We start from the raw sequence: 142,987 nt of genomic DNA on the forward strand, positions 1-142,987 counted from the left end.
TGTAAGGGTTGTAGGTCTGGGTGGTGAAGCTACAGGTGTTAGAAGCAGCTGGTGGCAATAATAATAATAATAATCACACCAGCCAGCACAATGATTTGCCCGTACTTAAAGACAAGCAGTCTACACAATGGCAGAATTTGCCCATCCCAAAGCAAGCACACAACACCCAGGAGCCCCAAAATGGTGAGTAAGTACAGGGGCAAGGGCAACTGATTGTTTCCTGGCTGTACTGTCCTCTAGGGTTCTGTGCCTTGGGCCTCCTGCAGTTGTTGGCTCTCACCCTGTACTGAACACTATCCCCACATTTTCCACAGGAGTTTGTCCTGAAAGCTATCTTGCTGCTGAGGGTGACCTGGAAAGCAAGGGAGGGTCTTCTACTACAATGCAGCTTCTGCCCTGGCCCCTATGCAGCTTGCCTGTGTGCAGCAATGGTCCCTCTGCCCCTTATGGCACAGTAGAGTGGACGTTAGCCTGATTGAGACAAGCACAGTAGCTCTCCCAAGGAACCTGGGTAAGCGGCTTGCCCAGCTTCTGCATGAGACCTTTGAAGAGATCACTGAGGCTGCTTACCACAATGTGAGAGCACATCACAGCCCTATTCCGCCTCTAGGCATGCATGCAGCCTTTGCCCCAAGAGCCCACACCAAACAACTTCCTTCCCCCCCCCCCCCAAAAAAAAGCTGCTTATGCGGAACCTCCTCCGGTGTTTGTCCTTCCCCAAGCACTGGCCACTGTGCCTGGCTACCATCCTCCTGGCTTGAAAACAGCTCCTGGCTGCATGCAGCTAGGGATGCCAGGGTGTCTCCCTCCTGCCTTGTTGAACAGGGCGCTGAAGTGTCCAGGGGGGTACTTGGAGTGGAGGTGGGGGTCACCCTCAAGTATTGTGTCCAGCTCTTTGAAGAAATGGCAGTTTGAGGGGGCAGCACTTGAGCAGCTGGTCACCTTGCAGGCTTTGCAGTAGCCATGCTGCAGCTCCCTCACTTTATTCCTGCACTGCAGTGTGTCCTGGTCATGGCCCTTTCCCATCATGTCCCTTGATATAATTCCTATGGCTGGAGCGCAGCTGGGGCTGGACAGCTTTCTCCCCCAAACGCTGCTGAGGGCCAGCACCTCCCCCTTGCTCCCTCCTGGGGATCGCCTGGCGGGGGGAGGCGGTTCCTTGGAAAGCTTTGCTGAGCGAACAGGAAGGGGACTTTCAAAGTCCGCAGAGAACGGGAAGGGCGGGTCTGACAACTGGGCACCTGAGGGCAGGGCGGAGGAGCCCAGCTGATGCCTGGAACAGGCGGCCCGGGACACTTGTGGAGGCGGCTCAGAGCGCGCTACCCGCCCAGGGCATCCACACGGGCGCCGCGGCGCCCCAGCTGGGACGCAGCCAGCCCGCGCCGCTCCTGGAGGGGAATTACCAGGAGCGCTCCAGCCAGAGCCCGGGGGCCTGCAGGCCCGGCCGGGGGGGCGCGGCGGGAGGCCGGGCGCCCGGGGGCTGCTCCAACGCGCCAGCCCAGCCACGCTTTCGCGGGCAAAAAGCCGCTGCCGCCGGCGCTGCTTGGAGACCTCCCGCCCCCGCCCCGCCGAGCAGCAGCGGACAGAGGCTGGCCCACGGGACGCCGTTGTTTGGGGGGCTTCGGAGACGAATTGTGCGGCTCAACTCGCAGAACGGACGGGCGGACGGACGGACGACTCCCCCCCCCGTCTCCGCGCTGCGGGCACAGGGGCCGCGCGCGGGGCTCGCTCGAGGGAAAGGTTTCGGAGGCCAGCTCGCCCCGGGCCTCCCGCAGGCCGCACCCGCAGCCGGCCCATCAGGAACCACCGGCGGCCGCGCTCGCCTCCCTGCCGGCTGAGGCGCGGGGGGAGGGGCCGCCGGGCCGCACGCGCAGGCAGCCGAGCGCAGCGCGCAGCACCGGCCCCGCGCCCCTCCCGGCGCATGCGCAGGCGACCCCGCCGCAGGCCCCCAGCTTGGCGGCTGCAAACCACGCCCCCTGGCGGACGCAGCGGCAGCCAAGGTAACGGAACGGCGGCCTGCGGCGCTGCCCAAGCCCCACGGGGGCCGGAGTGGGGGGGGGCCGGCGCCCCGTGGGCTCCCAGCGACGGCTCGGGCCCGGTCAGTTGGCGGGGAACGGGGGCGGCCTAGGGCCCCCGGTAGCTTCGGGAGACCCACCGCGCGCTCCCTCCCGGCCCCGATCCGGGCTCTGCGGCCTGCCGGCAGCGAAGCGCCCTCCCCGCGGCGGCCTCCTCTGCTGGCGTGGGGGGCTCGGGGAGGCCGCGGGGCTGGGCGCAGGGCGCAGGGCGGGGCTGTTAGGAGCGCGGCGCGTCGCCTGAGGGCGGAAACGCGCCACCCGCCCCCGCCCAAGCGCTCAGTAGGGGCCGGAACGGAACCAAAGGAAGCGAAGGGCGGGGACCGCGACCCCCCCGCTTAGCGCTGCCAGCTGCCCACTCACAGAGCCCCATTCCCCAGCGTCCCTCTGCCCCCCCGCTCTCCCCTCCCTCCCCGCCTTCCCCGCGCTGCGCCAGGGCTTGGGGTGCAGGCTCTGGGAGGGGGTTTGGGTGGTGGAGGGGTTGTGACCTGGGGCAGGGGGTTTGGGGTACAGGCTCTGGGAGGGGGTTTGGGTGCGGGAGGGGTTGTGACCTGGGGCAGGGGGTTGGGGTGCAGGCTCTGGGAGGGGGTTTGGGTGCGGGAGGGGTTGTGACCTGGGGCAGGGGGTTTGTGGTGCAGGCTCTGGGAGGGGGTTTGGGTGCAGGAGGGGTTGTGACCTGGGGCAGGGGGTTTGGGGTACAGGCTCTGGGATGGGGTTTGGGTGCGGGAGGGGTTGTGACCTGGGGCAGGGGGTTGGGGTGCAGGCTCTGGGATGGGGTGTGGGTGGTGGAGGGATTGTGACCTGGGGCAGGGGGTTTGGGGTGCAGGCTCTGGGAGGGGGTTTGGGTGCGGGAGGGGTTGTGACCTGGGGCAGGGGGTTTGTGGTGCAGGCTCTGGGAGGGGGTTTGGGTGGTGGAGGGGTTGTGACCTGGGGCAGGGGGTTTGGGGTGCAGGCTCTGGGATGGGGTTTGGGTGCGGGAGGGGTTGTGACCTGGGGCAGGGGGTTTGGGGTACAGGCTCTGGGAGGGGGTTTGGGTGGTGGAGGGGTTGTGACCTGGGGCAGGGGTTGGGGTGCAGGCTCTTGGAGGGGGTTTGGGTGGTGGAGGGGTTGTGACCTGGGGCAGGGGGTTGGGGTACAGGCTCTGGGAGGGGGTTTGGGTGGTGGAGGGGTTGTGACCTGGGGCAGGGGGGGTTGGGGGTACAGGCTCTGGGAGGGGGTTTGGGTGGTGGAGGGGTTGTGACCTGGGGCAGGGGGGTTGGGGTACAGGCTCTGGGAGGGGGTTTGGGTGCGGGAGGGGTTGTGACCTGGGGCAGGGGGTTTGGGGTACAGGCTCTGGGATGGGGTTTGGGTGGTGGAGGGGTTGTGACCTGGGGCAGGGGTTGGGGTGCAGGCTCTGGGAGGGGGTTTGGGTGGTGGAGGGGTTGTGACCTGGGGCAGGGGTTTGGGGTGCAGGCTCTGGGAGGGGGTTTGGGTGCGGGTGGGGTTGTGACCTGGGGCAGGGGGTTGGGGTGCAGGCTCTGGGAGGGGGTTTGGGTGGTGGAGGGGTTGTGACCTGGGGCAGGGGTTGGGGTGCAGGCTCTGGGATGGGGTTTGGGTGGTGGAGGGGTTGTGACCTCGGGCAGGGGTTGGGGTGCAGGCTCTGGGAGGGGGTTTGGGTGCGGGAGGGGTTGTGACCTGGGGCAGGGGTTGGGGTGCAGGCTCTGGGATGGGGTTTGGGTGCGGGAGGGATTGTGACCTGGGGCAGGGGGTTTGGGGTACAGGCTCTGGGATGGGGTTTGGGTGGTGGAGGGGTTGTGACCTGGGGCAGGGGTTGGGGTGCAGGCTCTTGGAGGGGGTTTGGGTGCGGGAGGGGTTGTGACCTGGGGCAGGGGGTTGGGGTGCAGGCTCTGGGAGGGGGGTTTGGGTGGTGGAGGGGTTGTGACCTGGGGCGGGGGTTGGGGGGGCAGGCTCTGGGAGGGGGTTTGGGTGGTGGAGGGGTTGTGACCTGGGGCAGGGGGTTGGGGTGCAGGCTCTGGGAGGGGGTTTGGGTGGTGGAGGGGTTGTGACCTGGGGCAGGGGTTGGGGTGCAGGCTCTGGGAGGGGGTTTGGGTGCGGGAGGGGTTGTGACCTGGGGCAGGGGGTTGGGGTGCAGGCTCTGGGAGGGGGTTTGGGTGGGGGAGGGGTTGTGACCTGGGGCAGGGGGTTGGGGTGCAGGCTCTGGGAGGGGGTTTGGGTGGTGGAGGGGTTGTGACCTGGGGCAGGGGGTTTGGGGTACAGGCTCTGGGATGGGGTTTGGGTGCGGGAGGGGTTGTGACCTGGGGCAGGGGGTTGGGGTGCAGGCTCTGGGAGGAGGTTTGGGTGCGGGAGGGGTTGTGACCTGGGGCAGGGGGTTGGGGTGCAGGCTCTGGGAGGGGGTTTGGGTGGTGGAGGGGTTGTGACCTGGGGCAGGGGTTGGGGTGCAGGCTCTGGGAGGGGGTTTGGGTGGTGGAGGGGTTGTGACCTGGGGCAGGGGTTGGGGTGCAGGCTCTGGGAGGGGGTTTGGGTGGTGGAGGGGTTGTGACCTGGGGCAGGGGTTGGGGTGCAGGCTCTGGGAGGGGGGTGTGGGTGGTGGAGGGATTGTGACCTGGGGCAGGGGTTGGGGTACAGGCTCTGGGAGGGGGTTTGGGTGGTGGAGGGATTGTGACCTGGGGCAGGGGTTGGGGTACAGGCTCTGGGAGGGGGTTTGGGTGGTGGAGGGGTTGTGACCTGGGGCAGGGGGTTGGGGTGCAGGCTCTGGGAGGGGGTTTGGGTGCGGGAGGAGTTGTGACCTGGGGCAGGGGGTTGGGGTGCAGGCTCTGGGAGGGGGTTTGGGTGGTGGAGGGGTTGTGACCTGGGGCAGGGGGTTTGGGGTACAGGCTCTGGGATGGGGTTTGGGTGCGGGAGGGGTTGTGACCTGGGGCAGGGGGTTGGGGTGCAGGCTCTGGGAGGAGGTTTGGGTGCGGGAGGGGTTGTGACCTGGGGCAGGGGGTTGGGGTGCAGGCTCTGGGAGGGGGTTTGGGTGGTGGAGGGGTTGTGACCTGGGGCAGGGGTTGGGGTACAGGCTCTGGGAGGGGGTTTGGGTGGTGGAGGGGTTGTGACCTGGGGCAGGGGGGTTGGGGTACAGGCTCTGGGAGGGGGTTTGGGTGGTAGAGGGGTTGTGACCTGGGGCAGGGGGGTTGGGGTACAGGCTCTGGGAGGGGGTTTGGGTGGTGGAGGGGTTGTGACCTGGGCAGGGGGGTTGGGGTACAGGCTCTGGGAGGGGGTTTGGGTGGTGGAGGGGTTGTGACCTGGGGCAGGGGGGTTGGGGTACAGGCTCTGGGAGGGGGTTTGGGTGGTGGAGGGGTTGTGACCTGGGGCAGGGGGTTTGGGGTACAGGCTCTGGGATGGGGTTTGGGTGCGGGAGGGGTTGTGACCTGGGGCAGGGGGTTTGGGGTACAGGCTCTGGGATGGGGTTTGGGTGGTGGAGGGGTTGTGACCTGGGGCAGGGGTTTGGGGTGCAGGCTCTGGGAGGGGGTTTGGGTGGTGGAGGGGTTGTGACCTGGGGCAGGGGTTTGGGGTGCAGGCTCTGGGAGGGGGTGTGGGTGGTGGAGGGGTTGTGACCTGGGGCAGGGGGTTTGGGGTGCAGGCTCTGGGAGGGGGTTTGGGTGCGGGTGGGGTTGTGACCTGGGGCAGGGGGTTGGGGTGCAGGCTCTGGGAGGGGGTTTGGGTGGTGGAGGGGTTGTGACCTGGGGCAGGGGGTTGGGGTGCAGGCTCTGGGATGGGGTTTGGGTGGTGGAGGGGTTGTGACCTCGGGCAGGGGTTGGGGTGCAGGCTCTGGGAGGGGGTTTGGGTGCGGGAGGGGTTGTGACCTGGGGCAGGGGTTGGGGTGCAGGCTCTGGGATGGGGTTTGGGTGCGGGAGGGATTGTGACCTGGGGCAGGGGGTTTGGGGTACAGGCTCTGGGATGGGGTTTGGGTGGTGGAGGGGTTGTGACCTGGGGCAGGGGTTGGGGTGCAGGCTCTTGGAGGGGGTTTGGGTGCGGGAGGGGTTGTGACCTGGGGCAGGGGGTTGGGGTGCAGGCTCTGGGAGGGGGTTTGGGTGGTGGAGGGGTTGTGACCTGGGGCAGGGGTTGGGGTACAGGCTCTGGGAGGGGGTTTGGGTGGTGGAGGGGTTGTGACCTGGGGCAGGGGGTTGGGGTGCAGGCTCTGGGAGGGGGTTTGGATGGTGGAGGGGTTGTGACCTGGGGCAGGGGTTGGGGTGCAGGCTCTGGGAGGGGGTTTGGGTGCGGGAGGGGTTGTGACCTGGGGCAGGGGGTTGGGGTGCAGGCTCTGGGAGGGGGTTGGGTGCGGGAGGGGTTGTGACCTGGGGCAGGGGGTTGGGGTGCAGGCTCTGGGAGGGGGTTTGGGTGGTGGAGGGGTTGTGACCTGGGGCAGGGGGTTGGGGTGCAGGCTCTGGGAGGGGGTTTGGGTGCGGGAGGGGTTGTGACCTGGGGCAGGGGGTTTGGGGTACAGGCTCTGGGATGGGGTTTGGGTGCGGGAGGGGTTGTGACCTGGGGCAGGGGGTTGGGGTGCAGGCTCTGGGAGGAGGTTTGGGTGCGGGAGGGGTTGTGACCTGGGGCAGGGGGTTGGGGTGCAGGCTCTGGGAGGGGGTTTGGGTGGTGGAGGGGTTGTGACCTGGGGCAGGGGTTGGGGTGCAGGCTCTGGAGGGGGGTTTGGGTGGTGGAGGGGTTGTGACCTGGGGCAGGGGTTGGGGTGCAGGCTCTGGGAGGGGGTTTGGGTGGTGGAGGGGTTGTGACCTGGGGCAGGGGTGGGGTGCAGGCTCTGGGAGGGGGTGTGGGTGGTGGAGGGATTGTGACCTGGGGCAGGGGTTGGGGTACAGGCTCTGGGAGGGGGTTTGGGTGGTGGAGGGATTGTGACCTGGGGCAGGGGTTGGGGTACAGGCTCTGGGAGGGGGTTTGGGTGGTGGAGGGGTTGTGACCTGGGGCAGGGGTTGGGGTGCAGGCTCTGGGAGGGGGTTTGGGTGCGGGAGGAGTTGTGACCTGGGGCAGGGGGTTGGGGTGCAGGCTCTGGGAGGGGGTTTGGGTGGTGGAGGGGTTGTGACCTGGGGCAGGGGGTTTGGGGTACAGGCTCTGGGATGGGGTTTGGGTGCGGGAGGGGTTGTGACCTGGGGCAGGGGGTTGGGGTGCAGGCTCTGGGAGGAGGTTTGGGTGCGGGAGGGGTTGTGACCTGGGGCAGGGGGTTGGGGTGCAGGCTCTGGGAGGGGGTTTGGGTGGTGGAGGGGTTGTGACCTGGGGCAGGGGTTGGGGTACAGGCTCTGGGAGGGGGTTTGGGTGGTGGAGGGGTTGTGACCTGGGGCAGGGGGGTTGGGGGTACAGGCTCTGGGAGGGGGTTTGGGTGGTAGAGGGGTTGTGACCTGGGGCAGGGGGTTTGGGGTACAGGCTCTGGGAGGGGGTTTTGGGTGGTGGAGGGGTTGTGACCTGGGGCAGGGGGGTTGGGGGTACAGGCTCTGGGAGGGGGTTTGGGTGGTGGAGGGGTTGTGACCTGGGGCAGGGGGGTTGGGGTACAGGCTCTGGGAGGGGGTTTGGGTGGTGGAGGGGTTGTGACCTGGGGCAGGGGGTTTGGGGTACAGGCTCTGGGATGGGTTTGGGTGCGGGAGGGGTTGTGACCTGGGGCAGGGGGTTTGGGGTACAGGCTCTGGGATGGGGGTTTGGGTGGTGGAGGGGTTGTGACCTGGGGCAGGGGTTGGGGTGCAGGCTCTGGGAGGGGGTTTGGGTGGTGGAGGGGTTGTGACCTGGGGCAGGGGTTTGGGGTGCAGGCTCTGGGAGGGGGTGTGGGTGGTGGAGGGGTTGTGACCTGGGGCAGGGGGTTTGGGGTGCAGGCTCTGGGAGGGGGTTTGGGTGCGGGAGGGGTTGTGACCTGGGGCAGGGGGTTGGGGTGCAGGCTCTGGGAGGGGGTTTGGGTGGTGGAGGGGTTGTGACCTGGGGCAGGGGTTGGGGTGCAGGCTCTGGGATGGGGTTTGGGTGGTGGAGGGGTTGTGACCTCGGGCAGGGGTTGGGGTGCAGGCTCTGGGAGGGGGTTTGGGTGCGGGAGGGGTTGTGACCTGGGGCAGGGGTTGGGGTGCAGGCTCTGGGATGGGGTTTGGGTGCGGGAGGGGTTGTGACCTGGGGCAGGGGGTTTGGGGGTACAGGCTCTGGGATGGGGTTTGGGTGGTGGAGGGGTTGTGACCTGGGGCAGGGGTTGGGGTGCAGGCTCTTGGAGGGGGTTTGGGTGCGGGAGGGGTTGTGACCTGGGGCAGGGGGTTGGGGTGCAGGCTCTGGGAGGGGGTTTGGGTGGTGGAGGGGTTGTGACCTGGGGCAGGGGTTGGGGTACAGGCTCTGGGAGGGGGTTTGGGTGGTGGAGGGGTTGTGACCTGGGGCAGGGGGTTGGGGTGCAGGCTCTGGGAGGGGGTTTGGATGGTGGAGGGGTTGTGACCTGGGGCAGGGGTTGGGGTGCAGGCTCTGGGAGGGGGTTTGGGTGCGGGAGGGGTTGTGACCTGGGGCAGGGGGTTGGGGTGCAGGCTCTGGGAGGGGGTTTGGGTGCGGGAGGGGTTGTGACCTGGGGCAGGGGGTTGGGGTGCAGGCTCTGGGAGGGGGTTTGGGTGGTGGAGGGGTTGTGACCTGGGGCAGGGGGTTTGGGGTACAGGCTCTGGGATGGGGTTTGGGTGCGGGAGGGGTTGTGACCTGGGGCAGGGGGTTGGGGTGCAGGCTCTGGGAGGAGGTTTGGGTGCGGGAGGGGTTGTGACCTGGGGCAGGGGGTTGGGGTGCAGGCTCTGGGAGGGGGTTTGGGTGGTGGAGGGGTTGTGACCTGGGGCAGGGGTTGGGGTGCAGGCTCTGGGAGGGGGTTTGGGTGGTGGAGGGGTTGTGACCTGGGGCAGGGGTTGGGGTGCAGGCTCTGGGAGGGGGTTTGGGTGGTGGAGGGGTTGTGACCTGGGGCAGGGGGTTTGGGGTACAGGCTCTGGGAGGAGGTTTGGGTGCGGGAGGGGTTGTGACCTGGGGCAGGGGGTTGGGGTGCAGGCTCTGGGAGGAGGTTTGGGTGCGGGAGGGGTTGTGACCTGGGGCAGGGGGTTGGGGTGCAGGCTCTGGGAGGGGGTTTGGGTGGTGGAGGGGTTGTGACCTGGGGCAGGGGTTGGGGTACAGGCTCTGGGAGGGGGTTTGGGTGGTGGAGGGGTTGTGACCTGGGGCAGGGGGGTTGGGGTACAGGCTCTGGGAGGGGGTTTGGGTGGTGGAGGGGTTGTGACCTGGGGCAGGGGGGTTGGGGGTACAGGCTCTGGGAGGGGGTTTGGGTGGTGGAGGGGTTGTGACCTGGGCAGGGGGGTTGGGGTACAGGCTCTGGGAGGGGGTTTGGGTGGTGGAGGGGTTGTGACCTGGGGCAGGGGGTTTGGGGTACAGGCTCTGGGATGGGGTTTGGGTGCGGGAGGAGTTGTGACCTGGGGCAGGGGGTTTGGGGTACAGGCTCTGGGATGGGGTTTGGGTGGTGGAGGGGTTGTGACCTGGGGCAGGGGTTGGGGTGCAGGCTCTGGGAGGGGGTTTGGGTGGTGGAGGGGTTGTGACCTGGGGCAGGGGTTTGGGGTGCAGGCTCTGGGATGGGGTGTGGGTGGTGGAGGGGTTGTGACCTGGGGCAGGGGGTTTGGGGTGCAGGCTCTGGGAGGGGGTTTGGGTGCGGGAGGGGTTGTGACCTGGGGCAGGGGGTTGGGGTGCAGGCTCTGGGAGGGGGTTTGGGTGGTGGAGGGGTTGTGACCTGGGGCAGGGGTTGGGGTGCCGGGACTGGGAGGGAGTTTGGGGTGCGGGAGGGGTTGTGACCTGGGGCAGGGGGTTGGGGTGCAGGCTCTGGGAGGGGGTTGGGTGCGGGAGGGGTTGTGACCTGGGGCAGGGGGTTGGGGTGCAGGCTCTGGGAGGGGGTTTGGTGGTGGAGGGGTTGTGACCTGGGGCAGGGGGTTGGGGTGCAGGCTCTGGGAGGGGGTTTGGGTGGTGGAGGGGTTGTGACCTGGGGCAGGGGGTTTGGGGTACAGGCTCTGGGATGGGGTTTGGGTGCGGGAGGGGTTGTGACCTGGGGCAGGGGGTTGGGGTGCAGGCTCTGGGAGGAGGTTTGGGTGCGGGAGGGGTTGTGACCTGGGGCAGGGGGTTGGGGTGCAGGCTCTGGGAGGAGGTTTGGGTGCGGGAGGGGTTGTGACCTGGGGCAGGGGGTTGGGGTGCAGGCTCTGGGAGGGGTTTGGGTGGTGGAGGGGTTGTGACCTGGGGCAGGGGTTGGGGTACAGGCTCTGGGAGGGGGTTTGGGTGGTGGAGGGGTTGTGACCTGGGGCAGGGGGGTTGGGGTACAGGCTCTGGGAGGGGGTTTGGGTGGTGGAGGGGTTGTGACCTGGGGCAGGGGGGTTGGGGTACAGGCTCTGGGAGGGGGTTTGGGTGGTGGAGGGGTTGTGACCTGGGGCAGGGGGTTTGGGGTACAGGCTCTGGGATGGGGTTTGGGTGCGGGAGGGGTTGTGACCTGGGGCAGGGGGTTTGGGGTACAGGCTCTGGGATGGGGTTTGGGTGGTGGAGGGGTTGTGACCTGGGGCAGGGGTTGGGGTGCAGGCTCTTGGAGGGGGTTTGGGTGGTGGAGGGGTTGTGACCTGGGGCAGGGGTTTGGGGGTGCAGGCTCTGGGATGGGGTGTGGGTGGTGGAGGGGTTGTGACCTGGGGCAGGGGGTTTGTGGTGCAGGCTCTGGGAGGGGGTTTGGGTGCGGGAGGGGATTGTGACCTGGGGCAGGGGGTTTGGGGTGCAGGCTCTGGGAGGGAGTTTGGGTGGTGGAGGGGGTTCTGACCTGGGGTTGGGGTGCAGGCTCTGGAGGGGATTTGGGTGGTGGAGGGGTTCTGACCTGGGGCAGGGGGTTGGGGTGCAGGCTCTGGGAGGGGGTTTGGGCTTCAGGCTCCAACTGGCTGGCACTTACCTCAAATGGGTTCTAGAAGCAGCAGCGTGTCCGGCAACAGCTCCCGGGCAGCCAGGCGGCTCTGTACACTGCCCCTGCCTGTAAGCACTGCCCCCTCAGCTCCCATTGGCCATGGTTCCCTGTTCCCAGCCAATGGGAGCCGCGGAGTTGCCGCTTGATGTGGTGCGCAGAGACCCCCTGGCCGCACCACTTCCTAGGAGCCGCTGGACATGCCAGCTTCTTCCAGGAGTGGCGTGGAACCAAGGCAGGTACGGTGTCAGCCTTAGCCCTGCTGTGCTGCCGGACTTTTAGTGGCTTAAAGTCTCCAGGTTTAGCTTTAGTTGCCTCTGGAATATCGAGCCCAGTTCTGGGAGAAACCTGGCCAAACCAGGAGGATTGGCGATCCTAAATAAGCTCAACGTGCTTTTCAAAGATTAACTATTCCCCAGAACATAGAATTCCTCAGAACATAGAATTTAAGGCAAAAAGGGACCATTAGATCATCTAGTCCAGTGCTTTTCAATCTGTGGTTCATGGACTCCTGGGGGTCTGCAGACTATGTCTAAGATTTCCAAAGGGGTTTACACCTCCATGTGAAATTTTTTAGGGGTCTGCAAATAAAAAAAAGTTTGAAAACCACAAATCTAGTCTGACCACCTCTAGATCACGAGCCACCACCCATACCTGCACAGTAACCGGTGATCAAAATGAGACCCAAGTATTACAGTCCACAGGAAACTAGACTGTTGCATGCCTCAGGCAGAGAATGGGAGAGTGCATCAATGTCTGAGGCCCCTACAATGGCAGGGATTAAGTGAAATATGGCCGGATAATTTTGGCAAGTGACCCACACCCATAGTCCGCAGAGGAAGGTGACATCCCCACACCCCCGGTCACTGCTAATCTGATCTTGGTGGGAAATTCTTTCCTGACTCCATATATGATGATCAGTTAGACCCTGACTATGTGAGCAAAATCCAGCCAGCCAAGCACCTGAGAGAATGCTCAGTGCTACCTCAGAGCCCTAGCCCTCCCTGTCCAGTGTCTGATCGCCCATGATGCTTAAGAAGAATAAGATTTAAAAAAAAAAATCCTCTCAGAATACATTGGGCAGGGGGATAATTTACAACTGTTATAATAAAGCTGACATGCATCCGATGAAGTGAGCTGTAGCCCACGAAAGCTTCTGCTCAAATAAATTTGTTAGTCTCTAAGGTGACACAGGTCCTCCTTTTCTTTTTTGACATGCTTAAATTACCTAAAACATAGTGAGTAGGTAGAACAGATGAGATTAGAATTTGACTCCCCATCCTGAGCTCAGACCACTATGCCAACTAGAGAAATCCTTTACTTATGAAATCAGACACTGCTGAGTTTGATTGTATGGTGGTGTTAGTGCCAGAATAGAATCCAATTTACAAAGTATCTGAAAACCTTAGGTTTCAGAGTAGCAGCTGTGCAAGTCTGTATTCGCAAAAAGAAAAGGAGTACTTGTGGCACCTTAGAGACTAACAAATTTATTTGAGCATAAGCTTTTGTGAGTAAAGTGAGCTGTAGCTCACGAAAGCTTATGCTCAAATAAATTTGTTAGTCTCTAAGGTGCCACAAGTACTCCTTTTCTTTTTTCTGAAAACCTTACTAGAGAAGAGCCGTAGGTGTTTCCAACCCAGCAGATTTCCCAAATTATGCCAGCTCAGAAGTGACAAATGGAGCTGGAGTCTCAAACTTTGATATCCCGAATGGTAGTTGCATTCTACTACTAGTGCTAGATTTAAATGTTAGTGTTCAAACTCACTATGTTTAAAGCTCTGATTTATGTTTGGTTGACTAGCATCATCAGTACTACTTTAAGCTCATTTTATATGGACAGGGAACCATGGAAGCTATTTAGCTAAGGAAGAGCAGGATTGAAGAAAGGTAATGAACCAAATGTTATCACTCTGAACAACACAATACATGAGACATAATCAGAGATGTAATCACAGTATAAGTGACTGTTCTAGTGTCTGTTGTCTCCTCAAATGCAGGATTTTCTCTCACAGAATGAAGTTTCACTGCATTCTCATTAATGTCCCAATTTCTGGTCAAGTGAAAGAAAACATAAAACACAAAAGAGGAAAACATTTTCTTTCCTATTAATCAATCCTAGTTTCTTTCTCTGCTTGTTTTAGATTTGTTTTTCCTCTTTCTCCCATTATAGTTAAATATTTTAAATAACAAAATGGTCTCAGTACAGACATTGTTTCTTTCCCCAGCCAATGAGTCTTTTTAGGTAGTCTCTCTTATTTAGTTGGCATTTCTTCCCCTTCAGTAGGTGATTGTTTCTTATTAAACATGATAGTTGCACTTTGATGGTGTTCTCACTCCAATAGCTTTCCTAGATGTCTTGCTTATATAGTTAGGATTGCATCTAGATTGGCTGTAGTTTGAAGGGGTTTTATTCGTTTAAAATGTTTTTTCAAAGATAAGACTAGAAACCCAGCAGTTTCACTGATTAGCACCCATTCCATGTGGATTTACTCATAATTTGCATTACTGTTTTTTTCTTCCGTAAGTACTTTATGTTCACACAATTTACTATAGTTTCAGTTAGCTTTTCAGAACTGTTATACCTTGTTATTAAAAAGTAGATTTTGTATAGGTTTTTTTTTTTGCTTAAACTAAGTGACCTTCCTTTTCTCACAGAAAAGCAAAGAAGTAATACGCAGTCTGAAAAGATGAAAAAGACTGACCTGCTTTCAAGTGATAATCAAGTGAGCCTTGAAGACTAATGCAGAAAATTAATAAGAACGTGGTTTTGGCTCTCCTTACCTTGACAAGTTCAGTGTTTCTCCTGTTCCAGTTGTACTATTATAAGTACTACTTATCTCCAAAGGTAAAAAATATCACTTTAAAGACTTGAATGGGGGGAGGATTAAAATAGTACTTATTATGCTGACGTGTGTTACAAATATTAACTAATTATTACTCAAAAATCCCTGTGGGATTGACAACTATTACCATAAGATTGACTTGCAAAAGCTAAATACATTATCCAACAGGACACAGTGAGTAGGTATCGTAGAAAAAATGAGGTTAGAATGTTACTCTCAATCCTGAGCCACTCTGCCAGCTAGACAAAGACTTTACCAATGAAATCAGACACTGGATTGAATTTCCGCGATTCCAGGTTTTTCTGTACCTTTGAACTCGGTCTGGTACAGCAAAAGTGTTTTTTAAACTTTCCAAATGCATGCGCCTTGACTTAACCCAGGCTGATGTATGATTCTGTGTTGAAACCTGAGACAGCCTTGAGTTTCTGTAAGTCTGTTTAGGGAAGCAAAAAAGTAAAATGCAATTTGTTGTTTGCAGAATCTTCAACAGATGTGTTAAAATTAAAAGAAGCTACTGTTTCTGCAGAATCAGTCACCTTTAACCTGTCTCTGGAGTTCTATTGTAAAGCTTTCTAGATACCAAATGTAAATTCCTGTAGTTATGATTCTGATTGAGAACCAAGAGGCACATGTGGCTAGATGTAATCTTTCCATAATGGGAAAATAAAGGCAATAATTAGCTAAGATGCTGCTAGAAGTGAAATCTTGCCTCATGAGGATTACATGGTTTATCTCTAGATTTCAGTATACACAGTACCAGAACTGAAGGCAACAGTATGTCTTCACTTACTCCTTCTTTAGAAGAAAAGTCTGTTGGTATCTAATTTCCTGCTTAGCTCTTTTGGTGGGGGGAACCCTTATTCAGTCTGAAATCTTCTTAGTGTTATATGACATTACAGTCTGGCTTCCTCATATACTGTCCACAGCAAGGCTGTGAATTAGAAATCATTGTCCTCTAAGTAGCTAGGAATCTGAGGCTTTAACACAAATATTTTCTTATGATACAAATATTTTCCTTCTCAGACTTATCCATTGAGGATCATATCTTTGACAGGCTGCACCACTGAACCTAATGTATGACTTTTCCCCAGTGTTCTGGGGCTACTGGCATTATTTCATCTTCCTTTTTCAGGATGGATTGATTTAAAAAATCAATTTTAATCGCGTTTTGCATTTGTACATTTTAGTATATTGCTTTCCTTAAAAGAAGTTATTTAGTTTTTATATTTTTTTATGTTAGAAAATGGTGAATGATGCCTTTCTTGTTCGCTAGGTTAATTTTTTACTTGCACTTTGCATGCAGCCCTAGTTGGATGGAAATTCAAATTTCATTTAAAATGCAGAAAACCAGCATTTTAAATTAAATAAAATTACCTTAAATAGCCTGGATGCATAAGAAAATAATCATCAAAACATATCTTGCCTTTAAAACTAACTGATTTATTAAACGAAGTATTATCTGTAGTTACTGAACTGAACTTATTGTTTCTGGTTACCATGTCTTCATTTAGCAGTAATAAAATATCTTCATCTCATGTTGTTTTTAATCATAGATTGAAAAGCAAGAAAGCTTGTTTTCCTTTTCTAACTCCCAATTATTTTTTTATTTTGAATGCACTGAACTAGCTGAACAAACTGAAATGAAGGAAATATTCTCGCTGCAACTGCAGAAGAGGCTACTGCTGTCGAAAGCTGGTTTAGCACTTCAGCATAATCTGATTTCAGATCCTTAGCTAGTGACTTCCACGAGTTCAGTAATTTGACTTTCTTTAATACTTTGGCAGCAAACATGTACTGCTTAATATTATTTTTTGTATTTAATTTAAATGATTTTAATAGATTATAATAAGTTTAGGCCTAAGCACAGGTTGTTGTTCAAAATGTAATTTTAAATAGGTTTATTTTTTAAAATAAACCTATATTTAATTTACATTTTAAAAAACTGTTTTGTTTATTCTTACCCACCCTGTCCTTTTTTCTTTTACTAATTGTCCTATTGACTTGGAAACGTAAGGCTAGATCCAGCAGTCCTTGCATGGTCCTTCTAAATATATTAAGTGACTATTCCTGGCCATGATTTTTACTTCATGTAACATATATAAGTGACTTAAAACTGCAATCCTTGAAATGTAAAGTCTTAGTGAAAAAGATATGTAAAATTTCCTTTTATAAATCTAAACAAAACCACCATTTGGGACATCTTAGGTTTCAAAATATCTGTTGTCCTTGTTCTTGCTAGAATGGAGCTGTTTTTTCAAAAGTTAAAGGAAGCCAGTCGGGACAAGACGGCATACAATGGGTATGTACAATGTTATTTATTTATACAGCATCCCTGTAAGTATTAATAAACTCTTATAGAATTGCAAATTATGGGTCCTCTTCTGCGTCCAGTTTAGTCATTAGGAATTTTGTTTTAAATGGAAACAGCCTTGATCTTACCGCCCTGAACATGACCATTAAAGTAAAGGGGATTTCTGAGTGCTCAGCTGTCTCAGGATCATGCACCTATTTCTAGAGTGGAATTTAGGCTTGTAGTGGAGGCATCAGTATAACAAAATAGTTTAGATACAGGAAGTGAAGAATAAGTTATCCTATTAAAACAGCAGGAACAAGTTAGATAAGCAGCATGTAATTTAACCTGATTAGAATTGGGCCAAGACACAGAAACTGGAAATCTTTAATTTGCTTTTTTTTTAAAGTGAATTTAGTGTTTGTGAAAGGTATCAGATTGATGGATTTGAACACTGAAGTAGTATGTTTATCAATTGAATACACTTGGGTATGCTAATGGGAGTGCAATGCAAGCTTCCCCAAAGCTCCTTTGGCCCCATCTATAATATACTGGTTTCAAAACCTATTCGGTTGGAACGGTTTAAATTGTTCATTCAACTCTGTTTGACACTTAATATAAATGGTGCATCAGGGCTCAGAGGGAAGTCATTTTCCATGTCTGTTCAATCCTTGGCCCCTTTTGATGAGACAACCAGCACAGGTCACAGTTTGAACCAATTATGACAATTTCATGATGTAAACTTCTCTCTCATCAGAATTGGACTCAGGCCACGTACTCACTTACGTGAGCCAGCCAACAATTATTTTTACAGTGTGCTCAGAGACATAACTCTTTTATTGATTGTGGTGGTACCTAATGGGGAGAACAAAGCTGAAGAACTGAAAGTTCCTTACCACTGAATTCCACTCTCTCTACCATAAAGATTAGTCAGATTAAATAGGTCATTGGGAGGCCTTGCTCTCCACTTCTCCAGAGGACTTTTTGAACCTTAAAATAAAAGATTCAGATTGGGCACTTGCTATTTAAGAGCAGAAAAAATGCAGATCTGAGTGGTGGCATTGTTAAAATGATGGATCATCATCATGTTCCTATTACACCTCTAGCATTTAGGGCAGTGACGAAGCTCCTCCACTCCTGTCTGGTTCCTGGCAAGTCTTTCAATGGTTCCCCAGCTGTGCCCCAGGTTTTTCAGCTCGCCTTTCACAGCTCTTCGCCATGTTGTTTTCCAGCGGCCATATTTTCACTTGCCTTCAGGTGTCCATCTTATTGCTACTCTGGTGATGGAATCAGTTTCCATCTGAAACACATGACCGATCCATCTCCAACACCTCCTGGCAACGATGGTGCTCAGATCCTCTTGGCTGCACTGTGTCAATAGATCTTGGTTTGAGATTGTTTTTGGCCAAAAGATACGGAGCATTTTCCTGAGGCAAGTTGTGTGGATTGAAGACAGTTTGGACATGTCGTACTTTCTCATTCCCCAGCGTTCTGCACTATAAAGTAGTGTTGAAAGTACGCAGCTCTGATAAATCTTGAGTTTGGTTTTGATGTTGTATTTTGATGATTTCCAGACTGTATTTAAGTTCCTGTAGGTGTTCCTGGCTTTAATGATTTTATTCCGGGTGTCCTGGCTTGTTCCATTATCCTGGCTGATGGTGCTGCCCAAGTATGTGAATGTTTCTACATTGGTGAGAACATAATCCTCTATCTGTACTGGTGATGGTGAAGCAATATTAAAGGTCATATCTTTAAGACAGATATCTGTCTTATTGTGGCTGATTTTCAGTCCAATTTGCTAGCTGAATGCGTTGAGTCAAGTTGTTTTTTCTTGTATTTGGTGTTGGATATGTGATAGGAAAACGACATCATCTGCGAAGTCCCGGTCTTGAAGGGATGAGAAGAGTGTCCATTTAATGCTTCTTGGCATGTCTTCTGTTGTACGCCACATTACCCAGTCGATGGCAATGTTGAAGAGGATTGCAGACACGACACACCCCTGACGTACTCCTGTTTTGACTTCAAAACTGAGCTCACTGTGATCAACACTGCATGTAAAATTGAAATAGAAGCTTTTGATGACGTTGATTATATGGAAAGGAATTCGATATGCCCACAGAATGCGCCATAGGCTGGTCCTGTGAATGCTATCAAAAACCTTCTCAAAGTCTTTGAAATTTACGTAGAGTTGCTGTTGCCATTCTAAGCACTGTTCTGTTATGTTTCATACAGTGAAGATCTGGTCTGTGCATCCACGCCCTTTCTGAAAACCAGCTTGCTTTTTTCTGAGAACACTATCAACTGCCTCTAATATACGCTGGACTATGATCTCACACAATACTTTACTTGGCACAGATAAAAGTGTGATCCCGTGCCAATTATTACAGTCACTAAGAGTTCCTTTTTGGTATCTTCACTATAACTCTTATTGGTCCACTCATTTGGCACTTTTTCCCTTTCCCAGACTGATGTAAATAGAAGGGCCAGGATAGATGCTGATAATTTAGGATTTACCTTGAACAATTCTGCATTCAACTTATCCTTGACAGGAGCTTTCCCATTTTTTAAGGATTTGATGGCTTGAATGATCTCTTTGTTAGTGGGGTGTTTGCGTTGATATCAAGATCATCTTCTGCCTTCTAGATGTTTGCTTCCTCTTTAGGTGGCTCCCTGTTCAGCAATTCTTTGAAATGCTCTGTCCAGCACATTTCTTGTTCTTTTTCAATTGTTCGTAGTTCGACTTGTTTGTCCCTGATGAGTGTTTGTTGGTGTCTGCCATTTACCACTGATAAGCTGCGTCATTTTGTTCACCACAAGCGGCTGCATCCTCTGCTTGCATTGCCAGATTATCAATATAATACCATTTGTCCGCTCCCACAAGGCGTTTGACCTCCCGGTGTGCCTTGCTGTGCTGCTCATGGTATTTGTCCTTTAACTTGTGGGATTTTGTGTCTGAAACTTTTTTCTTCATGGCTCGTTTGGTTTCTATGGCGTTCCATGTGCTGTGTGTAATCCACTCCTTCCCTCTCTTCTGCCTGTAGTCTAGACAGGCTTCACTGCTCTGTTTATAAATTGCTTACTTTGTCCCACTTCTTGTTTTTCTCCTCATCTGCATTCCGCTCCTCTTCATCAAGGTCTGCAAGTGCTTGAAACCTGTTCTTTAACTGCAGAACGAAGGCTTTCTGTATTTCAAGGGACTTTAGCTTGTCAATATCATAACAACTTTGTCCCTTATGTGGTGGACCCACACTTCTCAGTTTTAGCTTGATGAGGCTGTCACAGGTAGTGGTCACTGCCAACATCTGCACCCCTTCTCACTTTCACATCTGTCAGTGAGCGTCACCATTTGCCATTGATCATGATATGGTCAATCTGGTTCTTATCTCTGCCATTTGGAGAACATCACATCAGCTTGTGAATTTTACGATGTTCAAATAGGGTTCTGCCGACGACTAGGTCATTCATATTACAGAAACCAACAAGACTTTCTCTGTTTTAATTCATGGTGCCACACCCATGTCTTCCCATTGCTCTGTTGTTGTTTGTGTTGTCCTTACCGACCTTGGCATTCAGGTCTCCCATAACAATAGTTAGGTCGTGGTGTGGTACTCTAACTCCGCCTGTAGTGTAAGGTAGAATTTGTCCTTTACTTCTTCCTCACTATCATTTGTCGGAGCATAGCAGTGAATCAGGGTGATGATATTATGTTTCCCTTTCAGTCTGGCTCTCAAGTGTGCTGCTGATGGATTTCCATTTAAGCAGGGAATGCTCCACTCCCTTCTTCAAAAGGATGGCAACACCCTCATGGTGTTGTCCATCATCCCGTCTAGGAAAGAGCAAAGTTTCTCCCGAGGCTGTTGTTAATCTTCTTGATTCCGTCCATCTGCTCTTGCTGACACCCAGGATGTGTAAGCTGTAGCATCTCATTATTTAAGCTCAGCACCAATGTGGACACAAAAACAAATGGGTATAAACTGGCCACCAGGAAGTTTAGACTTGAAATCAGACGAAGGTTTTTAACCATCAGAGGAGTGAAGTTTTGGAATAACCTTCCAAGGGAAGCAATGGGGGCAAAAGATCTATCTGGTTTTAAGATTCTACTCGATAAATTTATGGAGGAGATGATATGATGGGATAATGGGATTTTGGTAAGTAATTGATCTTTAAATATTCAGGGTAAATAGGCCAAATCCCCTGAGATGGGATATTAGATGGATGGGATCTGAGTTACTATGGAAAATTCTTTCCTGGGTATCTGGCTGGTGAATCTTGCCCGTATGCTCAGGGTGTAGCTGATTGCCATATTTGGGGTCGGGAAGGAATTTTCCTCCAGGGCAGATTGGAGAGGCCCTGGAGGTTTTTCGCCTTCCTCTGTAGCATGGGGCATGGTTGACTTGAGGGAGGCTTCTCTGCTCCTTGAAGTCTTTGAACCATGATTTAAGGACTTCAATAGCTCAGACATGGGTGAGGTTTTTCATAGGAGTGGGTGGGTGAGATTCTGTGGCCTGCGCTGTGCAGGAGGTCGGACTAGATGATCAGAATGGTCCCTTCTGACCTTAGTATCTGTGAATCTGTCTGCTGTGACCTGAGCTAGCTTTCCTGCTTTGTACATTGTCCGTACGTTCCAAAAACCAAGTTTGGTTTTTGTCTTGGTGTTGAACACTTCAGTCTTCGTTCCAGTGGCTTCCTTTCAGCTTTCACCACTGGCAGTCATACGGGTCATTGACTCCTGAAGGCCATCACACACAGTAATGGTTGATTTCTGTGTCGCTATTTCTGTAACATATTTTGTTTTTTACAGGCCAGGGTTGCTAACCCTGTGCCTAACCCCCAATCTGGAGGACCAGGGTGTCTGGTCTGTGGGGGAGGGGCCAGACAAAACAATCTGGCATGGTTGAACCTACCAGGATCAAAAAGCCCCCACTGACACAGACTCTGGGGATCATTAGAGCATGCAAGCTGTCATGCCAAATTATCTACCTTTTAGGAAATAGTTTATTTTAACTACAGTTCATAATCCTGTGTATATGCTACAGTACAGCAGGACTTTCAGTAGCCTTCATGCAGAATCCAAATCGAATATTTAAAAAGAGTTGATAGCAAGTGTGGAATTATGCAATTATTTGTATTTAGATTTTTGTCCAGAATCCTTGCAATTGCTGGCTAAATTTTATACCAGAAATGTTTGTATCCATGTTCACCTTTCAAAAATCTGGGTAAAGTAAAAGATGCCTTCTGTCAGATCACCATACAGTGTAATACTTATATGTACCAGATGGTGCCTTTGTCAGATGAGCAAAATTACAAAGCATTTGAAGACATTGGTTGAAATTCCCTATTTTTGAAACAGAGGTATTGAGCTAGGGTTGTGGGTTTGGGGACCTTGAAGATTCTTTTGTCTGTGTAGTCCTTAAGACACTTTTCCACCTTTTAAGAAACATTTCTGCAGGACCTGGCTTTGTCTTTCCTTTTCTGATGCAGAAGTTCTGATCCATCCCTTTGTGTCCTTCCAAACTGAATATTGAAATGCTTTGCTTATTGGAATTCCAGCTTGTTTAATAGGCTGCAGCTGGCACAAAATCACCAGCTAAAATTTTTACTGGCAGATAGTTACATTACATAATACTGCACACTCTTCCAGTTGTTTGACCTTGTTTTGCTTGCTGTCGCTCTAGCTTCGTTAGTTGTTTATGCTGACTTATAAAGCTCTTCACAAACAGGAGGCAAAGTTACCTTTCCGGGTCTTATTACTACTTCAATATCAAGATATATTTTGGTTGGCTGCTTTTTTTAGGGCTTAATCCTGCAGGCTGTTGAGTACTGCTGAAAGAAGCTCAGAGAGCCAACGTTGTAATGCTTATGCTTATGCTTCTAAGCAGAACCTTCTTAGAAAAGTGTGTTGTGAACAAACCTCTGTGCCTGCAATGAACACCACACTGATGGTTATGGAGAAAAGTGGATGTAAGGGGGAGACTGTGTAGGCTTGTCAACTTTTGTAATCACACAAAACTGAATACCCTTCCCCCGCCCCTTCCCTGTTGCTCCACCTCTTGGCCTGCCCCATCCCCAAAACCCCCACCCGGGGGTGTGAGAGGGGGCTCCAGGCTGGGGCACGGAGTTGGGGTGTGGGCGGGGAGTGAGGGCTCCAGCTGGGGGTGTGGGCTCTGGAGTGGGGATGAGGAGTTTGGGGTTCAGGAGGGCGCTCCAGGCAGGGGGTGGAGCTGAGGGATTTTGAATGTGGGAGGGGGCTGCGGGTTGAGGCAGGGGGTTGGGGTATGGGAGAGGGTACGGGATTTGGGCTGGGGGTGCCGACTCTGGGGTGGGACCAGAAATGAGGGCTTCTGCTTTTCGGGGGTGGCTCAGGGCTGGGCCAGAGGGTTGGGGCACAGGTTTACCTCGGGCGGCTCCCGGTCAATGGCACAGCGGGGCCAAGGGAGACTCCCTGCCTGTCCTGGCTCCACGCTGCGCCCTGGAAGTGGCCAGCAGGTCCAGTTCCTGGGTGGGGGGGCCAGGATGCTCTGTGCGCTGCTCTCACAAGCAGGCACCGCACGCTTTCTCCTCCCCCTCCCCCGGCCAATGGGAATGTGGAGCTGGTGCTCAGGGTGGGGGCAGCACGCGGAACCCTGTGCCCACCCCCACAGGTGCCAGACCTGCTGGCCACTTCCAGGGTGCAGTGCGGTGCCAGGACAGGTAGATACTAGCCTGCCTTAGCCCTGCTGCACTGCCAACCGGACTTTTAACGGCCTAGTCAGCGGTGCTGACCAGAGCCGCCAGGGTCCCTTTTCAACCGGGCGTTCTGGTCAAAAACCAGACACCTGGCAACCTTAGGACTGTGCCCTGGCTGTGCCTTTTGGTTTAAATACGGTCCTGCATTTGCAAGCAATGTGCATAGTAGTCATTTTAAAGATGTTTAGGTACTGCCAGCCAGGTGTAATGGCTACTCTGTTATGTTCAAGAGCTGTATTTGGGGAAAGTCAAAGCAGGGGCGGCTGCGAGGACTGCCTTCTTACACAGAATATGTGATGATTCTAAGAAGTGGCATTTCTCATAGCCAGCTATTGAGTGCTTCGTGAGATGTACTGGACGTGATGTTCTTTCTGGCTCAACAGCCTGCAGGAATAGCACCCTTGTAGCTTTTACTTTACTTTATTGGATTGTTAGTAACAAAGCAGAATACTTATCCTGCTGATGGCTCATTGCAGTTGTTTCTCAGCTTTCATCCTGCAGGATAAAGCCCTAAATTATTCAACTTCTCTGAATACCTGAAACTTCTTGACTTCAGGACTATCCCCCGCTACCTCTTGTTTAAGTCTAGGGTGACAAGATGTCCCAATTTTATAGGGACAGTGCCGATTTTGGTTTTTTTTTCTTATATAAGCTCCTATTACACCCCACCCTGTCCCAACTTTTCACACTTGCTGTCTGATCACCCTGTTTAAGTCTAAACTTGAAGAGCATTTCCTCTGTAAACAGTGGCTGTAAAAATGACACCTTCCTTTTCCCACAGATTTATTCCCTGATATTCAGAGGCAAATCTGCTCACTTTAATGACAAAAGTAATACTTTTACTACTTTACCTTCCTAGTAGTTGTGTTGGCTCTGCAGAGCTCACGGGGGAAATGGATTTCATCCCTCCTTGTGAAACTCCTAAAGAACTGGTGCATAAATTCAATTTGCTGAGCTGTATTCTGTTGTCGCTTACACTTGTGCATCCCTGTTAAAGCCAGTCATGTTCTAGAGGTGGCAGAACATGGCCCACAGACGTATATTATTGGACACAATGCATGACCCAAATTAAACCATAGCTTGACATTCAAATGCCAGGTTCAGATTGCAGGGTGGTAGTTGGAGGGTGGGGCAAAGTCTCTTGACGGAACACATTTGATCTGGAATCACTGAGGTACGATGAACATGCAACCCTGCAATGCCATTTTTACATTCACTTTTCAGAGTAGAACTGCACATTAAGGCATTTGCTTGTAATTGATTTAATCCATCCTGCAGTGTTAAATTAGATTAACTTTTAATTGTTGTCACAGAACAATAAATTGCTGTAAATGTTTGTTGATTTTTCTTCTTCCATGGAGAAGTGAATGTATCTAATTGAAAGAATACTTGTGTATGAGTCAAGCTAATCACCCTCCCGGAGACTGGATAATTTTGCTGAAGCATCTAGTCCTTACAGTGCTTTTTTAATACTTAAAAACATCAGAGTGGTCTAGACCAAACAAAGAGTGCATTACATATATGCTTGTCAGAACAATGCATGTTTTTTACATATCAGAAACCATTGAAGGCATGAATTGTGCAGTTCCCCTTAACTGAGTGACCAAATGTCCCAGATTGCTGAGGATACTCTTGAAATCCACCTGCTAATACTTCTCCCTTGCCCCTCAAAAATAAATATGCAAAAATTCCTGATTAGATTTTGCCAGTTCCACAGCAAAAGACACTGTGAAATAGTGCTACCATGAGCATGTTTTATGATCAAAGATAGTTTCCTTCACTCTTCTTGTCAGTTTCACCATTTGTAAAATAGGATAAGAATATGTATCTGTTTCTGTCATGTTGATGAGAATTAATTAGTTAATACATGTATAGTGCTTTGAAGACCTAAAGTGGTGAATACATGCTAATTATTATTATGGCATATAGTATCTACTAAGTGTAATAATAAACTCCTCTTCCTCCCAAATTTGAGTGACCATTTTGTAAGATGACTAGCTCACATGATTATATAAATCTGTTGACTGGAATTTTTTTAAAAGTAGTCTTTTAAAGAATTTTAATTCTAATTCGTATGAATATCACAATTTGTGCTTTCAGGAAAATAATATATTTTTGTTAACTTATTTCATAAGTGAAAAAAGCCGGTACATTTCACTAAACCCACAATTTACTCTTAATTTTGCTGCTGTTGTCTAACGATCATTGTCTCAAAAGCTAGTCTAGCCCTACTTTTTCCAGTAGAGGGCTCTGCTGTACAGCAAGAACTGCACTGGCCATAAACACTGAAACGTGAGCTTAGAATTCTTAAAAATATATGGACATGAGAGCTCCTATATGTCCACATAAGGATACATCATACACATGCTATTGCACATAAAGTATAGCCAGTCAGTGAAGGATTTTAAATGTGCGTCACGGGACAACCCTGTTCTTTTATGTATAGTAACTCCTCACTTAATGTGTATTTGTGTTCCTGAAAAATGGAACTTTAAGCGAATCCAATTTCCCCGTAAGAATTAATGTAAATGGGGTGGGGGTATTAGGTTCCAGGGAAATCTTTTTTTTTTTTGCCAGACAAGACTACACACACACACACACACACACACACACACAGTATAAGTTTTAAACAAACAATTTAATACTGTACACAGCGATGATGATTGTGAAGCTTGGTTGAGGTGGTGGAGTCAGAGGGTGGGATATTTCCCAGGAATGCCTTACTGCTAAATGATGAACTAGCAACTGGCCGAGCCCTCAAGGGTTAACTAATTGTTGTTAATGTAGCCTCACACTCTACAAGGCTGCACGAATGGAAGGAGGGGAGACAGCATGGCAGACAGAGAGACACACCCTGTGTGTGAGAGAGAGAGAGAAATGCGCGTTTCCCCTTTAAGTTCACTGACACCACTCTTAAGTACACTAAGTTGTTAAGTTAATCAGCAAGCTGAGACCCACAGCAGCTGCTGCCAGGAAGCTCCCTCCGTCCTGAGCCCTATCATGTGTCCCCCTCTGCTCTATGGAGATGGCGTAAGGGGGGTGCAGGAGCAGGGGGGAGGGGCACATCCTGAAATTAGCCTCCCTCTCTTCCTCCTTCCCCTCCCCCCGCCCCCGCAAGCAAGCAGGAGGCTCTGGAGAGCACCTCCAAGGCAGAGGGCGGGAGCAGCACATGGCAGTGGGGGGAGGGACAGCTGAACTGCCAGCAATTGATAACCTGCTGCACAGGGAACTTAGGGGAGTGGGGAGCTGATGGGGGGCTGCTGGTCCACCCTGATTCCAAGCCCCCACCAGCTAGCTCCAACAGGCTGTTCTTCCTGCAAGCAGTGGACAAAGCAGGCGGCTGCCAAACCACGTTATAAGGGAGCATTGCACAACTTTAAACGAGTATGTACCCTAATTGATAAGCAACGAAACAACATTAACTGGGACAATTTTAAGTGAGGCATTACTGTACACACTTCACTCTGTAAACACCTTTGGAGCTATCAGGTTTGGTGCTTATTCCACTTTCTGTTCCCATTGCAGAAGTCTTATTGGGAAAGATCAATTCCTAATGGATTCATAATTTTAAAAGGTTAACTTTTACACACTTATAGGGTGATCTGATTCTTATTTTTTGCTCTTCCAAACAGCACGTGATTAAGAAATTCCTTGGTTTAGTGTCCAATCACAATGTACCAGTGTATCTCATTGATCCTTTGGTTCTGGGATTAATTCATAAAGACTTTGAACAGCTCAGCAGCTCTTCTGATGGCATGAGCCCAGAATGCAAGTATTTCTGTGTTCCACAGGATTTCACCACATTTGCACTACTGGATAAAACATGGAAACATGAAGTAAGATTTTCTCCCTTTTCATTTTTGTCTGCTGTAATGCACCCAGCCGTTATAGGATTAATGGTTGAACAGAACATACTTAGACTTCCAGGTTTAAAGTACACGATGTGGAACTGGTCTAAAGGTGGTGGTGTACCTACATTTTTTTGAAACCTCTTGAGGTAGAGGGAAGTCATGCAACAGTCTGTTCAAGATGCAAGGCACATGGCAGGGAGGTCCCTAGGAGAGAGTAGCTTCTGCCAACACTCTTGAAGGAAGCTCAGATAAAATGTTTCAATGGCTGTTTCAGTGAATTGAGAATTCATCAGTTAGCCCAAAGATAGTTGGGTCACAGTCCACAACATACATAGACTGAGGTGAGAGGGGACCAACTTTCGGGAGGGAGGGAGGGAGAGATCTGTAAGAAAGGGAGAAGAAAAAGAAATAGAAACTTACTATACATATAGCCATAGTAAATTCTGAGTAGTATCCATTGCAGAGGTAGCAGAGCTGTTAATGTGCATTGATATGATTGTTTCATAATGTACAGCAACCATATACTGATGCATGTTTGTTACCTTGTCATTTACTTTTTATATTACAAGATTTTAATTAAACTCTTTCTGACAGAAAAAGCTGGGGCTTTTTGATAAAAAGAAAAGCTAGATGTACAAAATTACTGTATTCTGGAAATGTGTATTATTTGATTAACTTGCACAAGATGTATGAAGATGACTTCAATAAAAATCTAAATAATTTTATTTAAGAAAGGAGAAAAATATGTGAGACAGGCAGATGTAAAACTCTTACTCAAACACAGTGAAAAGTGGTGGCATTTTGGGCCTGAGTAAGAAAGGCCAGCTGCACTTTCTTTCTCTTTGCCAATGCTAATTTTAGCTTACTGAAACTGAGCAGGGGGCCATGAGTCAGCACACTATTCTAGATTTCCCTCTTTGATGCCATCTGTAAAAGGGGAGCCTACAGTTTTGGATTTTCTGTTGAAAAGAGCTGTTTGTCTTGAGTGATCTTCTTCTCTTTAGTCATCATCTTATTCCCCTCCCTTGAAGAATATGTTAAAGCTTCATGTTACTCGTGAAATTTAGGCTGACAATTATGCAGATCATAAAAGGAGGATTTGCAACAGTCAAGTCATGATATATAATCAAGGGATAAATAAGGATGTCAGAAGAGCTAGAATTCATCCCTACATTGAACCTGAGAGTGATCCAAAGCTAAAGACAAGGTGCTGTGGGAGGAAACAAATTCAAAGTCAAGGACTTTCTCAAGGTTTCAGCGTTGGATGCAAAGTCGAGGTCCGAGTTAAGGAAAGTAATAGAGACAATGGGAAAAAGAGGACTTTTTACTCTGTAGGACTTCAGTCTTTGAAGCATTCGGTTTTAGAGGAAGTTACGATCTCGCTGGGGCTGATATGGTTGAGACAGGCAAAGATAGATGGGAGTCAAAAGGGTCAGAGAGTGAATGGAGAAAGCTGAAGGATGAAGTTATGATCATGATTTAATCTAGCAGTGAAATTATCTAGTCTCTTCACAAAGAGAAGACTATCTGGAGTCATAAGACGTATCAGAACAAACACATGACAGATGTTAGTCACGTTGGTTAATGAACTTCAGAAAGTCACTTGGATACTACAGTGATGACCATCGTATAACAACCTATGTAGACTAGAATATGAAGAGTATGAAACATTGAACATTTTGAGGTGTTTGATAGTGGATGGAAAGATGTGAAATCTCTACGTGTGTGGTTTGTTTGTGTGTTTTAGTGGCTAAAGAAGTAGGATTCAAACAAGAAGAGAAGAATATCCAGGAGCTGAGTACTTGCATAAGGCATCAGGAAGGGTACAGTGTTTCATACTAGAATCTGTAAAGTAGCACAGAGGTTGGCAGCTTCAGTGTAAACATTTATAATTATTCCTGTGAAAAATCTGTGCGTATATATATTTACACAGTAGCAGTTTTCTTCAAACATTTTGTGGGAGTTGGATTTAAGTAAGGGCTTGTCTACATGAACATTTAGTTCGCAGCAAGTTGTGCTATGACTCTACCCTGCACGTGCAGTGTGCTGTCAATGTGCACTCTGCTGGCACGCATTAACAGTTCGTTAATGTGATTTGATCTCGTCCTTTTTGAAATGGGACTAATCAAAGTGCATTTAACGAACTGCTAATGCAAGTCAGCAGGATCCACGCTGAGGGTGTGCTGCAGGCTAGTGCAGGGTAGATTCACACCCTGCTTGCTGCAAACTAAGGGCTTGTCTACACGTAGAATGTTTTAGTGAAGAAGCTACTCTGCTGATGGGAGAGCTGCTCCTTTTAACATAGTTAATCCATCTCCGCAAAAGGTGGTAGGTGTGTCAACAGGAGAAGCTTTCCTGTCAATGTAGCGCTGTCTACATCGGGGGTTAGGTCGGTATAACTGCTTCACTCGGGGGTGTGGATTTGTCACACCTCTGAGTGACGTAGTTATATCGATGTGTGTAGTGTAGACCTGGTCTTAAACGTTCAAGCCCTAAGTAGTGGAAGAGGTGTAATATCCCAGTTTGTATTGTATGATTACAGGGCTTTCACCAAAAGAGGGAATTCATCATATGGTTTCATTGTGCACTACAAAACTGGGAGAAATAGGGACATTTAAGCTTTTTCTTTTTTTTAATCTGTTTATTTTGGTATTGCTGTGATTAAGGTAGGTGAAGGGAAAACAAGTAGAAAATGAAAATGTGCATAGACAGTTACCATCCTTTTAGGGTTTAGGAGAAATTCTGGAATAGATAGGGCCTGTTTCTGATCTAAGTTGTATGTTGTAAATCAGTAGTCACGTAAGTTCATGAAGAATTGGCCCTTGGTGTTGAAGTCTTGTTTTTGCCCTTTTCACAGAAAGTGTTTCTCTGATGTTTAGGTGAGCTTGTTGAGAGCTGCTGAAAAAATGGGGTTCCAGTGGCTAAAGATACAGAACAAAGACCCCCGTTTGGAAGGGATGGATGACCTCTCCGGGATTGAAATTCCCTTCCACTATATCTTCAAACTGGCAGCTCATGCTATCCACCTGGTGGTCTTTTATGAGAGGAGTGGTAACTATGTCTGGCATGGCCCATTGCGGCTGAAACAAAACATAGACAGAAAGTTTGTGCCTTTCCGAAAGCTACACTTTGGTCACTACCCTGGAGCTTACAACAAGTAAGTTATAAATGGAGGAAGACAAGGAGAATTTAAGTCTATTATAGCACGTTAAATACTACCACTTTGTCTTAAAATCAGTCATTCATGGTTCTAAAGGGCAAGTTGTGAAATTTATCTCGTGTTCACTAAAATGCAGGTGAATCAAAAGTTTAAGGTGACAGATCCAGTGATATTAATAGTAAAACAAGTATTTTCCCCAATTTACAGATGGAGAAATTGAGACACAGAGAGCTTAAGTGGCTTAACCTGGGCGTGAGAGATCCAGTAATGGGCCAACCCAGCATTGATTTGTGGTAGGATATTTTGATTTGTAAAGAGGTATAGTAGCACATCTTGCCAGCAGATAATTGAATGACTCTGCTTGTCAGCTTATGTCTGAAATATTTTGAAGTAAATATATGTCAGACAAGATAGGGATTGTCATATTAGCAATATCTGATATTAAAGAAGTGTAACCTCTTTCCATACGTTTTGTATTATGCTACAGAGCCAAAACTTGGTCAGAAAACTTCATATGTGACGCTCTCAGCATTGAGAAAAGGAGAGACTACATTTGCAACAAAGGATTATGTAACAATACCTAGTGCAGGGGCGGGCAAACTTTTTGGCCTGAGGGCCACATTGGGTTTCCGAATTCTATGGAGGGCCAGTTAGGGGAGGCTGGGCCTCTCTAAACAGCCAGGCGTGGCCTGGCCCCGCCCTATCTGAGCCCCCCCCGCTTCTTGCCCCCTAACCCTCCCCGAGACTCCTGCCCCATTCACCCCCCGTCTCCTGACTGCCCCCGAACCCCTGCCCCTCCAACCCCTCTTCTCATTCCTGACTCTGACTGCCCCCCCCCCCCCGGGGGACCCCTGCCTCATCCAACCACCCCTTCTCCCTGTCCCCTCACCGCCCCTGGAACCCCTGCTCCTGACTGCCCCCCACTGCCCCATCCAACCCCCACTCTCCTTCCTGACTGCTCCCGGGACCCCTGCCACCATTCAATCCCCCTGTTCCCCGCCATCTGACCATCCTGACCCATATCCACACCCCAGCCCCCTGACCACCACTCCAAATTCCCCTGCCCTCTATCCAACCCCCTTGCCCCCTTACCGCGCTGCCTGAAGCACCGGTGGCTGGTGGTGCTACAGCCACGCTGCCCAGAGCACCAGCACAGGCAGCCGCTCTGCCCAGCTGGAGTCAGGCATGCCACCACAAAGCACAGAGCATCGGGTCAGGCCATGGCTCTGCAGCTGCGCTGCCCGGCAAGAGCTTGCAGCCCCACCGCCTAGAGCGATGCACCAGCGGCGCAGTGAGCTGAGGCTGTGGGGTTGGGGGGACAGCAGGGGCTTAGGGGCCGGGCAGGAGAGTCCCACGGGCTGGACGTGGCTTACAGGCCATAGTTTGCCCACTTCTGACCTAGTGACTAATGTGGAAGGATATTGAAGAGAGACCTCTTTTATGCCAGCATAGGTGGGTCAGAAATGCATTTGAACCCATTGCGTCAAACCCCTCCCCCATATTGGTGCATGCAAATAAGGGAATCCATATTTATGCACAAGTGTGGGGTTTTGCTGGTGCAGTAGATTTAGGTCTACTTATTTAGTTGCTTATATATGGACTATTGAAAACAAGTGGTTTTGCAGGCCTGGTTACCTCAGAAATGACCAACTGGAATTTTACCAAAAGCCTCCCACCAAAAATAAAATTTTGAATGAGCACAAGCAGTTTCAGCCAGAATAGGAGTAGTAATATTTGCTTCTGCACCATTGAAAACAATGGGAGTTTTGCTATTTACTTAAATGGAACTGGGATCAAGCCTATAGTGCTTTCATATTCAATGCACTTCACAAATGTTAATCCTCACAACACCCCATCGGTAGGAAGTACTTGTATTCTCACTGTACAGATTGGGAAGCTGAAGCAGCCAGGGTAAGTGAAATGCCTTGGTAGATGTGCAAAGTCTGTGTCAGAACTGGGATGAATTATTTGTCCCCAGTCTTGTGTTTAAACTGTGCTTCTCTTCGATTTTTAAAGTTACTGTAAGTGACTGAAATAGGAACTTGGCATGAAAGTGCCTCTACTAAAATTGGTCAAAAACAGGTAGCCTGGCTCTGAACTTCCCCAGATTTCTGGGATGATCAGATCTGGAGTTTGAGGGTGGGTTCTGAGAGAGAATTGACTTCACATTTGCTGTACTGTGACTTTATTTATTTTTTTCATTATAGGGGCCTGATTCTTTCATTCACTTTAGTAAACATGGTAAAATAGTAGTGTCAGAAATAATTAGAATAAGGTTATAATAAGGGAAGGTTAAAAAAAGGAGGGTGGGAATCCACAGAGAGTAACATCAGTGGGACAGGCCTTTGGGAAACTGATAAAGAGCTCATTAATGGTTGACTGGAACTCTTGTAATTTGACTCTTTGCGTCTCAATTTCTCTTTCTCTTTCCTTCTATTTTTGCCTTCCCTGAGCAATGTGTACTTTTGTATTGTAAGCCCAGCCTTCTAAGCCATAACTAGGCTGCTTTCACTTATGCAGTGTTTCAGTAGCATATGAAAAATGGTAAATCTAAACACTTGCTGCAGTCTTGGTGAAGCAAGATGCATACAGCCTGACTGTGGGAATAATATTCCTGCAGTTTACTTGAAATTATCACAACAACCAGAACAGAACAAACACTTGTAGTTTAAAAAAAAAAAAAAAAAAGGAAAACGCATTGATTTATTTTTGCTAAGAATTACTGAGTTACTAAATGTCCCTTCTATACCTTGGACTCTTGTATTTATTATATGCATAAACATTTAAAATCCAGGACATTAACTATCAAATGTCATTCAACATTTCAGTTGTCATGAAGGCCTAAACTATTGTTAAATTATTAATATGAGCCAAGACTTTCAAAATAGGGGCTAATATTAGACTCCTAAATCCATATTTAGGCAACTGAATAAATGGCCTGTTTTTTCAAATGCTCTGAACAAACAGCAGCTCCCAGTGAACTCACTGTGAGCTGCTGGGTATTTGGCACATTTGAAAAATAAGGTGATTTATTCAGTTGTCTAAATATGGATTTAGGAGTCTAATATTAGCCCCTATTTTGAAAATCTTTGCTTAGGAGAGTAGCTTGTAGATTTTGTTGCACCCAAGAGGTTCTGGCTTTGTGTAATCAGATGTAATACATTTGGATATAGGTAGCAACTGCTCAAGTGCTCAACATGTTTTAGATCTTTATAACCTGGGCCAGAGATAGGAGGTGGCGTTTGATTAGTCACGAATGATGCATTCTTGGCCAGGATAATATAATGTCTTTCTTTCACTGCAGGCTAGAAGTACTACAACTTTCCATTGATGACTTAAAAGTTCAGATTCCAAAAAATCTGTCCCAATTTCTAGAGGAGATGTCACACTCTAGGTTTCTTGAATGTAGGTACAGAGAAGCTCGGGCTTTCTTTCAGGTGAGTGCTAATCAGGAAACGTAAAGTAGATGTCCACTCATACACCTCCATCCTGCAAAAACTTAGGTATGCGTTTGACTTGAATGTGTCTACTCATAGGCTTAAAATTAAACTCTTGCATAAGTGCGGCATGGTGGCCTTTGTTCTCACAAAGAAACTAATTTTTTTTTTTAAATTGAGCGTATAACTAGAACTTTTTTCTCTGAATAACTAAAGTTGTTTCATCTGTTTGGTTCTATTCTGGGCATTTGTCTCTGCATTTGAAATCCTATGGAAATAAATGATGATATATAAATTTGCACACACTTTAAGACCCCTCTACTCTGTCAGAGTTGTATAAAGTAGCTGTAGTGTAAATAGAAAAGGAGTACTTGTGACACCTTAGAGACTAACAAATTTATTAGAGCATAAGCTTTCGTGAGCTACAGCTCACTTAGCTCACGAAAGCTTATGCTCTAATAAATTTGTTAGTCTCTAAGGTGCCACAAGTACTCCTTTTCTTTTTGCGAATACAGACTAACACGGCTGCTACTCTGAAACCTGTAGTGTAAATGAGAGTCCCAATTTTCTGGTAATTTTTTAATTTTGGTCACAGTAGGATTGACCATGCATTACAGCACATTTGTAGTATTATGCTTAAATTTGAAAGTATATTCATTCAAAATCCCCTTTTTCAGGGGCTTGTGACTTTTGAAGTGATTGATTGGGCTGAATCTTTTTAAAGCTTGTTCAGAGCAAAGAAAAAAAAATTTTGTTTTGGAAAGTTGGTAGGAGAGTTATCCCAGTATGGGATGGAGACCTTTTATTGTTAGATGCTTTTTTGTGCTCTGATAACTTGAAAATGCACTGCTACTCTTAAATGACTGTGCCTCAACTGAAATTAGTGTAAACTTGTAACTTCACTACACATTTTAACACTTGGTGGCACCAAACAAGTTGTAAAAAATGTGCTAAAAATAACCACAGTGAGCCCAATTCTGTCCCCAGTTGGTATGCATAAGAGTTTTGTAATTGACTTTAGTGAGAGCAGGATCAGGCTCAATATTCATTATTGTTGAAAAGTTGTAAGCATTGCAGAGGTTTAATCACAGCATTTACATATTTTGTTTCTTTAATATATACATTCATCTTTTTGGTTTTGGTGTGGATCATTCCAGTAGTATGTTAATACTGACTTTTACATTTTATCAGTTTGGAAAAGATAACAGAGGATAGTTTATTACAGGGGTTCTCAACCTTTTTCTGTCTGAGGCCCTCCCCTCGACATGCTATAAAAAACTCCCTTGGGGGTGGAGGGGCTTTGGGGAGGGGCCTTGGGTACAGGTGTATTTTGACTTCTGTTTGGGGGGCAAGGGCCAGCAGTGCTCAAACCACCTCTGCGTGGTGGGGTCCAGGGAGGGAGTGCCACCTCCACCCCTTGACTCACCTCAGTAGGCCACCCAGCCTGTCTGGGTTGGGGGGCAGGTGCAACCCAAAATTGTAACTCAGAGTTGGGGGGCTTAGCTAAAAAAGTTTGAAAACAGCTTAGCGTCCAGGGACGGGGTAGCTAAGGGCTGTGTGCACACAGGGTGGCTGTGGGTATAGGGAGGGGGCGGCTAGGGGCTGTATGCAGGCAGGAAGTAGCTCAGATGCAGGGATGGGGATAGCTGAGTCTGTGTGCAGGCAGGAGATAGCTCAGGATGCAGGGAGAGGGGAAGTGGGGGCTGTGTGCTGGGAGGACTTCCCTGCAGTCCCTGTTCCACAAGGGGTCAGCCAGCCACAGAGCTGGGGGTCTCCACCTTGGGGCTGGAGCAAATGGCTGAGGAGCAGCTTCAATTTGGGGCACCAGCAGGAGAGGAAGGAACATTGCTGCTGTGTACTCCATGGCGCTTGCTAGAGCAGCAGCTGCCCCGCACTGCCCAGCTCCAGCTTCCACCTGCAACATGGCCAAGGGGCAGAGAGAGGAGATCGGGGGGGGAGGTGCAGAGCTGTCCCTGGGACTGCCGTAATCTAGTGCTGAGTTTGGGGTGTGTGTGTGTGTGGGGGGGGAAATGTCCTCCCTATTCCTAACTCTGCTTCTGCCTCATAGGGAGCACCAGGGCTCGGGGCTTCATTCAATCTTCAGCCCCATGTGGCGCCCCAGGAATCAGGGCTTTATTCGTATGGCCCCCTTGAAAGAGCTCACGGACCCCCCAGGGGGCCACGAACTCCTGATTTGAGAACCGCTAGTTTCTTGTATAGGCATTTAAATTTTACTTTTCTCATTTCACCATTTGTATTGCCAAACAGCCACAAGATGGCGATGTGGGCGGTGTCCAGAGACTAATCAAAGTCTTGAAAAAAATTGCCTTTTTTTTTAAACTAAGAACATTTTCAAAATTAAGGTGCATTTATGTCTGAAAGTAGTTTAATGTTCCTTAACCCTTTAGCTGTATCCTGATGATGCCTCCCTTGATGCAGTGGAGTTTAGGAAAAAAGCAAAAGCATTGCTGCATCTGGCTGCCCTGACATTAAATAACTTAGGAGTGAGGTTCTGGCTGAGCAGTGGAACATGCCTTGGTAAAGTATTTGAGCTTATATTGTGTTGCTTTTCAAACCCATTGAAGCCCCTTTCGAAATCTGAAACATTTAATCCTGTTTAGTTCCAGTGCTGGTGGCTGAGATTGACAGCTGAATGCATCAGGTTAGTAGGTAGTATCTGATAGGTGTATGAAGCAGGAGTCCAGTGCATTAGCACAGTTAAAATAACTTCACTACTAAGTCAAAATGAGGAATTCACAAATTACAATAAAATAAAGCAGTATTTGTTTTATTTCCAAGATCCCTTTCAGAAGCCACTTAAAGCCCAGCCATTTGAGATGCTGGGCATGCTTCATATGAAACGTTGAGCGTTTTCCATTTAAGTCAGTAGTACTTCAGTACATTGATTACCTCTCAGGAAACTCTCAGCAGCTTGCAGGACCAGGTCACAAATAATAATTTGTAAAGGTACTCGGAAAAAAATGCAGCGGAATCTTACTTCTCAGTTATCTTTTATTTTAGACGCAGATTTTCCTCCATCCCACACAAACGTGGTATTTAATGTGATAAATTACTTATAAAACTTCAGTAGAGGGGGGACCATATGGTAACCTATTGACTGTATCAAGGTTGAAAGCAATATCTCAAATTCATTATTGGTGAAAGAGACTGTTAAATTCCAAAGTAGATTATAGCCATAGATTTAATAATTCTTGTTAGCATTTCATTAAATGTTAGGATTTATTTTTGCCTTTTAATGGAGTATTATTTTAGTGATGTGCAGTTCCCTATGATGTGGCTTAAACAAAAAGGGGGAGAGGGGGAAGCATGTCTGGTATCTAGTCTCACCATTTCCCAACAGCAGTGGGTAGGCAGTTTACATCCCAGAAATATCTAGTATTTGAAATGAAGTAATCCATTTTTAAAAATAGAATTGTGACTCCATAAATATTAGATTAAACCTGGCATAAAGGGCTCAGATCAGGAATAGTTTTCTTTTAAAAATGTAAGTTAGAAAACATACCTTTAGGAGAGATTGAGGGATCGTTATTTAAGTGGTGATAGGGCCCCTTCACAATCTTAACTTTTCCAGGGGAGACAGCTGGGCCACAAGTGGAGTAGCTCCCTATGCTCCTCCTCTTCCAATCCAGGTGTCTCTGTAGGGGGCAGCTGAGTGGCTTCTCCCAAAGATATCTCAGCTAGTGACACATAAAACTTCATTCTTACTTTGTTTCAGCTCTAACTGTGTATTCACCATGTCTCTGATTTCATTTTTTCTCCATTTTAGGCTGGTATAGACAATGCAATATTATTCCTTACAGCAAAGACGTGGACTTGGGGGTCTTCATACAAGACTATAGATCTGATATTATTCCAGCATTTCAGAAGGCAGGACTATCACTGAAGCACAAGTTTGGCAAGGTTAGTAGGTAACAAATCTGAACTGTGAGCTTAACTTTCATTATAACATTTTTCTCAAGGTTCTGATTGTCTGAAGGTGTTTAAAAACAGTTTTCATAAGAGGGGATCTCGTAAGCCTTGATCCTGCAAATGTTTGTGCACATTTAATTTACCCATGTGTAAACTTCATGCACTTTCTGGGCTAGGAAAACACCTTTCATAATGGAATCCTGATCCTGCCTCTGAATTCTATTCTGTATATACTATTCTATTAAAGAGGTTTCTAGTAGTGTCACTAGAGAACCTTAAATATGAAGGTGGATTGGGGTCTGTTGCTATTGATTTGGCCTGCTTATAGGGGTGTTATTCTGCATAGACTTGTGCTTACAGCCGGCAGGGGCTGGAAAGGCTGCGAGAGAAATGCCTCAGGGTGCCCATCAGAAACCCCCAGATGGTTCAAGAAACAGCATTGTTTGACTCCAAAGAGTCAATGGCTACAGTGCAGGGTCACAAGGGTGGAGTGAAGAGACAAAATCACAGGTCTTGGACAGGGATGCGGAAGACCTTCGAGTTTAAAAAAAACATTGTTGATTAAATGTAATAAGTGTTTTATCCAGGGCTATGTACAACCCTTATGCCAGCGTGTGATCTCACAAACAGTCTTAGTTTAGCTTGGATCCAGGAGATTCATCATTAACTCGTGCTAATGGACTTATGAAACAAAAAGGAAGGAATGTTAAAAAGTAATTCATTGAGGTTATTCTGCTCTTTTATGTGAGAATCCATCTCCTTCTCAAATTGAAGACAGTTTTGCATTTTGAGTTCTAATAAAATACTCCTGCTGTGAGATCTGGCTAAAGAAATGTGGTTACACTTGCATTGTTGCAAATCTGTATATAGGATAGAGCTATGGAAACTGGTCTTCTGTGGTCTTAGAGAGCAGTTGTTTTCTCGGAGGGGGCTTGTTAAAGGGTTTCCTTGGTGACCAGATTCTTTTTATCTTTTTACCCTTCATGTGTTCCCCACTGAGAGGGACACCCAAGATTGTAACAAGGCAATTACTCCCCTATAACATGTCAGCACAAATAAATCACAGGCAACCTCTTATTGTTTTTTTCCTGATTGTATTATGAGTATATGAGATGTATTTCTGTCTCGCAGGTAGAAGACAGCTTGGAACTTTCCTTTCAGGGAGAAGATGATGTGAAACTTGATATTTTTTTCTTCTATGAAGACGATGACCACATATGGAATGGAGGAACTCAAGCCAAATCGGGCAAGAAATTTAAGTATGAATTCATTTCAAATCTATAGAAGGGAAAACTAGTTAAACAAGTTGTTACCGCATTAGATGCTGTATTAAATACTATGTGTTACTGTAATGGGAATGTTTTAGAAATAGTAGTTGGCATTTAGCTTTATCCTCCAAGCAAGAAGGTGCTTCAGGAAGAGAAGAATTTGTAGAGATTTTGCACAGTGAGGGCTGGAGAAATGGGAAGAGAAACAGTGACATTTAAGTGTCTTGTCAAATTGGTGTTATATTCAGCATTGTCAGCGGACTCTTTGAAAATCTGCAGTAGCCTTGGAATCTAATCATTAAACAGATGTCATCTGGACTAAGACAAGCACTAGTTTAATAAAAATGAAAAAGGGCAATCAAGCCTACAATTTTTCTTTCAAGTGCATGTTTTTATTTATTTTGTAGCACTGAGGGTTCAGTCATCTATCTGTGTGATTAGAGATTATGGCACGGGGGCTCACATGTCCTTGCAAAATAACCCAACTCATTGAGATTCTCCTGTAATGGTCCACAGCAGTACATTTCACAATAGCATTTCTACAGTGATATGAGCCCTTACTATCAAATGCCTTTGATATTTTTTAAAGCATGTTCCTGTTATGAAAGTGGCTTAGGAAACATGGAACCCCATTTACAGCATCTTGCTCTTTTCTGTATCAAATATGCAGGTAAATGTAGATTTAAGCATGCAGGTTAAGTTCATGGGGAGGATAGGTCATCAATAGCGGTTAGCGAGGAGGGGCAGGGAGGCAACCCATTGCTCTGGGTATCCCTAAACCTCTGACTGCCAGAAGCCAGGACTGAATGACAGAGGAGGATGACTCAATAATTGCCATATTCTGTTCATTCCCTCTAAAGCATATGGTGGTGGCTACTGTCTGGAACCGGATACTGGGCTAAATGGATCATTGGGTCTGACCCAGTATGGTCATTCTTATATTCTTATGTAAACAGTCAGCCGAGCAAACTCAGCCTGGATTCTGAGAGTTAGACTGGATTCTTTCCATCTGATACCTCATCTCCAGTGATAAAGGTTGTGCGGGCCAAAAGTTGTGCTGTACTTGTGTTGTGACATCCAGTTCCTTGTCAAAAGAGCTGATATTCTCTTCCAAAATTATATATGTGCATCAGTCATTAGGGGCATGAAAGCAGTGTTTTTTTTCCCTGCACAAGGCAGAATGCCTCCCATGTGTGAAAATGGATGTTGGCTTTGAATTCATACTCCAGTGTTGTGCCCAAGGTGCTGCACTCTTGGATATGATATAGATGTTCCAGCTTTCACAGATTAAGACAAAAATATGATAGTTCAATCCTTTTTTTTTTTTTTTTTGCTTTATAAGCAGTATTGGAGAGAGGCTGGTGTGGAAGTTTGGTCTGTGATAGGTGTGGTTAGAAAGTAGTCAATATAATGAAAACATTAAATCCTAAAGAGGTGCTTTCTAGATATAGTAAACTATGTCTAATATATACCAAAAAGATGCATGGAAATTAGTCCTCCTGATCAGTAATGGAATGTACCTGTTTAGAATGTCTTAACCTAGCTTCCGTTGTATTAAATACCTTCTCAAAAGGAGAAATACATGGGGAGATTTTTTAAATTTATTTTATTTATTTATTTATTTGCCGTTAAACCTTATTATTAACTACTCTTGAGTTTAAAGGCTGTGATACTCACCACCATTAGATGCTTTCACTTTGTTCTTTCAAAATAATTGTGAAACATGGGAGGAAATGGGGTTGGTCAACCAAGACACAAGTTATTCCGTTTAAGTCATAGATTCATAGATACTAAGGTCAGAAGAGACCATTCTGACATCTAGTCCGACCTCCTGCACAGCGCAGGCCACAGAATCTCACCCACCCACTCCTATGAAAAACCTCACCCATGTCTGAGCTATTGAAGTCCTTAAATCATGGTTTAAAGACTTCAAGGAGCAGAGAAGCCTCCCTCAAGTCAACCATGCCCCATGCTACAGAGGAAGGCGAAAAACCTCCAGGGCCTCTCCAATCTGCCCTGGAGGAAAATTCCTTCCCGACCCCAGATATGGCAATCAGCTAAACCCTGAGCATATGGGCAAGATTCACCAGCCAGATACTACAGAAAATTCTTTCCTGGGTAACTCAGATCCCATCCATCTAATATCCCATCTCAGGGGATTTGGCCTATTTACCCTGAATATTTAAAGATCAATTACTTACCAAAATCCCATCATACCATCTCCTCCATAAACTTGTCAAGTAGAATCTTAAAACCAGATAAATCTTTTGCCCCCACTGCTTCCCTTGGAAGGCTATTCCAAAACTTCACTCCTCTGATGGTTAAAAACCTTCGTCTGATTTCAAGTCTAAATTTCCTGGTGGCCAGTTTATACCCATTTGTTCTTGTGTCCACATTGGTGCTGAGCTGAAATAATTCCTCTCCCTCTCCTGTATTTATCCCTCTCATATATTTATAGAGAGCAATCATATCTCCCCTCAACCTTCTTTTAGTTAGGCTAAACAAGCCAAGCTCCTTAAGTCTCCTTTCATAAGACAAGTTTTCCATTCCTCGGATCATCCTAGTAGCCCTTCTCTGTACCTGCTCCAGTTTGAATTCATCCTTTTTAAACATGGGAGACCAGAACTGCACACAGTATTCTAGGTGAGGTCTCACCAGTGCCTTGTATAACAGTACTAAAACCTCCTTATCCCTACTGGAAATGCCTCTCCTGATGCATCCCAAAACCGCATTAGCTTTTTTCACAGCCATATCACATTGGCAGCTCATAGTCATCCTATGATCAACCAATACTCCAAGGTCCTTCTCCTCTTCCGTTACTTCTAATTGATGCGTCCCCAACTTATAACTAAAATTCTTGTTATTAATCCCTAAATGCATAACCTTACACTTCTCACTATTCTATTACATCCTATTACTATTACTCCAGTTTACAAGGTCATCCAAATCCTCCTGTATAATATCCCGATCCTTCTCCGAATTGGCAATACCTCTCAGCTTTGTATCATCTGCAAACTTTATGAGCACACTCCCACTTTTTGTGCCAAGGTCAGTAATAAAAAGATTAAATAAGATTGGTCCCAAAACCGATCCCTGAGGAACTCCACTGGTAACCTCCCTCCAACCTGACAGTTCGCCTTTCAGTAGGACCCGTTGCAGTCTCCCCTTTAACCAATTCCTTATCCACCTTTTGATGTTCATATTGATCCCCATCTTCTCCAATTTAACTAATAATTCCCCATGTGGCACGGTATCAAATGCCTTACTGAAATCTAGGTAAATTAGATCCACTGCATTTCCTTTATCTAAAGTCATGCTAGAATCTAATTCTTCAGCTTGGAGTGAGTTTCTAAGAGTTATCACCTTAAAAATAGAGCTGTACAAGGCTGCGGATGGGAGAATTTCTAAACATCAAAGTGACAACTATAGAGTTTAGAAGCTATAGAGTTATTGCTGCAGAAATTAGAAGCTCTATCATAAGTACATACAGAGCTCGTATTTAACTTTTTATTTTGTTGCATCTCTAAGTGATCTTGACTAGGTCTGAGCCCCTGGAACTGTATGGTCATACAATAAATTATCTCTGGATTGACTGTTCTTCAAGAATAAGTAGTGTGATACAGTAGAACCTTAGAGTTATGGACACCTTGGGAATGGAGGTTGTCTGTAACTCTGAAATGTTCGTAACTCTGAACAAAGCACAGTTTGGGCTCCAAATCCATCAGCTGACACTCCAAGCAGCAGCTGAGCTCCCTACTCAGCCCCAGCATGAGTTTGCAAACTTGGCCCCTTCAGCCAGGGTGGGTGGGTGGGGGTGTGTGTGTGTGTGTGAGAGAGAGAAAACAGCATGTCCCCCCTCCCAGCTGGGGGTGGGGGTAAAAACAGCCCATCTTCCTCCTGGCGGGGAGGGGAAAAAGCTGTGTGGACCCCAGCGCTGCTCCTGCTCTGCTGGCTCCAGCTGCCTTGGTCTGGCAGCCCCAGCATCTTGCTATAAGTGGCTGCCCTGCTGGTGGGGATGGGGTGGGGACAGGCAGCCCAGATGTGCCTACCTTTAAGATGCAAGACAGGCACAGTACAGTTCTTTTTTTTTTCCCGTTTCTCTCTGCTGCTGTCTGATTGGTTACTTCCAGTTTCACATGGTGTCCAGTCCATAGCACTGGTGTTCATATCTTTGAGGTTCTACTGTACCAGAATTTCTATGGTTGGGAGTGAATGCTGCAAAATTTAGAAGCTCTGAAGTTACTGTGGTATAGCAACAGCTTAATATTTCATGGTAGAAACAATAAGATATATTAGATTTAAATCAACCAACTGAACAAGCAAATCACATTGGGAAATTAACAAAAAACTTAGCGTTAGGGTAAATATTAGTATAGGAACACTATGAATTTCCTCATTTTCAAACATTAATTTAGTAAAATTTTATTGGAACAATTGTAGTTGTATAATTATTTACAACTATAAGTATTTTAACAACGTTTTTGCCTCTGAATTATAAGGACAATGCAGCTGGTTGAGCAGCAGTGACTTTTATACTGGCATTTGGGAGACTCTTAATTTGACAGTCAGCATAGGAGTGTTGTGCCTTAACTAGTATGTACTAAGGCTAGTTGCAGACTTCTGTTAGGGAACTGGTATGATCAGATGGTCATTTTTACCACACAGAGTAAATGCCCAGTGTAGAATGCTCACCAGTTATTTACATCATATTAGAAGTGATCTTGATGCTTTACAGTCATGAATAAAAGCAGGGTCCCTACTCCAAGAAATGCATAATTTGAATAGCCAAAATATAGATTAAGGATATGGGAAAGGAAAGCAAAGTATCTGAGCAGTTATGTTTGGCACATGTTTTAATTTTTTAGAATTGTATCTATTTTTCATGAAGTCATATTTTGTTCTTGGGGAGCTGGTTTCCTAACTTCCACAAGAGATGCCTTGAATACAGTTTTGTGAGTACGGCCCCAATCGTGCAAACACATATATTGTGATTAACTTTATGCATGTGATACTCCTGGAGGAATTCTGCACTAAAAAATTAAACATTCTGTGCACACTATTTTAAAATTCTGAAAGATTCTGCATATTTTCTTTGTCAAAATAACACAATATAATTGCATCAGTTTCAATTATTTTGGTAATTTATTTCAAAATACCTATCAGCAAGTATTTCTGTAACAATATAGAAAACAAAAAGATCAGAAAATGTTTTTTTGACAAATAGATTCCTTACTAGGCATATTAATACAGAACTCTTGAGTAATAATTCATTGAAACTACAGAACCATATTTTCTGCACCCCTCAGAAGCAGTGCAAAGGCTTAGAGGAGTCAGTGTGGGAGAGGGAAGTAATTGCTGGGAAGGAGCCTGGGTATGAACTTGAAGGGTTGTTAGGTGTGGGTGGAAAAAATATGGAACAGGTATTTTTGGGGGGTGGGGAAGGATTGTTAGGGAGCATCCCCCCATGCAGACCCTTGCTAACCCCTAGCCTCTCCCATTCAGTGAGGCACATCTGCGCCTGTCCCCATGTGTCTCTGTGCCCCCATTCAGCCATCCTCCTGCCTCATGTTGCCTTTCACCCTTCTCGTATCCCAGTGCGTCTCTGAACCCCTTAGCCAGCCCTTTCCCCTCATTTCCATGTGTCTCTGTGCCCCACTCAGCCATAACCCTTCCGCCTTGTAGCTCTGCAGCCACTCCCTCTCTGCCCGTGTGGCCCTGCACCTCCACTCCCATTCAGCTGCTGGCCCAGTCTGTCCTCCCCCACTAGCCTTTATGGGCCCCTGTATGATCCCCAGCAGCCCCACTCTGTCTGTCTCCCCATATCCCCTGTCTCCTGACCTGGCTCGACAGGTGCTCTGAAGAAGGCACTGACAGGTGCTCTGAAGAAGGCACTGCAGGCTCTTTCTCTTCCCTATCCTAGCTGGGACTGACTGGGAGCAGCTGCTGTGTTCTGATGCTACAGCGCCCTCTGGTGGGCAAAAGGTGGAACTGTAGCAACTCTTCAGCAGAAGCTTTTTTCTGCAAAAAAAAAAAAAAAAATAAAATAAAATATGCGCGGCACATGTGCTGTGCCTGGGGTTGCTTGACTACTATTTGTCCAGGTCAGCTTGTAGGGTTACAGTCTAACCCGAAGTAACTTGTCCTGGGTTTACATCACAAATCAGTGACAAAGTTGGAAGTAGATCCTAGGCTCCGTGGTCTGCATCTTCTCCATTGGATCACCTGGGCATTGTTGGTATGTCTCATTCCACCACAGGTGTGAGAAGAGGGAGGGGCATTCTGCATAGGTCTGGCAACTCTTATTACTTCAGTGCCCCATGGAAGGTTTGGTTTTCTTTGTGATTTTTATTTTTAAGGGGATTGCATCTGCAGAGAAGCAATCAGGGAGAGCATATTGAGCATGTAGCCATAATAAAACTCCAGCTTCAAAGCACTTGACAACCATTAACTAGTTAATCCTCACAGCATCCCTGTAAGGTAGATAAATCAATATTATCCCTATTTCACAGATAGGAAACAGAAGTGGGGAGGTTAAGTGACTTGCCCAAAGTCATGCCGCCATTCGTGGGCAGGGAAAGAATTGAAATGAAGATGTCTCTGACTCTGTCTTATGCTCTGGCCACAATACACAATTTGTACTCCTTCATAATTTTAAAAATCAAATGGTGTAGTGGCTTCCAAGGTTTTGTTTACTGAATATCATACCTATATTTGAGTCTTAACTATTGTGTTCTCTTATTGTAACATAGGTACCTGTTTCCTAAGTTTACACTGTGTTGGACTGAGTTTGTAGAACTTAAGGTACATGTGCCTTGTGAAACCCTCCGATATGTCGAAGCCAACTATGGCAAGGACTGGAAGGTACCTGTGAAGATGTGGGACTGGAAAAGCTCTCCATCCAATGTGCAGTCCAATGGGATGTGGCCTGTTGATGAATGGGATGATGTCATTCAAGTCTACTGATCACATGGATGTAACCAGGATTTGTTTGATACCATTGGACCTATCCATGCTTAATTTCCCTTACCCCAAGATGTTGAGATCAGTTTTCATCCACTTCCTAAGGAGATCTTGAATTTTTTTTGGTATAATAGGTGGTGTGTGTACTACTCACAGCACTTACATCTGGCATTCTCTGTGACAGCTAAAGAAAGAGAATGAAGGTAGTATGTGCGAACTGACAAGACTATCTGAGAGGAAAGATGTACAAAGGGAATGCAAGAAAGATTGAAGTGGGGATATAGGTAGGAAAAATTAAACTTGAACCCAGACCAAATGGCTCAGCATGCTTTGTCTTGTGGGGGGAAGGATGTCATTTGCTTAGAAATTCAGCACTGAAATTCCAGAGTGGTGGGCACCATAGAAATACCTTACATAGATAGATAGATACATAGATCTAAAGCATTCCCCCGTGGTTGTGGCAGTCAGTCTGACTTCAGAGGTCACTGGAATGTTGTCCAGTTACTTAGAGCAGGAGTCACTGCTTTGTGAAGGGGCACAGCTAAGATAGTTAGGGATACAAAGGCAGCTCTGGATGAAAAGGTGGGGTAAGACACTGAAGAGTCCTATCCACGTCAGAGGAGATGTGGGCTTTTCTAATATGCCCTTGGGGAAACCCTGAGCTTGGGACTCAGTTAACAAAAGTAGACACATTTTCTATTAACCACTTTATGTCAGGGAATGCTATCCACTCTTTGTTTTTTTAACATGGAGCCATATGCTACAGGGGGACACTTTGTATAAAAGGAGAGTCCAGAATTCTGATCTTTGATGCTCTAAACCATGGGTCTCAAGTAACCCTGGGAGTTGTAAACCGATTTTATAGCGTCATAATCACCCTCCCTTTTTTTAGAGTTAGATAGGAGTGGAGTCCTGAAACTTCTTTATTGTTGTTGTAACCTGGGGTCATGGTATGGAGGAGGTTGAGAATCACTACCCTCATCTTTTAAGTGTAAACCCCAGGCTGTTAATTTGTATACAGCTGCCAACTCTTTTCTCAGATTTACAGTAGTGTAATCTAAAGGCTACTGCTGGTGTCACTGGATTTAAAAATCTCTCAACTGTATCTCCTTTCATTACTACTTGCATTTTTGGTCGGTACAGTATACTTCCTTGTTTTTTGTTTTGGGGAGGGATTGCTGAATAATAGCTTCTGTTTGAACCTGTGCTTGAATCCGTTTAGCGAGATGGATCTAGAGCATTCCCAAAGTGAAGTCAGTGAAGCTAAATGACCCTGATTTGTTCAGCTCCTTCTCAGTGGACAAGTTGAGCTCTGGGGTTGTTAATGAAATATGAATACCAAATGTACTGCACTAACCCTGGAGCACTCATGGTACCAATGTCAAGTAGTTAAGTAATTTGATGCTTTCATATCTGTATATAATAAGGCTGTACTCCAGATTTCTTTCCTTGAGTATGACGGTTATCTACAAGTCATGGCTTTTTTGTCAGTTACTGGCTACAGATAGGACAAATCTTAGTTTTGTATTCAGTTGATACAAATACCTGAAAAATTCAGTATTTACGTATCCAAGTTAATACAGTTTTGAGTAGCTAACACAGCTGCATCTGAGTGACTGTTTTACTGCTGTACTATTCCAGGTGCACTCTGGGGCTTCCCTGGTATTTACAGAGTGCACGACACACTTTATTCCTGCCAACCCTCCTAGTTCCTGCCACTGAGTACTGCAGTAAATAATTCAGAATTTGGCCAGTACTTTAAAAAAATGGATTTGTCACATCCTTAATGACTACTGGCTTTTTAAACACTACAAAAACGTCAATATTTTTTGCCAAATTGGGGAGGGGAAGAGGTTAAATCCTAGTGATGTTTTTACTCAATGAGGTGAAGCACTGAGTCTGTGAAAGGATGAGTTTTCAGGTGGTACTTCTTGCATTCTTTTTTGTTGTTACATATGGCCTAAAGCTAATCTCCTTTTGATGGTTGTATTATTCAGAGCTCTGTGTTATGCAACACTATGTTATTAAATACGGTACAGTTGGTCTTTGTTTTTACAATGTGATAGAGCTTTGGAATGGAAAGATAGTGTCAGGATAAAAAATGTGCAATCCTGTCACAAGTTTGTGATTTTATATTTGTAAATGGAAAGGCTAGAAGCAAAAACAAAAATGCTCATCCCCTAAGCAGAAGAGAATGTTTTAAATATCTGACTACAATACTGTATATGTGTGTGTGTTTAACTTATTGTCCAGGCTGTTAAAATACATTTCTTCTGAAGAGAAAAAGATATTCTTTAACACTGATTAAGGCTATGTCTACACTACCACTTAGGTCGACACAACTTGCATTGCTCAGGGTGTGAAAAACCATCCCCATGAGCAACATAAGTTTCACTGGCCTAAGTGGTAGTGTGAACGTTGCTATGTCGGCGGAGAGCTTTACCTGACGACATCGCTACTGCCACTCGTTGAGGTAGTTTTATTATGTCTCTGGGAGAGCTCTCTTCCATTGGCAGAGAGCAGCTAGGCGAGCACTCTTAGGCCATGTCTGCACTATGAAATTAGCTCAAATTTATAGAATTCGATTTTGTAGAAAGCGTTTTTATACAGTCGATTGTGTGTGTCCCCACACAAATGCTCTAAGTGCATTTAGTCAGCGGAGTGCGTCCACAGTACCGAGGCAACTATCAACTTCCGGAATGTTGCACTGTGGGTAGCTATCCCACAGTTCCTGCAGTCTCCGCCACCCATTCGAATTCTGGGTAGAAATCCCAATGCCTGAGTGGCAAAAACATTGTCACGGGTGGTTCTGGGTACATATCGTCAGGCCCCCCCCTTCCCTCCCTCCCTCCATGAAAGCAACAGCAGACAATCATAGAATCATAGAATCATAGAATATCAGGGTTGGAAGGGACCCCAGAAGGTCATCTAGTCCAACCCCCTGCTCAAAGCAGGACCAAGTCCCAGTTAAATCATCCCAGCTAGGGCTTTGTCAAGCCTGACCTTAAAAACCTCTAAGGAAGGAGATTCTACCACCTCCCTAGGTAACGCATTCCAGTGTTTCACCACCCTCTTAGTGAAAAAGTTTTTCCTAATATCCAATCTAAACCTCCCCCATTGCAACTTGAGACCATTACTCCTCGTTCTGTCATCTGCTACCATTGAGAACAGTCTAGAGCCATCCTCTTTGAAACCCCCTTTCAGGTAGTTGAAAGCAGCTATCAAATCCCCCCTCATTCTTCTCTTCTGCAGACTAAACAATCCCAGCTCCCTCAGCCTCTCCTCATAAGTCATGTGCTCTAGACCCCTAATCATTTTTGTTGCCCTTCGCTGTACTCTTTCCAATTTATCCACATCCTTCCTGTAGTGTGGGGCCCAAAACTGGACACAGTACTCCAGATGAGGCCTCACCAGTGTCGAATAGAGGGGAACGATCACGTCCCTCGATCTGCTCGCTATGCCCCTACTTATACATCCCAAAATGCCATTGGCCTTCTTGGCAACAAGGGCACACTGCTGACTCATATCCAGCTTCTCGTCCACTGTCACCCCTAGGTCCTTTTCCGCAGAACTGCTGCCGAGCCATTCGGTCCCTAGTCTGTAGCGGTGCATTGGATTCTTCCATCCTAAGTGCAGGACCCTGCATTTATCCTTATTGAACCTCATTAGATTTCTTTTGGCCCAATCCTCCAATTTGTCTAGGTCCTTCTGTATCCTATCCCTCCCCTCCAGCGTATCTACCACTCCTCCCAGTTTAGTATCATCCGCAAATTTGCTGAGAGTGCAATCCACACCATCCTCCAGGTCATTTATGAAGATATTGAACAAAACGGGCCCCAGGACCGACCCCTGGGGCACTCCACTTGACACCGGCTGCCAACTAGACATGGAGCCATTGATCACTACCCGTTGAGCCCGACAATCTAGCCAGCTTTCTACCCACCTTATAGTGCATTCATCCAGCCCATACTTCCTTAACTTGCTGACAAGAATGCTGTGGGAGACCGTGTCAAAAGCTTTGCTAAAGTCAAGAAACAATACATCCACTGCTTTCCCTTCATCCACAGAACCAGTAATCTCATCATAAAAGGCGATTAGATTAGTCAGGCATGACCTTCCCTTGGTGAATCCATGCTGACTGTTCCTGATCACTTTCCTCTCCTCTAAGTGCTTCAGGATTGATTCTTTGAGGACCTGCTCCATGATTTTTCCAGGGACTGAGGTGAGGCTGACCGGCCTGTAGTTCCCAGGATCCTCCTTCTTCCCTTTTTTAAAGATGGGCACTACATTAGCCTTTTTCCAGTCATCCGGGACTTCCCCCGTTCGCCACGAGTTTTCAAAGATAATGGCCAAGGGCTCTGCAATCACAGCCGCCAATTCCTTCAGCACTCTCGGATGCAATTCGTCCGGCCCCATGGACTTGTGCACGTCCAGCTTTTCTAAATAGTCCCTAACCACCTCTATCTCTACAGAGGGCTGGCCATCTCTTCCCCGTTTTGTGTTGCCCAGCACAGCAGTCTGGGAGCTGACCTTGTTAGTGAAAACAGAGGCAAAAAAAGCATTGAGTACATTAGCTTTTTCCACATCCTCTGTCACTAGCTTGCCTCCCTCATTCAGTAAGGGGCCCACACTTTCCTTGGCTTTCTTCTTGTTGCCAACATACCTGAAGAAACCCTTCTTGTTACTCTTGACATCTCTTGCTAGCTGCAGCTCCAGGTGCGATTTGGCCCTCCTGATATCTTTCCTACATGCCCGAGCAATATTTTTATACTCTTCCCTGGTCATATGTCCAACCTTCCACTTCTTGTAAGCTTCTTTTTTATGTTTAAGATCCGCTAGGATTTCACCATTAAGCCAAGCTGGTCGCCTGCCATATTTACTATTCTTTCGACTCATCGGGATGGTTTGTCCCTGTAACCTCAACAGGGATTCCTTGAAATACAGCCAGCTCTCCTGGACTCCCTTCCCTTTCATGTTAGTCCCCCAGGGGATCCTGGCCATCTGTTCCCTGAGGGAGTCAAAGTCTGCTTTCCTGAAGTCCAGGGTCCGTATCCTGCTGCTTACCTTTCTTCCCTGCGTCAGGATCCTGAACTCAACCAACTCATGGTCACTGCCTCCCAGATTCCCATCCACTTTTGCTTCCCCCACTAATTCTACCCGGTTTGTGAGCAGCAGGTCAAGAAAAGCGCTCCCCCTAGTTGGCTCCCCTAGCACTTGCACCAGGAAATTGTCCCCTACGCTTTCCAAAAACTTCCTGGATTGTCTATGCACCGCTGTATTGCTCTCCCAGCAGATATCAGGAAAATTAAAGTCACCCATGAGAATCAGGGCATGCGATCTAGTAGCTTCCGTGAGTTGCCGGAAGAAAGCCTCATCCACCTCATCCCCCTGGTCCGGTGGTCTATAGCAGACTCCCACCATGACATCACTCTTGTTGCACACACTTCTAAACTTAATCCAGAGACACTCAGGTTTTTCCACAGTTTCGTACCGGAGCTCTGAGCAGTCATACTGCTCCCTTACATACAGTGCTACTCCCCCACCTTTTCTGCCCTGCCTGTCCTTCCTGAACAGTTTATAACCATCCATGACTGTACTCCAGTCATGTGAGTTATCCCACCAAGTCTCTGTTATTCCAATCACGTCATAATTCCTTGACATCACCAGGACCTCCAGTTCTCCCTGCTTGTTTCCAAGGCTTTGTGCATTTGTATATAAGCACTTGAGATAACCTGTTGATCGCCCCTCATTCCCAGTATGAGGCAGGAGCCCTCCCCTCACAGACCTTCCTGCCTGTGCTTCCTCCCGGTATCAAACAATCGTTTCGTGCCTTTTTTCCTGGGTTACCCATGCAGATGCCATACCACGGCAAGCATGGAGCCCGCTCAGCTCACAGTCACCGTATGTCTCCTGGGTGCTGGCAGACGCGGTACTGCATTGCTACACAGCAGCCGCTCATTGTCTTTTGGCAGCAGACAGTGCAATATGACTGGTAGCCATAGTTGACCTATTCGAGGGTGCTCTTTCAGTGGTGAGGTCGGTCAGGGGCGCCTGGACAAACATGGGAGTGACTCAGCCAGGTCATTTCCCTTTTAAGTTTTGTCTCATGGGGATTCAGTCCTGCCGGCAGTCCTACTGCACCGTCTTCTAATGAGCAGCCAGGAGACAACGATGGCCAGCAGTCATACTGCACCATCTTCTGCCGAGCACCCAGGACATGACAATGGCCAGCAGTTGTACTGCACTGTCTGCTGCCAGGAAGATCTATAAAGATAGATGAAGTGGATCAAAACAAGAAATAGACCAGATTTGTTTTGTATTCATTTTCTCCCTCCCTCCCTCCGTGAAATCAATGGCTTGCTAAACCCAGGATTTTGAGTTCTATCCTTGAGGGGGCCATTCTGTTTCTCCTTGATGCAAAGCCACCTCCTGTGTTGATTTTAATTCCCTGTAAGCCAGACCTGTAAGCCATGTTGTCAGTTTCCCTTCCCTCCGTCAGAGCAACGGCAGACAATCATTTTGCGCCCTTTTCCCTGGATTGCCCGAGCAGACGCCATAGCACAGCAAGCATGGAGCCCGTTCAGCTCACCGCAGCAGTTATGACCATTGTAAACACCTCGCGCATTATTGTGCAATTTATGCAGAACCAGCACCTGAGAAACCAGGTGAGGAAGCGATGGCAGCACGGTGATGAGGACATGAACACAGAATTCTCTAAAACTTCGGTCCCCAGCAATTTGGAGATCATGTTGTTACTGGGGCATGCTCATGCAGTGGAAAGCCGATTTTGAGCCCGGGAAACAAGCACAGAGTGGTGGGACTGCATAGAATTGCAGGTTTGGGACGATGCCCAGTGGCTCCGAAACTTTCGCATGCGTATGGGCACTTTTATGGAACTTTGTGAGTTGCTTTCCCCTGCCCTGAAGCACAAGAATACCAAGATGAGAGCAGCCCTCACAGTTCACAAGCGAGTGGCAATAGCCCTGTGAAAGCTTGCAACGCCAGACAGCTACCGGTCAGTCGGTAATCAATTTGGAGTGGGCAAATCTACTGTGGGGGTTGCTGTGATGCAAGTAGTCAACGCAATCATTGAGCTGCTGCTATCAAAGGCAGTGACTCTGGGAAAGGTGCAGGTCATAGTGGATGGCTTTGCTGCAATGGGATTCCCTAACTGTGGTGGGGCTATAGATGGAAAGCATATCCCTATCTTGGTACTGGACCACCAGGGCAGCTAATACATAAACCGCAAGGGGTACTTTTCAATGGTGCTGCAAGCACTGGTGGATCACAAGGGATATTTCACCAACATCGACGTGGGATGGCCGGGAAAGGTTCATGATGTTCGCGTCTTCAGAAACTCTGGTCTGTTTAAATGGCTGCAGGAAGGGAGTTACTTATAGATTCATAGATACTAAGGTCAGAAGGGACCATTCTGATCATCTAGTCCGACCTCCTGCACAGCGCAGGCCACAGAATCTCACCCACCCAAAGAACTTCCCAGACTTCCCAGACCAGAGAATAACTGTTGGGGATGTTGAAATGCCTATAGTTATCCTTGGGAACCCAGCATGCCCTGGCTCATGAAGCCGTACACAGGCACCCTTAACAGTACTAAGGAGCTGTTGAACTATAGGCTGAGCAAGTGCAGAATGGTGGTAGAGTGCATTTGGACGTTTAAAGGGTCACTGGCACAGTTGACTGACTCGCTCAGACCTCAGCGAAACCAATATTCACATTGTTATTGCTGCTTGCTATGTGCGCCACAATCTCTATGAGAGTAAGGGGGAGACAATTACGGCGGGGTGGCAGGTTGATGCAAATCACCTGGCCGCTGAGTACGCACAGCCAGACACCAGGGCGGTTAGAGCACAGCAGGAAGCGCTGCACGTCAGAGAAGCTTTGAAAACCAGTTTCATGACTGACACGGTACTGTGTGACCTTCTGTTTTTCTTCTTGATGAAAACCCGCCCCCTTGGTTGCCTCTAAATTCCCTGTAAACCCCTCACCCCCCTCCCCTTCGATCACAGCTTGCTTCCAAAGGAAATAAAGTCACTATCGTTTAAAAAAACATGTATTCTTTATTAATTGATTATAAAAATAGGGAGATAACTCACAAGGTAGCCCAGGTGGGGTGTGGGAGGAGGGGAGGAGGGAAGGAAAAGGCCACTTTAAAATTTCTTGAATTACAGCCTTCTGTTGCTTGGACTGTCAACTGGGGTGGAGTGGTTGGGTGCCCGGAGCCTCTCCCCGCCCCCACGTTCTTGGGTGTCTGGGTGAGGCGGCTATGGAACTTGGGGAGGAGAGAGGGCAGTTAAACAGGGGCTGCAGTGGCAGTCTGTGATCCTGCTGCCGTTTCTGAACCTCCACCAGGCACCGGAGCATGTCCATTTTATCCCGCAGGAGCCCCGGCGTTGCCTCATGCCTCTGATCTTCCTGCCGCCATCTCTCCTCACGTTCATTGGCTGCTTTCCTGTACTCTGTTATTGTGTCCCTCCACACATTCTGCTGAGCTCTGTCAATGCCGGACGACTGCATGAGCTCAAAGAACATTTCATCGTGCGTGCATTTTTTTTCGCTGCCTTATCTGAGAGAGCCTTTGGGACGGAGAAGGGAGGCTTGAAACATTTGCAGCTGCTGGAGGAAAAAAAAGAGTGAAGTATTTTAAAGGTACATTTTACAGAACAATGACTATGCTCTTTCACGGTGAACAACACTATTCACATTACATAGCACATGTGATTTTTGGTATAAGGTCGCATTTTGCATCTTGTGTTGAGTGCCTGCGGCTTTCGTGCTAGAGTTCACACACACACGCAGTGCCGGGCAACAGAATTCGGCTTGCAGACGGCCATGGTAAGCCATAATCTTTTGGCTTCTGCAACCTTCATAACAGCAGCGCTCTCCTCTCCCATACCACGCAAAGCACGTTGAGTTGTCCATTTAATGGTACAGTTTTCCTGTTAACGTGCAGCAACAGAAACCAAACTAACCCCCCCCCAGCCCCCATCCAATTCTCTGGGATGATCGCTTTACCCTTCCCCCCCACCACGTGGCTGGTATCACGGAAGATCCCTGCTAGCCAAACACGAACAGCTCAGCGCCAATGTCCCCCCCACCAACCGCATGGCTAACTGCGGGGAGGATTTCTTTTCAGGCACAGGCAAACAGCCCAGTAGCAACGGCCACCTCTGAATGTCCCCTTAATTAAATTCCCCTATTTCAACCAGATTACCACAAACGATATCACTCTCCTGAGGATAACACAGAGAGATCAAGAACGGATGTTGCTTGAATGCCAGCAAACGCCGGGACCATATGCTGCCAGGCTTTGTCATGCAGTTGTACCAGATTACTTGCTACTAGCATGGTGTGATAAAGTGTCTTACCATGGAGGACAGAATAAGGCTGCTCTCCCCAGAAACCTTTTGCAAAGGCTTTTAGAATACCTCCAGGAGAGCGTCATGGAGATGTCCCTGGAGGATTTCCGTTCCATCCCCAGACACGTTAACAGACTTTTCCAGTAGCTGTACTGGCCACGAATGCATCCCAAGTCCTCAGGGCTACTTAATTATTAAAAAATGCTTGCTTTTATAACGTATTATATTTTAAAAGGTACACTCACCAGAGGTCCCTTCTCCGGCTTCGTTGGGTTGGGAGGGTATTTCAGTCAGGGTGATGAAAAGATCCTGGCTGTCGGGGAGAACGGTGTGCCATGTGGTGGTCTCAAGCTCGTCGTACTCCTCCTCATTTTCCCCGTCCGCAAAATCCTCAGCAATGGCGGAGAGTACCCCATCATCGGAGTCCATGGACAGGGATGGGGTAGTGGTGGTGGACCCCCCGAAATTGCATGCAGCTCAACGTAGAAGCGGCATGTCTGGGGCTGTGTCCTGGAGCGTCCGTTTGATTCTTTGTTTTCTGGTATGCTTGTCTGAGCTCCTTAAGTTTCACGCGGCACTGTGTTGCATCCCTGCTGTAGCTTTTGTCCCTCATGGCCTCGGAGATTTTTTGAAATGTTTTGGCATTTTGTCTTTTGAAATGTAGTTCTGATAACACAGATTCTTCTTCCCATACAGCGATTAGATCCAGTACCTCCTGTTTGGTCCATGCTGGAGCTCTTTTTTGATTCTGGGACTGCATGGTCACCTGTGCTGATGAGCTCGCCTGCCCAAACAGGAAATGAGATTCAGAAGTTCCCGGGGCTTTTCCTGTACACCTGGTCAGTGTATCTGAGTTCAGAGCGCTGTCCAGAGCGATCACATTGGTGCACTGTGGGATAGCTCCCAGAGGCCAATACCTTCGAATTGCGTCCACACTTGCCCTAATTCGAAATGGTGATGTCGATTTCAGCCCTAATCCCCTCGTTGGGGAGGAGTACAGAAATCAGTTTTAAGAGCCCTTTATATCCAAAAAAAAAAAAAAAAAAAAAGCGGCTTTGTTGTGTGGATGGGTGCAGGGTTAATTCGATGTAACGCTGCTAAATCTGACATAAACTCATAGTGTAGACCAGGCCTTACAGTGGTGCAGCTGCATTGATACAGCTGTGCTGCTGTAACCTTGCTAGTGTAGACATGGCCTGAATTAATGAGTTTAATTTTCTACTCAGTCTGCTAATGTACAATTACGTTTTGTTATCTAGGACAACATTTTTAACATATGGTTCAGTGTTACTATTTACTATGGAATAATTTGAAGAGGAATGTTTTTGATCTTTGTTTTTCTAAATTCTTTATTTAATTACCTTATGCTTTTATTTTTAATAAACTCTGAGAAAACAATGTTGTTGTTTGTACAAAATACCAGAAATTATTTACTGTATCTTAGGAATAGGTGATATTATTATTATTATTATTTGATTAGATTCTCCCTTTATTTACACTGGTACAATCCCATTGACTTCACTGTGGTTGCACAGGTGTAAGTGAGGAAAAAATTTGTGCCATCTTCCCAGCTCCTGCCGCAAACCTTTCTGACATTCACTGATTTATTTACCCACTCTTTCCAGGTAAAATGTGAGTAGCTTTCACTTACCTGCATCACTTTCTTTATGTAGTTGCTATGCTCACATAAGATTGCAGAAGGGCAATAGCAAACATAACAGATTCCTCACATCTGTCAGAAATTTGGTAGCTTTTTAGCGATATCTACACACTTTGTTCTACCTATAGAACTCTCCTTGTCTGCTTTCTTTACTTGTTAGACTATTTTTTGCTTCCAGCAATATAAAATCTAAACTTATTACAACAGATGACACATTGTGAAACAACATAAGGAAAGAGGCAGAAGATTCTGGAAGAACCACAAGCAAAACCAAAAGCAGCAAACAAATATACTAGGGCAGGTTTGAACCCAGGATGTAGTTGCATCCATTTTGCAGAATATTTCTAGGGGTCCTCCTTTAGAAATAGCTTTTTGCAGCTTCTCCTTCAGAAAATGGTTCCTCTGATGATAGATCAGATGATGTCTTCACAGTCAGACACACAGTAAGATAGAAAAGTAGAAAATAAATGATACATTATACTCAAACTGGAATCATTTCCTGATGCCTTATCCTGTTATGCATCTGGCTTACCCTATCATGCTGGAGATGAGTTGTAGCTGTGCTCCGATCACCCCACACGGTGTGTTGCTCTTGCTGTCACTTAAGCTTGACAACCAGAGCCAGCGTGATAAAATTAATTCCTTGATACTGGAAGTCACATTTTCTGATGTTAGCGCTCTATGCAAATGCCAAATGCAGATCTTGGACTACTGTAATAGTATTGATCATCACTTATGAGTAAATGGCAGACTTAAAAATCTCCATTTATTCTGTTATGAAGCACTGAATTGTGAGAGTGGCACACACAATCTAATTCCAGATGCAGTTTTGATTTTGCAGATTTGTTCTCTTTTGTCCTCCTAACTAAAAATCCCACCTTATTTTTGAAAATGAACATTTTTGTAGGCTGCAGGGTGTGGTTCTGATCTCACTACAACAGTGTGAGTGCTTAATCCTGCAAGGTGCCAAGTACTCTGGCCCTGATCCAGGAAAACATTTAGGCACAGTTTAACTTTAACCATATGAATAGTCCTGTTGAAGACATTGTAATCCGGTGGGATTCTTGGACAAGAAACAGGTGGGGGGGGTTTGTTAACTGTGCAAGACCATGCATCCTGAGAGCTCACACCAGTCTGTGCTACTTAGAAATCATTAGTGGGTTATTGATATTGGGTTGAAAATATAGATAAAATGAGATATAGAAATAATGTGCAGAAGTTGATAAATACAAGGAAAATCACTATTTATCTTTTAAAATATTTAAGTAAATTTAACTGTTGCACCTGTAATATCCACGGAGACTGAAGCTGTGTATTTACCTACAGGATGGGTCTAGTATTGGCAACAGGATGTAAGTCTCAGCTGTAACTTCAAGGAGGCTACTCATGTGAGTAAAGTGAAACATTCTGGATCTAGTCAGAAAGAACCTTGTGTGTAGAATCTGGGTCTTAGTATGATATAAATTTAATGCACAAATATTTGTATATAATCTTTTCTTCAATCCCTGATCTTGGATATCATTTCTTCATACTTTGTTCCATTTCCAGATGAGTTAGCTGCATTTTGATCAACATTTGAAACTGCAGCACTGTGTGACTTGTAGATATTTGTTTTTATTTTATTTGTGTTACATATGCTCCTAGAGACCCCAACCAAGATTGGAGCCTGATTGTGGTAGGTGCACTGTACAAATGAGTCGTCAGAAATAGGCTGCTACAATCTAAATAGATGAGTCCAAAAAAGGTAGAGAGGGGAAAGGAGGCACAGAAAGGTGAAGCCATTTGCCCATGGTCACACAACAGGTCAGAGACAGCTGGGAATGGAACCTAGGGCCTGGGGCCCATTCCAATGGACCACACTTTCCTTACCTTATTTTATAGTACTTATTCCTAGAATTCCACACTCTCATTTTGAAAATACTGTGCTATTTAGTTTATTCTCCCTGTTGGCTGAAAGTTAATATTTGTCATTAAATGATGTCCTATATTTGTTTTATTATACACTTTGACTGATTTTCTGTCTAAATGCGTCTAAATTGTCTAAATCTCTGCTGTCTTTCATTTGTTTTACTGATAGTCATAGCATAATTTTTGCAAAGAGGATTATTAAAAAGGGACTATTTTGCTTGTTGATCAACCACTGCCATCCTAACTTTCCAATGAGTTTAAGAAAAGCTGCACATGAAGGGCCAGATGTTTAAAAAAGCTCACCACCAACAGCTCCATTCAGGCGCTTGAATAGTGGGGCAAGATTTTAAAACATGCTTGGTACCCATCAGCTACCATTAGGAACAATGGAGAATCCCTGTCACCCACGTTGGGAATACTCGGAGTTGCAGGGTTCTGAGCTTGAAGATCCAATCCATTTAGGTGCTAAAGTGAGAGCTCAGCTTTTTTGAAAATCTGGCCCCAATTGAGGGTGCTGAGCACTTTGGAAAATCTGGCCCACAATAGATTATGAGCTGGATCCTGCATCTCTTCATTTGTCATGAACAGTGCTCAGCATCTTGCAGGAAAAGGTTCTTTGAGTTGCCCCTCCCCACCCCCAATCTTTTAAAAATATGACTCAGAAGGCTTTATTGGTAGCTTCTTCTCTCCAGTCACCTGTCCTGCTAGCAAAGGCAGGAAGAAGTCACACTAATAAATCCCACTTTCTCTGCTATCCACATAAAGAAGTGCAGGTGCTTTTTATTATGCATTTCCCTTGGAACAGTATCTATGAAGGAGGCACAGTTCATGACCTTAAAAACAAGTGAACTTTAGCCTCTGCCAGTTCAGAAACCTTTCTGTTTATGGTGTGTGTCTCTTCTTTCTTTAAATAAAATTGCAAGGAAGAAAAAAAAATCTGCATTTTGGCTGCCAATTTCTACACAGTCAGGGAGCTTATCAGTTTTTTTTTTTTGTTTTCTTGTGTATGTGATATTACAATGATCAGGTCTGTATAAAAACAAACATAAAATTCCAAAGATCAGATTGTCAGGGTACACCCATTTTCATGACTCGTGTCTGTCTTTTATTACTTATTTGTGGAATGCTGTAAATGTACAAGCCATCTCACAAAATTCTTGAGACAAACACCTCTGCCTGGAGAGGCTTACCAAACCAATACGAAACCAGAGACATCAGTTCACATGTAAGTAGGTGTGAAAAAGTTATCTGTGTCCTGCATAACAACAGAGCAGATCCCCTCACCTAATACAGACACACAGCTTCCATGGCAGCTGATTTACACCAGCTGTGGCTCTAACCTAATAGCATCCAGCCTCTACCATGATTCTGTTTTATACACAGATGTACTATTGATTTAGCGGGATACAGTAGTTAAAATCTGAATAAGAGTTACCGAATCATCCCAGTCAGATCCATAACTAAAGAGGTTTGGGTGAAAGCTCTTCCCAAGAAAACACAGTGCCAATGAAAGGTTCACTTTTGAAGGAGGGATATAATAAACACTATTGAAGTGACCCCTGTTTTCCTGGAATCATGGAATTATAAATCCTTCCTCCTATCACTCAAACAGAAGTTATGGGCTGAGTGAGATTCTCTGCCCTGTGTGGTGGATAATGGTGAAGATCTCAACGCAACCCCCGATCACTTTACCTGCTCTACCTAACGCAGTCTTACAGAATAGCAATCAGATCCTATGCTTGGGCCCAGCACCATGATACCTGACCGCTTGGATGCTGGCGGGCTGACATCTAGAAGGAGCTATTTAGCTGAAGTTGAAAACATTTTGCACCAAAGCAGGAAACCTTCAACCAGGCTGACTAAGAAAGGTAAGTGGAAGAGGTTTTCTATTTAGAAATCTCAGCAGCAGCTGTCTCCCACAACAACACCCATTTCAGCAATATCGGAGTACTTGCCTTGAAATAATCTGGACTTTGTCATCTCCATAATGCTCCATTTAGCAGCAATAGCTGCACATCACCATCCTATCCAGGGTCACATTGTATTTACTCACCTTACAGTGGCTAGATTCCTTAAGAGCGTTACCCATGTTTTTCCGTCTGTTCTGGAGCCCCCTTTCTTTTGGGACCTCAATGTAGTATTAACAAGGTTGGTGCATCTCTCTTTTAGCCATTAACAGCTTGTTCCCTTTTTTCTTTCTATCAATGAATAGTGCCTTTCTAGGAGCCATTACATCAGCTCAAAGGTAGGGAAGATTCAGGACCTCACGGTGAGTTGACATGATACAGTGTTTTATAAGGACGGGTCACTCATCCTAAGTTCCTGCCCAGCATTATTTCAGAATTCCAGGTGAATCAACTGATTGATCTCCCAGTTTTTTTACCCAACCCTAGGGGATGCAGAACATTGCACATTCAGAGTAGTGAGGGCAGTATCATACTACTGTAACAGGACAAAATCATTGAGGAACACACTGTGATAGCTTTAGTCACAGAGACCTCCTTGGGACTGTCAGCTGACATGCTGAAATTACCTCTCAGCCCGTTTTCCCTGCCAGCTTGGGACTCCAGAATCCTGCCTTGTTGAGCCAGACACATTGGCCTACTGCAACACAGACTCAGGATCTGGGCCATGCCCTCAAAGCTGCAGACTTTAACCAAAAAAAGCTCAGCAGGTTACCTCTCCAGCACCCAGACACCCAGTTCCCAGTGGGATCCAAACCCCAAATAAATCTGTTTTGTTCTGTGTAAAGCTTATACAGGGTAAATTCATAAATTGTCCACCCTCTATAACACTGATAGAGAGAGATGCACAGCTGTTTACTCCTCTGGGTATTAGTCACTTACTCTGGACAAAATAATAAACAAAAGTGATTTTATTTAGTATAAAAAGTAGGATTTAAGTGGTTTCAAGTAATAGAACAAAGTAAGTCACCAAGCAAAATAAAGCAAAAACATGCAAGTCTAAGCCTGATGCATTAAGAAACTGATTACAGGTAATATCTCGCCTTCGCAGATGTTCCAATAAGCTTCTTTCACAGACTAGACTCCTTCCCTATCTGGGCCCAATCCTTTCCCCTGGTGCAGTCCTTGTTAGTTCCAGCAGCCACCTCAGGTGGTAAGCAGGGTCTTTCTCATGACTGGCCCCCCTTTGTCTTGCTCCACCCCCTTTTATAGCTTTAGCACAAGGCAGGAATCTTTTGTCTCTCTGGGTCCCCACCCCTCCTTCTAAATGGAAAATTACCAGATTTAATATGGATTCCAGTATCATGTGACAGTCACATGTCCTGTGAGACCCCAGCCTCCATTCTTCCTGGGTTGTCCCACACATAAACAGGAAGGCTTGCAGGTAAACGGGGCCATTGACAGTTCATAGATTCTGAAGCACTCTTAATGGCTTCCACTTAATATGTTTACAGCAGTGATACAAGTTTATATCTTATTCTCCTAACTCCAGACCGCGAAACAACACACGCAAGCAAATGGGATGACCACACTCAGTAGATCCTAAACTTTGTAATGATACCTTACAAGAGACCTTTTGCATAAAGCATATCCTAGTTACATTATATTCACACTCATATTTTCATAAAGCATGTGGAGTGCAACATCACACACACCTAGTGTTCATGGCCCTTGCTGATAGGTTTAGGAATCAGCTTCACAGAGATCAACAAAATGGGTCTCCTACTGTATAAGAATAGGTTATGAGTTAATCACGTGAGAACTCATTCCACTGGAGCTCAAGTAACCTCTGCTGCCTGTTTGAAGAATGTCCGTGTTTCTAGCTAGGTGGAGCTTGAGCTGCATATTTATAAGACACTTATTTGGTAGAGTCTTCCAGATTGGATGCCTGTTTCGGTAGGGCTGTCCTGCAGTCATTGTTTAGTTAGGACTCCTACTACCCTTCTCTGGGCAAGTAGACATTTGCTTGTTAGTCACCAAATGTGGAATCCATATGGACAATCTCTTGAAGAAGAAGGCCAATTGCTTACCTTACAGTAAGTGTGGCTCTTTGAGATGTATTGTCCACCTAGATTACCGCTCTTCTTCCCGTTCACAATGGAGTCCTTCTGTGGGAGTCTCTATTGACAATGGAACTGAGGGATGGTTGGGCTCACTCTGCCCTTTGTGCCCTCATGAAAAGGACCTGGGGATTACAGTGGATGAGAAGCTGGATATGAGTCAGCAGTGTGCCCTTATTGCCAAGAAGGCCAATGGCATATTGGGCTGTATTAGTAGGAACGTTGCCAGCAGTTCGAGGGAAGTGATTATTCCCCTCTTTTCGGCACTGGAGAGACCTCATCTGGAGTATTGCATCCAGTTTTGGTCCTCCCACTAGATAAGGGATGTGGACAAATTGGAGAAAGTCCAGCAGAGGGCAACAAAAATGATTAGGGGGCTGGGGCACACGACTTACGAGGAGAAGCTGAGAGAACTGGGGTTATTTAGTCTGCAGAAGAGAAAAGTGAGGGAATTTGATAGCAGCCTTCAACTACGTGAAAGGGGGTTCCAAAGAGGATGGATCTAGACTCTTCTCAGTTTTAGCAGATGACAGAACAAGGAGTAATGGTCTCAAGTTGCAGTGGGGGAGGTCTAGGTTGGATATTAGGAAACACACTATTTCACTAGGAGGGTGGTGGAACACTGGAATGGGTTACCTAGGGAGGTGGTGGAATCTCCTTCCTTAGAGGTTTTTAAGGCCCGGCTTGACAAAGCCTTGGCTGGGATAATTTGTTGGTGCTGGTCCTGCTTTGAGCAGGAGGTTGGACTAGATGACCTCTTGAGGTCTCTTCCAACCCTAATATTCTATGATTCTGTGTCGGGGAACATAAGGATCTCTGGCAAAGACACGGCACCAACAGACACTGCTGGCCAAAACCATCCAATGTCACACACATGGGGCCCTGGAATCTGTGTGGACCACGCATCTCAAAAACACAGTTACTGTAGGGTAAGTAACTGTTCTTTTCTGTTCCTGGCACTGCAGTGCGACTTTTGGCAAGTCACGTCACCTCTCTCTGCCTCAGTTTCCCCTCTCACCATTTCTCTGTCTTGTCTATTAAGATTGTAAACTCTTCAGGGCAGGGATTATCTCTGACTGTGTTTGTATGATGTTTAGCACAATGGAGCCTATATCTCAGGTGTGGTCTCTAGGTGTTGCAATAATACATAAAACTAATGTCAAAACCTATTTGAGAAACTTGATCCAAGGTTTAAAAAATTAGTTATAATTTACATAATTAAGAAGGCAGGAATACCTGAGTATTCAAGTGCTCCAGATTTCAGCCATGTCTAATCCATATGCCATGGTCGCCTCCACTGTGAGCACCATGTCACTGATGGATGCATGACTATCTGATGTTGGTGATTCCAATATGAAATTCTAAATGTGTGTTCAGTGAGTCAACTGCTGAGAAAATGGGAAAAATCTGGTGTATAAATTCATTTTTTTAAAAAATTTCTCTTACGAACTGCCACACTCAAAAATATACAAATACTACAGGCCAGTTCAAACACGCACCTACGTATTCCTTACACTATAAGGGAAGCTTCCCCTTTTTGCTGATCACATGAGTACTTAGTTTCTTGTGTTAGAAAATTAATCCCTAAATATCAAATCAGGATTTAAGAGGGAAGAAATGAAAACCAAGAGCAGCAAGCAACAATAGTAAATCTGTTTGAAACGTGTTTAGAAGGTACAGGAGTAAAAACTAACTGCAGATTTCTGGGAAGCAGATGCTCCACTGGGAGAGAGCCACAGGCCACTGGGGTCCAGGCATTGGACTAAAAAAGAACTTTTCCACTCCAAAACCCTACATGGTGTTAGCTGGCCAGGATTTGCTGTTAACTACACTGATCTCATTCTATTGCGGTCTTGGGATGGTCATTCTGGTTTCAGTAGATCCACAGCATGGTTAGTCTCCATCTACTGTTAGGGAGAAATTTGAAGGGAGCGTGATAAATCTGAATAGATGACATTAGGAGTATATGGAGTATAAGGAATGCCTTCTAGATACTCCAATGAAATTGCATCAGAGCAAAGCGCACACTCACAAGCTAACTCTAAGCGCATAGCAGATGGATTTTGGTACTGAAGTCAATGGGAGTCTTCCATTGTCTTCAGCGGACTTTGGATAAGGTCCTTAGGACTGTTTGATGCTGACTGGAATGCTAAAAGTCTGAAGCTGTCCCTCCAGTGCCCAACTCTCTTCCCTTCTCCCTGACTCAGCCATTAGCGTTGCTGTTGCTACAAAAATAAAGTGAACCGCCCCCTTTCCCACAAATAAGCTAATTAATGCTGCTTTTGGCTTTTTTAGCCAGTCACCTCCAGCCAGGGAAGTCAAGACTCTTGAGTGTAGCTATAGTGCAATAGAATTGCTATTTGACTTTTGTAGCCTCTCATCTTGAACTGACATTACACCCCACTTATCACTCTGCGTGTCAGGAGCCATATCTCAGCCTCTGGCATGGCAGCAGCAGTGTCTTTGGATGAAAAGTCTGCGTGTTTGCTCTTCGGGCGGTTATAATCGTCCTCCATTGTCAGCATTCAGGCTTGGTCGCCCGTTAGTAACAACCTTCCCAGCTGCATTGAAAGAGGGAGTACTGAGCAAACACTGCATGGGCGAGCCGATTAAAAAGGTGCCAGCCGCTGGAGACAAGAGCAAGCCTGAAACGTTTATTTCGGGAAGCCATTATGTGCGTGTGGATCTCAGCTTGGCTCCATGACTGATCAGACATATGGTGCCTGATCTCCCGGGGAATCTGTTTTTCTTTATTTGTAAACATTGGTGCCTTGACAATTATTTTTCTACATCCTTGTCAGCCTTAGCCATAGAGAAAACATGCTGAAAGCCTAAGGGCTTGTTTAGGTTTCAGAGTAGCAGCCGTGTTAGTCCTGCAGTCATTGTCTAGTTAGGACTCCTACTACCAGGTTAGTCCTTGCTTACAGACAGCCCCCCAATCTGAAGCAAATACTCACCAGCAACTATACACCACACAACAGAACCACTAACCCAGGAACCTATTCTTGCAACAAAGCCCGTTGCCAACTCTGTCCACATATCTATTCAGGGGACACCATCATAGGGCCTGATCACATCAGCCACACTATCAGAGGCTTGTTCACCTGCGCATCTACCAATGTGATATATGCCATCATGTGCCAGCAATGCCCCTCTGCCATGTACATTGGTCAAACTGGACAGTCTCTACGTAAAAGAATAAATGGACACAAATCAGACGTCAAGAATTATATCATTCAAAAACCAATTGGAGAACACTTCAATCTCTCTGGTCACTTGATTACAGACCTAAGGGTGGCTATTCTTCAACAAAAAAACTTCAAAAACAGACTCTGAGAGACTGCTGAATTGGAATTAATTTGCAAACTGGATACAATTAACTTAGGCTTGACTAGAGACTGGGAATGGATGAGTCATTACACAAAGTAAAACTATTTCCCCATGTTATTTCTCCCCCCCCCCCACCCCCCACTGTTCCTCAGATGTTCTTGTTAACTGCTGGAAATGGCCTACCTTGCTTGTCACCATGAAAGGTTTTTCTCCCTCCCTCCCCCCCTCCCGCTGCTGGTGATGGCTTATCTTAAGTGATCACTCTCCTTACAGTGTGTATGATAAACCCATTGTTTCATGTTCTCTGTGTGTGTGTATATCAATCTCCCCTCTGTTTTTTCCACCAAATGCATCCGATGAAGTGAGCTGTAGCTCACGAAAGCTTATGCTCAAATAAATTTGTTAGTCTCTAAGGTGCCACAAGTCCTCCTTTTCTTTTTAAGGGCTTGTTTACACACCGTAATTGTACTCCCTCAACTCAACCAGTATAAAGTGGTACAATGCCCCTAGCTGAATGCAGGTATAGTGGTATAGCTGTTCCCATATGGGGAAGGAAATAAGCTATGCCAATATAAAACACCTTTATGCTGGTATAACTGCATCTGCACTCAGAGTTGTATCAATGTGACTATATTGGTAAAAAAAAAAAACAACACTCTTACCAGAATAGTTTAGACTGGTCCAAATCTGTGTATTAGACCAGAGCTAAAAGTAAGAACAAAGTTTCAAGTCGGTGGGTTTTTTTGGTACATCCACTCTTCTACCGGTCGTCACATGGGCCTATTTATTGTGCAGCCACAGAATCCACTGTGCTCAAGAATCTGAGGCTATGCAATAGCCATTCAAAACAACTGAATAATTTAGCTCTCATATCTATGCATCAAAAAAAAATCTACAGTTGTGTGGTTTATAATCCTAGGAAGGACAGAGAGGAGGAGCCTGGATAGAATGTTGACTGGGAATCTGATCTCTGTTTTATTCAAACATTTATTCCTGACTGTCAGTTGTTCATAATGTGATCTCGGTCAAGTCACACAACCTGCCAGGCTTCAGTTTATGACCGACTTGTAAAATAGGACTTTCCTGCCTTGCATGTGTATTGGAAGGCTTCATTCACTGTTTGTAAAGTGCTTTGGGATACTCTGATGGAAGATAATGTAGAAGAGAAAAATACTCCTATTTGCAGAACACACTGACAGTGTTAGGTACCAAAGTTTAACTAATGTTAAAACATAAGGGGATGCTGTGAAGTGGAGAGAAAAAATGTACTTATTGTACTTTCTGGTCTGTTAGATCTTCCCAAAGCAAAATTCACTAGTCCTATGACAAGGGTAAGTGTAGCAATGATGGCTGAAGTTACTTATGTCGTATGTCTGTGATGACTTTGAATAGATCTGGTTAGAAAAATTTAGAATAGCTTGAAATATTGATGACAAATGATGACATCCATGTAATAAAAACCTGTCTGATAGAATCTGGACCAAGATCAGCAGCTCATGATTTACAATCAGACGTGCCCACAGTTGACTTGGAAGAGAAAGGTCATCTTCCTTAAGTGGGCAATGTTCTGGATGATGTTCTATGTTTTCAGTGTTCACAAACAGGTGTTTGTATCTCCTGGAAGCTCCATTACTCTGCTGCAGGTCCTCCTCTGCCCTAAAGGAAATGTTCTGGAAATAGCTTTAATAACGCAGGAGGCTGGGAGACAAGCTTATGCCTGGTATCACTTCTCTGAAGGGTGTCATACATTTGTGCTTGTGTATTTAGCAGACCTCCTAAGACTCAAGACTGAGTCCTGAGCCAGTAGTGAGAAAGAGTAGACTGGCCTTATTCTCTTTATATGTTCATTTCCTTCAGGCAACGTATTGAGCCATAATTGACAGGTAGCTGCCATCATTACAATTGTTTCTTATTAGTTTATCCAACTGGGCACTTGGAAACTCCCCTAACTAAGGAACAGATTTGGCCACCCTTATGTTGAGTAATGCCTGATTCTGTGCTTAGTCCTGCTTATTCCAGTGGAACTACTCAGGCCCTGATTAGAGAGGGGGTCTTCTGCCGAGACAAGTTCTGGTTGTTCCAGTGTTGAGCCCTCCCCTGGGAGGCGCTGGGCGCTTTCATCAGCAGCTATGGGGCTCTCAACGCTACTCTGGCCACACGGCCTTCAGGACAGGTCAGTTTGTCATTTCACTTCTCCACTTGGAAAAGACCAATGGGGAGGAACGGGACCAGGAACGAATGTTTTTCTCTGGGTGCTATTGTTGCTGCCTCAGGATCAGGGCACTGCCCTCGTTACGGTTGTCTGAAATCAGGATAATCCACTGAATGCTGCATCTACGGGACTAATCCAAAGTCCATTGAATGCATGGGAGAGGGGGAGGTCAGTGGCGGATTAGCCACTGGGCCTACAGGGCCTATGCCCAGGGGCTCTGGCCAGGTGAGGGGCCCTGGGCAGGCAGGAAAAGCCCACACACCCTGACCCTGCTCCCTGGCAGCAGCGCTGGGTGGGCGAGCTGGCACAGTGGTGGGGGAGGCTCCTCCCCGACCCCACTATTTGGCAGCTGGATGTGGGAAACCCCCATGCCCCTGACCCCACTTCCTGGCGGCCAGGTGGGGGCAGCAGGGGAAGCCCAAGTTTCCCCCATCCCCAGCAGCAGCCGGGAGGCAGTGGGGGAAGCCCCCAGCATCCCCAGACCCTGTCCCCAGCAGTAGTCGGGGAGTGGCAGGGAAGCCCCCAGCACCCCCGTTCCTGGCAGAAGCTGGGGAGCAGCGGGGGAAGCCCCACCAATGGGACCCCCGCTGCAGCCCCAGGACTGGAGGAGGTCTCCTTTCCTGCTACGGCCTCAGGGATGGGGGGACAGAGCTTCTCCAGCCTTGGGGCTGCAGTGGGGAGGACCCTGAGTGGAACATGGGTGGGGCCCAGGGGAAGGGGCAGAAAGTGGTGGGGCCATGGGTGGGGTCACATGTGGAGGGGGTGGGGAGGGCCCCCCATTTGCTCTGGCCCAGGGCCCCAGGAAACCTTAATCCACCTCGAGGGAGGGGGGGTTGTCTTACTATTGATATCAGTGGGGTTTGTGATCCGGAGCGGGATGGGGAACAGCCAGTGCACATGCTGTTTAAAGAACACTGTACAACACTGGAATGTGAAAGTAGGAAAGAGCAATAAAGAAAACGGGAGCCAGGGAGACCTCTCCTATTTCTGGCTGGGAGAGTGTGTGTGTGTGGAAAGGGATGGGGGGGGTAAAGCTATGAGCATGGGGGTTTCCTTTAGAAGATTTCCAAAGTTGGGGGAGGGAGGTTATAGCAAAACCCCTGGCTGTTTCCCTAAGCAGGAGTCACAACAGAGCCTCTTGCAAACACCTGCCTGGCTTTGTGTGAGGGGGGAAGGGAAGGGCTGCAAGGGGCTCAGAAATCCCCGGGGTCAGTATGTTAGAGATGGGATTTACTTTTTGGAGGGGGAGCAGTAAAACGAGACAGAGAAACAGCCCACTGTGGGCAGACCCCTGCTGGTGCAAACTGGTGCAGTGCTGGTGACTTCATAGTGACTTACACCAGCTGTGTTTTTAAGCAAGAACAACATGTTTCTACCCTTCCAGATAATTTGAATCCTAGCAATAATTCAAACAATGAGAGAGCGAACAAGAGAGATGGGGTGATTCCAGGATATTCTCCCCCGGGCATGAGGCTCCCAATCTGTTTACCCTCCCTGGATAGTTAGGACACAAGCAGGGGGCTTTATTTATAGAAAAATTGGTGGGGATGGGCATGCTTGGTGAGTGGGAAATGAGTTGTGATAAGCTCTTTGACTGTATTTTATTTTACTGAGGTTCTTAACAAATAATCTTTCTGCAATGCGAATAGTCCTTATCAGGCTAATGCAGATTGTCTGAAATCCTTATCTCCACGGGCCAGTTAGCTGGAGTGATCCCCTTTTCACAATGAATAGGGAATGGAGAGCCAAGCACAAGCCCTTCCCTCCTGCCTTCCAGTCGGTGCCATTTACTGGCGATGAACCAAACGTCTCTGATTTCCAACCTCATAAATAACATAAGGGCTTCAGAACTGAACTGTCCTCAATTGCTGAGCAGTTGTTCAGCAGGGCAAACAAATGGAGCGGGAGAGAAGGGAGGGTGCTCTCTACGGGGTGTCCTTTTCAATAAAAGAAATAAGCGACACATCAGGTTAGTTACAGGAACAACATCCGTTTCCCAACACCCGCTTGCTACACCACACACCACCATTCTAGTCACTTATGTGTATCGGACACTGTCCACAATAGCCCTGAGGTTAAATGTGTTTCCTTGGCATGGCAATTACTCCATAGCTCTGCTGGGTGCTGGAGCAAGCAGCCACAGTTGTTTGCAGGACTGGGGGGTGGGGGGAAGGGGGTTGAGATTTATGGTGAGAAATGTACCTGCTGCTCAAGTGAAGCTTTTCTTTCCTTTCTCGCCCATTTTGTTTTTCCAGGGAGGTCGACTTTGTGTACCTGAGGAATGGATGGCAGATAAAGAGATCTGAAAGCTCCCCGGGGCACAAAGTCATGGAGAAAGAGTGATGGTGAATGAAAGGAAGTTTTATTGACCCACTGCAAAGTTCAGGGTAACATCTGAAAGGGTCTGCCTGCGGAAATATAGAATGGAGACAACAGATGCTGCTGTTGTGTGTCCATTTAGCAGTATAATTGTTCTCAGTGAAAATGTTCTTTGTCCCAGGGACATCATGAGAAGCCAGACACTTAGGGCTTCTAGCACCTCATTCCACGAGCAGCAGTGTGGTCAAGTGGGGAGAGACCTGGCCTGGGGCTCAGAATGTCTGGGTTCTATTCCTGCCTCTTTCACTTACCTGATGTATGACCTTGGCAAGTTACTTCAACTCTTAATGCCTCTGTTTTCCATTTCTGTGTGTTGTCTATTTAGATATTAAGCTCTTTGGGAGAGGGGTCATTCTTTATGTTTATGTCCATGCCTTGCACAATAGGGTCTCAAGACACTAATAAAATAAATGATACTAATAGAGTGGTCCCATGAATTCCAGTGGAACTATCCCTGGAGTCAGGTATTATTTTGTGTTAGGGTATCACAGTCTGGCCCTCCTTCTGAAGATATCTGAACAAAGTCAAAGTGGCGAGGGTGATAAGGAGAACTATATCAATAGCAGAGCTGGGCTTAAGCCACTTAATATGGCTACAGAGCTGAACTCTCCCGAAGTTCAGGAGTGTTTGGATCCAGGGATTTGGTGTAGCTTCTTCTAGAGATCCAGACCAGCTGCTACATTTGGATTTGAATCTGAGTTATACCAAAGTTTAGGGTTGAGTTTTTGTCTTTATGAGCATTTGTCTGATCCTGCCCAACCACCCACCCACCCCGTGTGGTATCTGGGAATCTTACAAGGTGTATTAGAGTCCTAGATTGTGAGTCCTGAAAAGGGACTATTATGATCCTCTTGTCTGACCCCCTGCACGGCACAGGCCAGGGAATTTCCCCTGGTGGCTGTGTGGGGTTTAGGGATAAGTCGATCAGGATAAGATTGGACCCATGGGTTTCTGCAGCAGAGTGCTCAAAGTTAGAGAGTCAGCTGGTGTAAGTGGCCGTAGCTCCACTTAAGCTGACTTACAGCAGTGGGGGATCTGGCCCAGAGATCCTATCTAGAAAAAGATGCTAACGGCAGTTTCCCACCCCCTCGTTATTTTTCATTTTGCCCTAAAAAAGAAGGAAAGCTCCCCTCCCTTTTATACGAATTGGAGAAAAAATAAAACAGGCAGAATATCTTCCTTCTGTTCATGCTCTGGGGTCCATTTCACAGATCATTCTGCATCATGAGTTATTCACACTTACTGGTATTAAAATATTGAGAGTCATGGAAGAGAAAAAATAAATCACACTTAAAATTTGTTTGGGTGACGATTGTGGATGGCTGCTTGCAGCCCAGCCTTCTGATACCCCAAGACAGACAGCCGTGGTGGGTGAATGTGGTCAGGGGGCACCAGCATGTCAGGACCTAGTTGGGGGTATGGCCCTGTAAATAAAGGCTCACAAATTAGTCTTGGGTGATTATAAAGAGGAATCTTTTATGTTGGATTGAACAAAAAAAAGTCCTTTTCTTCTGGGGAATCCAGCTTCTGTTTGCCAGGATGGTTCATGGTCTCTTGGGGCTGCCAGGGTTGACAAAGTGTACTCAAAGCAAAGGAAAGATGTCCAGTTCATTCCCCATTTAGCCAGAGCCTTTCTTAATGATATGCTGTTCTGCAATCCAGATTTTTCTCCTGGTTGCTGGGAGAGGCCAGCACACGCTGCCTGGTATCTTCCCTGGTCCAGAGAGTAGCCTCCCCAAAGCACTGCCTTTAAACTCTTGATTAAAAGAACCCTCCCCAGCCCTGGAGTCTGCGTCAGTCCATCAACATCAGCTCCGCAGTGAGGACAGATGCCTGGGATTAAATTCTGACTCTTTTGAGGTCAATAGTAGAATTTCAGTCACTTCAGTAGAGTCAGGGGTTCACCTGGGATTACCTTCTATTTAGAGCCTAATACAAAGCCCATTGGAGGTCAATGGAAAGACCTCTTATTGACTGCACTGGGCTATGGCCCAGGCCCTGGGTAAGAAAGATTTAACCTTTTATCTTTTTAATACAGGGGCCCGACACACCAAGCTACACAGATGTTGCTAGCATGTTTTTTAAAAAGTTAGTGACAAGGCAGCCAGATTAATTACAATCTGCCTGTCTTAAAGCTTCGAAGTGGATTTGGGGTTTTACCCGTGTCCTTTGTCAGTTTCTGGCTTGGTGGGAAGTTGCTACACAATATGGCACTATCTCTCTCCTTTCTCCCAGGGTTATGCAGAATTTTTCCTCCTCTCTTTTCAGTGAAAATCCTTTGATCATTCAACATCACCTGCGGGAATCTCTTGTACTGCCTAGTTTTTTCAAATGTTGGAGTAAAAACAGTTTCTCTCCATGTGTGTCTGTCCTCTGACACTGGTTACCCAGTTCTCTGGATGTGTAATGTGCTTTGTAGAACTCCCAATTTCTGCCTCATTTCTCTGGTCATTGATTCATGTAGTTGTTCAAAGCCTGTCCTAGCTCTGCGTATTCCACTGGCGTGAGGTACTCTGCTAGACTGTGATCATTCTATGCCGCTAGATTTAGATATGCTCTTCCCAGTAATTTTTATATAACTGCTTGTGATGATTTGGGGAATCTGTCTATGGACATCTATGGAATTCTGGCTAATGTTATGAAATTGTATCATGGATTGCCTCTGTGTAGATGTGGAATACACCATTTGTGAGGCTGTAGCATGTCTTTAGACCTTTAATCGTTGCCTGTTCAGGAGGAAGCACCTTGCAACAATGGAGGACGTATAAACTCCAGGGAAGACTCATGCAGAAAGACAGGAAGCTTTGGGCACAGCCCACCTGCCCCGCCCTCCAAAGAATAGTACACCATGAGATGATGATCCGTGCAAACTATTTTTCCATTAAATTAAGAATATTTTTGTCCTTGTAGCATCCGTGTCTATAGCATCACTCATGGATATAGTGTCATTGTTTTCCATTTCCCTACTGTCCTGTGACCTTGCTTTAGCATTTATCATCCTGTGCCATGTGTGCAATTCTGTACTGTATAGGTTTTTATACTGCTCATATCACTTGCATCTTCCAGTAGTTCATTAAGCGATGTGACTCATATGTGACATATGCAGTTCATTCTTTTCCTCTTGGGCATTAGTGGGAGATTGTAGGTGCAGTGTAGGGTTTTCATCTTTTTGTTCCCTTTTCAAAGTCAAATTTCTGTTTTGCTGAGAGGCTCATGATCTTCTCTGGGAGCAAGTTCCGGATTCATGGGCCAAGTCACTGAAAGTTCTCTAACTACTGTGCACTCTGGAGGTTGAGAGTTGCATTATTTCGATGGATCACAGCTGTTATGGGAGGTTATGATCATGCAAGATTGTAAAATAATCCTCTAGCGAACAACAGTCAATCCCATGGATGGCTTTGAAGACAGGGACCAAAATCTTGACTATGACCGAGTAGAGTATGTAGAGTGGCTGAAGACAGCAAAGTGAGGGCACACACCCTCATTGGATGGTGATGATATATCGGTGATGGGTTATTCAAAGTGTTTCCTTCTACCCACTCGCATTGTCTCAGGCCTTCCTGGTTTCCCCTTCAGCCAGCTGCTCTTCACCCCATTGCTGATCTCAGCAAAGCCTGCCTGAATAGCTGTGGCCTGGTGCTGTTTCTGTATGAAGTGACTGTGCGATAGAGTGGGAAGCTTCATCTGTGTGTTGCTGGCATTTTAGTCCATGTTGTTTCATTATCTCCCTTCATGGCTAGGTTGAACAAGATGTAGGCTGTTCCAAAGGCTTTGCGCCATAGAGCCAGGAGTGAAGGGTGGAGCGGATCTGGGGCCATATACCACTGCCGCCACTGATATTCTCCTCTGCCTCGTCTCTGTGGAATAAGCTGGCATGGCCCCCACCCAAGGATGCTTTTGCTAATTTGATGTACAGATCTTCTGCCACTGGCCAGTTGGGTTCAGGGTTGAGATGGCTACTGCATGGTTTACTCTGCCCTCTTTAGCACTGGCCACTTACAAACTCGGGTAAGACTGGTGGACACTAGTTCTTGCACATGCAGGGCACCTCGGTCTGAATTATCTTCTAGGCAACTCTTGTTGGCTAATCTAACATTATAAATCACCCAAATGGAAACCAACGAGGAGCGATGCAATGGCCCTTTTCAGAAACCGATGACCCTTCCTGATAACACTAACTGGTCCCGCTTTCACTTTAGCTTCCTTAAAACTAATCCAGACAGTTCAATTAAAGGCTATGTACACATGAAGCAGCATGTCTCTAAAATCCCCTTCCTCCCCAGTAGAGATCCCAGTAGAGAGCTAGCCAGTGCTGCAGGTGCAATCTCTCTGCGGGGTGGTGAGAGCAATGAATAGTAAGGTTTTTAGCTCAAGCACACTAAGGCTGTTTAGCAGCCATTGGATAATCCTCTTTTAATCAGATTATGTAAATTCCTACTTCAACACACCCCAACTCTCATCCCCCACTCTCCAAGCTGTAAAACAAAATAGCTGCTCTAAAAGGAAAATTTGAACTGCAAAAAGGCAGGCAGCTCTGCTAAAAGCATGGTGACATCCAGTCCATTTAAGGATGGGCTAGCTTTAAGGGAGCAGTAGAGTCATGCTTTGTTTCTGTGTGGCAAAGCATTCCTGGCTGGCAAAGCATTAAGAAGGCAGTGAATCAAAGGCCAGGTTTGTGCACTGACCGTGTATCAGCACTTGTCTGAGGAACAGGTTGAGGAGGCAATTACTTGACATCCCTGTGGCTTTGTGCTTGGCTCCGGGACTCTACTTCAGCATAACGAGCTCTGACACACTCTGAGCTCAAGCGAAGCGGGGGATGTTTGATTTTCCATCCCTCCTTTTTTTTTTTTTTTTTTTTTTTTTTAAAGACTCATTCAAGGTTCAAGCCTCCAGTGGCCATATCTGAAAGGTGTTGCCACTCACAATAGGGTTATGGTTTGAGGACCAATGACCAAACTTTCGTTCTTCAATTTCAAGATGATTAAGCAAGATAACGAGGGGCCAAATGATCAAAAATGGCCATTTAAAGTACATATGCAAAATCTGTATGCATTATGTCATCAAAATCTGTCTGTGCCATGCTATTAGAACTGACATTTTTACTCCAAAAACTCATTTGCATGCACCAAAGAGCTAATAGCAACTTATGTTCTGATTTGCACCATAGGATTAGCCACTCTGTGCATGCATATGGCCTTTTGGGGGGTTGGCATCACAAACAGAGTGATTTGCAAATTTCAGAATCGGTACTTTTGGAGGCAAGTACTGGAAACGTGGTTCAAGGAGTGTTCCTCATATGTGTTCCAAGGAACGAAGGTGTTACGTTTCTACACGGGTGACTGTCCTTTTGAACTATCAGAATGGGAAGCTGAGGCAGATGGGAATGGTCAGGCTTCAACCAGAAGCAGAAGTTTGTTGTTCTGTGTGTCACCATTTAGAGCTACCCAGAAAGCTGGGCTGACCTGTTCTGTGTAACCTTCTTTGGTTAAAGCAGGTAGTTTTGTTTATAACAAAGACGGAGGTTGTCTTTCCTATGGCAGATGCAACATACCAGCAGTGAGGTTTTCCAGTAGAGCTAGTTTAGCTACAGTAACTCCTCACTTAAAGTCGTCCCGGTTAACATTGTTTCATTATTAGGTTGCTGATCTATTAAAGAACATACTTGTTTAAAGTCACGCAAAGTTCCTTTATAAGGTTGTTTGACTCACTCTTTTCTGCCCGCCCGCCCAGCACTCCTGCCAGAGAGCGGGGTTGGGGCGCTGGGGCTTGCCCCGTTCCGCCCACCTGGCATTCTAGCTTGGGAGTAGGGTTGGGGTGCAGAGGCTTATCCCACTCTGCCCACCCGGCATTCCAGCTGGGGAGCAGGCAAGCCCCCGACCCACCTCCCTGGTAGGCAGACAGGCAGAATGGGGCAAGCCCCCACACCCCAACCCCACTACGCCCCTCCTCAGCTAAGCTTCACAATCATCATTGTTGAGTACAGTATTAAATAGTTTGTTTAAAATTATTTAAAATTTATACTATATATGTATATAATGTCTTTTGTCTGGCGAAAAAAATTTCCCTGGAACCTAATCTGCACATTTACATTAATTCTTATGTGGAAATAGGATTCGCTTAACATCGTTTCACTTAAAGTAGCATTTTTCAGGAACATAACTACAACATTAAGCGAGGAGTTACTGTATTCAATATGTATTAGCAGAATTTATCCTTTCTTTCTGTTAACCTATAAACGAAGCATGGCGCTTATCTCTTGGGTGTTGTCGGTAACAAAAATATTTGGGCCCCAAGGTTTGTTCGTGAACTAGTGGAATTATGCCTTTGAGTATGTGATATTCAGAATTTGCTGTTTGATTCTGGATTTTTTTTTCTATGTTTGTACAGCACACTGCACAAAGGAGTTCTGGTCCATGACTAGAACTCGTAGGCATTATCATGGTGATACAAATGATAGTAAAAACTCCTCTCCCAAAATCTGTGCAAACAAGATGTGGCTGCATGAAAGTCTGGGAAGCCTGCTCTTCAGAACAGATTCAAATCAGCATTTTCGAGAGAGGAGCATATACTCACCTGCAATATTCAAAGCATTCAGATAGCCTTCCAAAGTCATGAAAATGCAACAACCAGGATTTGCCTAGCCTTCCCATAATGGCCAGAATGAAACTAATGATACATTACTAGTGAAACTTTCTCCTGTTCAAAAACTGTATTTATCCTATCGATGGCTGAGTAAACTTTTGCAGGGCTGGTTTGAAGTAGACACTAAAATGGCTCTTTGTAGAATAAACACTAGTGTTCTTGTTTAATGGTAGCAGCAGGATATTTGAGGGCAGTAGTGGTGGGTAAATTAAAAATATAACTAGCCCAGATCCTAAAATGGTGTAATTTGGTGCAGCTTCATTGTCCATGAAGCTATTTCAATTTACACCAGCAGAGGATCTGACCCATATATATTTATAAACATAGAGGTTTATAATAACAGCACCATCTCCCCATCCTCACTGTAACATTAATCCCTAAAAGTATGTAAGTAAGAAAAAAAAGTTTATGGTAAATCTTTAGAAGTGAAATAAGAAAACTCTTCATTGTGAGTAAGAAAAGCGAGCATCCTCTGGTGTCTGACCGGAAGAGTTAGTATCTCCCTGCAGAACAATACATGAAATTTTACTGAGTAGAGAAACCTCTTTGGATTTCTTGGACATGATTTTCATATAGGGGGAGGTCCTTGGTACTAAAGTATGGGTTCTCCTAACCACTCCAGGTTGTAATAAAAGCAGTATATAAGTGCCTATGTGTCGTCATCCTCTGCCAAATGGCAGCAGATTCCAGGGTCTTGGAAGTCAGTTTCCCATTGGAGGAGAAATCCATAGCACAGTCTGTGTATTTTATTAATGTAATAAATACACATTATTTTTATGTGGGCACATATGCCAGTCCTTGAACAGAAGTGGTCACAAACAGCCCACATTCAACCCTTCTTTCAGGAATCTCAGCCAAACACCCATGCACCGTTCCCAGGGAGCAAATCTACCCCAAGGATAGACTCTAGTTAAAGGGATTAGTCATAGAGTTTACGCCAGAAGACACCACCAGATGATCGAGTCTGACTTCCTGCATACCACAGGGGCTAAACTCCACCCAGCTACCTGTGTATTAAACCCAGTAATTTGGATAAGACTAAATAATTACAACCCTCCAGAGACCAAACTGTTGAGTTTACCCAGGCAGCAAATAGCAGGGATTCATGTGCACCAATGCCTGAGATACAGAGCAAACTCCCTTGCTATTTGCTACAACTTTCCTCAAAGAACCCGTGCTATAAAAACAAATGCCAGGACAGCATGTCTTCAAAAAATGTACCTTGCTTAAGCACCGAGGAAAAGAACTCGTAAGGCTGTAGCAGTGCCACATGCTGACTCCCACCCATAACAGTATTCTCGTCACTAGTAGTAATCAAAGCATGTTAAAAAGTTGGGGAAGCATCATTACCCTTATTTTACAGAGGAGTAAAACAGGCATATGAAGGTTAAGTGACTTCTCCATGTTCACACAATGGTAGAAATGGAAATAGAATCCAGGTCTCCTGGTACCCTGTCCTCTGTGTTAATGGACCACTCTCACTTCCCTAAGGCAGGTGCTTCTCAGGGTCATAACTGATATGAAAGGTGGCTGCGGAGTTTTACAACAAGCCTTCCATTGTAGGTGATTATTTTTCCCTGTTAAGTTCCTTTTTCTTCAGTCACATTGCACACAAACTTGAGGCTGACGACTGAACTGTGTTCTGTACATTGGAGTAAATTGGCTCTGTTGACTCTCGGAAGCAAATGATTCATTACCCCATTGGGGTATATGGAAAGCGGGAGTGGGCTTGCTCTCTCTCTCTTGGATTGAGGGTGTGGGCTGAACAGTCCTGAAGGAGAAAGCTGGGGGTTGTAGGCCTTCATTAAACTATGTCAACCCAGTGTCAATTTCTTTGCTCAGAAAGCCAAACCCCAGCCAGGAGTTTATATATAGTGTGGACTAGCTGGGAATTGCGCTTGCTCACACAAGCTTCGTGAGATAGCCATCTCCTGACAAAAATGGATGCAAAACTCTGGTTTTAGGACAAGGTGTTATTCTGATGCATTTAATTTATTTTCCCTTTATTCTTCCTTGCTTTCAAGAAGTCCTTTCATGTCTAGATACTTTGTGATAAAGTGCAGATTAGCTTCTTGTTTTTTCTCCTCCTCCCCCAAGACTAGTGTAAAAGAAACATCAAGTCCCCAATTTCTTCCCCAGCGAAATGTTTCCATCTAGTCATTCAGCGAGTTTCAGCATTAAAAGGGAAGCACTTGGCTTCTGGAATTAAGTTGAAAGTATGCCTACAAAGCCAAGTATTGCCCCTCCCCCCATTGGGAGTGTTTTGTTACCACTAATAAGACATTCAAAAGGTTACAAACACCTTCAGATGATAAAAAGAAAAGGAGTACTTGTGGCACCTTAGAGACTAACAAATTTATTAGAGCATAAGCTTTCGTGAGCTACAGCTCACTTCATCGGATGCTGTAGCTCACGAAAGCTTATGCTCTAATAAATTTGTTAGTCTCTAAGGTGCCACAAGTACTCCTTTTCTTTTTGCGAATACAGACTAACACGGCTGCTACTCTGAAACCTTCAGATGATAGAAGTTTAATATTACAGTGCAGCTCGTATTGGAACCTCAAGGAGCCTCTCTAACTAACTGTATTCAAGCTCTACGGATTAATATTTTTTTAAAAGAGACAAAGTGGGTGAAGTAATAACTTTTACTAGACCAACTTCTGTTGGTGAAAGAGACAAGCTTTTGAACAGCTGTGTATAATTGTTTCTTATTGTTCCCAGCTGTAGTATGTGGCTCTGAGTGCATGGTGATAAAACACACACATACACAAGAATGCATACTATTGCTCCTCCATCAGTCATTTCCATGTGCATTTCTGTCCTCAGATCCAAATGTGGGATCCAAAGAGGGGGGAAAGTACTTTAAGCCGGGGGCCATTTTCTGTCACCTGTGCTCAGTTTTCACTCAGTCCATACACAGGCAAACCTCTCATTGGCTTCAAGAGAATCCCATCACTTTCAACAAGAGCTTTCCCTGAGTAAGAAGTTACTCAAGATTTGGCCTTGCAGGAGACATAGACAGACATAGCCATCGTTTTCTCATTTCTGATCCATGTGTTATGTCTGTGTGTGCTCCTGTACACATGCTTCTGCTCTCACTAAAGTCAACAGGAGTTGTGTCACTGACTGCGGTGGTAGCCAAATGATGCCTTTATGCTACAATGTGAACAGTACACAGTAGCATAAGCCAAGAACAGATTTGCTTTCTTTCAGATGCCTGGTTATTCCCTTTGGCAGTTTCAGAGCATGTGATTTAAATGCTGATATGGCAAATGGACACAAGGAACCTAATTCATGTGATGACATCCACACCCAGATGTCACATGTATGGGCTTGCCTTCTTTGAAGTGTCTGTGTCCATCCTCTTATCTTCCGCTCTACGGACAACATGTACACTTATGCTACTGTATAATGATTAAGAATAAAATACGAGCTGTTGTTGCATCTGGATCTACCTGTCCCCTTAGCAACAGTATCTTAGCATGCTGAATTGCTGACCATAATATGTCTATCAGAACAGTGAAAATGATGAACATCTTGCCAGAGCTTTACCTCAAATAATAGGACAAGACCGAACATCACAAGTGGAAACAGGAAAGTTGGTCAAAGTGGATAAGGCACTGGACCGGGGCACAGGAGTTCTGTATTCAGTTCTTGGTTCTGCAACAACCTCCTATGAGACCACAGGGCAAATCTCTGTGCCTCAGTTCTCCATCTGTGAAAAGGGATAATCAGTCTTCTTTCCTCCCACTCTTTGTCTATCTCATCTACTTAGACAATAAGTTTCTCTGGGTAGGGACTGTCTCTTACTATGTAGATGTACAGTGATTAGCACAATTCAGCCCTGAACTCAGTTGGGGCCATTACATGCTACCATAGTACAAATAACAGACAGAATTCCATAGTCAGGATGGCTGGTTACAAAAATATTCTGGGCCCCACTGACATTTCATAAGTGGGGGGCACACAACATACTGATTCTGACCATCATGAATGGGAGGAAACATAAAGGTCAGAAACTAAAATAGTTTAAAATGGACAAGGATTGTTCTGAGGATGTTGAGGAAGCACCAAAGGGCCTGTTGTTGTTTTTTGTTTTGTTTGTTTTTTAATTAAAAAAAATTCCGCAGATAACTCACGACAATTTGAAAAGTTAAAGGTACATCGTGGATTATAACGTCAATAACACAGATCCACTGAGAACTCCTAGGACGTGAAAGAGGGCACTTTGGGTCTGTAGGAATTATTTTGCTTTCTTTATTAACCTATAAATTTGCTAAATTTATTAATTTATTTGTTAAATGCACAGTGAAGGTGTCCTTTCTGAGAATCAGAGTAGCAGCCGTGTTAGTCTGTATTCGCAAAAAGAAAAGGAGTACTTGTGGCACCTTAGAGACTAACAAATTTATTAGAGCATAAGCTTTCATGAGCTACAGCTCATCCAATGAAGTGAGCTGTAGCTCACGAAAGCTTATGCTCTAATAAATTTGTTAGTCTCTAAGGTGCCACAAGTACTCCTTTTCTTTCTGAGAATAGTCAGTCATTCCACAGAAGGGACTCTAAGACTTTGCAGACTGCTTATCAGTAAGTTTTTCGGGGAATTCTGCTCTGCTCCAGTGCTGATATCAGCAGCAAGAAGAAGTAAATGAAGAAGAAACTGAGCAAGTCCAGTTGGGATTATTAGTGCCAAGCACAGTGAGTGCAATAGAAAGCTTAATAAAGACAAAAAGAAAAGCACAGACATTTATTTACACTAACCTTAAAAGCAATCTGGCAGTGTGAAAGTGCCTTAAAGTAGGTGTAAAATGTAATCACCCAGTGCTATCACATTAACCTTTTTTGTGACTCTATACCTCTTTGCTTTAATTAATGAGAGAGCTACCCATGTTATGCACGTTTCAGAGTAGCAGCCATGTTAGTCTGTATTTGCAAAAAGAAAAGGAGGACTTGTGGCACCTTAGAGACTAACAAATTTATTAGAGCATAAGCTTTCGTGAGCTACAGCTCACTTCATCGGATGCATTCAGTGGAAAATACAGTGGGGAGATTTATATACACAGAGAACATGAAACAATGTGTGTTATCATACACACTGTAAGGAGAGTGGTCACTTAAGATGAGCTATTACCAGCTGGGGGGGCGGGGGAGGAAGAAAACCTTTTGTAGTGAGAAGAAAAGGAGTACTTGTGCCACCTTAGAGACTAACAAATTTATTTGAGCATAAGCTTTCGTGAGCTACAGCTCACTTCATCGGATGCATGTAGCTCACGAAAGCTTATGCTCAAATAAATTTGTTAGTCTCTAAGGTGCCACAAGTCCTCCTTTTCTTTTTGCGAATACAGACTAACACGGCTGCTACTCTGAAACCTTTTGTAGTGATAATCAAGGTGGGCCATTTCCAGCTGTTGACAAGAACGTCTGAGGAATGGTGTGGGGGGGAGGGAGTTATAATTCTTGATGTCTGATTTGTGTCCATTTATTCTTTTACGTAGAGACTGTCCAGTTTGACCAATGTACATGGCAGAGGGGCATTGCTGGTACACGATGGCATATATCACATTGGTAGATGCGCAGGTGAACGAGCCTCTGATAGTGTGGCTGATGTGATTAGGCCCTATGATGGTGTCCCCTGAATAGATATGTGGACAGAGTTGGCAATGGGCTTTGTTGCAAGGATAGGTTCCTGGGTTAGTGGTTCAGTGGTTGCTGGTGAGTATTTGCTTCAGGTTGGGGGGCTGTCTGTAAGCCAAAAGAGTACCCAGAAGTCACCTACTACAGGACAGACATTCTGTTGTTTTCTCCCTCCCTCCTCCTCCCCCCCACTCTCCTGCTGGTAATAGCTCATCTTAAGTGATCACTATCCTTACAGCGTGTATGGTAACACCCATTGTTTCATGTTCTCTGTGTATATAAATCTCCCCACTGTATTTTCCACTGAATGCATCCGATGAAGTGAGCTGTAGCTCACAAAAGCTTATGCTCAAATAAATTTGTTAGTCTCTAAGGTGCCACAAGTACTCCTTTTCTTTTTTCCATGTTATGCAAATAATCATGGATAATAGTGGGTGAAATTCTGAATCCCATTGAAGTCTAAATCAAGAAGCTATGAATTGTAGAAAATTTATTAGAGAAGCAAAGGTACACAAGGAGAACACTCTCACCAACAGAGTTAAGGACAATAAGGAGGAGTTTTGAAAGTATAACAGGAACAAAAAGAATCCTAACAATGGTATTGGTCCATCACTAGATGGAAATGGTAGAATTATCAGTAATAATGCAGAAAAGGCAGCAGTATTCAACAAACATTTCTGTTCTGTATTTGGGGACAAAACAGATGATGTATTCATAACATATTATAGTACTTTCTGTTCAACTAGTATCTCGGGAAGATGTTAAAAAGCAGTTTCAAAATTAGACATCTTTAAAACAGTGGGTCCAGATAATTTACATCTACGAATTTTAAAAAGAGCTGGCTAAGGAACTCAGTGGACCATTAATCTTGATTTTCAAAATTAAGAAACAGTGAGGAAGTTTAAGAAGACTGGAAAAAAAACGAATGTTGTGCCAATATTTTAAAAGGGTAAACGAGATGACCTGGGTAATTATAGGCCTGTCAGTTTGACATTGAACCCTGGGCAAGATAATGGAATGGCTGATACAGGACTCGATTAATAAAGAATTAAAAGAGAGTAATGTAATTAATGCCAATCAACATGGGCTGATGAAAAATAGATCCTATCAAACTAACTTGATATCTTTTTTTGATGAGGTTACAAGAGTTGGGCAAATAGAAATGCTCCTGTTGTGTTTTGAGTTTCCTCCCAACATTTTTCTAATTGAGAAGACTGAATTACATTTACTGGGCTGTAATGTGCAAAGTGACAGCTGGAGACAGACTGCATCACAAAAAGGCACTGAACATGTATATATCATTTTGCTATGTGTTTGTACAGCACCTAGCACAATGGAGCCCCGAACTGGTTCTGGCCTCTAGCTGCTCCCACAATAGAAATGTTAAATCATAATGACTTCACCCAGTCGAACTGACAGGTGTGTTTTAGAATTCTGTCAGAATTCCAAACAAAGGTGGTGGTTCCTTGTAAAGCAACACCTAATTCTAAACTATGGGCAAGGGTTTGGTGTATGGTTTGTTTTAGGATCTGATCAAGGGGGGAGATTTCACTTTTAGTACCATGAGAGACCACGTTTCTGCTACCCATTAGGTACAGTGGGAGAGCCAGTTCCTCAGTGGGGGTAACTCCACTGAAGGCAGTGGCCAGCTGGGGATCTTGCCCAGCATATTTAACACAGAGAGAAGAGACGAACTGTTGATGGACACCCAAGGTAAATCCTTCCCTCGGGTAAAAGTGACATTGGCACATAGGGAGGGGTTCCTTTGCGAGTTGGAGACAGAATTCTTCTCCCAGGACAAAGAAAAGGGGGACTTGTGGCACCTTAGAGACTAACAAATGTATTTGAGCATAAGCTTTCGTGAGCTACAGCTCACTTCATTGGATGCATTCAGTGGAGTGACAGTGGCTCCCAATGACTAGGACAATTGACTGTAGGTGGCTCTGTTTACCTGCAAGCCTCCTCTGCATGCCTGCAGGCCAGTCCTGGAGGATTGGAGACTAGGGGTCTCCCATGAAATGTGAACATGTCCACCTTTCACCTGGTGCTTTTCCATTTAGAAGGAGGAGTGGGAACTCAGAGAGAGACAAAGGATTCCCGCCTTGTGACCTGCTGAACAGTTCTTGGTTAAAGTCTGTAGCTTTTGGGGGTGTGGACCAGACTTGGGTCTGTATTGCAGCAGGCTAGCATGTCTGGCTCAACAAGGCAGGGTTCTGGAGTCTCAGGCTGGCAGGGAAAATGGGCTCAGAGGCAAATTCACCACATCAGGTGACAGTCCCAAGGGGGTCTCTGTGACCGAACTCGTGTCAACCCCAGAGGCCACTGGAAGGAGAAGACTTGCTACCTGCCTCAAAGATAACAGCAGGTAGGCTGGCTGGCTTTCTGCCTGCTCTGTTTTGTGGCTGGGTTACGGAGGCATGGGTCTGCAAGGTGCTTGGAAAAGGAGAGGTTTTGCCCTTGGAGAGTCCTAGCAAAAGACATGATGTACGACACTCCCTGTGGATGCCCCCATCAGGCAAACCCCACTCCAAGGGCAAGGATTTCTCAAGGTGCCAATGCTCTCAGGCCCTTCAGTGTAGCCTTCTGTGGCATCCACACAACTTGCAAGCTAGGCCTGGAGTAGTGGTGCGTGGTGTTACTTGCGAGGAGAGACCACATGTTTAAGGCTGGACACATGTATTGGTGCTTGGGCAGCTTTAACTTTCTCATTTCTGATTTCAAACTTTGTCTTAGGGGTTGGGGGAATGCAGTGGGATGGCCCAGTCATGGGATCATGGTTACAGATGGAGAAGGCCTGATGCCCCACACCCTCTCTGCTCTGCCAACTGCATCAGCTTGGTTGCTTCCTCTTTCCTTCTCCTGCTCCTGCCTTTGGACCTTCCTTTCTGTCATTCCCTGGGCAGGGAATGACCTCTTAGCCCTGGTGCACCAGGCCCTCCCACAACCTTTCCTCCCACAAATCCCTCCGAGAGACGCCCTCCCTCTGCATGTCTCACAACCACTAATCTACAAAGTCAACAGAAGTAGAGCATAACCACACCACCTTCCTGCAGTGGTGCATCTTGTCTTCTCTGCCTCTCTTTATGGCCCTGACTGTGTGAACTCAGGAGGGTGGGTGGAGCCCTGCCCCTGCACTGAGCCCCACTGACATCAGCGACACTCCACACGTGAAGGGGAGCGCTCATCCCTATGCACTTGCAGGATTGGGGTTATCGATAGTAAATTCCCTAAGGCAAGGATGAACCGGCACCTGGGCTGTTCCTCCTGAAGTCAAGGGCAAAATCCCTGTTGACTGTAATGGGAGCAGGATCTGACTGTTTATTTTTTGCTTTGTGCTGATAAATAATAGAACAAGACGAATTAATATTAATCCATGCAGCCCTCACCCTGCCATGGCAGACACACTCTCGCCAGTACATTTTCCAGTATTTGTCTGGCCTGGTTTTGAAAATCCTGAGCAATGAGGATTCTAAGCAACCACGAATAACAGCTTCTCTCACCTCCCCGTTTTGGAATGGCATCCCCCGTACCCCATCCATTGTGAACTGGCTGGAGTAGCTCATTGCATGCTGTGGGTAAATAATGATTTGGAGGAAGTTACGCAGAGGAGATGCATTCTGTGACTGTCCAATGTAAATTACATGGAAATTAGGCTCTGTGAGGCCAAAGGCCCTTGTGGAATAGGGCTGTTAGTTAACATAACACTTGTGCTAAATGAAGCGGTTGACACAGCTTTCAGACTGTAGTGCTGCTTTTAATTTACTGTGCAAAGGGGCTGAAGGTCCACGTTAGCTCTTTGGGGAGAGAACTGCAGCAGCAAGGGTCTGTGATTTGCTCTTCCCTGAGAAAACAATGTCCCTCCTGAGAGGATTTGTTAATGGTGTAGGGCACAATCTGATGACATAAAACACTAGCAAATTTTGTAAAGTCCAGAAGGACAGAGGTGAAGGCAAACCCTTCCAGCCTTCGATACCTCGATTCAGGACAGGCTCCCTAGCGCCCAGTTCAGGACAGCATGTAAGCTTGTGCTTAACTTCATGTCCCGTTGACTTTAATGGGACTTAAGCATGTGCTTAAAGTTAAGTGCTGTGCTGAACAGGGATGTTTTTCTGAACTGGGTCTAAGGGAGGTTATTCTTCAGTGTCCCCATGAGTTCAATCTCGCATTCCCCCTCAGTCTTTTCTTCTTCACAAAAGTGGTCAATCTTCCTTTCCCTGCTCTCTTTAGTCAATGTGCTTAGAGATCAGCATGCTCAATGATCCATGTCCATCCAAGCTGGGAAAGATATCCAGGTTACTGTTCTTGAAAGCCAGTGCTGTTTATTTTAAACATAAAGCATGGTATTTTGCAAACCAGGCCAAGCTCCTGACCAATGTTCCCTCTAATTTTTGACAGGCCGTGTGCACAAAAAAATTCTTCTGTGCAAATTGTTGTGCTTCTTTGCCAATTTTTATGCGTGCGGTGTTTCGCCGTGTGCGTGGGGTTTAGGATCTGTGTGCACACGCACTGCTTAGAGGGAACACTGCTCCTGACCCCTTGGATGCCATGTGAGAGCAGCATAGGAGACTTGGATGTTTTGGGCAAGGGTACCCGTACTGATCTGCTGCAATGTGTCTGATCAATCTGAGAGCTTTAGTGGGTCCGAACAGAGTCCCACCTAGCTCTCCTTGGTCAGAAGACAGGTTGCTGCAATATGATACTTGAGAAGAGGATGTGGGGATGATCCTCCATGGCTTAGCCCTAAGTGGAGGGAACTGGATGTTGGTAAGATGGGAGACAGCGTGGCTCAAAGGATTGGTGATGTTCTATCCAGTTTCTCAGCTGCAGGGCATCAATTTGAATCCAGCCCTGACTGTAGTGACTGAAAGTTGTTACCATCCAAGGGCTATTCAGTGGCCCTGTATTTTACAAATAAATAATCTGTGGCCAATCATATGCTGATATACGCACTGCTCATCTCACAGTCATGCGGCAGCAGGGTAGAACTCATGACCTTCTGCTTCAAAAACAAGGACCTTTGCTGCCTGAACAAAAGATAAACGGCTGTGAGCTCTGGTAGAATGGTGTGATGAAGTGGGGATTTTCCCTTGTTATGTTGTATGTGAGTTTTACTGTTGAGGCTAGGTGTGTTTTACTGTTTTGCATGAATACTTTGTGTGCCTCAGTTTCCCTCTGTGCTGCACCAATACCTCAGTGGTGGGAATAGAGGGGTGTGACTTTGACTGAGATCTCTGGGGCATGTGAAGCTGCTCCAGCTGCCTGCACATATGCTATGACCGGTGCCCTTCATAACCTGAGACCCAGGAGGGGGATGCAACCAGGTGATGACCAGGTGACTCTTTGCCTGGGAAGCGAGACAAAGAGGAGGAGGAGCAATGGGGGTATCTGAGGTTTGGTCGCTGGAAGCTGGCAGTCTGCTTGCGGGGACTGGAAGAGGGGGAGTCCAGGCCACCTGGCCCAGGACTCCCAAAGATGGACTTGGCTGAATGTCACTGTTTTCTGTTGCACGTTTTGTTCCTGTTGACTAATAAACCTTCCATTTTACCAATGTCTGACTGTGGAATTGGGGTGCTGGGCCCCTCTGGCTTCCCCAGGAGCCCCGCATGGGCAAACTCGCTGTGGGAAGCGCATGGTGAATGCTCCGAGGTCAGACCCAAGAAGGTTGAAGCTGTGTAAGCTTTTTGCCCTGGAGACAGTCTGCTCAGAGAGAGGATGCTCCCCCTGAGTCCTGGCTGGCTTTGTAGGGAGCAGTTCCAGAGCATCGCCCTGGTGACTCTGTGACACAGGGTTCATATCCCCTGATGGCTGAAACCTCTAGCAGGCAACATGTTATCTCAAGTGCTTATATACAAATGCACAAAGCCTTGGAAACAAGCAGGGAGAACTGGAGGTCCTGGTGATGTCAAGGAATTATGACGTGATTGGAATAACAGAGACTTGGTGGGATAACTCACATGACTGGAGTACAGTCATGGATGGTTATAAACTGTTCAGGAAGGACAGGCAGGGCAGAAAAGGTGGGGGAGTAGCACTGTATGTAAGGGAGCAGTATGACTGCTCAGAGCTCCGGTACGAAACTGTGGAAAAACCTGAGTGTCTCTGGATTAAGTTTAGAAGTGTGTGCAACAAGAGTGATGTCATGGTGGGAGTCTGCTATAGACCACCAGACCAGGGGGATGAGGTGGATGAGGCTTTCTTCCGGCAACTCACGGAAGCTACTAGATCGCATGCCCTGATTCTCATGGGTGACTTTAATTTTCCTGATATCTGCTGGGAGAGCAATACAGCGGTGCATAGACAATCCAGGAAGTTTTTGGAAAGCGTAGGGGACAATTTCCTGGTGCAAGTGCTAGGGGAGCCAACTAGGGGGAGCGCTTTTCTTGACCTGCTGCTCACAAACCGGGTAGAATTAGTGGGGGAAGCAAAAGTGGATGGGAATCTGGGAGGCAGTGACCATGAGTTGGTTGAGTTCAGGATCCTGACGCAGGGAAGAAAGGTAAGCAGCAGGATACGGACCCTGGACTTCAGGAAAGCAGACTTTGACTCCCTCAGGGAACAGATGGCCAGGATCCCCTGGGGGACTAACATGAAAGGGAAGGGAGTCCAGGAGAGCTGGCTGTATTTCAAGGAATCCCTGTTGAGGTTACAGGGACAAACCATCCCGATGAGTCGAAAGAATAGTAAATATGGCATACGACCAGCTTGGCTTAATGGTGAAATCTTAGCGGATCTTAAACATAAAAAAGAAGCTTACAAGAAGTGGAAGGTTGGACATATGACCAGGGAAGAGTATAAAAATATTGCTCGGGCATGTAGGAAAGATATCAGGAGGGCCAAATCGCACCTGGAGCTGCAGCTAGCAAGAGATGTCAAGAGTAACAAGAAGGGTTTCTTCAGGTATGTTGGCAACAAGAAGAAAGCCAAGGAAAGTGTGGGCCCCTTACTGAATGAGGGAGGCAAGCTAGTGACAGAGGATGTGGAAAAAGCTAATGTACTCAATGCTTTTTTTGCCTCTGTTTTCACTAACAAGGTCAGCTCCCAGACTGCTGTGCTGGGCATCACAAAATGGGGAAGAGATGGCCAGCCCTCTGTAGAGATAGAGGTGGTTAGGGACTATTTAGAAAAGCTGGACGTGCACAAGTCCATGGGGCCGGACGAATTGCATCCGAGAGTGCTGAGGGAATTGGCGGCTGTGATTGCAGAGCCCTTGGCCATTATCTTTGAAAACTCGTGGCGAACGGGGGAAGTCCCGGATGACTGGAAAAAGGCTAATGTAGTGCCCATCTTTAAAAAAGGGAAGAAGGAGGATCCTGGGAACTACAGGCCAGTCAGCCTCACCTCAGTCCCTGGAAAAATCATGGAGCAGGTCCTCAAAGAATCAATCCTGAAGCACTTAGAGGAGAGGAAAGTGATCAGGAACAGTCAGCATGGATTCACCAAGGGAAGGTCATGCCTGACTAATCTAATCGCCTTTTATGATGAGATTACTGGTTCTGTGGATGAAGGGAAAGCAGTGGATGTATTGTTTCTTGACTTTAGCAAAGCTTTGACACGGTCTCCCACAGCATTCTTGTCAGCAAGTTAAGGAAGTATGGGCTGGATGAATGCACTATAAGGTGGGTAGAAAGCTGGCTAGATTGTCGGGCTCAACGGGTAGTGATCAATGGCTCCATGTCTAGTTGGCAGCCGGTGTCAAGTGGAGTGCCCCAGGGGTCGGTCCTGGGGCCCGTTTTGTTCAATATCTTCATAAATGATCTGGAGGATGGTGTGGATTGCACTCTCAGCAATTTGCGGATGATACTAAACTGAGAGGAGTGGTAGATACGCTGGAGGGGAGGGATAGGATACAGAAGGACCTAGACAAATTGGAAGATTGGGCCAAAAGAAATCTAATGAGGTTCAATAAGGATAAGTGCAGAGTCCTGCACTTAGGATGGAAGAATCCAATGCACCGCTACAGACTAGGGACCGAATGGCTCGGCAGCAGTTCTGCGGAAAAGGACCTAGGGGTGACAGTGGACGAGAAGCTGGATATGAGTCAGCAGTGTGCCCTTGTGCCAAGAAGGCCAATGGCATTTTGGGATGTATAAGTAGGGGCATAGCGAGCAGATCGAGGGACGTGATCGTTCCCCTCTATTCGACACTGGTGAGGCCTCATCTGGAGTACTGTGTCCAGTTTGGGCCCCACACTACAAGAAGGATGTGGATAAATTGGAAAGAGTACAGCGAAGGGCAACAAAAATGATTAGGGGTCTAGAGCACATGACTTATGAGGAGAGGCTGAGGGAGCTGGGATTGTTTAGTCTGCAGAAGAGAAGAATGAGGGGGGATTTGATAGCTGCTTTCAACTACCTGAAGGGGGTTTCAAAGAGGATGGCTCTAGACTGTTCTCAATGGTAGCAGATGACAGAACGAGGAGTAATGGTCTCAAGTTGCAATGGGGGAGGTTTAGATTGGATATTAGGAAAAACTTTTTCACTAAGAGGGTGGTGAAACACTGGAATGCGTTACCTAGGGAGGTGGTAGAATCTCCTTCCTTAGAGGTTTTTAAGGTCAGGCTTGACAAAGCCCTGGCTAGGATGATTTAACTGGGACTTGGTCCTGCTTTGAGCAGGGGGTTGGACTAGATGACCTTCTGGGGTCCCTTCCAACCCTGATATTCTATGATTCTATGATTCTATGTTGCTGTGCACACGTATTTGAATAGCTCTGGCATTCTATCCAGAAGAAGGTAGCGGTCACATAAACAACAGATACCCATTCATTCTGTGTGGAATGAGGTAGGTGATCTCTGCCCAGCTGCAAATGAACAGGTGTCCACCATGCAAGATCCAAAGACACTAACTGGCATTTTGTTGGCAGCTTCAACAGGGCAGCCAAGGACCAATTGGACCACAGGTATGTTGCCCTCCATCCCTAGAGCTGATCTCTCTGAATCAGACTGGTGGGGCAGTGTGGGGAAGCTGGGATTTCAGTTGCCCTAGGCTGTACCTGTTCTGTGAATAATGGAAGGTATTGGCTGTGAGTCTGTAGTTCAGGCTTAGCTGACTTTTGAACTTAAAGCAGAGAGTCAATCTCTTTGTCATGTATGAAGAATCCAGCATATTCTCCCTAAACTCACAGTCTTTGGCTACAGAATGAATCTTCTGAGAATATAAGTAAATCTGTTAATTAGTTTTTGAATTAAAATTTATTTTAAAATGAGCAGAGGATTATAGAACATAAGAACGGCCGTACTGGGTCAGACCAAAGTATCCTGTCTTCCAGCAGTGGCCAATGCCAGGTGCACCAGAGGGAAAGAACAGAACAGGCAATTATCAAGTGATCCACCCCCTGCGTTCCACTCCCAGATTCTGGCAGTCATAGGTTAGGCACACTCAGAGCATGGGGTTGTAACCCTGCCCATCCTGGCTAATAGCCATTTATGGACCTATTCTCCATGAACTTATCTAATTTATTTTTTAAACTCTGTTATAGTTTTGGCCTTCACAAAATTGGTCTCTGCCGGCATCACTTTGGCACTTTTCACAAGCACTGAGTATACTAAAACAATTAAGAAAATAAAATTCTTGCTAAGTTATGCCCAAGCAATGCCCTGTCCAGCTTTCCCCAAAGTGCAGCCAGACCCTGCTTAAATCTCTACGGCTGGTAGCTGCTGTTTCACCTAAAGCAGTGTGGCTCATCCTTGCAGAGAAAGGAGAGGGTGTGTAGGGGAGAGAGAAAAGGCAGGACAGAGAGAATCTCCCGGGAGATGCAAAACAAGCTCCCTGGATTGCTAGGACTAGTGGTGACACGCGCCAGACAAAGGAGCTGGCATTCTATAAATGAGGCAGCCAGCATCAGCAATTGGCTGATTGCAGCGAGAGCAGCCTCTCTGTCCAGGGTCTGTGAGAGCAAAGAGAAAGGAGGGGAAATCATCCTATTCTGCTGGAAGTTCACTGGCTGAACCAGGTTTCAAGAGCAGCAAGCACCTGTGTTTGGGAAAGTAAGTGACAATGGCTTTCTGCTTAGCTAGTCATTTGGGGGCTTGTATGTCTGCATTGCAACTTTCCTGGGTGTGCACAAGTTCGCCATCAGGTATACACAGCAAACTGTATCCTCCAGGAAGGAATTCCTGAATTCCTTTTGCCATCAGCTGGGTCTTTATTAATAATGACTCCCCTGTGTCCTGTCTCTGTAAAGCTAATAAAAAAGCAACATATCAGACCGGCTGAAGTGCTATGAAAACTGCTACTTACAGGTTACTGAATTCAACCAAAAGAGACACCTGTGTTGCACTCCTTATGTGACTATATTTTTCAGGCTGTCTAAAATTTGCTAAAACTTGGCAATAAAAATCTCAAGCAAGGAGCAAATATTTGCTGTTTTGATCATTTAAAAAAAACGGAGTGAGGATATTTAAAAATTATATGAAATCTAAACAAACTTTTTAAATGTTGGCTTCTGTGATTTTATAACCCAACACTGTGGCCTAATTCTGTGTTGCTCTACTCCCTGTGCAGTCATTTCCACCAATGCAAAGAGGGTGTAGAATGGCACTGGATCAGAACTGACACTCATTTTACATGTGTTTAAATGACTGCACAGAAAATAAAGCCCTTTGATTTCAGAAAAAAATACAAATATAACTCGATAGCATGGTCTAATGGCTTTGAGCATTTAAAACAAAGCTTTTAGAAAGCCTAAAGTAGCCAGCTTGTTATGCATATTGTGCAGTAGATTGTGTGTAAATAATGTGTATTTAAATACTATTAATATCAATAGATAAAGATATACAGAAGAGCTTAAATTCTAGATTCACACATATACATTTAAAAATCCATATTCCATCACTACTCCTTTACCCTGTAGTCTGTGGTATACTGTGTGTGTGATAGGATATGTGAATGAATTTCATTTAATGGAACAGTTCCCTAGGAGGAAAGATTTTAGGTTTTTCCCCCTTCCAGTCTATCTGAGAAAATAATATCAATAACACTCTTAAAAAACAATATGAATAGAATTTTTTTTAAAAAAGGCTTTTTAAATTGGTTCTTACCTGCTAGTCTACAGTGGTTCCAAATTTCTTGTTCAGGGTCTATTGCATAAAGCTATGTTTGACTAAGGAAATGAATAAATAATAGAAAGAACATGTTTCTAAAATAAATGTTAAAACTTCCATAGGAGCAGGATTAGACCCAGGATTGTGTATGCTAGATCCTTTCTCTAAAGATTTGTATTTCTTTTTTGTTTTTAAAATTCCAATATACAAACAGCTTTCTCTTTTCCGATTAAAGTGGTTGCAACACGAATACTTAAATAAATAAAGGCAGTGTTGACAAAGCGTATAAGCCAGCTGAAATGCCATTACTAGGGAATATGCACAGCCAGCAGAGTGTGATCAGAACAACATTGTTCTGACCACACTAACTCTGAATTGTGTAGACCTAACCCTGATCTCATTCGCACCGTTGGAGATGAGTACAGTAGTAGCCCCATTAAAGTCAATGGAATTACACTGCAGTGAGATCAGGATTGGGCCCTTTGTCTCCTGGTAGTTTTCATCTTCATATAGAAAGGTAGGATTTGCCAGAGTGGATCAGTTTCTCATTGATTATGGTGAGCAATACCTTAATTAAACACAGCAGGCCAAATTAATTCCTGGGGTAACTCCATGCAAGCTAGTAAAGCTGCACCATGTAAGATTTTAGCCCCTTGTGTTTGGAAGTTAATATGTGCTGAATACACACAATATGATACATATACAGGGTCCAGTCCTGCTCTCACTGAAGTCAAAAGAAGGCTGCTCTTTTGCTGAGGTCTTAGATCCAGAACACATCATGGCACAGATTTCTTCTGTCACTAAGAAAGGGGAGGCTCTCCTCACATGCAAGGCAGATCTAGATGGTTCAAGCAAATGGTACTCTTCCAATAATAAGTTTTCCCCGTCAGCATTGTGGCAACAGATGCACAAGCAGAGAGATACGGCCCAGATACAGCGGTTGTCATGAGTTGGCCAGTAATAACTGAAGAGTGGGTCTTAAAGCAGAGGTTCTTCCACAACCCTAACCCTAACCCTCAAGATTCCTATAGTATTCACATAGTGCTTGGATATTCTTTCTGATCTGGAAAGGCTGGACCGTGACACTTGTATATGATATTTGGGAAACAAATTTGACGGAGGGTCTGTGCTTTAAAGAAAACCATTTGGACCAGGGATCCATGCCGTGGCCTGATAAGGGGTCAGTTACCTCTGCTTCCAGGATGGGGGAGCAGCATAATGGCAAAAGGGCAGAAATATTTTACAGACAATAATTTCTGACACTAATGTGGGCTTAATGGATACAGAGCCCAGGTGTTTATCTTTAACTAATGTTGCTTTATAAATAGCACTGAAGCAAAGGACATCATACCCATGCAAATCTGTCAACCCTTGTTCACACCAAACTCCCACCAGAGCCCAGGAGAATCTTGCTTTAGAAAGGACTGTGGGGTCTGGCTTTATAGAAATATAAGTGCAGCGAAACAAAGGAGGGCAAAGAATGTTCCTACGACGTGAGCAATGGGAAAAGGACAATGGTAAAGAGGTCTGTTTGTCCATGTGCAAGGGAATTTAAATCTCATTGGCATTAATGGAAATGTGTTAAATTCACATTTTGCTGAGAGGAGAACAGACCCTCTATGCTCTGCCGTTGTGCATATAGGCTCAAAGCTGGTAGATCTACTGGCCTAACTTTCAAAAGTGACTCCTGAGTTTAGTTGCCCTCAATTTTTAGTTGCCCAACGTGAGACCTCCTGAAGAGAGAGAGTGCTAAACATCCACCCTCCGAAAATCAGGCCCCTGTAAGGGGTCTCAAGTTGGAGCACCCAAATTAACGCATCACTTTTGAAAATTCAGGCCATATTCTCAGTAAGTGTTAGATCTGACTAGGCTGAAAAGCAACATTGAATCATGTTAAACATGCCTTATTGAAATGTGCGATGGAGTTGTAGCCATGTTGGTCCTAGTATATTAGAGACACAGGTGGGTGAGGTAATGTCTTTTATATGGACCAACAGCTTCTCTCTCTCACCACCAGAAGTTCTAAATATAATATCTATTGAATATTCTACAGTAGTATCCCCAGAAGACTGTAATACTAATTGAAGCACGTGGGTTTTAGACCATTGCTTTAGAACACTGCAGTACTCTCTTAAAAAGGACTTTTTTATAGTTTGATGCGTTCCAGGAAACCCTGGCTCAGAGGAAGATTCCTGGATCCGAGATTTCACAGGATAAATTTTGTCACAGGTTTATAAACATTCTAAATCTCTGCCGTGGCTGCTTGTTTCTTATTTGTATTCTCCACGGTGTTGTGCTTCAGATTCCTAGTGAAATGACCACAATGATGGAGGTACGTGGCTTGAGAGTACAAAGCGCCCCCATCTAATTCGTACAGTTTATTTCCCCTTTTGCGTGTATTTATTAAAGTTCATTAAAGGTGGTCGCTAACTCCGTTAAACACAAGAATATTGATATTGTTCTGAGTTCCTACAGGCCCTAACAAGATCAGGGCCTATTGTTCTAAGTGCTGTACAACCACATAATAGACAATTCATGTCTCAAGAGCTTACCACTCGAACTAGACAAGACAGGCCAAGGAGGAGAAGAAAATGGAGCACCAAGGAGATGAAGGAATTTGCCCAAGGCCACACCCCAGAGGTAGTGTAGAGCTGGATAGGACCCAGGTTTCTTGATCCCTAGTCCAGGCTCTATCCACTAGACATGACTGCTTCTTTTTTATCTTCTTGCCTTTAAATCTGATATCCCTGCAAGGCTATGGCACATGGCTATGAGCACTGGCGCCTGGGAATCCACCCTCTATAGAATACACAAGGAGCTATGACAGGTAGTGGTGGTGGTTGACATTGGTGGTTATTCCTACATTGTGAGCATTAGGCCCAAAAGCCTACTGTCCATATTCTGCTTTCAGTTTAGCTTATTCATTCCAGTCACAGGGAACTCAACCATTTCTACTGGGTTTCTATCAGAGGCTTCATAGACCCTGAGTGTTAGTGCTGGCCAGTGTAATATCTTGTGACATCCATGCCAAATTTCCCCTCTCCGCTGGCTTGAGTTCCATAGCCCCGTGCTACCATGAATTGAAGGGAGAAACCAATGGGTTTTCGTCTTTCTCCTTTGTTCGCATTGCACTGATGCCCACTGAACAAAACTCAGCACTAAGTATTTCTCTGGGGCTCTTTGGCCCTCTGTTTAAATCAACCCGCAAGTATCTGCCTGAATGGTGAAGCAGGCTCCATCTTGTGTTTCATTTCCTGTTATTCAAGGGCTGAGGGGACTCACTCACTGTAAAGTATTAAATAGCGAGTGTTAACATGCCAGTGGGCCTCCCGGTTGGAAAAACAGGGCTGCGCTGTGGGTGTATTCGTGAGGGGCCCGATCCTTGATGTCAATGGGAGTGTTGACTGAGCAAGGATTTCAGGATTGGGACCAAGGGGCCACATTCATCCCTGGTGTAATTCCATGGAGGTCAAAGGTGTTAGACATGGGATAGATTTAGTCCAAGATATTTGCTTATAACCAGCCTGTTAGTAATTACTGAGTCCCAGCCTCCATTGCAGATCCGTTCGCGCCCCCACCCATTATCGCAGCTTCAACAGCCATTCGCTTGGACTATCTGAGCAGAAATGTCGCTTTGTGCCGGGAATTCCTGCTGCCATTCCTGCCTGAACACCCATTCAGGGTGTTTAATGCTGTGCATAGAGAGGCTGCGAGAGCTGCTGCTATTAGAAAGAGATCTTCATCTATTCTCTGCATTGTTTAACTTGTAATGGCTACATCTGAACCCGTGTGAATTTTTTTTTCTGAGGAGGTGGATGGGGTATGAGTTGCTTCTGATACTTGTTTGCTTGAGGTTTATTCTCTTTGCTGCAGTTGAACTGCTTTGTGAGTGACCCACAGTTCGGCTGGGAGGGGTTATATTTAATCTGCATGGCTTGGTTGAACTCTAATTCTGTGAATACAGCTCTCATGTCATGAACCAGCATCTGTCACATGATTCTGGGTCTTGCTTGCCTGATCCAAGGGAAATGAGCCAAATTCTGTTCTCAGTTACAGTGATTTAAATCCAGAATAACACCACCAATGAAGTAACCCTGGATTTATACCTCTGAGAGTGGAATTTGTTCTCTTGGATCTAAACTGGCATTTGCTTGGTTCTCTTTCTGCTTAGATGAATGTAGGACTTTTTGTCTGTGTCTGGTGGAGATGAACTGAAAGAGTTTAATGATGATTCCATACCTGCAGATTAGTGCAATGTATATTCCTGTATTATAAATGTATAAAATAGTGGTTTGACACAGATTCGCAATGAATAAGTAGCTGTACAAACAAACAAAGAGCAGGTAGATGATAAAAGTTCCATATACTGTATCAGAGAAAAATAAATATTATACACTTAGATATGTATATTAGCATATTCAGAAACGGCAAATAGTTTGAAAGCAAGGTGGGGAGCGGGGAAGCAGTGATGCAGCTGAAACATAATGCAGATCATTCCTTGGTATGCGGTCCGCTTTGCAGTGTTAGATGTAGGGGACACAGAATGCCTTAGGGAATTCTTGTATTGTGCAGTAGAAGAATGAGCTAGAAGAAAAGAAATGGACCAGAGTTGTGGTTGGTTTCTGAGACCATTAGAAGTACTGCTGTGTCGGACTAGGTCGTATTGTAACTGGGGAGATCTCTGTCCCAAACCCTGAGTCGATATAGACTCTGTAAAAAGGATTCACGGGGGCCGGGAGTGTGGTGTTTGCTGATCTTGAACAAATGTCAGAGATGCAGTGGTACATTTTAATATGTCACACAGGAGCTGGACTGATAAAGACAGCTGTTTGCTTACAGGACTTGTGTTCACAAATCCGGTATTGTCCTCCACTGAAAAAAGAGAGGGGAGCCAAAGAAAGAATGATGGGAAGGAGTGGCAGTGCTCATCTTTCCAAAAATAACATCCTGCCAGGATGGGATCAAATACTTGGAGGGATTTGCTGAAGTGAGGCCAGTGATCTATTCTAAACCATTCTCCTGAAGCATTTCTCTCAGTGCTCTCAGGAAAAGAGGGCATTGGTCAGTATTTGCACTTTGGATTTAAGTAGGCATTAAACAGACTCAGAACTATTAAAATGCACATGCCACTATTGAAGTCCAGACTGTAATGGGTACCATCACCACTTAATAAAATAAACAGCAAAGCACTGGAGAGTTGCCCAACCTTTTTAATGTATCTGCTTTCACACAAGAATAAACTTCTCTTAAGCAAAGAAACCAGCATAAGCTGCACATGATTATAATAAGCAGCTGCTAGGAAGACCTCGTTAAAAAGAGAAAGCATAAGCATACCAAAAAGAAGTACTTGTGGCACCTTAGAGACAACAAATTTATTTGAGCATAAGCATAAGCATTCAGGCAACTTCTGTACCTAATCAGGGATGAGGATGGGGAACATGATGTACAAAGTCCGTGCAATACCCAGACTTCTGCAGTGTTTGGCACGTAAGTACAAACTAGCTCTTTAAATGGTTCAAGAGATAAATGAAATATACGCTCTGTAGTGCAACCATAAGGTAACAAACCAGAAGCACAAAATGAATGAGAAGAAGAGTCCTGCAGGAACAATCCAATAGGACCCAACATTTCTGCTTTTTGTTTTTTTTAACACGACAAGGGGTGTTTTGGCGGAATCATTTTACCCTCTGGTAAAACACAGTTTATAAAAATCAGGTCTTGGTTGCAGCTGCGAAATTATAACAAAATACAAATGTTCTAGGACCGGACTGAATTAACTGAAGTTACCAAAGCGGAGCTGGGGATTAGCCATGAGAACATATTAAAAAAATAGAAGATGCATATTCAGTGAAGAGCTGGGGATTTTGCATCTCTGTTCAATGCTTTTGATGTCCAACGCATTAAGATTGAAAGCTCTATGGTCAAGGACTTTCTTTATAACACTGTATATATGTACTGTACCTAATGCAATTGGGCCTCAATCTCTGATTGGCCTTCTAAGCACTACTGTAAAATAAATCATAGTAATGCTGACAGTATTTTCCTGATGGTTTGGTACTTAGGGTGCTGGAACAGGACTTAAAAGATCTGGTTTTGAACTCCCAGTTCTGCCACAGACTTCCTGTGTGAACTTGTGCAAGTCACATAATATTTGCCTTCCAGCCCCTGCTCAAACCGTGTCACCTGCACAAGGAGCACTTCATAAATGAAAAGATGATGATGATCTGCTAGCAAAGACTATGCAGTGAGGGGATGAAATCGGTGGATAATTCTGAGCTATGGATGTGAAGGACAGTGGGGAAAGAATACTTAGTCTAGAAAAAAGAAAGGGCACTGTAAATCACTGAGCAGCAGAAGGGTCTAAGCGCCTAATGGTGGATACAAATCAATTTAGGGTAAGATTTTCAGAAGCTCAGCATTGGCCTAACTCTGCCGCCAGTAACATCAATAGGAGCAGAGTCCGGTCTATGATGGGTACTTTGTGAAATCCTATCTGTGAACCACATTTAAATACTATAGAATGTAAATTACTTTAGGCTCCCTGTAAGGCCGTATTGGTCTGGAAATTGGGCTCTATACTCTGTGTAGCCTGCAATATAAGCTGGTCAAAGCTAGGAAAGCTACATTTTAGCTGAAACTCGGAATTTTTGTGTCACAGTTTCCCCTGCAGAGCCCAGTGCAGTAGCATTTATAGCAGACTCACCAACACTGAGTGGTGAAAATAAAACCAGAGTTAGTATCTTTCCATTGTGTGTTTACAGCTTTTCCAAGTTGCTTTTCCCTCCCCCTTGAGCCCCGACTGTTCTAGTGATGAGTGCACATCCCGTTGCTGAGAAGTCCTTACTTCCAGCAACAAGATTAACATGGATTGGAAGGAGAAGCAGACCACTGCTTCCCTGAAGGGTTGTACTAACAAATCCTACAGTCACAGTCGTAATTAGACAATGCTACAATGCACCAGTGCTTTTTCCCTGGGGGAAGCATTTCTCATGGTGATTGGTAGATGTCAGGGGCCCAATCCTTGGGTCCAGCTGGGCTTTGCTTGGTTTAGGACCCAGAGTGGAGGTGGGCAGCAGTGGTTGTATGCCATATTTATCCCTTTTTGCCCTATTCGGAGGGTGGACTCCGGATGGTTTGGCCCCAAGCACAACACAGAGCAATGTCAGGGCTAGTGTAACTTGTGTCAGCTGGTAATGGTCCCCAGAGGGGCAGTTATGCTGTTTTGGGATTGTCAGAATGCTGCTGCTGCTCTCTGGACATGTCCCCGCCCCAGTAGACCTCCTGTGCTGGGCTCTGTGAGGAGAAGTGGTGCGGCGGCAGCGACACTGACTCTATGCTACCTGGGGATCCTTCGCACCAGAAGAGCCCTCAGATGTCTGGATAAGCCAGCTTTGCAACCCCTTGGGGCGCCATAAAGGCACTGTCTGGGGGAAGTCAGGATCTGTCCCTACGTGTGCTTCTTCCTAATCCTCTGCCACTACAAAGCTAGTTCTCTATATCTGACTGCAGTTACTGTGTTTGAGATCATAGTGTGGGCAGGGAGTGGGACACGGGTCACCTTGGGGTTATGGTTAATCCATCAGCCAGGGCAGGGATACATTTCAAATTGCTAGCAACACTCTCACCTCCCATAGAATAATACCATTATACAGCCTGAAGGCAGGTCTGAGACCTCTAACTTCCCCTCATTGTCCTCTTTGCTTTTCAGAGCCTTGAGTATGACCAGAAAGATCTTCACCAACACCAGGGAGCGATGGAGGCAGCAAAACGTCAACAGCGCCTTTGCCAAGCTGAGGAAGCTCATCCCCACCCACCCTCCAGACAAAAAACTGAGTAAGAATGAGACACTCCGCTTGGCCATGAGGTACATCAACTTCCTTGTCAAGATCCTGGGGGAGCAGGGCCTGCCTCAGACAGGAGTGACTGCCCGGGGGAGTATACTGGGGCTGTTCCAACAAGCCCCACATTTGCAGAGTATGGAGGAACTGACTCTGATTGAAGACTGTGGAGTCCCTTCTCCAGGCACAAGCAGCAATATTGCAGAGTGCTGGTCAGAGTCGTCGTCTCCCTAGCAGGCAATGAGTGATGCAGTCCTGGTGTTAGTTTGATAGTCTCCTTTGCATAACTTGTGGATTGTTTGCCTCTGTACAGTATTTATTTATATCTATTACTGTTGCATTAAATATATTTTTATTTAAAAGGAAAGGAGGTGGAAGAAGGACAATGGCTTGGCTGAATAGGGTGTGGGACCCTTTGAATCCTTGCAAATTCCCATGTAGTGATTTCACAGATTCATGGAAAAAATCAAAGCCAAGAGGGGACCATTATGATCTGAGCCTCTGTATAACAGAGGCCATAGAATTTCATCCAGTTATAGCTGCAGTGGAAGAGATTATTCTTCCTTGCTACGTAAGGCTTGTGGCTCAGCTAGCGTGTTTCACTTAAACAATATCCAGCCTCGACTGAAAGGTTCCAAGCGATGGAGCATTTACCACATCCCTTGGTCAGCAGTTCCAAGTTAAGAGTTTACATCTTATTTCTGTATTGAATTTTTCTAACATGTAGCTTCCAGCTGCTGGTCTTGCTTTGCCTTTGTCTGTTAGACTGAAGGGCTCTCTAACATCAGAATGAAGCACAAATGAGTATATAAAAACCAGCCACCAAGAAATTAAAACCGAAATGCCAGCTATGTTGAAAGAAGAAATGTTATGGGCGAAGTTTCAGCAGATGCAGTGGATAGAGTCCATCAGCAAATCTATACCCAGCTGTGGGAGCACCGGGGCCGAGGAACTGGCCGTCCTCATTCTGGCTCCATTCAAAATCCGCTCCTCTGACCTTCCATGGCAGGACTTAAAGGGCCAGGAGGTAGCCTTATGAACATGAATCCCTTGGCCCAGCAAAGGCCCCTGTATGCAAACGTCTAGGCAAATTCCACACCACCTGCAGACCATGCCAAACAAGAGCAGGAAGTGGGGACTCTGTGAAGCTGTTGCTGGCCTGAATACAGGCCTGCATGAGCCCAGATTTTTCAGCAAATATGTGTGGCCATTTGGCACGCTTCCAGTGGTTCTCAAACGATAGGGTGGGCCTCCCAAGGGAGGCACGGGAATGTGTCAAGGATTGTGCACACTCTGGTTGTGTGGGTTGGGTTTTTTTAAGCACTCTGGGCTCTGGCTGTCAGTCCCGTATGGCTGGGGCTCGTGCAGAAGGGCTGTGCACACCCGGGAAGCAGGGATAAAGGGGACAGGCAGAGCCTTGCCGCCCCCCTCAGTCCCTCACTGGAAGGCAGCTGTGGCATGAGCTCTCCTTCCCCCCTCCTCAATCCCTCACTGAGGCAGTCTGGGCTCAGGCTGTCCTTTCCCCACACTCCCAATCCCTCACTGGATGTGGTGGGGCTCTGACTGTCAGTCGGCGTGTCTGTAGCAACGCAGAAGTAAGGGCAGCAATGGGGCACTAAGTCTGCTGTGAATGGTGAAATTGATGCATCCGATGAAGTGAGCTGTAGCTCACGAAAGCTTATGCTCAAATAAATCTGTTAGTCTCTAAGGTGCCACAAGTACTCCTTTTCTTTTTGCGAATACAGACTAACACAGCTGCTACTCTGAAACTTTTCACATTGCCACCCTCACTTCTGTGCTGCTACTGGCTGGGCTTCTGGCCAGCAGCTGCTGCTCTCTGCTCTGTCTTTAGAGCTGGGGTGGCGGTATATGTACTGGGGGATCACATAAACGACTACAGACATGAAGAAGAGGGCCTGATCAAATAAGTTTGAGAACCACTACTGTAGGGAATACCTAAATTATATAGCAGATACTGAGATGATAACATTTAGGTATCTCAGGCAATTGTCAGGTGTTTAAGGATGACCACGTGGAGTGGGAGAGCAATTGCACTGTAGAATGTTGCTCACCAATCAGTTCATTTGAGTATCGGAGTTGCCCTCCTGCATCAGCAAAGATCTGAACAGCTCATAGGTGTTAAAAATCAACTTGAACAGCAGGTAGAAAGTCTAGGGATTCAAACGTAAAGGGTTTCTGGGTCAAATCCTGCTCCTGCTGCAGTCACTGACAAAACGCTCATTGAGTTCACAGAGATCGGGAGGTGCACGCAAACCTGAGATTGAAGTACATTCATTATGGTTCAACAAGTGGAAGTGACCCGTGCTCTGCCAGATCTCCTGGGCTGCTTCTGCCTCCTAGTGAGAAGATGAGCCATCTTCATAAACTGTAGTTAGGGCTTTGAATGCATTATAGCTTGCAACATTTACGCTTGTAGCACAGGGAATCTGTCACCCGATGATGAGTTTCCTATCAGAATCACACACACCTAACATGCAAACATCTCCACATTCCCTATATATTCATTTGTCTCAGGGGAGCTGACAAGGAAAAGATTTGGCCCAGCTGGGCATGGTTTTTTGCTGATCTGAACACTTACGAAAACTGAAGTTTGTCAAAAACATTTCTGCTGTGGCTCTGTGATTGCTGCTGTATTGCACAGTGGAGCTAGCAGAAATATTTCAAATACTGACAAAAAAATTTTAGTGAACAATTAATTTTATTTTTCAAAGAGCTCTGGTTTCCAGCCTAGTTACTCCTAAATTTCGGCACTTTGAGGACATGAAATGAGTGAAGTGGAAACATCTGAGTGGAAACACGGCAAGAGTCTTTTTCATGATCTATGAAGTTCATGCTTTATCCTTTCCTATGCCCACTTGAATGTGGCTACTTGGATTGATATTGTCTATTCTAGGTATAGGCTCAACTGTAATGGACTAGCTTCTCATCCTGTGTATCTGTTGGCTTCAATGGAATTACACCAAGGATTTGGCCAAATAGGTGTAAACATTTACATGTGAGGATTGTTGGTGCTATTCTTTCCATCAGCCCATTGCTATCATTGGAAATGTTTTCTCATCAGCAAAGCAAGTCAAAGTAGATCCATTCTTTGAACTGAAGTATTGTTGTCAAGGAAAGGGAAGAAGCCTAGCAATTAAGTAATGTGAAATGCTTGTTATTTATATATTGAAAACTTTTCTTACTTTTGGTTCAAATGTTTTTTGTTCTCTTTTCATTTAGGATCTCCTACTCGGAGGTACAGCATGTGTGTGACTAGATTTATCTACCAAAGATTTGTTTGTCAGGACTTCTCTTCGTTTTTTGTGATTTCTTATCTGTATGGCTGTGAACAAATATGGTGTAACTGATCACATTTTGTTGTATACAGTGTTATTTAACTGCTAATATATTCAAAATAAATTATTTAAGAAACTAACCTTTTTATCTTTCTAAAATTTACTCTTAAATTCAAAAACATCTGGCAGGGGATATCAAAAAGTAAAGCAGAATGAATTATAACAACCAGGATCATTTTCATGTTCAGCATCAACATGCATGCTTCTGATACTTCAGAATAGTTACCAGCAATGCTTAGAAGTTAGAGATGGTCCAAAAACCAAGGACAAAACAAACCACACCCCTATATTTTTTTTTGGAAAATGTTCTACTTTTTTTTTGGTCAACTTTTCATCAAAGTGTCAATGTTTGAAAGATTATGGCCAGCTCTTTGGTTGATCAAAAGTTTATAGATCAGTAAAATGTGTTGCAAAATGTTAATTTTCCACCAAAAATTTCACAATTCAAAAGATTCAAACCAGCTCTGTTTAGAAAAAGTAGAGGTTCGTCTGTAAGACCACAAAACTGGGACCCAGTTGCGGATTTTGAACACCCCAACAGACGGGGATGTCAGATAGGGATTACTTGCCAGTTCTTATTGGGATCCGGTTTGAATTCAGATATCCCCAAAGCTCAGTGATGCTTGGAATCCAGAGTTTGTTTCTGGCCCATGCCTGTGTCCCAAAGGGTTGGTTTTACAATCTAGTCCCCAGTGGTTGTTGGATGGGGTCTAGGAAGGCCAGGGGTGGCAATGCTGTGGTGAAAAGATAAGAAGAGGGTCTCTGTGACTGGGAGATGGGGTAGCAGGGACTCGTGCCTGCTGTGGGATTCATTCCAATTACAGGAATGGAGGCTCTGAGAACTTGGATCTGTTAACTTCAATGGAAGATTTGCTTGAAAAAAGCATGATTGGGCCCAAAGGGCTCTGGAGGAAGAAATCTGGGGCCTGAATCTCATTTACACTCATGCCCCTTAAAATCACCAGTGTAGGGTAAAGCAGCCTCAGTGTTAGAAGAATAAGACCTATCGTTTTAAGGCCCCTGCAGAGCTTCCCACTGGACACCAACAATTTCTGTAAAGCGGGGCTGTGTGACACAGTGTGTGTGACCTGCGCAAGGCATGGCTGATACCAGTCAGTTCTGTGTTCTTGGGGAACCAGGGTGCAACACCTGAACATAGCCATATATGAACAACATACCCTCATATCTCAATGTCTGTACTTTGACCCGTTAACCTTTTACTACCAATCGGGGATATTGCAGATTATATATTCCTTATGCCATTTGAGCTTAAACCGAACTTTGCACCCCTTGATAATCTGTACCTTATTCTCTGATAACCAGAAACTTCTACACTTAAACTCTGTACCATTTCTTTATTTTAACATCATCTTAATAAAATTATTAAATCTAGCCTGTCTGACTCATGAAAGACATCCCCCCTCCCCCAGCCTTTGTTAAATCAAAACCCATCAGAGAAAAAAAACTTGCAGAGAGCAGTGAAGGACGTTGGGAGACACACCTAGAGCCCTCCTGACAAGGGTGAAAAGATTAAGACATCTCCATTAGCATAGAGAATGAAGAACAGAGACAACTCCCTAGCCTTATCTTCCTGAAAGATGGGACAGGGAGACATCTCAATTTGCATACAGAATGGAGAACAGAGAACCACACTGAACTCGGGACCAGAAAAGCAGGGTCTCTAAGGTGCCACAAGTACTCCTTTTCTTACTGCATCATGGGAATCTCTGCTCCAGATGTTAATGAACGTAGGCCTGCACACACCCAGCGCAGCAATTAACAGACCAATTCTAGTAATAAATTCTTGATTGATATCTAAAATACTGAAGCAGCCTAGCTGCACTGTGAGCTCCCTGGAAGAAAACACCACCCATAGCCAGAGGTGATCAGCTCCTATTGTCTAGCCTAAAGATAACCCTTGAGTCATCAGTTTACCGCAAAAAACAAATCTAGTGTTCTCCCTTGAACCATTGTATTTTCTCTACAAAACCCCTATCTATGCCCAAGTTAGTGTTCTGATGCTTAGATCCAACTACGCATCAGTTTCACTGGGACTCCATCTCCTGACCGATGGTGCTGGGGGCTCTGCCTGTCTCCAGCACTCAGGACTCTGAGCTACCACCATCACCTGGGAACCCCCAACCAGTTCAAGCCTCATGGAGTGGGTGAGATCCCCCTCTTCTCTCTCTGTGTTTTCCTTTCTACCTCAAGTATTAACCTTTAATAATGTATGTTATGTTGGTTTAGCCCTCCTTGTGTAGTTATCACTATCATTCATCAAATAATTTTTATGGTTAGGCTGGTTGCTTCTCACTCTCTCCGAACTTTACTCTTTTGTGTTTTTAGCTTCCCCCATTTACTCTGCAGCAATGCTTCTTTTACCTAAGCTAAAGATCCCTGTGGCGCCCAAAAATACTGTGGGGTTTGCTCATCAAGTGGGTTTCTACCAGTACAATTGTGACGTGAATGTGGGATAGGGACGTGTTAAACCTGTGGCACATAAGGGGTGGGCAGCTGAAAGTGCTGCTCAGCTCAGCCCATTGAGTACAGGGACATATGAGGGTATCAGCTTGAGAGTGCTGATTGACCCGGTCCGCTCAGACTTGCTCTGTTAGTGTGTGTGTGTTTGTTTATGTGTTCATCTTGTTCTAGGGCTGGAGGAACCCAGCTCTGGGGAACCTAGGTCCTGCAGGTTAGCTCCATTGGGAGGGGACTTGCAGAAGGAAGGAGTGACATATGAACACACGAGTGACATAAGCAGTACATAATAGAATTACAGAATCCCCCTCCCCCACCCCAGAAGAGTACCCGAGTAAATGACATGCTCCAAAGTAACGGGCACATCCGGTAACATGGCACAGAGGAGATTAACCACTTTTGGTGGGAGGGAAGGAAGCATGCCCTGCCATGTGAAAAGCATCTGTAGTTAAGACCAATTAAGGAGGCATCTCTTGGCAGCAACCAAAATAACTGGATGGAAAGTAGAGAAGGAAGGGGCATCTCAACGCTCTCCTTGTTGCAGAAAGATAGGATTGTTTGCTTCCACCCAGCACAAATGGAGACTGATGGAGACCAGCCTGATGTCTTCACAAAACAGACATTCTCAGTGCTGTACGTATATACCTAGTGCTGAACCCTCTAATGGGTGTCCATTGGAACCAACATGTGAAGTACATTAACAGGAGTGTGGCCCACTATTCCAGAGCAAGCTTGAGTTGTTCTCTTAGAAAGGTGGATGTTAGCAGGTAGTGTAGTGGATACCTTTCTGCTACCCAAGTCCCTAAGGGACAGCCTACATTGCAATGAAAGACCTGCAACACAGGCGTGGCGGTCCTGGTCATATGGTTGCCAACCCTCCAGGCTTAGCCTGGAGTCTCCAGGAATAATTAAAGATAATCTTTAATTAAAGATGATGTCATATGATGAAAACTCCAGGAATACATCCAACCAAAATTGGGAACCCTACCTGGCCAGCTGACTAGGGCTTGTGGGGATCTCAGAGCATGGTCTCCAGCCTGAGCCCAAATGTCTACGTTGCAATTTTATAGCCCTACAGCCTGAGCCCCACAAGCCTGAGTCACCTGACCTGGCCTCTGAGACTGTTGCCAAGGATTTTTTAATTGTAGAGCAGACCTACCCCTTAGAGACCTGATGCCACAAAGATTGCACCCCAACCATTACCACAGGTACTAAATTGGGACCAGAAGATTCTTAACACATACACCACTAAGGGAAATGCAAACATACAAAAACAAATACCAATAGAGTGCAGCACACTGGTAGATAAGGTGACGTGATTGGGCACACCCTTCCTGCACACCCCCGTTGTGGCCTTTTCTGGCCCTTTCATTTGTGTTGTGCTCAACATCCTTCAGGTTCTTTCAATCAATTGTCCACTCTTAGGTTGGTTCAAAACATGTCCCTCTTCATGGGGTCTGATTTATTAAGTGGTTCTACAAAGTATAACTCCCTTTGTTAGTTGCTCCAGGTCACCCCACTCTAGGTCCATATAAGAGTCCTAGTCAGCTCTCACCCTGGTTCAGGAGATGCCCCAAACTGGGGTTGTGCTTCAAATGGTCACTCCCTCAATACAAGAGTTCCCAGCTCTCCCCTTGAAGCCAGGCTGTGAGTTCACCCATCCCTCTGTCTCTCCTTAACCAAGAGGCCCCATCTCTTCTCCTTAGAAACACAAGAAAGGCCACATTGGGTCAGACCAATGTTCCATCTAGCCCCCTATCCTGTCTTCCGACAGTGGCCAGGGCCAGGTGCTTTAGAAGAAATGAACAGAACAGGGCAATTTTGAGTGATCCATCCCCTGTCATCCAGTCCCAGCTTCTAGCAGTTGGAGGTTTAGGGATACCTACAATCCTTGGAGCTGGGTTGTAACGTAGCCAGCTATAGGTTCTTAGCCAGCTTTTCCCTCCACTGGCCCCTTTTCCCAGGTAGTCCCCAGGCTGAGAGGATTCAGCAAGCCAGCCTTTTCTGCTGGTGTCTGCCCAGCTGTGAGGGAGGAAGCAGCATTTATGCTAGTCCCTTCACCTAACTCATCCCTAATTGGTTGGGTTAGAAGAGAGCCTTGCCTAGCCCCTTTCAGCCAGGCTTCTGGCTCTGGGCCCTTAAGACACAGTGACAGGATTTCCTCCTGAGCACCACTCATTCCCAGTACCTCTTCATCCCTATCAAGATCTCCTATGTCTTGTGTATATAGATTGGGCCTTTCAAAATCACAAAGGGCCACCCCACATGATGAGGGCATGGGCTGACGGCTCACCATTAGGCACTTAAGGAGGCAGACTACCTCGTCACAGGTGGTCAGTCCATTTAACGTCCTCGCTCTGGCGGCTCAACATCGTCTCAATACTGACCTATCTCTGAATATAGAGTGCTAGTAATCATAGCAGTTAGAGGTCAGAAGAGCTAGCTATGGGAGGAACTATATTGCACTGTGGGGTGTTCAGTTATAGTGCCCATCTAGTAAAGAAAAACTGTTGGCTACCAGCCCCAGTGGTGCCTCACGCATGGTTTAAGGAGAAGGCTATCTCGTGATAAAGGCATTGGGCTGGGATCAGGAGATGTGGTTCAATTCCTGGCTCTGCCATAGACTTCCTGGGTGACCCTGGGCAAGTCACTCCCTCTCTGGGCCTCAAGTCCCCATCTGTAAAGCAAGTAGGGTAATACTTCCTTTGTCATGTCTATTTAGTCAATAAGCTCTTCAGAGGAAGAATGGTCTCTTACGACATCTATACAGAGCACAGTGAGGCACCCAAGAGCTTAAGGGCCTCCAGACACTATTGTTCTCTTACAAGAAAGCTATCTGGGCCATCTCCTCCCAGGGCAGAATTGTTCCGGCAATCCAGTTCTTTCAGTAACGGCCGTCCGGATTTGGCCCTAGGATTCTATTTTTCACCTCTGTGTTTGATAAACATCCCAGTTCTTCGTGTAGTAGCATGTTTAGAATGTAATGACTTGTACCGATATGTCCCCATTTTTTTAATCATTGGCTCCTTTGTACAAATTCTAGTGCAATGGTACAAAACAGTACAGCTTGCAACAGTGACACTGCAGGATTTGGGGTAATTGGCTGTAGAATAGTGTTCTATTTTCTTTTGCTAACGGAGACATACTAGGTTACAGCCTGATCCAAAGCTCACTGAATGCATTAGAAAGTCGCCCATTGACTTTAGAGCAGGCTCTAGAGTTCATTTTGGGCACGCCTCTGTATTATTGATGTTAGTGGAGTTTTGCTATTGACTTCAGTGACTGCAGGATCAAGCCACGGCTAACAGAGAAAGCCAGGTTACCTGTCAATATGCAAGGGGCAATAATTAATCATAGATCTGCCATCAGGTAAATAGCAACAGATAGAAATGTTCTTTACTGTCTGAAATATGGAACGTAGGTCCTTGCTGTCTTCATGCAGCAGTCTCCACGGTAGTGGAGATTTAGTGGCATGTTCTTTTGCATGCTTAGCATAGGGTCTCTGCTCAACGGCTCTGTTAGCTATGCTGACTCTGAACACCATGAGAGGAACGTGAAATGAGCAGTATAAGGGTGTGTAGGGCGGGGGGGGAATCAGTGGATTTCTATCCCGCTTGATTTGATTAAAAAGGATATCAAAGGCATGATCGAAAAGGGTTATTGTGAGAAAGAGTGCAGTGTAGCAATGGCGACACAATTTTCAGTCTCTGATTTTAGGCTATGGTGATGGATCCTGGTACTGAGTAGGTACTACAACTGGACATCAAGAGGTATCCTCGAATGATATTTAAAGGGACAGTATCTAGCTTGCTGGGAACTCCAGAAACCACTGACCGGGAAAGACTGACGCTGATCTGATATGTTTCAGGGAACTATCTGAAAGATGGTTAATAAGTCATTCATATGCATTTAAGATTGCTCCCTACAAAATTTTTTAGACATAAGGGAATTGCCTGAGATGACCAGATGAAAACAGGGGTGAGCAATGCACGACTGACTTTTGTTCTTTGATGGCTAAGAGAGAAAGGACAGGAGGAGAATGGACAGCTTAACTGCTGACCTATGGGTCAGAGGTCACTTTAAAGTCACATCCTTAATCTTAAAGCCAGAGATAAAGCAACAGACTCTAAATCCATCGGTTTTCATTGCTGTAATTGTACTTTTAAAGCAGCAGGTGCTAACAGAAGAATCAAAGGGGGAAATGGTTCAAAGAATCAACTCTAATAAATATTAGGTTCATATAGGGTACACATTTCTATGTTTCTCTCAAACACAGAAATAAACTGATACTTTTGTTGATGTATCAGTATGTTATGGCTTGGTGTTGGCCTACCTCTGCTCCATTCAAGTCAATGGTAAAACTCCAGTAGGAGAAGAGTTAGGCCAATGCTGAGCAGTTCTGAAAATCCCACCCTCATGTATGAATATACATCCCAGCTACACATGCTTCAGTCTGATGACAGGGATTATAAACCACATAGTTGTGGATTAAAGCAGGATTCTTGGAGCCTCAGGCTCCTGGATTCAAGTTTTGCGGGGTCTTCCTAAAGAGGGACCACAGATTCATAGATTCCAAGGCCAGAAGGGACCACTGTGATCAGCTAGTGTGACCTCCTGCACAGCATAGGCCATAGACCTGCCCTGGGTTAATTCCTGTTTGAACTAGAGCATAGCTTTGAGCAAGACATCTGTGATGGGGTGGCTAAACCACACACTGGAGAGTTCAAGGTGCAGGAACAAGTCTGGGCCTGGGAAGCCCCGCCCCACCAGTCTACTGGGCATGCTCCAGTTGGAGAAAGGACTTTAAAGGGTGTCTCTTCAGCACAGCGGGATAGCTGGTGGAGAGAGGCAGGCCTGCACTCACTGCTGCAGAGGGACTATGCCAGGAAGGCATTCCCAGAGGGAGCTCTGCTTCACAGAGCTGACACTCTACCCAGCTGAGACCTGTGGACCAGTTCACTGGGGACCACCACCAGTCATAACGTGCTCCAAGGGGTGGGGCAGAGACATAGGAAGAGACCCAAGGGACAGCATTAGCCGGACTGCAGGAGTATGGTGCTCAAGAGGGCCCCTAGGTCACAACCTGGTGGAGTGGGAGGGCCTGGGTTCCCCTACCCCATAACTGCCAGGTGAGGCTGCCACCATGGGCTGCAATCACTAGGCATGGAGGCTCACCCCACTCACCATGTCTTATCTTGATTTTAAAAATGTCCAGCAATGGAGACTCCATCACAACCCTTCATAGGCTCCAAGAATGTGCCAGCCATGGGGTGGGAGCAGCATTACACCTCATGAGTAGTTCTCCCTAGCCGAGCCCCATTGCCAAAGAAGGGCATGGCAGGGGAAATCATTGCTCATGACTAAGGGCCTGATTCAAAGCTTAATGAAATTAACAGAAGTCTTCCTGTAGACATCAGCAGCCTTGCATTAGATAGTCAACCTGTGTAACGATAACATTTGTTATTCACCCACCAAAATCCACAAAGAAATCAACTTTAAAATCGTGGTACAGGCCAAGCAAGGCAAAGAGTGTCATAGTCACAGGGGAAATGTGTACCATGCTTATCACAGAATCATAGAATATCAGGGTTGGAAGGGACCTCGGGAGGTCGTCTAGTCCAACCCCCTGCTCAAAGCAGGACCAATCCCCAATTAAATCATCCCAGCCAGGGCCTTGACAAGCTTGATCTTAAAAACCTCAAAGGAAGGAGATACCACCACCTCCCTAGGCAATGCATTCCCGTGCTTCACCACCCTCCAAGTGAAAAAGTTTTTCCTAACATCCAACCTAAACCTCCCCCACTGCAACTTGAGACCATTACTCCTTGTTCTGTCATCTGCTACCACTGAGAACAGTCTAGATCCATCCTCTTTGGAACCCCCTTTCAGGTAGTTGAAAGCAGCTATCAAATCCCCCCTCACTCTTCTCTTCCGCAGACTAACAATCCCAGTTCCCTCAGTCTCTCCTCATAAGTCATGTATTCCAATCCCCTCATCATTTTTGTTGCCCTCTGCTGGACTCTTTCCAATTTTTCCACATCCTTCTTGTAGTGTGGGGCCCAAAACTGGACATAGTACTCCAGATAAGGCCTCACCAATGTCTAATAGAGGGGAACGACAACGTCCCTTGATCTGCTGGCAATGCCCCTACTTATATAGGCCAAAATGCCATTGGCCTTCTGCTGAACATGTAACTCCTGTTATTACTGAGTGGAAAAGGGAAGCCTTAAGAAGAATGTTGTGTTAGTGCGTGTCTCAGAACTGGAGAGAACAGCTGACACTTTATTATCCTTCCCTGGAATCTCCCTACTTGATCACTTAGAGAACTGGCTATTTACTAGGTGGATGACACCTGGAAATGGCTTTTAGACCAGGGCTAGTGTGGATGGTCACCAAATTCCCCCACAAATCCGCACTTTCAGAAACACTCACGGCTCTCGGTCCTGGCTCCCCTCGCTTCGATGCCTAGCCATTGTTCTGGGAAACAGCAAGGTTCTGGAGTAGGGAATATGAGTTGCTGTGAGACAGGCAAAGAGGGAAGAAATTGGGTGGGGAGTGGCGTCAGAACAGGTAGGTATATGAGGTGAGGACCAACAGGGTTAGGCAGGTAGAAGACTGTTCTTCGGAGGGGACAAGGGAGACAGACTGATCAGAAAGGGGGGAAAGGGTGAGGATGTCAGAGCACACTCAAAGAAGACAGGGCAGGCTGTGGAACTAGTATTCACCTCCTCAGGAGATGAGTGGTTCTCGCGTAAGTGAACTTAACTTTGGTGCTGTACTTAAATGTGCTTTTCATTTGGCAAAGTCCCTTCTTTATTAGACAACTCAATACTTGTTTCACCAGAGTTGTACAGGGGGCACTAGAGTATAGTTTGGAGATGACCTTGAGCAGTTCTGACCCTAGCGTACTGTAAGTGGCACTGCAGGTGAAAGAAAGCATAGAGTCAAATAAATAAAAATCGTCAATTAAATCAAACTGTACCATAATATCTCTATGGATAGAAATTCCACGCTTGAATAATAAGAGTATAACAGCAGGAATATACTACTGACCACCTGAGCAGGATGGTGTCGGGGACTGTGAAATGCACAGAGAGATGCTACAAAAACAGCAAATGCAATAATAATAATAATGGGGTATTTCAGCTAGCCTAATATTGACTTGGAACATGTCACAGGATGGAATGCAGAGATAAAATTTCTAGCCACCCCTAAATGTCTATTTCCTGGAGAAGCTGGTCCTGGAATCCACAAGGGGAGAGACAATTCTTGATTTAGTCCTAAGCAGTGCACTGAATCAGGTCCAAGATGTGAATATAGCTGAACTGCTCAGTAATAGCAACCTCAGTGTAATTAAATGTAACATCCTTCTGGGAGGGAAAATACCAAAGAAACCCGCCACAGTAACATTGAACTTCGAAAAGGGGAACTACACAAAAATGAGGAAGCTAGCTAGCTGGAAATTAAAATGAACAATCACAAGAATGAAATGCTGCATGGAAGCTATTTAAAAACACCATAATAGTGGCTCAAACTAAATGCACACCCCAAATAAAAACCCAAGAGGAAGCAGACCATAAAAACGCCAGCCTGGCTAAACAGCAGGGTAAAAGAGGTCGTTCAAGGCAAAAAGGCAAATTTTCCATTGACTTGGCTGAGACTAGAGATGGGCCAACATGAAGTGTTGCATAGAACCTCTCATGGGGGCATCTATTTCAGCCCTTTCCCCTGAATTACACCATGACTCAGTGGCAGAGTTCATAGGGAGGTGGGGGGGAAGCTCAGAGGAATTAGGTTTATGTATGGTGCCTTTTCAAGCATATTAAGCAATTGACAAAAGGGAGTGTATGACACATGTTTCACACAGGGCTGGAAAATGAGCCTACCCTGCCCTCACATGGCAGTGACAGCTCCTGACCCCCAGGGCTGGACCCAGCTTCCAGCTCTGGGCATTGTGACCTGGTGCCACCATTCAGGTTTGTCCTGGCTGCCCCTCTGTCATGAGAAGGCGCAGCTGGGCCAAATTGGAGTGAGTGGTGAGTGTGTTGCAACATGGGTTACAGTGCCAGGTCATCATGTGCGCCATGTCACAATGCCTGGAGTCGGGATCTAGGCCTAGCCACGTGGGACAGGAACTACTGCTGCTGGGTGAATGCAGGTTCGTTCTCCAGTCCACTAGCAATAACCAATCAACCTTTTCCCTCTCTGCGCATTGCAGTTGGCTCTGTCCTTGCTGTGAATGCTTTTGTTATTCCTAAGTGATCTGCAGTACATGAGTGCTCAGTTGTCTAGGCTTTTAAATGGATCCAGTTGAAAAATGAAACCCAGTTGGTATGTTTGCCATGGGAAATGCTTGTCTCAGGAGGAAAATGCCACTCTGCAGACATGCACCATGCATATTCGTGCCCTAACTCCAGCTTTTGGAAAGCTTTCCACAAACCAGTGACTTTAGATGGCAAATAGTGAAGTGGAATTTTAACTAGGAATTCTGAGCTGAATATCAGAACAGATCAAACATCCTGCTTTTTTCTGCTCCTGGAAACTTGGACCAAAGTCAGCCTGAGAATCATAATTAGTATGCTTAGCCATTAACATGTTGTTTTTTTCAATCTAATTTATTTCTATTTCAGATTAAGGAAAAGGAATAAATAAAGAATGAATATAAAGCCTCCGGGAAAGAGAGACAGAGAGAACACATGGTGACACATTGTGTGTCGGAACTGTCACACCGAAATGGAAGCTGCCCCTGCTCTACATTTAAAGGTACAGTCCCCAGAACATGGAATTGAGACATCATGTTTCAGTTACGTAGCTAAGTATACCACATTTAATTAAATAACTGAGCTCCGAGGACTTGATCCAAAGCATCCGATTGACTTCAATGGTCTTTGAATTAGGTCCCAACAATCAAGGTGGGCCAGCAATGAAACAAAATATTAATCAAGTATCATAATTGAAATATCCAAATTCATCTAATACTTCATTTGGAAAATATATTTGTGAATTAATTGCCCTGCTCAATAATTGAATACTGAAGAAATATTTGTCAAAATGTATTAAAAATAAAATTCCTCAGATAAATTTGATTAGTATTATTCAGCCTGCTCTTCACAACGCTACCTTATGTAGAACTGAACTGAAGATGGCATCTCTTCTCTAGAAAGCATCAGGTTGGAGTCAGCATGATAAATGTGGGCCGAATTCTGACATTCTTATTAAGTCTAAAGTCTCGATGAAGTCAAGGGCTGAGATTTTTCATAAGTGACTTAGGTGCCTACCCTGAGACACTTGGACAGTCTGATTTTCAGAAGGTGAGTGCTCAGCACTTTGTAAAGGTCAAATCCCTGTAACATATTTACATTTCAGCTTGGGCCCTCACAAATATAGACACCCAAAATCACTAAAACCTTTGCCGGTGATTTCAGTGTTCTGAGAACATTCCCCTCCAAGCAAAGTCAGAGAGGAGAGAATTAAGCAGGGTGCTGTGGGAATCATGTCAATCAATTTATATCATGGCTGTATGTAGCAAACCTGGGTGACTAAACAAACAGCTCATGTTTCCAACATCATCATAAACCTTTGCACCAAATTTGAAGGATACGGAACTGATTTCTTATGCCCACCAACTACCTCTTGCATGGAGCTGAATCTTTCTGCCCTTTTGTCTTTTTTTTATATGTGTTTTCCAAATGATGAAAATGAAAGATGGGCAATTAAAACACTGTTAGGATGGAAATGTAATATAAAACCTAGCATTCCCCCAGATTTAGAAATACAAACCAGCCACAAAACCAGCAAAATAATAACAGCCAATGGGCCTTGTTCCTACTACATTTCTTATCAGTCTCCTGCAGAGATTCTAAAACTCTTATCTCAATAGACCAGATTACTGGGCTGATCGCCTCTCCATGGAGAGTAGGAATCAAACGACATTTCCCACTGTCAGCACACTGCACATTCCCAGTCCAGATAAATCAATTAATGGGATGCAGGGCTGTTTCTTTCTTTCTTTCTTTCTTTCTTTCTTTCTTTCTTTCTTTCTTTCTTTCTTTCTCCCCTCCCCCAGTTCCAAGTTTTAATACCATCTAAGAGTCCTTAGAAGAGGACTTGCTGGCAATGCAGGTGCAGGTTTTCAGAAACTCCACACAACGGCAATAACACCCCCTTCTGCCCTCCTCAGGGCTTCTCTTTGTGAAACACTTTTTCTTTTCTTTTCTTTTCAAATGTACAACCCCTGCAGCTAATCTGATTATGCTAATTTGTACTTCATGAACCCAAACACTGTAACAGGATCCAGGGAGGGTGAGCTGGGCTGGGCGGCACGGATGATGGTGGTGGGGACGGGAGGAGGGGAGGGACAATGAGTTCAAGTTACTTATCAGAAAAAGACTCTTCTGTATTGTTGGACAAAGCGCACTCTGGGAAACCCACGCAGCTCTTGACAATTTAGAGTGTTCGAAACTGGCCTGCGCTATTGAGCAGAAAGGGCAGCAGTGTGAATATACAGTGAGGAGCACAATGAAAAGTCTGTTTCCTGTTGAAAGTTGTTTTTCTTTTCAATAACTAATCCTGCCCAGAATCTAGTAACTGAAGTATTGCACACCAATTGCTAGTCGGGTGGTAGGTGACTGTGACATTAGACATCTTCTAAGTGTAACCGGCCTCATTGGTCCTACTGGTTGGACACTACATTAAATCCACTTAAAATCTGGCAGCATGGTTTGTGGCCACACAACAGTTTTAAACAATATTATAACCATGATTGAGCTCTATGAGGCATAGCGTCTCCAAAGTAGTTTTGCCTCCCTCAGTTTTCACGACAATAATAATAAGCACTTGATTTGGTCTGACAACTTTTGAACAAAGTTTTACTTAAAAGGTTAAGTAACACAGGTGTAGAATTAAAGTAATCACTGCTGGCATTGCTTTGTGAGATTTGCTGTATGGCATTGTGTCCAGACGGGATGACTTTGGGCTAGTTCCTCAGCTGGTGTGACTGGGTATAACTCCATCATTATACCAGCTTGGGGTCCTCGCCCATTGTGGTGTCATAAAATGGAACTGAGATGTTTATTTGCAATTTAGATTGGAAACTCTTAGAGTAGGGACTTTGTCTCCATAAATCTGCATTAAAGCACCATTTGCGCATACCACACTTTATAAATGATAGGAATCATAAAGGGGCTTTTCAGCAAGAGATGGGACTGAACCAACCCTTCCAAACTGGTGAAGTTTGAGACCAATTTTACCTGCAAAGAGTGTGTATCTTTTATTTTCCAAAGACAGATGAATTGATTTTAAATGCTCCATTCATAGTCAACGTATCAGTCTCAGTCCCACGCCCTGTGTCCCACTAAAATTCAGATGGTTCCTTTCTTGGCTATAACTCCTCTCTCTACATGCAGTTTCTTTGCAGCTAGTTGCAAGAGGAAAGGGAACTTGAGAGAATTTATGTGCTCTGTGTTCCACCTTAACAACAATCACACCTGGTCTAGTACAGAGTGGCATCATTACAGGGTTAGTTCACCCGCATGGCATGAAGCAGAACATTCAGGGGTACCATTTATGCAAGCAAACAGAGGAGGAAAGGTGAGTTCCTTAAAGCTAATGCTTTATGTGTTCTCACGTTAAACTAAACTTCAGTGGGTGCTGTGATAAATGAAGGTGGCGGGTAGCTCCCTTTTATGGACACCCAGCCAGCCAGTAGCTATAAAATCCCTCTTAGTAGCTGTTCTCTAAGTGCTCTACCTGTAAAGGGTTAAAAAGTCTCACTGCTATCCATAGGTAAAAGGAAGTGAGTGGACACCTGGCCAAAAGAGCCAATGGGAAGGCTAGAACTTTTTAAAATTGAAAGAAGGCTCCCCTTTTGTCTGTCTGTTATTGATCTCTCGGGGAGAGGCAGACAGGACAGAGCTATGCTGTAAGAAGCTTGGGTCAGGTATGAAAAAATCATCAGTATTATACCTAGAAACTACTCATTTAAAACCCCAGATATGTAAGTGACTCAGGAAATGTCCAGGGAGACGTGATTAGGTTTATTCCTTTTATTTCTTTATGGCTTGTGGATTCCTCTGCCCTAAACCCCAGGTACTTTTGTTTTATTTGTAACCTTTAATCTGGACCTCAAGAAAGCAATTCTTGGTACTTCATCCTGTAGTTGCTCTTTTAAAATCTAACAATAGCCTGAGTTCCCAGATGTATTTTCTTTCTCTTTTTAAAAAAAAATAAATTTCACTTTTTTGAGAACAGAATTGGATTTTTGTGTCTTAAGAGGTTTGTGCAAATATTGTTTAACAGCTGGTGGCAACAGCTGAGTTATTTTCTTTCTTTTCTTTTTCTTTTCTTTTCTTTTCTTTCTTTCTCAGCTCTTCCTGGAATGGCAGGTGAAAGGGCTTGAGGTACCCCCCCAGGAAGGAATTCTCAAGTGCACCTTCCTGGCTCTCTAGGGGGTTCTGCACTTGGGTGGTGGCAGGATCTACCAATCCAAGGTCAGAGAAAAGCGGTACCTTGGGAGTTTAATACCAGCCTGGAGTGGCCAGTATTAATTTTTAGAATCCTTGCGGGGCCCCCACCTTCTGCACTCCAAGCGCCAGAGTGGGGAATCAGCCTTGACAGGTGCTTTAAATTCACATTATTTCAGAGGGGGGATGATAATTTATACAGCAGTATTTAACAATATTAGCTCCAGCAGAGCAGTGAGTAGGCAATGGAAAAAAAACCCCACACAAGTGAAATAGGACTAACAGGTTAAGTTCAACCATAAGAGTGTATTGTTTAGATTTGCTGCATAGTAACGGCATCTCTCTGATGTGAAGGGAAAATATACAAAGCAAGTTATGTTTATAATATACATGCAAATGTCTCTGAGTCTTTATCTGATACGAACCAAAACAAATGCTGGTTGTATGAGCTTTGCTTGTGTGGTACATAAATATATCTGTTTAGAGAAGTTGTGCTAAATCTAAGACAATCAGCAGTTTCAAATCCCGTGGCAATTTACCTCTCCCAACCCATCCAGCAGCAGAGTACATTGTAGTAGGGGGTTGTTTGGTGGAATGGTGACATACCCGATAAATCAGGCTTTGTGGCGGTTCTGGCATTGGACATTCACTGGTATACTGTGAAAAATAAAAAGGCAGCTGTAAACCTGCCTTAATTAACAATGATTTAACCAGAGCAGCCACAGCCTGGCCTGAATGTTCCATCTTGTATGAGCTGAGAGAGGAAATTTGTATTTTTACTTTAAACAGAAGCGAGTGTCTTCAGGGCTGTGCAGGGGTTGTTTTACGGTCTTGTTATGAATGTGTACAGTACTTTGCTCTGAACTTACCATGATTTGAATTAGAACAAAGCTTAGGTGTTGATTAGAACGAGTCAACTCTTGTTGGCAGTTGAGGGTGCTACAAACATCTCCTTGGGGGTTACCATGAAAACAGGGACAGATCCTTACACTGAGGTGCGGGAGGCGGGCGAGCGCACGGGCTGAGACGTAGAAGGGGGAGACTTGGATGGGATGTTAATGCGAGGGGCAAGAGGGAATAAGAGGAGAAGGAAGACGATGAGGGGCCTGCAGAAGATTAAGGAGAGAAGAGGCTGAAAAGGGACACGGAATATGGACCCTGGGTGAGGCAAAGGGGGGATATGCCAGGAAACCTCAAGAGGCACAGAGGCATGTTAGCCTAGGAGGGGGCTGGAGGTGTGCATGGGAATGTGGGTGGGCGTGGGAGGAATCTGAGGAAGGGGCAGGGGATGTGGGGGTGCGGGAAGGAGACTGAGGAGGGGCAGGGGACTGTGGGGGGTGCGGGAGGAGTCTGAGGGAGGGGCAGGGGAATGGGGGGGTGCGGGAGGAGACTGGGGAGGGGCTGAGGGAATGGGGTGCGGGAAAGACTGGGAGGAGGGGCATGGATGGGGTGATGGGGGAGCCTTATGGAGGATCTGGGGATGTGTGGGGTACGGGAGTGTCTGAGGGAGGGGGCAGGGAGATGTGGGGGTGTACGGGAAGATGATCTGAGGGAGGGGCCTATGTGGGAATGTGGGGTGGGAGGAGGCTGAGGGAGGGCAGGGGAATGTGGGGTGTGGGAGGAGACTGAGGGAGGGGCAGGGGAATGGGGGGCGGGAGAGACTGAGGGAGGGGCAGGGGAATGTGGGGGTGCGGGAGGAGTCTGAGGGAGGGGCAGGGGAATGTGGGGGTGTGGGAGGAGACTGGGAGGGGCAGGGGAATGTGGGGGTGCGGGAAGAGAGAGGAGGGGGGCAGGGGAATGGGGGGTGTGGGAGGAGTCTGAGGGAGGGGCAGAGGAATGTGGGGGTGTGGGAGGAGACTGAGGGAGGGGCAGGGGAATGTGGGGGTGCGGGAAGAGACTGATGGAGGGGCAGGGGAATGTGGGGTGCGGGAAGAGACTGAGGGAGGGCAGGGGAATGTGGGGGTGCGGGAGGTGACTGGGAGGGGCGGGGAATGTGGGGGCATGGAAGGAGTTGAGGGAGGGGCAGAGAAATGTGGGGGCGTGGGAAGAGACTGAGGGAGGGCAGGGGAATGTGGGGGTGCGGGAGGTGACTGAGGGAGGGGCATGGGAATGTGGGGGTGCGGGAGGAGACTGAGGGAGGGGGAGGTGCATGTGGGGGATGGAAGGAGTCTGAGGGAGGGGCAGGGGAATGTGGGGGCAGGGAAGAGACTGAGGGAGGGGCAGGGGAATGTGGGGGTGCGGGAGGAGACTGAGGGAGGGGCAGGGGAATGTGGGGATGGAAGGAGTCTGAGGGAGGGGCAGGGAAATGTGGGGGCACGGGAAGAGACTGAGGGAGGGGCAGGGGAATGTGGGGTGCGGGAGGAGACTGAGGGAGGGGCAGGGGCATGTGGGGGATGGAAGGAGTCTGAGGGAGGGGCAGGGAAATGTGGGGGCACGGGAAAGAGACTGAGGGAGGGGCAGGGGAATGTGGGGGTGTGGGAGGAGACTGAGGGAGGGGGAGGTGCATGGGGGATGGAAGGAGTCTGAGGGAGGGGCTGGGAAATGTGGGGGTACGGGAAGAGACTGAGGGAGGGGCCGGGGAATGTGGGGGTGCGGGAGGAGACTGAGGGAGGGGCAGGGGCATGTGGGGGATGGAAGGAGTCTGAGGGAGGGGCAGGGAAATGTGGGGGCACGGGAAGAGACTGAGGGAGGGGCAGGGGAATGTGGGGTGCGGGCGGGAGGAGACTGAGGGAGGGGCAGGGGCATGTGGGGGATGGAAGGAGTCTGAGGGAGGGGCAGGGAAATGGGGGGCACGGGAAGAGACTGAGGGAGGGGCAGGGGAATGGGGGGGTGCGGGAGGAGACTGAGGGAGGGGCAGGGGAATGTGGGGTGTGGGAGGAGACTTAGGGGGGCAGGGGAATGGGGGTGCGGGAGGAGGCTGAGTGGGTGCTGGGGAATGTGGGGGCACAGGAGGGAGCTGAGAAAGGAGCAGGGGAATGTGGGGTACAGGATGAGGCTGAGGGAGGGCCAGGGAAATATGGGGGCACAGGAGGAGGGTGAGGGAGGGAAAATATTAGCCCTGTGGCTTTTAAAAACACTTGTGAAAATTTTAAATTGTTTAAAGGTTGGGGAATTACTTTTAAGAGGGAGAAATATTTTTTTAAAAAAAGTCTTGTCAGGGTATAATTAACATTTGATGTAGGGTTTCATTGTAAAGCCTCTTTGTGGTATGATTTGAAACTCTCGTTGATTAGGCTCTGAGCTCTTTGGGGCAGGGACTTTCTTTGCACAGTTTGTACATTACACACTGTGACATTATTGGATTAAAATATGAGCATATAGATCATTGTTGCAACCACTGTTATATATTTGCAGCGAATATTGTACAAAGGTTGTCAAGTGAGGTATCTATGAAAAGGTTTGATTTGCTGGTTATGCTTTTGCTATCTGTATGCATATATCATTTTTGTATTTGAAGTTAAGTATTGGCTCTATACTTGGATTTCAAATGTTTACTACTGAGATACACCCACAAGGTAACACCCAGAACATCTTGGAGAGACTATTTGAATTAATGACAGGTTTCAGAGTAGCAGCCGTGTTACTACTAAAGAAAAGGAGGACTTGTGGCACCTTAGAAACTAACAAATTTATCTGAGCATAAGCTTTCGTGAGCTACAGCTCACTTCATCGGATGCATGCAGTGGATCTGATGAAGTGAGCTGTAGCTCCCGAAAGCTTAATGCTCAGATAAATTTCTTAGTCTCTAAGGTGCCACAAGTCCTCCTTTTCTTTTAATTTGAATTAAGTGGCTCATGAAGAAATACTTGGTTGACTATGGACCATGGGAGACGCCCATCTACACTGCGTGGACTGTCATGTAAAGTAATGTTTGTCTGGAGTGTAAGTAATGGGTTCCTGCAATGACTGAGGGAAATAGGGATGAACGTGTGACTTGCCCATGTGACTCCAAACTCCATCTTGTTGCTGTAATTTTCCACAGTAAGAACAATGGAATGCCCTCCACATGGCAAAAGCTATAAAAGGCCCTGGAAACACCTCCACTTGGTCTTCAGTCCTGCTTCTTACCTCTGGAGGAACTTTGCTACAAACTGAAGCTCTGAACAATGGACTGGATAACCCATCCAAGCTGTGGATGTAGTCCAGAGCCTTGACTTAAGTCAGCAGTTTATTCCATCACTGCTACAAACTCTGAGCCAAGAACTTTGCCATTACTGTATGTAATTGATTCCTTTAACCAATTTTAACTCACAACTTTCTTTTTATAAATAAATCCTTAGATTTTAGTTAATAAGAATTGGCTGTAGCATGTATTTGGGTAAGCTCTGGAATATTCAATAACCTGGGCGGTAATGTGTCTCATCCTTTGGGATTGGTAGAATCTTTTCTTTTATATGATGAAATAAGATTTACAGAGATTTTCATCATATTTGACGTGGGTACCTGGATGGAGGCCTGAGGCTGGATCACTTTAAGGGAACTGTGTTGTTTGGACTTCTGAGTAACCAGTAAGGTAATAAAGAAGCTGTTTTATGCTGGTAATCTAAGTACTGGAATATCCACCAGCTTTATGGGGATTGCCTGCCCCATTCTTTGCAGTTTACCCTAATTGAGTGATCACAGCTGACTCCCCACTAGGATCCCGGTCACACACACCCCTCGTGGTGTATAAATATAAACACTCACTGTGTGTTTTAGGTTTGTGGGACTTTCTTCACTCACCTGTTTGTAGGGATTAAAGGTCCCAGCATGGAAGTGGTGACACTCTCAAGGTTAGTAGATATGAACAGAGGTGAGGAAGAAGTGTTTCCAACACAGCAGCCCTATATTGTTAGCACTGTATCAAGGGGATCCACTCAGTGACACTGTGTTGGGCTGGGAGGAATAATTTTAAATCTATATCTGGGCTCCACCCATCCTGTGTGTGCACGTGCATACGTGCTTTGATCTGAACTGACCGTGGGGTTTGAATCGCCTTTCTTATTCTCAGTTAACTAATTTTTCAAAAGTCTGGCACTGGATCCCCATATTCTACCATCTGATCTTTTCCATGTATTTCTTGAGCAGATTATGAACTGGGAAAATCCCATGTTCCGCCTTATTACCCATCGCTTTTAGGGGTTACTTTATAAGGAAATCCACTCTCTCAATTTTAACACCTGAGTCTTTATTTGATCAGTTAAGGATCCTAGAAGTAGATTTAGAGCTGACACTCTGGGGGATAATACGTATTGAGAGAGGTGAGACAGGAGCTGGTGTCCCTATGTACAACCCATATACTTCACTGCTGCACTCTACCAGAGACCAAACACAATGGAGGAGACTTTGACTATGGAGCATGGTAGGAGTTGAAGGTTGTGTGAGATCCCCACTTACAATGCAGGTGTGACCCAGAATGGCTCCATGTGTGTTTCTGTCTGAGATGAATGAGGAAATCCTATTTCTCAACTTCATGGGCTGACCCCTGGTTTATTCAGCTGGACCATACCACAAACTCGACTCATAATGAGCACACACACCGGGGAGGGTACGTTATGACAGGGGTCGGATTGATGCTGGCCTTGGCTGCTTCACTTTCCCATGTTCTTACTCTACGGTTCCCTGCACACATTCGGGCACCCCACCGTTTCTCAGTCTGTAGGGCTCCAGGCAAAAAGCACCTACTGGTACCCAATTCGTAGGGCTCAGAGTGTAACTAACTTGGTCAATTTAAGTGCCTACACTCTCTTTCCCAATACATAGGGCTCCAGGTGTATTACTTCTGCAGGTGTGCAGGACCTTTTACCAGTGAAAGAGCCCTACAAGTAATAAAGAAAAGGAGTACTTGTGGCACCTTAGAGACTAACAAATTTATTTGAGCATAAGCTTTCGTGAGCTATGCATTCCGATGAAGTGAGCTGTAGCTCAGAATGCATCCGATGAAGTGAGCTGTAGCTCACGAAAGCTTATGCTCAAATAAATTTGTTAGTCTCTAAGGTGCCACAAGTACTCCTTTTCTTTTTTGCGAATACAGACTAACACGGCTGCTACTCTGAAACCTACACAGTAATATCCTACGTTACCTCTATTTAACAGTCACCAAAAACAGAACGCACACGCTACACATACAGTGCTCACCACTCCCAATAAGATAGATGAACTTTTCTTGATGGCCAGTCATGATCAGGTCCATCTGGGGTACTCCAGTTTCTGCACGATGTCATTGTTAGAGGATTGAGGTCTGGCAGCTCTGATCTTTGGGGCTCTGTCCTGGAGTTGGTTCCCAAAGAACTTCCTTTTGGACTCCAGTTTATATAGTGAAATTTTAGTCCTTTTTTAGCTATTCCTTAACCAATTGTTATACTAAAATTTTCCTAACCAATCCTAACAGTGTAACAAAATTCTCTAACCAATCCTACCCCACCACCTTAATTAATTTACACCTAGCAAAATTAATTATGTAATAGACAGAAACAATTAAAGAACCAGACAGAGACAATACAGACAAACCATAGGGACCTGGGACCATAATGACAAAACAATAAAGAAATGCGGATTTCACAACCACAACTATTGATAAGTGATTTCCTGACAGACAGAATGCTATCAAACTAAGTTTTTTTTAACCATCTTAGGATCTGTTTCTTTATCTGGTGATTGTGGGGGCCATTAGGATGGGTCTCCTTCTGAACAGCCTGATCTCACATTGTTTTAATGACGGGTTTCAGAGTAGCAGCCGTGTTAGTCTGTATTCGCAAAAAGAAAAGGAGTACTTGTGGCACCTTAGAGACTAACAAATTTATTTGAGCATAAGCATTCGTGAGCTACTGTTCACTTCGTCAGATGTAATTTAGATGGAATATGAGGATTTGACTTCCTGCTTCTCAGTTAATGGCTGCTGCTCGGCTGCTCTTTTAATCTGGCTGCAGACAAAGGCCTTAGGTTTTATTCCTTACAATATGGCTTCAGACAAAGGCCTGATCTTTACACCAGGCAACCTATTCTGTGACTCTTTAAAGCGCTGAAGCAATATGTGCTTGGACAGAAAACTGCAAGGAGGCAGAGGAATGTGACCTTCAGGAGGGAAGCTTGGAAGTGATGGGGAAATGTGAGGTGGAGCAGGGAGAGTAGGGATGTAGTGAATGTGGGATGCAGCAGTAGACTGAGGGCACTGCAGAGGAATGTGAGAAGCAGAAGAGACAATGAGTGGGACACATGGGGAGACTGTGGAATGGAAATGTGAGGATCAGAAAGGCTGTGGATGGGGAATGTGGGGTGCAGCAAGTGATTGAGTGGGGAGAGTAGAATGTGAATTGCAGGAGGAGACTGGGTGATGGTACTGTGGGGAGTAAGAGGCAGCCTGGATGATGGGGAATTCAGAAAGAGACTATGGGAGTTGAAAGTGGGAGACTGAGTGGATGCAAGGGGATAGCTGATGGTAGAGAGAGGAGAATGTGAGGGAAAATATGGGAACAGATGAATGTAGGGGGCATGTGGAGGACAGACGGCTGTGTGGGAGCCTGTAGGCAGAATGCAAATGAGGCAGGAGACTGTGTGTGAAGGGAAGGGCAGGGAGGGAGACAATAGATAGATGAGAGGATGGTGGAGGATAGATTGGTAGCTCCCTGCACACCAGAGAATAGGAGTGGGTAAGAAGCCAGTGGAACTCCTATGGTTTTGAATGTGTATCAAGGTTATATTTGACCTTGGAATGACTGCACACAGATTGGGGGTTCGGAGGCTTCTTCATAAAGGCACAAAATCAAACCAAAAAACGCAACACTTTTTGAATATTTGTAGTGTCATGATTGTTGGGGATCTGACATGGGATTTATTTGAATTTTGGGGATGAATCTTGAGTATTCTCCTCCTTGGTTGCCCCTGAGACATCCTCCCCAAACTCCAGTTCGGTGTCTGTAGGACTGTGATGGGATGCATGAGCTCCACATTGGTGAACTGAGGGTTAAGGAGCAGCTCTGGGTCCAAGAAGGCCCTGCCCAGCTGCACCTGCTGGGCATGCTCACAGTGGAGGCAGGGCTCGAAAGGGAGCTGCTCAGTTCAGCCTAGCCTAAGCTCCTGCAGAGATGCTGCTGGGGCTCCAGGTGGCTGGGACCAAGCCCAACCACCAAGCCACGGCAGGCCCTTCATCCACAGGACCATGACTGATAGAGGAAAACCCTTCGGAGCATGAACAGAGAGAACTCCAGGGGAATCCAGACACAGACTAGTGGTGTCAGTGAAACTGAAGCTGGGATAGGAAGTAGCCTAAGGAGCAGGCATGGAGAGCCCTGGCTGCACAGTTGAACCATTACTCACAGGGTGCCGGATTGGAACCCGGTGAAACAGGGAAGGCTTGGGTTCCCCTACCCACCAGCCATTGACTCTTGCCATTGGGTAACACAGCTGTTGACTCTTGCTGCTGGGCCCCGTTGCCAGGTTCAAACTTCAACCCCCGACAAGGATCCCAGACATTAAGACATTAAAGGTTAAATAACTATATCCAATTTTCACTAGCAACTTTACTAGAAAAGAAGCAACCGGTCCTTTTTACCATGGGATACATTCTCCACCATGAGGTATGAAATTAATACCTTGTTGTATGTCTCCAGCCTCCTTTGTAAGGTCTGGAGAGTCACAGGATGATGGTGTCTGTCTTTTAAACTGCCACTTTCTGTTGTGATGGGGTGGGGGATTCGGGGATATGCTGTCACAAAGTCAACATGCACGTGGACTCCTTTCTCCAAGTCCCGTTTTCCTCCAGAAAGGGAAATTACAGCTGTCCAACTATTTCTTAGGCACATGTCAGAGATGGTCAGTGAAGTGCAGATGTCTAAGGCAAATTTTTTTTTGCTTTAGGTGGCAGTTCATTCAAACAGTTCTTTGGCTGTAGAACCATTCAAGGCTTGTGCTCTGGGGAGTTGATCGTGAATTCCATACTCATGCAATAAAGCTGAATGCCTTGCCGTGCTGATGAGTGTGCTCCCCCTCCCCCAATTTCTGTTAGGTCTGAGGAGGTAAAGGCATCTGATTCCCACTCCCCCTTGCATTGTGAAGTTTATCTAAAAAGTGCTGCAGGCATACCATTAGGCCTGCACCTCTACCATCTTCAGCACCTTTCTTTTCCTCATTCCACACCAGGGGAGCCATCAGCCCTCTGAGTAGTTGCATATCAGGTAGAAGGCTGGATATGATTAATTTCAGGTATATGCTCTTCATCTACCATCTTCTAATTACTCTTGAAGTATCTTTGATCTCTGGAAAGTCTGTGGCCAGTTGTTGTTTTTTCTAGATCAGATTCCAATCCAGCACTAGCACTGACAGTGTGTTGCTCATGTTTGATTTATTTTTAGTGAAGTAATTTTTTCCACGATGAGATGAAGAGCCCACCTGCTGCACTCCTTGCTTTTCTGTAACAACTTGATTAGGAAACACTGGACACTGGTAGTCTCCGGCTCACTCTCTCGCTCTCTCTCTCATTGCCTCAGAAGCAAACCTTTTTAAAATTGTCAGTACACATCCCACATCCAGCTCCTTCTCTTACCCTCCAGGAAGTAAGAGAAGTGGTTGCCACACTCATTTGATGTTTCATTTAAAAACTGTTCCCAGACCATAAAGTCAGGCACGGCCCACTACTGTCTTTAGAGCCCTGAAAATCTGCTGATATCTGCTTTATATCATCCGATAATGTCTGCAGATTGTGGATCGGATGCAGACACAAATTTTGTATCTGTGCAGGGCTCTAACCTTTTGGCATCTTTGGCATCTGGGTCTCCCTCATTCCACAGGAGAGGGAATCATTAGTATAGCATGCTGAAGGCCCCTCTCCAAAGGAACATCCAGTACTGTATAACAATGTAATGAGTCCTTTTAAAGTAGCTTCCAAAGTGTACCTATTGCCATTTTCTCTCCCTCCCACCTGTCCCATGACCACATGTAAGCTAGTTTGAATTGCTTTTGCTTCTCAGAAATGAACCTGATGCCACTCAGTGGGAAAGAAGCAGTACTGCAAGGAATGAAGTAACCTAAAAAGGATATTTCTTTCTATAGTCAGTGACTGGAAGAAGCATTGTGTCTAGTATCGGGGGTAGCCATGTTAGTCTGTATCCACAAAAACAACAAGGAGTCCGGTGGCACCTTAAAGACAAACAGATTTATTTGAGTATAAGTTTTCTTGGGTAAAAACCTCACTTCTTCAGATGCATGGGTTAAAGTTACAGATGCAGACATGTTTCAGAGTAGCAGCCGTGTTAGTCTGTATTCGCAAAAAAGAAAAGGAGTACTTGTGGCACCTTAGAGACTAACAAATTTATTTGAGCATAAGCTTTCGTGAGCTGCAGCTCACTTCATCGGATGCAGACATAAATATACTGACACACGAAGAGAAGGGTTGCCATTTGTCCTGATATTTTGCTTCGGCGGCACTCCGGCTTTTTTGGGGGGGAGGGCAGCAAAAAACCAAGAGCCGGCCCTGGTGGGGGTGAGCCTGTGGCTGCCCCCCCATGTGTCCCAATATTTTGTTCTTGTCAACTGGTCACCCTACATGTAATTAACATCCTATAAAACATGATCAGGTATTATTTGATGGATACAGCTGTGCAGATGTATCACAGTTCATTTAATGGAAGAAAAAATTACATTTTAACTCATTACTGCCTTAGGACAGCAATGCAATTTACTAACTTCCTACTGAATCGCACTGTACCTGAAGAGTTGGTAAGCAAAATTCTACAGTGGAAAATGACCTATGATTTCCATTTTTATAAGGACAGGTCAAAATATATTAACAATTTGTGCATCAACTGCTTTTCTGAGAAGTGATCTTCATATTAATAGTTGTATAGAGAGAGTAAAGATGATCTTGTGATTATGACATTGGCCTGGAACTGAGATTTAGGAGATCTGGGTTCAGTTCACAGCTCTGCCACAGATTGGCTGTTTGTCATAGGTCCAGTCATTTAATCTCTCCATGCCTCCGTTCCCTATCTGTAAAATTGGGGAAATAGTATTTCCCTCCTTTTTCCTGTCCTGTCTATTTACACTGTAAGTTCCTTGGAGGTGGAGACTGTCCCTCACTATGCATATGTGTGGTGTCTGGCACAATGGAGTCCTGATTCGGACATAAGTATAATACAAATATAACAATGATAAGAGTTTTCCAAAATTCTCTTCTAGTAACTGGGATAATCAAAAAGCAGCTTAGTTACAACTCTAGCTTCCTTTAATTTAAGAAAAAAGTAAAGGAGTACTTCTGGCACCTTAGAGACTAACAAATTTATTAGAGCATAAGCTTCGTGAGCTGTAACAAATTTGTTAGTCTCTAAGGTGCCACAAGTACTCCTTTTCTTTTTGCGAATACAGACTAACATGGCTGCTACTCTGAAACCTGTCTTTAATTTAAGAATATCACTACAGAGACCAACTGAATGATTTTTTTATGTAACACTTATAGCAAGAAGCAAAGCAAGTGGGCTCATTGTTGGGGTGCAGAATGATTGAGCAGCTGCTGGAAGGAATTGGAATGTTTGTGATGGATGAGGTCAGGAGAGTATGGGCAGCCAGAAGTGGGGTTAGACTGGTTCTCACTTGAGGGTGTCCTTTGAAATGGTGCAGTCCCTCCCCTACACAGGTTGCTTCTGGAACCTCAAGCCTCCCATCACCTGGATCTCATCTCTGTTGCTGGAATTATTCCACAGCTCATCTCTCATAGTTAATGAATATATCCTGGTCCAAGACCCTTTGCTCCGCTTGCTATGTTTACTGAAAAAATTCCTGAAGCAAAGTCCAGATCACAAAATTGTTCAGCCTGCCTCCTATTTAAAATTCCCACTGACCCTTGCTGGGTTGGAGGGATGTTGTATACCCTATCACACATCCTTGCCCCGACATTAAGGCAAGGGTATCTAGTCAGGACCAGGAGAAGCTGGGAAATACCCCTCAGCTCATGGAATACCCAGCCATCCTACTCAATCTCTTCTTGTTCCTCTACTATGGCCTTCAGCAGGTATCATACCTCTGTGTACCACTTAACCAACCACCTCACAGCAGAGCCCATCCTTTATACCTTATTCATCACCTACTCCCCTCCCACAGGTTTCAGAGTAGCAGCCGTGTTAGTCTGTATTCGCAAAAAGAAAAGGAGTACTTGTGGCACCTTAGAGACTAACAAATTTATTAGAGCATAAGCTTTCGTGAGCTACATCCGATGAATGCATCGATGAAGTGAGCTGTAGCTCACGAAAGCTTATGCTCTAATAAATTTGTTAGTCTCTAAGGTGCCACAAGTACTCCTTTTCCCCTCCCACAGTCTATGATTTACATCACAAAAATTAAAATCATAGTCCTTCTGTCCTGGGAAGGATGGGAAGTATGGCAGAGCATGGTGAGCCCTTTAAGGTCAGGCCTGCTAAAAGGGGGAGATTACTGGCCCCTTTAATAGAATGGAATTTTGGAAAATGTAGTTTCTCAGGAGGGAAGTGTACTCCTGGATCACCTGATCAAAAGGGAATCATGTGTTGAGTGTACTCGGGCCATATAAAAGTGGAGGGGTGATATTGTTGGAGAAGGATTTAGGAAGTGCTTGGTGGCAAGAAGCCCAAAAACCAGGGGAACAAGAAACTGCTTAAAAGGTTCTGTCAAGAGAGGAAAAAGAAGAATGAAACCAGGAAGCTGTGGAAAGCGTGTGAGAAGGAAGGTCATAGAAGGCAGCTGAAGGGGGTGCAACAAGAAGGAAAAGGCCTGAGGCAATGTATCATTAGCAGGACTGCCAACCCCAGGTGTTCAAAAATCACAAGTCAGGCCCCAAAATGGAATGGGATTTACAAAAATAAAAATAAAAAAACAAACACATTTTGGTTGTTTATTTGGTGTCTGAGCCCTTTGGGTGCACTCAGCTCACATTTTCAAGCTTTTCTCTGCATCCCTGAGGGCTAAAAACTTACTTTTGTTTTTTAAATGAAAATTGAGCTTCTCATGTAATCATTTTGCAAGAGCAGACAATTTAGGGATCTGTATGGAGCGGGAGCTTTAAGTAAACATCATATATCATGAGGCTTGTGATAAAATCATGAGAGTTAGTCACATGTCACTGGAAGGAGCTGGAGGACTGGTGGGTTACCATTTATTCTGGGCTTCAGGGAGTGGCTTCCAAGAAGGGAAAGAGAAGGAGTTCCCCTATATATCATCAGTATAAGGAACTGCTTAGTTAGCTTGGAGACTATTTATGGTTGTGAGCCCTGAAAGGGGAAGGACTATACCTGAGGTTTGGCTGGAGGGCTAAACCCTAACAAGCCACATTATCTGCCCAGCGGGGGGAGATTACAGACCACCACAGAGGTAGAGGGCACTGAGGTGCAGATCTGAGATCAGATCCTTGGGAGATGTAAGGATTTCATTAAAAGGATCAACAATGAAGGTTCACCCTTGCTCTCGGAAGTGATATTGGTGATAGAACAGCAGTCTGGTGTATGCCTTCTGTCTTGGAAGGGAGCATGGTATCTTGCTTATTGTACTTTATTATTTCTGACCATAAAGGGATTTTCCCGTTAAACTCTGACATTATTTGATAAGATTCAACTATTGTTTTCCTTAAGGTACTCCATTGACTTCAGTGTTTCGGATGTATGTTCACTGGAGAAGCAGTTCAAGTAACTTCTCTGTAGTTTTGGGCTCAGAAAAACACAAAGTAGAGAGAAACAGTGACGTGTACTGGTGTAAACAGAATCAATTCCACAGACTTCAACAGTCTTCAATAATCCTGTTTACTCCAGGGCTGAAATTTGTTCCAAATTCAGTATCAGTTAAAGTGATACGTCTTCAATGGGGAGATTACCTCCTATGCTTTCAGGATGGATTGTCATTTAATATATCTACATCCTGTCTAATTTCTCTCATCCTATAGGAATCAAGTTTTGTTAAAGGCTGGGATATTTTAGCTTTATGTAGTCACTTATTTATTAAGCACAGAGCTTACTCAGTCCTATACAAACACAAGCATTAAGACAAAGACCAAATATCTTAAGATTCTTTGGTGGAAAGCAAAAAATGAAAAAAATAATTGAGTGGCTGTGCACATGGAGGGAATCTCTAAGTCTTGTTCCAAACGACTTCTAGTGGCATGAATTGCCAAATGACTTGTTAGTAACAGGTAACTTCACACAAGCATCATTAATGTCATTTTCTGGAATGAAGAAAGAATATTGGCTAAACACACAACATAACTTTTTAGGCTCTATTTACATTTTTAAAAATTGAGTGTAAAAATGACACCTTAAGCAGTATAACCATCTGGTTTCGAGGCAGATCTGCATGAATCTAGGCAATACAGCTATAGCAAAATGAGCCAGTTTTCTTCTGGCTCCTGTAGCATGATCAGCAGAACTCTCTAAGTGCTGATATCTTTGTCCCTATGACTCATGATGGTGGGTGAGATGGACAGAAGCCAGCTTGACTCTTGGAGTCCAGGCTAAGTGTGGGGGGTGTCAGTTAGAAATGTTTTTTTTAAATTATAAATGGAGCAAATGGACTGATCCTTCAATCACCTATGTATGGTTTGACCCTTGGGTCTGCGAGGATCTGAATGCGCATTGAGGCCTCACAGTGGAAGCAGTGTGGGAGAGGAGCATATTTGTTGTCACCTTGGACAGGCTAACACAACAGAAATAAATCAAGTGCACATAGCTTGAGTTAACTTCTCTGAAGAAGCACCTTTTTTGTAAATGTGCTTAGATTTTAGAGGTCAAAACATTAGGCAAGGCTGCTAAAAGAAAAAACACACAATACCTTCTGTTGTTGTGCATGTGTGGAGGGAGAGGTAGTAGTAATGTAAAAAACTTTTAGTATAGTATGAGCAGGAAAGCTTTGTTACACAGGGCAGAGAACTCTCCGGTTCCTCTAACCACTTGATATTTACTGGTAGAATTTCAAGAGGTTTTTCTAAAGTGATGTAGGACTCAAGGCCTGTGATTAAAGCAAAGCTGTTTAAGGAATTTACAGTGTTCATCTTAGTACAGGTCTCAAATCCCCATTCACCCAATGGAACCTCACCCCCAATCCTTATACAGTTCCTAATCCCCTGCACCCATCAGATTCCCTCATGCCCCATACACATGAAGGTCCCTAATCTCCCTACCAACCCCCCAGTGCCCAGACAGGTCCCAAATACCCCCATACCCACACTGGTTCTTAATCCATGCCATAGATACCCTCCTTCCCATAACCATAAAGTTCCCTAATCCCCCTACCAACCCCCCCTTCCCATTCAGGTCCCTAACTCCCCACATACTGGTACTGTAATTCCCCCAAGGAGACGTTCCCCCAGTCCCCCTAATCCCTGCCTTGAGCAGCCCAGCCCCATTGGTACCTGAGCCCTCCCACGGTCATACAGATAATAACTCCCCACATGCCTATGCAGCTCCCTGACCCCCCAGCAACGCCCCCAGCAAGTCCCACCCCCCTGCAGCTGCCCGCCCCTCCTCTGCCCCAGCAACCCCCCACCAAGTCCCGCCCCCCTGCAGCTGCCCGCCCCCTCCTCTGCCTAGCAACCCCCAGCATTCCGCCCCCCTGCAGCTCCCCGCCCCCTCCTCTGCCCTGCAACCCCCCAGCAAGTCCCGCCCCCTTCCAGCTCCCCGCCCCCTCTTCTGCCCCTAGCAACCCCCCACAAGTCCCGCCCCCTTGCAGCTCCCCGCCCCCTCCTCTGCCCCAGCAACCCCCCAGCAAGTCCCCCCCCTGCAGCTCCCCTCCCCCTCCCCGCCCCCTCCTCTGCCCCAGCAACCCCCCAGCAAGTCCCGCCCCCTTCCAGCTCCCCGCCCCTTCTCTGCCCCAGCAACCCCCCAGCAAGTCCCCGCCCCCTTCCAGCTCCCCGCCCCTTCTCTGCCCCTAGCAACCCCAGCAAGTCCCGCCCCCTTCCAGCTCCCCACCCCCTCCTCTGCCCTAGCACCCCGCAGCAAGTCCCGCCCCCTTCCAGCTCCCCGCCCCCTCCTCCTGCCCCAGCACCCGCCCCCTTCCAGCTCCCCGCCCCCTCCTCTGCCCCACCCCCCAGCAAGTCCCCCGCCCCCTTCCAGCTCCCCGCCCCCTCCTCTGCCCTAGCAACCCCCAGCAAGTCCCGCCCCCTTCCAGCTCCCGCCCCCTCCTCTGCCCCGCACCCCCAGCAAGTCCCGCCCCCTTCCAGCTCCCCGCCCCCTCCTCTGCCCCTAGCACCCCCCCAGCAAGTCCTGCCCCTTCCAGCTCCCCGCCCCCTCCTCTGCCCCTAGCAACCCCAGCAAGTCCCCCCCTTCCAGCTCCCCGCCCCCTCCTCTGCCCCTAGCAACCCCCAGCAAGTCCCGCCCCCTTCCAGCTCCCCGCCCCCTCCTCTGCCCCAGCAACCCCCAGCAAGTCCCGCCCCCTTCCAGCTCCGCCGCCCCCTCCTCTGCCCCTAGCACCCCTCAGCAAGTCCCGCCCCTTCCAGCTCCCCGCCCCCTCCTCCGCCCCTAGCAACCCCTCAGCAAGTCCCGCCCCTTCCAGCTCCCCGCCCCCCCATCCTCTGCCCCTAGCAACCCCTCAGCAAGTCCCGCCCCCTTCCAGCTCCCCGCCCCCTCCTCTGCCCCAGCACCCCTCAGCAAGTCCCGCCCCCTTCCAGCTCCCGCGCCCCCTCCTCTGCCACTAGCAACCCCACAGCAAGTCCCGCCCCCTCCAGCTCCCCGCCCCTCCTCCGCCCCTAGCAACCCCTCAGCAAGTCCCCCCCCTTCCAGCTCCCCGCCCCCTCCTCTGCCCCCAGCAACCCCCAGCAAGTCCCGCCCCCTCCAGCTCCCCCCCTCCCTCCTCTGCCCCTAGCAACCCCTCAGCAAGTCCGCCCCTTCCGCCCCCGCCCCCTCCCTGCCCCTAGCAACCCCTCAGCAAGTCCCGCCCCTTCCAGCTCCCCGCGCCCCTCCTCTGCCCTAGCAACCCTCAGCAAGTCCCGCCCCCTTCCAGCTCCCCCGCCCCCTCCTCTGCCCTATACCCCCCCAGCAAGTCCCGCCCCCTTCCAGCTCCCCGCCCCCTCCTCTGCCCCTAGCAACCCCTCAGCAAGTCCCGCCCCTTCCAGCTCCCCGCCCACTCCTCTGCCCCAGCACCCCCCAGCAAGTCCCGCCCCCTTCCAGCTCCCCGCCCTCTCCTCTGCCCCAGCAACCCCCGCCCCCCTTCCAGCTCCCCCGCCCCCTCCTCTGCCCCAGCAACCCCCCAGCAAGTCCCGCCCCCTTCCAGCTCCCCGCCCCCTCCTCTGCCCCTAGCAACCCCCAGCAAGTCCCGCCCCCTTCCAGCTCCCCGCCCCCTCCTCTGCCCCAGCAACCCCCCAGCAAGTCCCGCCCCCTTCCAGCTCCCCGCCCCCCCTCCTCTGCCCCTAGAACCCCCCCCAGCAAGTCCCGCCCCTTCCAGCTCCCCGTCCCCTCCGCTGCCCCTAGCAACTCCTCAGCAAGTCCCGCCCCCTTCCAGCTCCCCGCCCCCTCCTCTGCCCCTAGCAACCCCCCAGCAAGTCCCGCTCCCTTCCAGCTCCCCGCCCCCTCCTCTGCCCCTAGCAACCCCTCAGCAAGTCCCGCCCCCTTCCAGTTCCCCGCCCCCCTCCTCTGCCCCTAGCACCCCCCCAGCAAGTCCCCGCCCCCTTCCGCTCAGCTCCCCCGCCCCCTCCTCTTCCCCTAGCACCCCCCCAGCAAGTCCCGCCCCCTTCCAGCGCCCCGCCCCCTCCCTGCCCCTAGCACCCCCCCGCAAGTCCCGCCCCCTTCCAGCTCCCCGCCCCCTCCTCTGCCCCAGCAACCCCCCAGCAAGTCCCGCCCCCTTCCAGCTCCCCGCCCCCTCCTCTGCCCCTAGAACCCCCCCAGCAAGTCCCCCCCTTCCACTCCCCGCCCCCTCTCTGCCCCTAGCAACCCCTCAGCAAGTCCCGCTCCCTTCCAGCTCCCCGCCCCCTCCTCTGCCCCTAGCAACCCCTCAGCAAGTCCCGCCCCCTTCCAGCTCCCCGCCCCCTCCTCTAACCCTTGCACCCCCCAGCAAGTCCCGCCCCCTTCCAGCTCCCCGCCCCCTCCTCTGCCCCTAGCACCCCCCAGCAAGTCCCGCCCCCTTCCAGCTCCCCGCCCCCTCCTCTTCCCCAGCAACCCCCCAGGAAGTCCCGCCCCCTTCCAGCTCTCCGCCCCCTCCTCTGCCCCTAGCACCGCTCACAGCAGTCCCGCCCCCTTCCAGCTCCCCGCCCCCTCCTCTGTCCCCTAGCACCCCCCAGCAAGTCCCGCCCCCTTCCAGCTCCCCGCCCCCTCCTCTGCCCCTAGCAACCCTCAGCAAGTCCCGCCCCCTTCCAGCTCCCCCGCCCCCTCCTCTGCCCCTAGTACCCCCCCCGCCAGTCCCCCGCCCCCTTCCAGCTCCCGCCCCCTCCTCTGCCCCTAGCAACCCCTCAGCAAGTCCCGCCCCTTCCAGCTCCCCGCCCCCTCCTCTGCCCCTAGAACCCCCCCAGCAAGTCCCACCCCCTTCCAGCTCCCCGTCCCCTCCTCTGCCCCTAGCAACTCCTCAGCAAGTCCCGCCCCCTTCCAGCTCCCCGCCCCCTCCTCTGCCCCTAGCACCCCCCCCAGCAAGTCCCGCCCCCTTCCAGCTCCCCGCCCCCTCCTCTGCCCCTAGCACCCCCCAGCAAGTCCCGCCCCCTTCCAGCTCCCCGCCCCCTCCTCTGCCCCTAGCACCCCCCCAGCAAGTCCCGCCCCCTTCCAGCTCCCCGCCCCCTCCTCTGCCCCTAGCACCCCCTCAGCAAGTCCCGCCCCCTTCCAGCTCCCCGCCCCTAGCACCCCCCCAGCAAGTCCCGCCCCCTTCCAGCTCCCCGCCCCCTCCTCTGCCCCAGCAACCCCCCAGCAAGTCCCCCCCCCCTTCCATCTCCCCGCCCCCCTCCTCTGCCCCTAGAACCCCCCCAGCAAGTCCCGCCCCCTTCCAGCTCCCCGTCCCCTCCTCTGCCCCTAGCAACTCCTCAGCAAGTCCCGCCCCCTTCCAGCTCCCCGCCCCCTCATCTGCCCCTAGCAACCCCTCAGCAAGTCCCGCTCCCTTCCAGCTCCCCGCCCCCTCCTCTGCCCCTTGCACCCCCCAGCAAGTCCCGCCCCCTTTCAGCTCCCCGCCCCCTCCTCTGCCCCTAGCACCCCCCCAGCAAGTCCCGCCCCCTTCCAGCTCCCCGCCCCCTCCTCCTGCCCCAGCAACCCCCCAGCAAGTCCCGCCCCCTTCCAGCTCCCCGCCCCCTCCTCTGCCCCTAGCACCCCCCCAGCAAGTCCCGCCCCCTTCCAGCTCCCCGCCCCCTCCTCTGCCCCAGCAACCCCCCAGCAAGTCCCGCCCCTTCCAGCTCCCCGCCCCCTCCTCTGCCCCTAGCAACCCCTCAGCAAGTCCCGCCCCCTTCCAGCTCCCCGCCCCCTCCTCTGCCCCTAGCAACCCCTCAGCAAGTCCCGCCCCTTCTTGCTCCCCGCCCCTCCTCTGCCCCTAGCAACCCCTCAGCAAGTCCCGCCCCTTCCAGCTCCCCCCCCCCACCTCTGCCCCTAGCAACCCCTCAGCAAGTCCCCCCCCTTCCAGCTCCCCGCCCCCTTCCGCTGCCCCTAGCACCCCTCAGCAGTCCCGCCCCCTTCCAGCTCCCCGCCCCCTCCTCTGCCCCTAGCAACCCCTCAGCAAGTCCCGCCCCTTCCAGCTCCCCCCCCCCTCCTCTGCCCTAGCACCCCTCAGCAAGTCCCCCCCCCCCTTCCAGCTCCCCGCCCCCTCCTCTGCCCCTAGCAAACCCCTCAGCAAGTCCCGCCCCTTCCAGCTCCCCGCCCCCTCCTCTGCCCCTAGAACGCCCCCAGCAAGTCCCGCCCCCTTCCAGCTCCCCGCCCCCTCCTCTGCCCCTAGCACCCCTCAGCAAGTCCCCCCCCTTCCAGCTCCCCCGCCCCTCCCTCCCTCTGCCCTAGCAACCCCCCCTCAAGCAAGTCCCGCTCCCTTCCAGCTCCCCGCCCCCTCCTCCGCCCTAGCAACCCCTCAGCAAGTCCCGCCCCCTTCCAGCTCCCCCCCCCCCCTCCTCTAACCCTTGCACCCCCCAGCAAGTCCCGCCCCCTTCCCTCCCGCCCGCGCCCCCTCCTCTGCCCCTAGCACCCCCCCAGCAAGTCCCGCCCCCTTCCACTCCCGCCCCCCCTCCTCTTCCCCAGCAACCCCCAGGAAGTCCCGCCCCCTTCCAGCTCTCCGCCCCCTCCTCTGCCCCTAGCAACCGCTCAGCAAGTCCCGCCCCCTTCCAGCTCCCCGCCCCCTCCTCTGCCCCTAGCACCCCCACAGCAAGTCCCCGCCCCCTTCCAGCTCCCCGCCCCCTCCTCTGCCCCTAGCAACCCCTCAGCAAGTCCCGCCCCCTTCCAGCTCCCCGCCCCCTCCTCTGCCCCTAGTACCCCCCCCAGCAAGTCCCGCCCCCTTCCAGCTCCCCGCCCCCTCCTCTGCCCCTAGCAACCCCTCAGCAAGTCCCCGCCCCCTTCCAGCTCCCCGCCCCCTCCTCTGCCCCTAGAACCCCCCCCAGCAAGTCCCACCCCCTTCCAGCTCCCCCGTCCCCTCCTCTGCCCCTAGCCCCTACACTCCTCAGCAAGTCCCGCCCCCTTCCAGCTGCCCCGCCCCCTCCTCTGCCCCTTGCACCCCCCAGCAAGTCCCGCCCCCTTCCAGCTCCCCGCCCCCTCCTCTGCCCCTAGCACCCCCCCAGCAAGTCCCGCCCCCTTCCAGCTCCCCGCCCCCTCCTCTGCCCCTAGCACCCCCCCAGCAAGTCCCGCCCCCTTCCAGCTCCCCGCCCCCTCCTCTGCCCCTAGCACCCCCTCAGCAAGTCCCGCCCCCTTCCAGCTCCCCGCCCCTAGCACCCCCCCCAGCAAGTCCCGCCCCCTTCCAGCTCCCCGCCCCCTCCTCTGCCCCTAGCACCCCCCCAGCAAGTCCCGCCCCCTTCGCTCCCCTCCGCCCCCTCCTCTCCCTCTGCACCTAGAACCCCCCCTCAAGTCCCGCCCCCTTCCAGCTCCCCTCCCCTCCTCTGCCCCTAGCAACTCCTCATCAGTCCCCCCCCTTCCGCTCCCCGCCCCCATCTGCCCCTAGCAACCCCTCAGCAAGTCCCGCCTCCCTTCCATCTCCCCGCCCCCTCCTCTGCCCCTTGCACCCCCCAGCAAGTCCCGCCCCCTTTCAGCTCCCCCCGCCCCCTCCTCTGCCCTAGCACCCCCCCAGCAAGTCCCGCCCCTTCCAGCTCCCCGCCTCCTCTGCCCCAGCACCCCCCAGCAAGTCCCGCCCCCGTCCAGCTCCCCGCCCCCCCCCTCTGCCCCTAGCACCCCCCCAAGTCCCGCCCCCTTCCAGCTCCCCGCCCCCTCCTCTGCCCCAGCAACCCCCCAGCAAGTCCCGCCCCTTCCAGCTCCCCGCCCCCTCCTCTGCCCCTAGCAACCCCTCAGCAAGTCCCGCCCCTTCCAGCTCCCCGCCCCCTCCTCTGCCCCTAGCAGCCCCTCAGCAAGTCCCGCCCCTTCTTGCTCCCCGCCCCTCCTCTGCCCCAGCAACCCTCAGCAAGTCCCGCCCCTTCCAGCTCCCCGCCCCCTCCTCTGCCCTAGCAACCCCTCAGCAAGTCCCGCCCCCTTCCAGCTCCCCGCCCCCTCCTCTGCCCCTAGCAACCCCTCAGCAAGTCCCGCCCCCTTCCAGCTCCCCCCCCCTCCTCTGCCCCTAGCAACCCCCTCAGCAAGTCCCGCCCCTTCCAGCTCCCCGCCCCCTCCTCTGCCCCTAGCACCCTCAGCAAGTCCCGCCCCCTCCAGCTCCCCGCCCCCTCCTCTGCCCCTAGCAACCCCTCAGCAAGTCCCGCCCCTTCCAGCTCCCCGCCCCCTCCTCTGTCCCCTAGCAACGCCCCAGCAAGTCCCGCCCCCTTCCAGCTCCCCGCCCCCTCCTCTGCCCCTAGCACCCCTCAGCAAGTCCCGCCCCTTCCAGCTCCCCGCCCCTCCTCTGCCCCTAGCAACCCCTCAGCAAGTCCCGCTCCCTTCCAGCTCCCCGCCCCCTCCTCTGCCCCTAGCAACCCCTCAGCAAGTCCCGCCCCCTTCCAGCTCCCCGCCCCCTCCTCTAACCCTTGCACCCCCAGCAGCCCTGCCCCCCAGCCCCTCAGCTCCCCGCCCCCCTCCTCTGCCCCTAGCACCCCCCAGCAAGTCCCGCCCCCTTCCAGCTCCCCGCCCCCTCCTCTTCCCCAGCAACCCCCCAGGAAGTCCCGCCCCCTTCCAGCTCTCCGCCCCCTCCTCTGCCCCTAGCAACCGCTCAGCAAGTCCCGCCCCCTTCCAGCTCCCCGCCCCCTCCTCTGCCCCTAGCACCCCCCAGCAAGTCCCGCCCCCTTCCAGCTCCCGCCCCCTCCTCTGCCCCTAGCAACCCCTCAGCAAGTCCCGCCCCCTTCCAGCTCCCCGCCCCCTCCTCTGCCCCTAGTACCCCCCCAGCAAGTCCCGCCCCCTTCCAGCTCCCCGCCCCCTCCTCTGCCCCTAGCAACCCCTCAGCAAGTCCCGCCCCCTTCCAGCTCCCCGCCCCCTCCTCTGCCCCTAGAACCCCCCCAGCAAGTCCCGCCCCCTCCTCTGCCCCTAGCAACTCCTCAGCAAGTCCCGCCCCCTTCCAGCTCCCCGCCCCCTCCTCTGCCCCTAGCACCCCCTCAGCAAGTCCCGCCCCCTTCCAGCTCCCCGCCCCCTCCTCTGCCCCTAGCACCCCCCAGCAAGTCCGCCCCCTTCCAGCTCCCCGCCCCCTCCTCTGCCCCTAGCAACCCCCCAGCAAGTCCCCCCCTTTCCAGCTCCACGCCCCCTCCTCTGCCCTAGCACCCCCTCAGCAAGTCCGCCCCCTTCCAGCTCCCCTCCCCTTCACCCCCCCAGCAAGGTCCCCGCCCCTTTCACAGCTCCCCGCCCCTCCTCTGCCCCATCAACCCCCCAAGCAGGTCCATCCCCCGTCCAGCTCCCCCGCCCCCTCCTCTGCCCCTAGAACCCCCCACAAGTCCCGCCCCCTTCCGCTCCCCGTCCCATCCTCTGCCCCTACAACTCCTCAGCAAGTCCCCCGCCCCCTTCCAGCTCCTCCCCCCCTCCCACTCATACTGCCCCTAGCAACCCCTCAGCAGAGTCCCGCTCCCTTCCAGCTCCGCCGCCCCCGTCCTCTGCCCCTGTGCACCCCCCAGCAAGTCCCGCCCCCTCTTCAGCTCCCCGCCCCCTCCTTCTGCCCCTAGCCACCCCCACAGCAAGTCCCGCCCCT

General features: G+C 47.4%; 3 protein-coding genes across 10 annotated transcripts in view; all 3 read left to right on the plus strand.

The window, feature by feature from the left end:
* Window positions 1–1,875: 1,875 nt before the first annotated feature.
* FKTN (fukutin) lies at window positions 1,876–47,705 on the plus strand. Of its 7 annotated transcripts, none has more exons than XM_043515347.1 (10): window positions 1,876–2,000; window positions 13,672–13,861; window positions 16,099–16,158; window positions 26,508–26,711; window positions 29,606–29,883; window positions 33,191–33,323; window positions 35,732–35,861; window positions 37,111–37,244; window positions 38,385–38,512; window positions 44,878–44,998. In XM_043515347.1, the coding sequence occupies exons 2-10, from the start codon at window positions 13,757–13,759 to the stop codon at window positions 44,957–44,959; spliced, it is 1,254 nt and encodes a 417-aa protein (XP_043371282.1). In that variant the 5' UTR covers window positions 1,876–2,000; window positions 13,672–13,756; the 3' UTR covers window positions 44,960–44,998. The 7 variants fall into 7 exon arrangements, with proteins under 7 accessions (XP_043371282.1, XP_038257905.1, XP_038257908.1 ...); XM_038401977.2 differs by lacking the exon at window positions 44,878–44,998 and adding an exon at window positions 45,271–47,705 and having other exon boundaries at window positions 1,878–2,000; XM_038401978.2 differs by lacking the exons at window positions 1,876–2,000; window positions 44,878–44,998 and adding exons at window positions 2,057–2,098; window positions 45,271–47,705.
* Window positions 47,706–92,044: 44,339 nt separating this feature from the next.
* On the plus strand, window positions 92,045–106,273 carry TAL2 (TAL bHLH transcription factor 2). 2 transcript variants are annotated; one of them, XM_043515349.1, is made up of 4 exons: window positions 92,045–92,632; window positions 98,940–99,008; window positions 99,073–99,170; window positions 101,395–105,138. In XM_043515349.1, the coding sequence occupies exon 4, from the start codon at window positions 101,407–101,409 to the stop codon at window positions 101,758–101,760; it is 354 nt and encodes a 117-aa protein (XP_043371284.1). In that variant the 5' UTR covers window positions 92,045–92,632; window positions 98,940–99,008; window positions 99,073–99,170; window positions 101,395–101,406; the 3' UTR covers window positions 101,761–105,138. The 2 variants fall into 2 exon arrangements, with proteins under 2 accessions (XP_043371284.1, XP_038257911.1); XM_038401983.2 differs by lacking the exons at window positions 98,940–99,008; window positions 99,073–99,170 and having other exon boundaries at window positions 92,047–92,632; window positions 101,397–106,273.
* The window catches only part of TMEM38B (transmembrane protein 38B), a 101,651-nt gene continuing 61,031 nt past the window's right edge, over window positions 102,368–142,987 (plus strand). Inside the window, exon 1 of the mRNA XM_038402796.2 lies at window positions 102,368–102,553. Coding sequence (XP_038258724.2) covers window positions 102,368–102,553 — 186 coding nt within the window. The remainder of the gene's footprint in view (window positions 102,554–142,987) is intronic.

This window comes from Dermochelys coriacea, chromosome 5, assembly GCF_009764565.3.
Source record: "Dermochelys coriacea isolate rDerCor1 chromosome 5, rDerCor1.pri.v4, whole genome shotgun sequence".
Classification (NCBI taxonomy): Eukaryota; Metazoa; Chordata; order Testudines; family Dermochelyidae; genus Dermochelys; species Dermochelys coriacea.

Coding starts and splice junctions, on each gene's coding strand:
- FKTN (XM_038401977.2), top strand. CDS start 13,757: ATGCAGAAAATTAATAAGAACGTGGTTTTGGCTCTCCTTACCTTGACA. Junction 26,712..29,605: donor ATAAAACATGGAAACATGAA/GTAAGATTTTCT, acceptor TCTGATGTTTAG/GTGAGCTTGTTGAGAGCTGC. Junction 33,324..35,731: donor AAGCTCGGGCTTTCTTTCAG/GTGAGTGCTAAT, acceptor TTAACCCTTTAG/CTGTATCCTGATGATGCCTC.
- TAL2 (XM_043515349.1), top strand. CDS start 101,407: ATGACCAGAAAGATCTTCACCAACACCAGGGAGCGATGGAGGCAGCAA.